Source organism: Lontra canadensis, unplaced genomic scaffold (genome assembly GCF_010015895.1).
Source record: "Lontra canadensis isolate GAN:19392208 unplaced genomic scaffold, GSC_riverotter_1.0 scaffold2, whole genome shotgun sequence".
NCBI classification, from domain to species: domain Eukaryota; kingdom Metazoa; phylum Chordata; class Mammalia; order Carnivora; family Mustelidae; genus Lontra; species Lontra canadensis.
This window is the reverse complement of record NW_022630996.1, coordinates 47,149,471-47,293,649: the sequence shown is the minus strand read 5'-3', so window position 1 is coordinate 47,293,649 and position 144,179 is coordinate 47,149,471. Positions and strand designations below refer to the sequence as shown.

At 37.2% G+C, this 144,179-nt stretch overlaps 1 protein-coding gene across 1 annotated transcript; it reads right to left on the bottom strand.

Annotated features, from left to right (window-relative positions):
• Window positions 1–73,654: 73,654 nt before the first annotated feature.
• MACC1 (MET transcriptional regulator MACC1) lies at window positions 73,655–129,660 on the bottom strand. The gene is made up of 5 exons (XM_032873596.1): window positions 129,508–129,660; window positions 94,477–94,599; window positions 90,979–93,020; window positions 87,166–87,354; window positions 73,655–73,934 (listed from the first exon to the last, which is right to left on the bottom strand). Exons 2-5 carry the CDS (start codon window positions 94,589–94,591, stop codon window positions 73,722–73,724), a joined length of 2,559 nt encoding a protein of 852 aa, XP_032729487.1. The 5' UTR covers window positions 94,592–94,599; window positions 129,508–129,660; the 3' UTR covers window positions 73,655–73,721.
• Window positions 129,661–144,179: the final 14,519 nt, after the last annotated feature.

Below are 144,179 nucleotides of genomic sequence, written 5' to 3'. Positions count from 1 at the left end.
CTTAGAAAGCTACCTCCATGTGGCCACTGGAAAGTATCTGGAAATTAACATTTTACTGAGTAAAGCATGACAAATTTGTACAGCTACCCTTCTATGCAGTAAAGTAGATTACCCATAGTTTAAGAATATAAATCCTCTACTATTATGATCCTGCCATCAAGGAACTCAATAAAATAATTTCATTTGGGAAAGCTTTTCTAATGGAGGGAAGGAAGGAAGGAAGGAAGGAAGGAAGAAAGGAAAAGAAAAAGCAAGCAAGCAACGCTATGCTACTGGGGCACCTGGGTGTCTCAGCTGGTTAGGCATTAGACTCTTGATTTTGGCTCAGGTCATGATCTCAGGGTGGTGGGATCAAGCCCGAGGCAGGTTTTGCTCCAAGGGTGGAACCTGCTTAAAAGTCTCTCTCTCGGGGCACCTGGGTGGCTCAGTGGGTTAAGCCTCTGCCTTCAGCTCAGGTCATTATCCCAGGGTCCTGGGATCGAGCCCCACATCGGGTTCTCTGCTCACTGGGGAGCCTGTCTCCTCCTCTCTCTCTCTCTGTCTCTCTGCCTACTTGTGATCTGTCAAATAAATAAATAATCTTAAAAAAAAAAGTTTCTCTCTCTCTAGCTCTAAAACAAACAAACAAAAAGGTTACTAATTAAGTCACCATGGTCTACACAATTTCCAGCATTCCTTCTATTCTACTACACTATTACACTTTTCTTCTCCCTTTTCTCTGACAGATGTTATTAACTGACCATAGTACTATTTTCTACTGCTCCAGATAAAGCCTTATGACCTTTCTCAACACAGAATGCCTGGCAGTTTTTGCCTGCCAGTCTGAGTTGTCATATGACTGACATTTATTTGCCATTATTTTTCTATGATGTGTATGTTCTCTGATCTCTGTGATCCACATAACTTAATATCCCAGATCGGGGACAAGACATGGATAAACCCTGAAATCTCACCTCCACAATTGTGAGAGACAACAAAGCATAGTTTTGAAGAGCATAGTCCCTGGAGCCGACTGGTTGAGTTTTTATCATAATTCCACTACTTAGTAGCTGTGTGACCTTGGGCAATTACCTAGCCTCCTTGTAAATCAGATTCCTCATTTATAAATTAGAGATAATAACACTACTTCATAGAGTACTTATATCTGCTGAGAAAATATATGATGAAGATTTAGAAAATATGTGAGAAGTACTTAAAATAATGACTGGTACCAAGTCATGCACCAATATGTCATTATGTCATCATTATTTTCATTATTGTTATCATTATCACTCCTACCCCCATAAGTCTGGCAAATTACCTTATTCTATGTTTGTGGGTTTGATGAGATTTGTGCAGCATACATGCGGACATTTAACTAATTACATGTATGCAATTTAGCACTTCACATGCTAGCATTTTGAAATAATTTTTATTGAAATAGAATGTTTAGCAAAATCTAAAATATACTACCTATTTTGCTATCTTGTGAACAAGGTACGCCAAACATTATTTCAATTTTTTTATATCAACTCAACAATTAGTGCGCTATAATTATAAAATGTTTTCATGAATATTTAGCTTGCCTTTTCACTAAATGACCCACAGGACATAGCAGCATTTCAGTTTCTCTGTGCTTTGGGTGTTGACTCAGTGAGTCTCTCAAGTTCAAGGGCTGGCAAGGTGTGTAGAACTATTATTTCAGTTCTATTATAGCTATTTTTCTTATCTCCTTACCACTTTCTTCTCATTGTCACTGATTCTCTCCCTGTTTTTAATCTTCCCTGCCTCTAAATTTCTCTCTACTTAATGTTCTCAACTCTTGCTCTACTCTCTTACTTTTCTTGACATTCAGCAGAATGAAGCTCAGCATTGTTCCTTCCCTTCAGGTGAGACTTGCAAATCAAATGATAGGAATTACTGTAGCTCACTTACTTTCCACTTTCCTCACAGATGGATGAATCTTTACTTGTGCATCTCTTGATTCAAGTTGTTGATTTTGTCCAAAATTCCATCTCCCAGCAAATTAGCCATGTTATTTATAATATGTATCTTGGGTTGTAACTGAAGAATAAAATTAGGTTAAGGTTTAAAAAAATACAGTGCTGTTCACCACAAAGAGAAACTTATGAAAGGAATTTGGATTCTTTGGATACTATTCAAAAGTGTTTAATATGGACGTGCCAAAGTAAGCCCCTCTTTTAATAGCAATATAAGTATTCTTAGGAGAAGCACAGGTCGTATCCCACTGTTGTAGTACAGTAGTTCTCAAAGTGTGTTCCTAGAGTCCCATAGAGATGTAAATTATCAGGCCCCACGCCAACTTTCAGATTGGGGGTGAGGCCCAGTAATCTCTGTTTTGACAAGCTTTTCAGATGGCCTTGATCCGCACCTAAGTTTAAGAATTATTATTCTGATGTATGAACAAATTTATCAGTTAGGGTCCCACTTGTACCTTGCCATCAGGTTTAAATATTTTCTTGTCTAAACTATGACTTATTACAGGCTATAACACTTACCATCTCTAAGAATGCAAGTTTTGTGGGTCCTTTTTTTTTCAGCCTTCTTCTCAAAGATCCAGATTCAGCTGATAATGTCACATAGTAGGGGCTGTCATCAAGATATTGGGTCTCACAATAATGAATTTTTCTAGCTCTTAATAAAACTAGAGCAAACAGTTGACAACTACCAACAAAGGGGATAAAAATGGAGTTCTGAATAGATAATGTGCTGATGAGCCTTCCAATTAGAATTACTTTTCTTTATATGTGGTTCAGAAAAGTCATTTGGGATGCTATAGCTACTTTTTATCCACCGTTTGCATGGTTGGAGAGATGAAACAGAGATGTCATTGCAGCAACAGCCTGTTACCTACACAGGGCTTCTTCACCAGCTGTGTCACCTTGTTGAACACCCAGCTTCTAATTCCCAGAGTTGCAGTATAAGGAGTAGGAACTGTCTGTATTACTTGGGTTTGTCAGTCTCTTGAAGATGGGTTCACCGTTCATGAGATCTCACAGTAAACAGAATGGCACATTATTAATTGATAATGAAGAGATGTCTCTGTTCAGTCACTACAATATTCAAGGCTGCCCTACATAGTGTACTCTCCGGCAGGAGAGCTCTTAGAAACCAAAATAGTAATCAAAAAGCCCCCTTCTCCTCTTCCTTAGGTGGACTGATACTTAAATGACTTCTGTTCTTTGCTCACTCAGCAGGGGTGTGTTGATTTTACTTATCTACCTCTCAGAGAGAAGTGTGCATCCAAAATCCTTAGGATATCTCATTTTAAAATAACAACGGGAAAGTGTATGCTAGCTTATAAAATCTCAGTGACCATGTTAGCAATGACAATGTGGGGTAAAAATGCCTTATTTCCTACTCTTCAAAGTAAGTCTGAGTCAGGAATAGTTCTGAATAAAATGAAGTCTTTTAATGAACTTACTTTGTCAAATGAATGCTGTTTTGTTTTTGTTTTTAACAAGTAAGTCTAGGAACTCACAGTGTATAAAATGTTATAGCAAAGCATAATGAATACAAGTTGTTAAGTATCATTTTACACAAATTACATAATAAGTGACGTAAAAAAACTCTACTCGCCTTGTGCACTGGAATTAGTATAAAAGTAGCTACGTTTGTTGGTTTGTCATTTAATAGAGATGCACACTTTATACTTTCTCTCCAGTGGACAAGTCAGTTACAGAAAGGTCTGAATTTTATTTATAAAAATATTTTATGGTTAAAAATTACCTTTATTAATGTTCTTTTTATTTTTATGTGTTTTAAATTTCTGTCTGAAGTCTTTTGTTTAGAGACTAAGAAACTTTGTTTAGAGACTAAGGAACTTCCTTTATTATATAAGGTGACTAGCAACAAATAGTCTCAGTTTTGGTTTATCGAGAATGTGTTTATTTTGCTTTTATTTTTGATTGAGAGTGCTCTGGGTAAAATATCACTGCTTGAAAGTTCTTTTCCCCCTTGAAGTAATGAAAAAAATATTTATTTATTTATCTATCTATTTATATTTTCTCACATGTACTGTCACACAGGTTTATTGAGGAACGCCCCCCCCAAAAGTAATTTCTAAGTAGTCATGTAAAAATAAGTTATATTCTGGTATTTATTTTTCTCAACATGTTTAGCTACTAGTCTTTATATATTATTCAAAAAATTATGTCATATGTAAGTATAGCTATTGGTATAGAGTCTTCATTTTTTAAAAAAATTATTTTAATTCCAGTATAGTTAACATGCACTATTATATGAGTTTCAGGTGTATAATATAATGATATATATATATATATATCTCACATCTTCTTTGTTCTTTTATCTTTTGATGGACACTAGAGCTGCTTCCATAATTTGGCTATTCTAAATAATGCTGCTATAAACATGGGGGTGCATGTATCTCTTTGAATTAGTGGGCTTTTTAAATTTTATTTTAGGGCCAAATACCCAATAGTGCAATTACTGAATCATAGGGAAGTTCCATCTTTAACTTTCTGAGAAACCTCCACACTGTTTTCCACAGCAGCTGCAGCAGTTTACAAGCCCACAAACAGTGCAAGAGAGTTCCTTTTTCTCCACAACTTCACCAACACTGGTTGTTTCCTGTGTTTTTGATTTTAGCTATTCTATCAGGTGTGAGGTTATATCTCATTGTAGTTTGGATTTGCATTTCCTTGATGATGAATGATGTTGACTGTTTTTCATGTGTCTGTTGGCCATCTGGATATCTTCTATGGAGAAATGTCTGTTCATATCTTCTGCCCATTTTTTAATTGGGTTAGTTGTTTTTTGGGTATTGAGTTGTATAAGTTCTTTATATACTTTGGATACTAACCCTTTATTGGATGATATTTGCAAATATCTTCTCTTATTCAGTAGGTTGCCTTTTAGTTTTCTTGATTGTTTCAGAAACGTTTGAATTTTAACACATCTAATTTCTTCTAGGGAGCCACAGTCTACTGACAACTTCATGTAGGAACTTAAATCAATATGGTCTTGCTTTCCTCAAAAACAGAATTATTTCTGAGACTTTTTAGTTATTAAGTTGAATATTTATTGAACACTTACTGACTACTAAATAAAATATTTTTTCAATAAAATAGCTTTCAATAAAAGCTATTCAGAGACACAAAGACAAGACCTCTGTCACTGAAGAAATTATAACAGCACAGGAGTTCCTAGGATATCTTACCATATTTCAGTTAGGTTTGTTTAGAGAGACCAATAGTGTTTAAATATTCAAAATTTGCAAGCTATTACAGGTAGAAGACCATTAATCTCTTGTATGCAGCTATGCATTTGGAATGCCAACAAAGTCCAAAAATCATGGACAAAACAGCAAAATTAGAAAGAAGAAAAAGTATCAGGTAGGGTTTAGAACATGTAAAAAAGGGTATCAATAAAAAGAAGGAAAATAATGAATTCTGAGGAATAAAATCTCAATAGTCCTGGAGAGAAGAGAAACACATGATGCTTTTAAGTTTTATCGTTTTAATGCCACACAAAGAAAAAAATGTGTCTCTTTTGTATTGGCTCATTTAGTAATATTTCTTTTAATTATGGAAAGCAGATATTTCTATTTCCTTTAAGTAACGTAATGTTTTTGTTAGGCATTCAAATATGTGACTTCTGTTGGATTTAGGAAAAAAAAACCCACTAAGTTAAACTTTGCCCAGATTATACCCCTGAATAAAAGTCCGAGTAGTAGTGAAGGAAGGAAAGCTATAATGGTTCAAGTGTTCTAAGGAGCCAAAACTATATGGATGATTATGTCTTTAGACATTGCAATATAAATACACGATCAGAGAAAGGATGTGCATAGAGACTTCCGAGCCAATTATTTTAATCTAATATCTTGACAATGGTGGGAAAAAAAAGGAACAAAAAAATTAAGTTGGTATAGTTGAGAAAATATTTTTTGTTTTACTAAACCTGCTTGAATGTACAACTTTCAAAGTATCACTGTGTTTGGCTAAAAGATGTCAGGTGGCAAATATTAACTCAATGAAACAAAGGCATCAGAAAATTAACATTAAATAAACCTGTCAAGGGATCCCCCTTGAAGAGATGGCTGTACTATTCTTTTATACGTTAGGTACCTCACATGCACTCTGGTAATGGTTTCCAGTAACAGAACATTTTCTTCTCCACAAAGGTAGCACAACACAAACCAAGAAGTAGAATTAAATTACACTGGCAACGACACATAAGGCAGTAACCACCCACTCTTCCACTCTTCCCTGTGCATTTGTATTAAATATTAATTGGGATTGCATCTATATTTTATTCAGTTTCACAAAAACCTACAGGAGCAAAATAACCACTTTGAGTTCAGAGAACGAATTATATTAAGATAGAGTTGTATTAAAATAGAAGTGTTCTTAGCAAGAGTCTCTAAGTTGTACTGTAGTAGCAATAACTTAGGTTTTGGAGTCAGATAGATCAGGTTATTGCAGTCTCTACTGATCAGCTGGGTAACTTTGGAAAATAATCTAACTTCAGAGCTTTGGCTGAAAAGTGAGGATTTTCCAATGTACCACTGATGTGTTGAAACAATCTGTGCATAGCACCTAGTAAAATGCATCATGCATGATATTGCAAAGTAAATGATAGCTGTTATTATTTTTTAAAGATTTTATTTATTAGTTTGACAGAGAGAGAGAGTACAAGTAGGGGGAGCAGCAGGCAGAGGGAGAGGGAGAAGCAGGCTCCCCACCAAGCAGGGAGCCCGATGCAGGGCTTGATCCCAGGACCGTGGGATCATGACCCAAGCCAAAGGCTGATGCTTAACAACTGAGCCACCCAGGTGCCCCAGTGATATTTATTATGATAATTATTATATTATAGATGTTATTATTATATGGAATATTATTTTACTATTGTATCTTAGGATACTGAGGCAAATATTAAGCCAATTAAAATATTTGTGTAGCCAAAATAGTCACCTATATTTAGCCCCATAAAACTCTTGCTTTGAACTATGGACCAAAAAAAAGGACATGTACAAGAAAAAAGATTTCATTTATCTACTTGGATTTTAGCATTAGAATACCTAAAAGACAATGCATGGATTTGATCCTTCTGAAGCAGTTCATGGAACTGAAAAGGGCTTTCAAAAGGTATTACCATTCATTAGAAGTTAAAAGTTAAGGGAAATGAAGCATGATGTAGTTAAGATGTTTAAATTATGGCTCTAGGTCCATCCATCTGTTTTTTAGCAATGACCTGAAATCACTAGTCAGATTTCATAAATGAGTTTTAGATTTCTTTAATTTTAGACTTTATGAAACTAAGGTATTAGTACCGGGGCTTAAGCCCTAACTCTGGTAAATCATACTAAGATATTGGGAAGTGTATTTAATCTCTATGAATCTTATTTGCTCACTACTACCAAAAGATAGTAATAATAACTACCTGCATTATTTGTTGTGAGAATTAAGTAAAATAATGTTTGCAAAGTGCCCAACTCATGGCGGGACTGAGAAATGTGAGTTGCTGTTTCTTTATATTCAATCAGGAGAAGAATATTTATGAGTTCAAGGGGCCAGAAAAGCCTGACTTTTGAAGTCTGAGGAATGGATATCTTATTTTTACTAAAATGGTTTCATATGACTGTATAGAAAAGATGCTAAAGAAAGAAATTCATTTAATTATTTAAATGCTATTTCTTAAGTAGGACTTTGGATGGGAATGTGATAGGACTACAAATTAGTTTATATAACTTTGGAAAGTTATTTACTATTTTATATTCATACAAAACTAAGGAAAGGCAACCTGCTTTTAAGAATTTCAGCAATCTTACGAAGGACAAGTAGGTGAAGGCTATAAGAAGACAATCGACCCTTTCTTCAATTATAAATAATGATTTCTGTTTTTAAGAACCACTCTAGGAGTAAGGAAAATCCTTTGTTCCTGATGCTGTGTTGGATGAGGCTATTTAACAGCACGACCGGGTATTTCTCTTCCCTTGTCTTCCCTTCTACTACGTCTGTAGTAGTAGATGTGATGACAAGAAGTGTTAATTTTGGTTTGCCCTTTATTCTCAAAAGAACATTAGCATATCCAGGACTGGACCCAACTAAGGCAATCTGACATTGATCCAAGGGCTCGAGGATTAACATATACTTTCCAATGTTTCAGGGTATGAAAAAGAGAAGCAACCCCTCCTGAATAGGTGTGATATGTGGACATCGCAAAGCTATTTCTGAATTTTGGCAACACAGTGGTCTAAGCTGGCAGGGAATGAATTCTTTTTTTTTTTTTTTTTAAGATTTTATTTATTTATTTGACAGAGTGATAGAGATCACAAGTAGGCTGAAAGGCAGGCAGGGGTCAGGGGAAGCAGGTTCCCCGCTGAGCAGAGAGCCAGATGTGGGGCTCGATCCCAGGACCCCGAGATCACGACCAGGGCCGAAGGCAGAGGCTTAACCCACTGAGCCACCAGGTGCCCTGGAATGAATTCTTCTTAATAAAAATATGAGAAATGCTGGATAATATATATTAATAAGAAGTTAAATGAATCTGAGGTAGATAAAAGAAAAAAATATGTATATATATACACCTGTGTACCAGGAGTATGTTGGAAACTTGAAAGAGAGAAGCGGGTAGAACATGGCATTGCGATTTCCCTTCAACGTAGTCAACTGAATAGGCACAGGTTACAGAGGCTACGGTTAGGATTATAATTCAGTTGAATGTGGGACGAGACCCATGTGATACTGGGTGCCAGAAATGTTACTGCCTCTCCCATGAAACACTCTATCTGCTTGCCCCCAAAACCAAAAGTTTCCTTCTACTCAAGCCTATACTTGAAGGGATAAAATCATACATGACAAATCAAGACCTCAAGCTTCTATCGTATGCACTGGTAGAACTGTCTATATAAATGGTGCATAAAACCCAAGTTGAGAGACTAGCATAAAAACCAGTTCTTGACTAGTGAGGCCCCATGCCCCTTTTGTCTTGGCAAAAAAAAAAAAAAAAAGTGTTCTATAGACACAATTCCATGGCCTACAGCACACGAAGTAAAGACCAAACAACAATAAAAATCCCCTAGTAAGGAGGAGTTCATAGTGAAAAGAAGAACAAGGGAAACAGGAAGAAAAAGGAGGAGAAGAAGGAGTCATCATAGTGAGAGTAGTGGGGGGGCACCTGGGTGTCTCAGTGGGTTAAAGCCTCTGCCTTTGGCTCAGGTCATGATCCCAGGGTCCTGGGATCCAGCCCCACATCAGGCTCTCTGCTCAGCAGGGAGCCTGCTTCCCCTCCTCTCTCTCTGCCTGCCTCTCTGCCTACTTGTGATCTCTGTCAAATAAATAAATGAAATCTTAAAAAAAAAAAAAAAGAGTAAGAGGGAAATATGGGAGAACTGAAAGAACTGGAGATCATAGATGAATCTGAAAGAAAACTGTAAGTTAGTATTTAAATGAATTACAGAGTAAAAGAGAAAATGCAAACCATAATGAATAAAGGACACAGTAAGAGGAAAAGAGGAACAAGTAGATTTATACAAACCAAATTGAACTTTAAAAAGGTAACTGATTAGATCCAGCTAAAGGAAAATTTATAAACTGAAAGATAATGTAGAAAGCAGGGCAAAGATTCAGGACGTTTAAAAGCCATTAAGAATAGAATCAGAAGGGGCGCCTGGGTGGCTCAGTGGGTTAAGCCGCTGCCTTCGGCTCAGGTCATGATCTCAGGGTCCAGGGATCAAGCCCCGCATCGGGCTCTCTGCTCAGCGGGGAGCCTGCTTCCTCCTCTCTTTCTGCCTGCATCTCTGCCTACTTCTGATCTCTCTCTGTGTCAAATATATAAATAAAATCTTAAAAAAAAAAAGAATAGAATCAGAAGGTCCAACATATTCGTTAGGAATTTTAGAAAGAGAATATAGGAAGAATGGCTCTCTTTAAACACAATATTTAAAGATATAACAACAAAGAACTTTGTGAATTGAAAAAAAAAACACAAAAAGTTTTCATATAGAATAGACAGGATAATCTGAGCAGGACAAATACAAACAGATCTACATCTATGCTCATCATTGTCAAACTTAGTATACCAAAGACAAAGTGAAAAAAATCTTACAAGCAGTCATTTAAAAAGAAAGATTTGACAGCAGATTTTTCATCATCAGTTGGCTCTTTCCCCAGTTTTCTCTAGCTCATTAAATGACAGCACCATTTCCCATGTTGTCCAGGCCCAAAACCTGAGCCATGCTTCAATCTTCTAATTCCCTCATATCCATATCCAATCATCAGAGTTAAGTCTGCTTATCTATAACTTCAAAATGTCTCTTGAATCTGAACTCTGACCATCTTCAATGCCTTCCCCCAATCTAAGACCTTATCATATTTCATCTAGAGCATTGAAGTCACCTTCCAACTGACCTCCAGTGGCTGGCCCCGACAATCAAATCATTCCATTTCCCTGCTCAAATCACCCAATGGCTTCCATCTCATTCAAAGTAATATTCAAATTATTTTCCACAGCCTGCAAACATGCTACTTGATCTTGTAACTTTATCTCTGACTTCTCCCAGTCTCCTTCATGATTAATCACTTCCAGCTGTATATTCCGAGCTTATTCTTACCTCACGGCCATAGTTCTGCTTGTTCTCTCTTCCTGGAATGATATTCACCTCTATTATCAAATAGCTTGCTCTCTCATTGATTTTAGATTTATCCTTAAAAATCTCTTTTAAAAACATTGAACCAACCACTTTCTATAACACTTCTTTATAACCGTTTTTAGCATTTAACACGATGTGACTATTATATGGTTATTAGCTTATTTGTTTGTCTATCACTAAACTAGAAAGAAGGTTCCATGAATACTTGTATGATACTATACTTCCTAGTGCCCAGAAAAGTGTCTGTCATATAGTAGCAATTCAAGAAAATATTTCTTGAATAAACTCTTATTACAGCAAAGAGAAAGATTACATATTGTTTTCAAATACAAGTGGAATATTTATATTTATTTTTTTAAAGATTTTATTTATTTGAGAGAGAGCAAGAGAATGACCAGAGGGAGCGGGAGAGAGAAAGGGAGGGGCAGAGGGAGTGGGAGCCACAGACTCTCCACTGAGCAGAGAGCCCAAGAAGAGGCTTGATCCCAGGACTCTGAGATCATGACCCAAGCCAAAGGCAGATGCTTAACTGACTGAGCCACCCAATTGCCCCACAAGTGGAATATTTATAAAAAAAATTTGCCTGATACTGGTGTACAAAAGAAGTCCAACCAATTCATAATAAACCTCCTACTCATCATGAAGAAGTTATGTAGAAGCCTACTTCAGTGTTTAAATTACCAAAACAAGAGAGTTTCCCTTATAAAACATATGTCTTCTCTCTGTCCAAACAGAATTTATTATAAATCTAATGGCCAAAAAATATCTGAAAGACTTAGTATGCCACTCATTTAGGAAAATTGTTCAATATCTCCTATTTGCCAGTCTCCTGGCTCAGAGCTGGAGAGAACTAAAGAAGAAGAGGAAGAAGGAGGAGGAGGAGAAGGAGGAGGGGGAGGAGAAGGAGAAGGAGGGTTGTAAGGAGAAGGATGAGGAGGAAGAAGAGGAAGAATGGGGAGGAGGGGAGGAGGAAGAGAAGAAGAAGAAGTGGGGGAGAAAAAGAGGAAGGAGAAGGAGAAGTAGGAGGAGGAGAAGAAGGAGAAAAAGGAGGAGGGGGAGGAGGAGAGAGAGGGTGAGGAAGAGGAGAGAGAGGGAGAGGAGGAGGAATAAGAGGGTGAGAAGGAGGGGCAGAGAGGAGGAGGAGGGGGAAGGAGAAGATGAGAGGGAGAAGAACTGTCTAAAGTGACTGAAACTGAGTAAGGACAATAGCATAAATATATGTCACATAAGAGACTGGGTGGCTCAGTTGGTTAAGCATCTGACTCTTGATTTCTGCTCTAGTCATAATCTCAGTGTTGTGAGATTAAGCCCCATATGGGGCTCTGCACTGGGCATGGAGTCTGCTTACAATTCTCTCTCTCCCTCTCCCTTTGTCCCTCCCCCAACTTGTGCTTGCTCTCTTTCTCTCTAAAGAAATAAAAATAAAAATAGAAAATAAATAAAAATTAGAAAAACATATATCACATTAGATTAACTTTAATTGACTTTAAATGTGAAGTCAGAAGACTAGATTGAGTAAAGGAGTGACCCTTGAGATGGGACTTAATAGATAAAATATAGTAGGTACAGATGGGAAGGGAGACAGAAGAATGTCTGGGAAGGGAGACAGAAGAATGTCCAAATGGACAAGGGCAAATATATGAAATCAGGGAACTGTACATTTTTAGAGAAATAGCAAATCATCCAACTTAGTAGAAATAGAGGCTGTAAGTGGTAACAATATACTGAAGGCAAATTCTGAGAGCTTTAGAAGCCACACTAATGAATACAGACCTTAAGGGACAAGCGATAAGGAACTGTAAAAGGATTTAAGGAGAAAATTATACAAATCTAAATTATACTTCAGAAAATTTTATTCAGCTGGAGATATTTCTGTGCTCAGAACAAGGCCTATAGGGCTCATGGAACACAGATGGGCAAGTTCTTCTTGAGGAGAACGCTGAACACTGGATTGTTTGAATGGGCTGCTAGGGCAGTACCTCAGCTTCCTTTAGGTTTGTGTGAGGGAGCTGACCACTGTACAGGTGGGCACAGGAATGTCACTTGTTGGTTATGGGCAGAGGAAGTGGTCTCCAAAACACTCTCTAACCCCAAGAGGAAAAAAGAGAAAAGAATGATGTCTAACACAGGTCTTTTGTCTAAAACACATTCCTAGATTCCAATAGAGATAATTCATAGTATACATTTCTGCCCATATCCCTGTGGCAAAGAGAAAGTACAGAGTCCCTTGGGATTTTACTAATTTCCAACCCATTAGAAAAGCTAGAGTGTGGGAACTCTTAGCTTAAGAGTAAATAGCTCCTGGCTTCCATCACTGAAAATAAAGAAATCTCTATTTTCACCTCTGAATGAGAGGTCACTAAGTGGGATGCATAATGTCCTGCAATGACTGAGCCATGCAGCACACACAGAGTAATATATTTATGTGCAATATGCACAACTCCTTCATTAGTTTTAAATATCAAGCTTATCCTAGCTGACAGCTAAGCTTTAAGGTTATCCAATTCAAGCCAAGTATGTGGTTTTGAATTTGCTTTGCTAATAGTATATTCTTCAGGGTTGCTCAGGCAGTAATATTCTGTTCTCAGTCACTACATGATTTGTCTTAGAATTCTGACTAGATTCTGTTTAGCCATAAAGATGGAATGCAAATCTATCAACAGATCTGTTGAGATAATAATTTCAGAACATTGTATTTTTTTATTTTAATTTTTTAAAAATATTATTTCCAGTTATAATGGCAGATGAAATAAATATATGTAATTTAGCTTCCTCCAGAGGTGGGAGGGAAAATCTCACATTTAAGCTTTTGCAAAGGGATTTTGTGAGAAGATAACAACTCACCAGGATGAAGTAACAGCACATGGGCCTGTGGTGACCATGGCCACTCTGTATGACACAAGCTGGGATGAAAGCCAGCAGGATATAAAATCTAGCTCTTCAACCCTGCCCTCACCAAGTAAGACCTGTGTCCTCCTGGAAGGAACATTTTTTCCTAATTTGCAAGGATAACTGGTTTAGCACACCCAAGAAAGCCAAAATTAAAGCTGGCAGTAGGGAAAACAAAGAAGCAAAACAATTTGTATTTCAAGAGGCACAGGAAAGCAATTCTAAGTGGGAGAGTGGGTAAAAACTGAAGGGATTGGAATGAACACTTTTGAGAAGTTGGGTCCCTTTCCCACACCATGCCTTGGGGGAACTGACCCCTATTCAGAGTAGAAATCTGGAGGTTTCGTCTCTGGCTAAGGGGGAAAAAGGGTCTCTGAATTGAGGACAGAGAATTTTGAAGGGTACATTTCTGAAATAGGGGGAGCAAATGAACACTGACATTCCCAACGCTGAAGACAAAACCACCCTTAGCCCTTCTCCTTCAGTTGGTTGCTAGAATTCTGGGCTTCAGAAAGCTGAGCAACCTCACTGTGCCAAGATGTTGACCTTAGGGGTTCCACAAAAATGACCCACTCAGGTTTACCCAGAGAGCAATCTAAATCTTACAGGGATCCTCGACAACTTTTTTTCTCCCACTTTTATCCATGAACAGAATGCCAAGTCTTTACTGATACTTGAGAAAAAAGATGTCTTTAAGTTAGAATATAATGATAGAATCAACCAAAAAAGAAGAAGAGATTAGGAAAAACAGGTTATTCAGGGACAAGGAAACAATGGTATCACGAATATACATGCAGAGATAGGAGAACATACTGCTTAAAGTGTTTCAGGTTGCTTCAGTAAAAGAGAAGAATTCCTGGAAATTAAAAAATATGACAGAAAAAATGAAAAAAAAAATCAATAGGAGGTAGATGGTTGGAAGATAAAATTGAGGAAATCTTCCCAGAAAGTACACCAAAAAGACGAAAAAATAATTTTTAAAAAATAAGAAAATTAAAAGACAGGAGACCTCTTCATACCCTCTGTCCTATCTTTGTATCTCATTAACTGCTAACATGACATAACATACATTCAAGAATCCTTGAAAAATGTATGCTGTTTTGAATAGCAATGGTCAAAATTTGGGAGACTATGAGCCCAATGAGTTAGGGCAATGCTATTCTTCTGCATACACCCTAAGTTATTACACACTCACCACTCCCACTTACAGGAACAAAAACATCCATGCTGTAAGCCATCGTGTAATCACATACATGAGATTCCTCCATTACCAGATTATCTCCTCTCAGAGAATGGGACCTATCTCTGATTCATTGCTCTATCTCCACATATAAGCTGTATCTGTCAGCATACCATGAACATGTACTAAAATTTTATTGAGTAACTACCATGTGAATTTCCATAAACTTGCATTTTGTAAAGGGGCATGATTTTCCCTGATAGATACAGAAATTACAGGTGACACCTTTAGCAGCTGCAGTTAATTAATTATTGTTTCCTTCGTTTAATATCTCTGGTGAGATCACGGCAATGTAGTCACAAAGATAAATACCTACCAGCTTTGCAGAATTTTATTCTCCTAGTTTTTATAATTGTCAAGTTGCCCTATGTTGAATGCATTCAGCACTGAAGAACAAGAAAATGCCACATTGCTTGGTCTCTAATGTGAGAGTGGCCATGGCACTGATGAGGACTGGAAATCCCTGTGATTACTTAGTTACTGTATATTAAAATAATCAAGGGAATCCTGAAGACTGCCACAAGTTCTTACGTTGACATTAGGAATAAAGTAATATTGAAATATGGTAGCCCAGAAGGGCCAGGAATTCATCTTTAATGGAGTTGACAGTTGTTCTGGAGCTAGTTTTTCCTTCCCTGCTTCTAGTCACTCAAACAGCAGCCACACAAGAAGCTTTTCAAATGCTTGATTGACTAGTACGGGTTCCCATATAACACTGCCTCAGAAGAAGGGAGACATTTTACAGTCGAGTGGCAAAACTGGGCACATGGCCAAAGCTTTTGCTCCAGTAATTTCTAAATAATCAATTGCAAGCAAGTGTGACTTGATGGGATCTCACCGCAGCTGCACCACGACTTGTTCACTTCCTGCTCCCAGGAGCTTCTCTGCCACCAGCACACGGTGTGCTTGTGAGAACTTGCCTAACCATTTTGATACACATACCCATCAGAAGAGGCAAAGAAATGTATATCCTACTGAGTAACACTTGAATGACAGTGGATGAGAGCTAGTGGATAAATAGTTCTCTATTCCTTTGGTGGACAATGTTGAGGTGCATGATACACAGGTCCTTAACAGGCCCACAGTGTGATGGATTTTCAGTTGGTTGCAGCTGTGGTCAGCTCTCTAACATACTCTTAGATCACTCTTTCTACCCATACCCTCCAGTTCCTTGGACTCTTTTAGCAAAACAAACTACATTTATTCAAGACTTTATTTCCAAGTATGCTTTTTGGGGGGAAGATAAGTTAAGACGTTAGGACTCCCTGACATATGTAACAATTGAAAATAAACCTAAACTTTTCCAGATAACTATCATTCTTTTTTATATATATTTTTATTTGTTTGAGAGAGAGAGAATGAGAGAGAGAGAGCATAAGAAATCAGAGGAAGAAGCAGACTCCTTGCTGAGCAGGGAGCCTGATGTGGACTCTATACAGGGTACTCCAGGATTATGACCTGAGCTGAAGTCAGTTGCTTAACCAACTTGAGCCACCCAGGCACACCACTATCATTCTTTAAAATAGAAAAAAGTGTCCTATTTAGAAATAATAAACTCAAGATTATGACAGTCTATTACCTGACTTGTTTTCTGTTAATCATACTACAGATAATTTTTAGAAGAAAAAGAAATTGTTATATTTTGCATGTAAATTCTTTTTTGAGAGAGAGAACATGAGCACAGGAGCTATTGGGGGAGGGACAGAGGGAGGAGTGAGAGAATATTAAATAGGCTCCACAACCAGCACAAAGCCCCATGTGGGGTTGGATCTCCCAACTCTGAGATCATGACCTGAGCCTAAATCAAGAGCAGGATGCTTAATCGACTGAGCTATCCAGATGCCTCTGCCTGCAAATTACTACTAGATAGTGGGATGTATAGTATTTCTTGGGGTGGATTTGACATATTAATAATACATATTTCTAATCTTTTAAAACCAATTTTTATTTCAATATCAATTTTATCCACTTTTGTAACAGTATTCTAAATGCTACATTCTAGCTAAATTCTGTTCTATTACTGAAAGAGATACCTAAAATTTAATAAGCAACTGAATCTAAACATAAATAATTAACAAAAACATTCCAATAATTAATAATGCTAAGAGTTGAAAAGTTTTTTCCACACAGGTGCTAGTCATCTAAAGGGATAGTGTCTCTGTTTCTCTAGGAGTCTAGATACCAAATTTTAAACTTTTGGTTTATATAATACACACAGGGTCTCTTTTTATGACTAGAGAATAAATGGAAATAATTTTTCTGTTCTTAAGTATTCTACAATGGAATAAGAGACCTATCACCATAAGTAGTAAACTCCCATAAGATAGTTTTATTTTTCCCCCACCTGGATTGTATATGGAATAAACATTAAAAGATAATTTCCTTACACATGGGATAAGGAAAAGAAAAATGTGTTTTCAATTGTGAATGATTAAATTGATAAAAGGTGAAAGAAGTACAATATAATCTTATTACATATGTTCAGTCTGATTTTTTTGCATGATATCCTTGCTACAAAAGCAAAACGAATATGATGTTTAATCTGAATCTGTGAGAGGCAAAATTCCGAGATGGTACCCAACACTGCCACCCCCTGGTGTGTACTCCTTGAATAACCCACTCTTCCCTTGAATGTGGGAGGCACAGTGAACATGCTGGAATTCATTCCCATGACTGAGAAATGGATCATGCTATATGATAAAAGCAAAAGGATTTTTCAGAGAAAGGTCCCAAATCAGTTGCTTTGAGGCAATCAAAAGGGAGACTATCCTGGGTGGGCCGAACCTAATTAAGGCTTTCAAAGAGACCCTGTCCTCTCTGAAGGAAGAAATTCAGAGTATGAGAAAAATTTTCATGCTGGCCATGAAGAAGCCAACTTCCATGTTGGGAGAAGATGGAACCACATAGGAAGTACCTAAGTGTAGTCTCTAAGTGCATAACGGCAGTTCCCAGGCTAGAGCCACACCAGCTAGGAAGTGTGGTCCTCAACATACACCTGCAAGGAAATGAAATCTGCCAATAACCTGAATTAGCTGAAATAGAACTCCAAACTCCAGATAAGAAAGCACCTTGACTGATACCTTAACTGCAATTTTGTGAGACTCCAACAGAGAACTCAGCTACGCTGTGTCCAGATTTCTGATGTTCAAAAACTCTGAAATAATAAATGGATATTGCTTTAAGCTACTGAATATCTAGTAATTTGCTACACAGCAATAGGAAACTAAAAATAGATAAAATAGAATAAAATATATCCTTTTATTTCCAGTTAAATTTCAGCAATGTTGGCTCTAAAGATAATAAATAAATAAACAAACAAATAAATAAATAAACACTACAATCTTAAGATTCTAAAAAAATTTAACTTCTATTTTCATACTCTCTTTCTGCATACTCATAAAACTTAATATTATAAAACAAATTTATATGACTTCTTTTTCCAAAAGTAAGAGGCAACTGAAAAACCTTACAAAGTAAGTTTGAAAATTAGTTTATATTCAAACATATGAAATGATATGGAATGATGAGCTTATTTTCCCTATTTCAGGGATAACTTCTCTTGAGCATGATTCTGATTTCAAAAATGTTACAATGGTGTTAGACTCTGGTGTTGGGAATTCTTTACCCATTATTATTTAGGAAAATATGTGAATGTTAGTAAATGAATGCAATTGATTAAAGAATTCTAAACACAGCCAAGGGTAGATAAGGAAGTAACATTTTTGAGCACTTGTCATATATTTGCCACCATGTCAGCTGCTTTACGTGTTATGTCCTCTATTGCTTCCAAAAATTCTGAAAAGTAGGCCTCTCATTTGAGAGATTCAAGATCTTGATACTCAAAGATTTGAGTAGTTTGTGCAATATCACATAGCTAGTGAGCTGACAGAGCTAAATTCTAGCCCTGAGCAATCTGAATTGAGAGGGTTATAATCACACTGAATTTAAATTTGAGTTCTTTGTTTTGTACCCTTCAACAAGGTTGAAGTCATCCCATACTATGAACTACCGCATCCTGATACACAGTATGTTAAAGGACAACTGGAGGGAAAAGGCAAATATTTTGAAAAATATAGAAGAAAAACTATGAAGGTAAAGAAATGTTTATTGACTTAGGAGTTCTCTTAAGGTGTAGTTTCCCTTTCCAGATAGTTTGGAAATTTATGACCCACTGTTCTGACCTGTTAATAGTAGCTGAGAAAATTCTCAAAATTTGTTAAACTTTAAAGATGATCTCAGAGTTTGAGAAATTTAGTCTAAAATAACCAGAGTACACATCCCACCTGTGAATCATCATTGCAAAAGAAGTAAACCACTTTTCATGTACCTGATAGCTTTGTCCCAAAGTGGGCACTGAGCTGAGATTCCCCCACCTCCTCCTCCCTACTCATGTGAGATCATTCCTGGCTCCTGTATTGCTTAACATACTCACTCAACGGTCTTTCCCCTGTCCTCTGCATAGATCTTATTTAAATCACCATGTCCAAAAGGACATTTCTGAGAGTAAACTAGGACGTCATTAGTAATATTACTGGTATCATTCAGGCAAACTAGGACATGATTCTTCTTTCTACTCATTTTATTATCTTACTCTTATTGACGATGTTCCTTGCACTAGTGAATAACCTGGCTTCATGCCTTTTTCTACTTTCCCATCCCATCTAGTCATAATTTCATCAACATTCTTTTAACTTATTTGCCTACACACCCTACCAAACCCAACCTTGAGATAATCTACAGTTTGTTTTGTATTATGTTGAAAATTTTCAACATAAAGTTATTGGTTACTAATAAAGACATTAGTGTAAACTGAGAACTTTTAATAAGCTGCATCCCATTCACTTTTCACCTTAGTCCTTTCCCCATCAAAATGAATTTAATAATTCCAATTTATTCCATACTGGAAATCCCACTGCTGTTATTTCAGATTTTCCCCCATTCTACTCATTCCCAGAAATCTACTCTTTTCACCTTTGTATTCAGCAGGTGATCTTTATACCTACTCGGTGAGAAGATGGATGAGAACTTCCAGAAGTGCAGCAGTATACTGATTTTTAGAAAGTTATTCATATGGTTACAAGATATGCTACTTATAGCAAAGGAAAAATTATGAAGATATCACAAAGGAAAATAGAAAACCTTTTTCTGATTCCATATTTCCTATTCCACTTTCCTGAAGTCATCAATGTTAATGTTTTTCAATTTTATATGATTCCCCCCACATGTTGCTTCTTATAAATAAAGTTATACACATTACTGTATACATTTGGGAATTTACTTTTAACTAAATAGAAACTGCAAACAGTACTCTGATACTAATTTTCACTTAAGACCTCTTTCTCTAAAAAAATATGATTATACACAAACTTATACACATGCAAGTAGTTTATAAAGACAATTATATAAAGTGCCTGGGCACTTTAGGGCAATACCCTGTTTTTTCTATTTTTTTTCTTGAGTGTCCCTCCATCTCTCATTTTTCTCATTCCTCTGCCTGCTTCATTTGCCCACCTTCATCTGATTCATAGTAACCCATGTAAACAACATAGGAAGCCTACATATAAACTTAATTAACTGTATATGAATATATGTGCATAAAAATGTAACATACACATGTATAAAGAGATACTACAGAGGAAGTTTCCTCTGGGATACCAAAATATAATAGACATAAAATTTCAAAATGAAGGACAGACCTCGGAGGACATTTCAAAATGATGAGAACTAGTAATATGACCTTAAAAATCCAGAAACTGGTTATAAAAAATGAAGTGTGTGGAAATTGGGAATGGGTTTGTAAACAGATTTCCTTTCTAAAAATAATGGTTTAAGGTGACAGAGGACCATATCCTAACGCCAAGTCTATCAAAAAGGCTAACACAATGCCACATGGGGAGTGTGATATGTCTTCTCTGAAGGTGGACAAGAAAGGGGACAGCTGACTCATGTTAAAGAAAATTTAAAGTAGCCTGGGGCAGCAAAGAGAGCTGCTTCTGAGAAGACATGTGGTCCTCTCCAATGGTAGACAGAGCACAGGATACATGTGAGACATAAAAAAGAGAAGGTAGACTTAGAGCTGTCTGGGGCTTTTATCACAGAGTACCCTTTGAAAAGGTTTTTGCCCAAAACATCGAGTAGATCGACATAAAACCTGGGGCTAAGAAGAATGCCTCTCCCTTGAAAATAAGTCATAGTCTAAGGAGCTCACAGAGGAATACCTGAAGAGGCCATAAAAGTGGTCTTGAGGGAAAGAGACTGATTTACCATGTACCAGACCCACAGAATACAAAGCTGTCCTATGAGAGCACCAGTTACGTAAAGCTTTCTTCTTTCTCCATTCCCCTTGGCACCATAACCCTGGACAGGTCAGTAAGAACAGCAAACTAGTGGGAAATGAAGTGAGCCAGCATGCAACAAGCAACCAGGTGTAGATGAAGGCTCTGTCCTACAGCTCATTCTGCTAAGGGAAGTTTTAATTATAAATTTGAAATTGTGTTTTCCCTAAAGTGGTCTCATGGACATATATGAGTTTTCCTGTAGGGACAGGAGAAGGACTTGCTAAAATTAATTAACTTTAAAGAGATTAAAATAAATTAGGTTCTGGTTACATCCCATGAATCATTCTTACTCATGTTACTTAAACACAAATATATCTAATTTATTTATTTAATGAATATCTGTTTAGCCCTATTTGGTATTGGGAACTGTTCTAGGGTTTTAGGATAAATATCTTAGTAAAACCAAACAGAAATTCTCAGCTTTGAGAAACACAAATTGTAATGGGATGAAACATACAGAAAACATAATAAAATTGAAAGTTACATAATCTTTTATGTGATGATACAGTGGTAAATGCTGTGAAAATATAGTGTAGAGTAAGAGTGATTAGGAATGTTATGGTGTAAGGGGCAGGAATCATTTTATACAGGGTACTCAGGGTAGAACTCATTTAAATGGAGGTATTTGAGCAAAGTCTCCAAACTGGTGATAGTGATGGAATTGTAGCTATCTGAGGGAAGAGTGGTCCTGGAAGAGGAAATGGCTAGGCAAAAGACTCAAAGAAACATGAGTAACAAATTTAAGGAATTGCAAAGAGCTGATGTCCTTGAGAAAACCAAGGAAGAAGAGAGTAAAAAGAGGGAAAGTGAGATGGGTTACTTGGCAAGAGCAATGGAAGGGATGGGTTGACACTAAATGAGAAGCCAAACTATGGAAAGAACCTAGATGTCCATCAACAGATGAATAGATAAAGATGTGGTACATATATAAAATGGAATACTATGCAGCCATCAAAAATTGAAATCTTGCCATTTGCAACAACTGGATGGAACTAGAGGGTATTATGCTAAGCGAAATAAGTCAATCAGAGAAAGACAATTATCATATGATCTCTCTGATATGAGGAATTGGAGAGGCAGGGCAGGGGGTCAGGGGGGTAGGGAGGGAAAAAATGAAACAAGATGGGATCGGGAGGGAGACAAACCATAAGAGACTCTTAATCTCAGGAAACAAACTGAGGATTGCTGGGGGTTGGGGAGGGCGGGGATAGGGTGGCTGGGTTATGGACATTACGGAGGGTATGTGCTATGATGAGTGCTGTGAAATGTGTAAGTCTGATGATTTCACAGACCTGTACTCCTGAAGCAAACAATACCTTACATGTTAATTAAAAAATGAGATGGAGAAAGCTGCACGTACAGAGAGGACTCTAACTAGTTTGCATGTATTTGATTTGTGGTGTCTATTACATATCCAAACAAAAATGTTAAGTGAGCATTGGGATATCAATTTCAGATTCAGCCAGGCTACAAATTTGGGAATTAGTCATGATTAGAGGGAATGAGACCACTAAGAGTATGCGTAAAAGTGGGGAAAAGGTAGAAGAACTGAAACGGGAGGCATTTCACGATAAAGCTGTTGGGGAAAAGATAAGAAACCCACAAATGAGACTGTTAAGGAGTGGCCAGTAAGCGAGGAGGAAACTGAGAAAGTGTGGTATCCCAGAAGGCAAGTGAAAAAGGGATATCAAGTGAAGAGAGTGATTATCTGTGTTAAATGTCACTCAGAGACTAAAATGGGGAATAAGAATTAAAAGCTAGATTTAGCAACATGGAGATTTGACCAAAAATCCTGGTGCAGCATTGGGGTGCAGAAGATCTGATGAAGTTAAAGAGCACTTAGAAGGAAGGGGATTTCAAGGAGTGTATAAATAGGGCTACAGCTCATCGGGGGTATGGAACGAGGGTATTATTTTTAAATATGGAAAAAATAAAAACGTGTTTGGATACTAATGTGAATGCTTTAGTAGACAGCGAATTAGTGAAATTGTAGTAGAGAGAGGAAATTTTCTGGAGACTAAACAAACCACTGGGAATGTATACAAATAGAGAAACCACCCTTAGATACATCATCTATAATAAGAAGAAGGAAGGCAAACTATGGGACTGAAGATGCCCTTTTACTTGTGTTTTGCTCTTTTGTTCGAATTGCTCTTCATTCCTTATGTTAGGTGTTATATATTATTTCTTCATGCCATTCATGCTTACCTTGCCATTCTTGATGCTTAGGGAGAGAAAAAAAGCTATCAACGTATACGAAACCAAGTTACCAACTGTTTCCTCCATCAAAATTCTCTATTCCCCAGCGATGTCCCACCAAGTGATAAGACCTTTAGAATACTGTTAACTGTCCCCATTCTTTGCTTTTCTTCCTCCATTTTTTTTTCTTTGACTCTTAGGGGAAATCTTTGTAATCTTTCTACTTCTGCTTTGTCATCATGAGTCTAAACCAACTTGTAAATTTTCCTGAAGTAACTTGACACTTTCCAAACTATTATTAGAATCTGCCTACACACATCGAGGTGAATGGAACTATAGGGTATTATGCTGAGTATCCATGGACCTCTCTATTCTTCAGGGACAGAAAACTCAGCCTGCTTTCTAACTACTCCTCCATATGCCTAAAAAAAGTCAAAGAAACCAAGTGCACTCAAGACAGCTTATTTAGGTCTTTTTCTCTCCACTCTCACACATACACCCTCACCAAAATAGGATCCGTTTGAACTAAGTAAAGGAATCACAGCTGTCAGATATTCATAATGGCTTTTCTAACTCTGATTTCTGCCCTTTTTCACAACTTGGTGCTCCCTCTGTCAGGGCTCTGAGAGCCCGAGGCTAACATTCCTCAGTCCCTACCTGCTTGGTCTACAGCAGCAACATGGCATGGCAAGGGTAGATTGGTTAGTTACAAGTAGAGTATCTTACCAAGAAGCTCTGCTCTCTATGTTCAAAACTTTTAAGTTGGTACTTGTTTTGCCTTATCCTCTAATACTCCGCATCAGAGTTCTCAGTTAAGGGGCTGGCAGAGGACATGTTTACCAATTTCTCGCAATGGCCACAGTAAGGAGGAGATCTTCTAAGCAATAATTTGCCGTAGTGTACAGAATACAAATTCACTTATATTCATCTCCTTCCAGATAATCAGATGCAACTGGTCTGTGGAATGGCCACGCAATGATGGTGTTTTGAAAAGCTCTCCATTTCAAGGTATTAGCAGTTCTGATATATAGCCAGAGTTGAGAAACACTGATGTAAATGAAAAACAGCCCATCTTGCTAGACTTTTTACAACTACTATACATACCAGTGTTTATCAAAGTGTGGTTTGAGAATCATGTAAATCAGAACACTTGGGATATTATTAAAAATGCAAATCCCTGGGCCTTACACAAAGCCAATGACTCAGAATTACTGGATAGAGACCTTAAAATTGTCATTTTTATTGAACTATTGAGATGATTCTTATGCATACCAAAATTTTTTTGAGAACCACAAGAGAAGATGTGGTTGAATATCCTGTGAGAACACAGGCCAAGAACACAGGATGTCCGGCTCCCGGCTCGTCCCCCTCCACCGCCTGCCTCTCTGCCTGCTTGTGATCTCTCTCTCTGTCAAATAAATAAATAATATCTTTTTAAAAAAAGAAAAAAGAAGAAAGAAAAAAGGGGCACCTGGGTGGCTCAGTGGGTCCTGGGATCGAGCCCTGCATTCAGCTCCCTTCTTCCCCCTCTCTCTGCTTGCCTCTCTGCCTGTTTGTGATCTCTCTCTCTGTCAAATAAATAAATAATATCTTAAAAAAAAAAAAAAGAACACAGGATGTATTTTTTAGTCAAAAGTGAAAAACTTCTCTGGTTCAAAGTTTTCTCAAAGTTCAGTAGTCCAGATCACCCTCTAAATCTGTACTGATATGGTTGAAGAAGTGAAATATTACCACTGAATGGTTAATCTGGAAGGTTTGCCCTTCATAAATAAGGAACTACAAAAGGAGAACATTAGCACCAAAAGAACTAAAATGTGAATAAAGGAAAGAACTTAGAAATGCAAATAGGAGAGGGGCTAGCTAGATACAGATATAGAAAGATATACAGAGCACGTTTGAGGCATGTTCAGAGTAGCTATATATGGATCATTAACTAAAAAGCTAGAAATAAAGACAATACTCTGGGTATAAAATACAGGGTAGAATTAGTTGGTTATGTGTATTTCTCTTTCTTTTTATTCTTTAATAAATACAGTTACCTACAATCTTAATGCAAGCCTATTGTGATAATTGAAACCACTATACTTTCATCTTAAGCTGAGGGAAAAAAATGTGAAAGCAAGAATTGGAGGTGTGGAACAGGAAAGGAGAAGTTGACTTTCTGTACTCTCTCCCCAATCCTGACCCCAGCCACCAAGTCCACAAATACTCAATGCTCTTTCCAAACATACCATAAACATTTATGCCATGGGAAATTGTTTATAATAAGCCATTTTCTCTTGGCAATTGGTGAAATCCTTCATTCTTTCAAATATTTGGATATCACTCTATAAAGTCATTCTCCAACTCTCTTCCATAAATCGGAATTGATGGCTCTTTTTTTACCTTATCTCTATTATAGCATACTCATGTTTTCACTACTCTTATTGGGATATATGAGTACTTTGAGTGCAGGAAGCAGCATTCTTCATCATTGATCTTAAATACCTAGCAAAGGCCTGGCACATAATATTCTCTGTTAAATAAATTATGGCATAAGTTTAATTCATTGAGTCAATTCAGTCTAAGGCAAGTCGATTGTTTCTGGAGTAGCGGTTGAAACTGTAACTCCCTCTCTCTTGTACTTCGCTAATTTGTATTTTGAGAAGGAACAGAGAGAATGGAAAAATCAAGGGATGAGAAGAAGATATGTGTGCTCCAGAGTGTCCTTATACATAGTCTTGCCTACCTACTGCTCATTCGTGTATTAGATGGCATATGTTATGTAATATACAGGTAACAAATTAACCTCAGAATTTCAGGAACTTGATAAAATCTTTTGGCATTTCTGGCTCATAGTGTATACCAACCTGGATAGGAGTAGGGTGTTCTTTACATATTAGTCAGGAACCCAGAAATGACAGAAGCTCTGCCATCTTTTCATAAAACCATCTTTTTCTTTTTTTTCATAAAACCATCTTAATACAATGTCTCAGCATCTGCTAGACAAGGAAAATATAACACAGGCAACTTAAATCTGATCTTACCTGCCTCTGCCCTGAAGTTACATATATTACTTCCCCTCAAAATCTATTGGCCAAAATTAATCACATGTCCCCAGCCTAATTACATGGGAAGCTGGATAGTTTTCCAGTGTGTGCAGAAAAGAAATAAAAAATTGGATATGATGAGTTCTAGTGATCTCTGCCACACAAAGGAAAGAATCTACTTTGCATCTAGTATGCATTTACTGTGTGCTAAATATTGGGCCAGAAATTGGGAACTGACAGATAATATAATCATTTCCCTGTTTTCATGGAGCTCATGAGATAATAAGGGAGAAATGTGGATATTCTACTTATATAATAATAAAAGCCCAAGTTGTAAGACTCAGATGAGATAAAAATCTGACCCAGCAACCACCTTTACAAATGATTAGCAAAGGTTATAAGAAAGGACTATCAACAGAGCATGCCATAGGTGTGTTGGGCAGACTTGAGCCTGTCAGATGTAGCCTCCTGTTTCCTACACTCTGATGTGTTATGGCTCTGGACTGAAAGCTACTCCTGTAAGCTTGAATTAGCAAAGAGAAGCCTCTTAATGTTGTAGTCTCACAGCTCTACTTCTCATTATCTCACAGTCCAGTTCTAGCTGTGTGATTAACTTGAACTCATCAGCACCACTGCAGTTCATATATCTATAAATTATAGATATATTTACAACAAACAGGCCAGAAAGATCATATACATTTTGTTAAAAGCATTACTAGATCAGTGATCAGGAGCTAGTAAATTTCATCAGTCATATTTGCAAAGAGATGTGTTTGGGGTTAAAAGAAAAACTGTCTCAGGCATTTCCAAGGTGGAAAGAATGAGTTGCAGACCCACTGTGAACATTTTTCTTTTCAGCACCTGATCAAACAATTAGCTAAATAAAAGTAAACCTACCACAGTAGTGAGTACTTCAAAGGGAAGGTTACATGCTGCTGTGAAGGAGAGTATTAACATGGCAGGAGAGTCAGAGAAGGTTTGTGTAAGTAAGTGGTATCTGAACTGAGAATTGAAGCAAGAGCAAGAGTTAACCATGTGACAGAGGGAAAATAGAAAATTCTCTAGGTAGAGGAAATAGCATGTGGGTTGGGAAGAAGTGGGTCTGTTTCAGTAACTGGAAGAACTCAATTGAGACTGGACTATGAGGAGCAAGACAGAAAATGGGGAAAAGTGATTCCAGGGAGATCTGAAAGGGCTAAACCATGAACAGGGCAAGATGAATTTAGAGATCTTTATCTTAAAAGCAAAGAGAAACATTTTTAATGGGAGTAGAGAGAGAATGACATGAACATTGAAGGAAAGGAGAGAGTGGAAATAACAAGATGGGTTAGAAGGTGTCTTAGCAGAGACGACATGGTATGAACTAACACCGGGTCATGTAAATAGAGGAAAGTGGTTGATTCAAGATACAAGGTAGGAAAAGGAGGAGGAAAAGGTAACCAAATTTGTGATGGGTTGGACATGATGAGTGAGGAATAGAAAAGCAGCAATGTTATCTCCATGGATAGCTTCATGACTTGCATAATTCCCTTCCCCTCAACAGGAAACTCTAGAAGCAGAACTGGTCTGGGGCACAGTAGGAGAGCACTGAGAACCAAAGGAGCAGAGTTTTGGCCTCAGTACTCAAACATAGTCTAGATATGGGTTGGCGCTGTCCAGAAGGATCGTATGAGGAACAGACTATGAACTTCATTTTAAAGAGTATATGAGAGGGAATTGAAGGGTAATTTTGATAATAGCATCCAACTGCCCAAATGTGAGTTGAGAGAAATTAAATAGCAAAAAGGTAACTGAAGCATCATTATTGCGTCCTTCATATTAGATCTCTTTAAGCAGTTACAGGTTATCGCAAAGAAGAAATGAGATTGGGATGTTGGAAGCAGAGACAGAGAAAAAAGGAGAGAGAGAGAGGGAGAGAAGAGAATTTTTTGCTGAAATTAATGTTAAGAGATGTGGGGTGTATATATATATAAAATAGAATATTATTCAGTCATCAAAAAAACGAAATCTTGCCATTGGCAATGACGTGGATGGAACTAGAGGGTATTATGCTAAATGAAATAACTCAATCAGAGAAAGACAATTATCATATGATTTCACTCGTGCAGAATTTAAGAAACAAAACAGGATAATAGAGAAAGGGAGGGAAAAATAAAACAAGACATAATCAGAGGAGGAAAGAAATCACAAGAGACACTTAACCGCAGGAAACAAACTGAGGGTTGCTGGAGGGGAGGGAGGTGGGGGGATGAAGTAACTGGGGGATGGGGATTAAGGAGGACATGTGATGTAATGGACACTGGGTATTGTATGCAATTGATGAATCACTGAACTCTACCTCTGAAACTAATACTATACTATAGGTAAATTAATTGAAATTAAATTAAAAAATAAAATAAAAGGGAAAAAAGAGATACTCAACATTAAAGGAGGCAGTCTGATGCACTTGTTTTATATAATTAAGTTGTTCCTTTAAAAATCAAACACAAGGAGGGGGCGCCTGTGTGGCTCAGTAGATTAAGCATTCAACTCTTGATTTCTGCGCTCAATTCATGATACTGACCACCCCCCCACCCCCCGCTTTGGGCTCCCTTATTAGAGAGTCTGCTTCTCTCCCTCTCCCTCTGCCCCTCCCCCTGCTCAGTCTCTGTCACTCTCTAAAGTAAGTAAATTCATTAAATCTTTTTTAAAAAATCAATCACAAGAAAAGGAATAGCTAAGAGCATAACAAAGAGTAGGAGCATTTTCCCAAGTACTTGTCAAAGCTTTGCCATACCTCAGTTCTGGTTCTTTACCTGGTATTTAATTGCTGTGTGATCTTGGCCAAGTTGTTTATTCAATTCGTGCCTCCACTTATTTATCTTTAAAACAGAATTAATAATAGCTGTCCTACCCACATTAAATAATTGTGTATGAAAATGTTAAAGTGGTTTTATATTTATATATGTTACTACATTATTACTATACAGTATGATTATTAAATTTCAGAAAAAAACAGCTAAGTCCCTGAAGAACCTGAGGGAATGATTAGTAGATAAGCCTCAAGGATAAACAGAGAAGGGTAAATACACAGTGGGAAATCTACATAAGGACAAGTAAGGTGAAGTTGAGAGTGTTTATGTTTTGGAAGGTTCTAGTGGGAATGCATGGGCAGAAACTCAACTTTCAAGCAAATAACAATCATCAAAGAATTATCTTGCCAAGAATAAAATCTTAAAGGAGGGTACTTCCCAGTTTTTCTTTCTCAATTGTAGCCATCTTTTCATTTTTTGTTTGTGTATGTGTGTGTTTTTAAAGGTGTAAGATCTGGGGCAGTATTCTATTTTTCGTAAACTGTGCAGAGCAGTATGTAGTGACCTTTCCCCCCTCCCAAGGATTTTAACCTACCAGATATTCCCATGGAGTCTGCAGTAATAAAGACATCAAGAGCTAACCCTGCAAGCCACTGAACATGTGAGAGAAAGGTAATTGTATCATATATATGCTGATGCAGGTTTTTAAGGAAGGCTGGGAAAGGGGACTTATGCATGTTCATTCCCTCATTTCTAAAATACGTTATTTTTCAGTTTTTAATATTTCTGAAATTGAGATGCAGCTCATGACTATGTGTATGTACGTATATTTAGTGCAGTATTTCTTACACACATATATCCTCTGCCAATAAACCATGTTGTTAAATTGTTGGTACATCTAGCACTGAAGACATATTCTAGCAAGGAAAAACAACATATTAATGTAGAGTGATCACAATTTTTAACAGTCTTACCAGGAAAAATAAAACAGCAAATGATTCTTTTGCAAAAAGTATATTATTTTGGAGATTATCCATTCTCATTCAAAAAGCTTTATTAAATGCCTACTGTGTTCCAGACCTATCCCAAGAAAAAAAAAAGTCCTTAGGCTCTTAGAGGAGGAGCTGAGGAAGCCATCTTATGTAGAAAGGTCATTACTTCCAGGTAGCCCTGGACTGCCTCTGCTGTGTATCAAGAAACTCGCCCAGGAAGGAACTCTATGTATCCCCTCTCATTTTTCTCCTCCAAGTCTTTAACTCTCCAGCCATAGTTCTTTTTTTTAAAGATTTTACTTATTTATTTGAGAATGAGAGTGAGTATGGGTAGGCCAAGAAGAAGCAGAGGGAGAGGGAGAAGCAGACGCCCTGCTGAACAGGAAGCCTGTTACGGGACTGGATCCCAAGACCTGGGGATCCCAACCTGAGCTGAAGGCAGAGGCTTTAACCAACTGAGCCACCCAGGCATCCTGACATGGATCATTTTATTTTAATTATTTTATTTGTTTGATTGATTGATTTTTTTAAGGAGACAGAAGTTTGTTGCATACACTGCAAGAGAAAAGTGGGCAGGAGAGCAAAGCAGAGTATCTGTCACAAGGCAGTGGGGGAGGCTGTTTTTAAAGAGGGAAGGAGAGGAGGTATGGGAACATATGGAATTTTCCCTTTTTTTAGTATATATGCCCTATTCTAAGTAACCTATTTGTTAGTTAGTGCCTATGGATACTTTGAGGTGGGTCACCTGATGGTCTTGTCTTTATTCAGCCAGGTGGTCACTGTGGGCCCTTTTGCCTTGAAAAAATTAAAAGCAGCCTCTATAATATACATGTTGCCTTAAATTATTCTTTTTCCTTAATCTGCAGATTAATTTATTTTATTTTATTTTATTTTATTTGTATTTCTTCAGAGAATGAGAGAGAAGAAAGCATGAAAGGGGGAAAGGTCAAAGGGAGACGCAGACTCCCTGCTGAGCAGGGAGCTTGATGCAGGACTCAGTCCTGGGACTCCAGGATCATGACCTGAACTGAAGGCAGTCGTTTAACCAACTGAGCCACCCAGGTACCCTATTTATTTTATTTAAATTCAATTAATTAATATAGTGTATTATTAGTTTCAGAAGTAGAGGTCAGAGATTCATCGGTTGTATATAACACCCAGTGCCCATTACATCATGTGCCCTCCTTAATGTCCATCACTCAGTTTAACCCATTCCCCGACCCCTTCCCCTCCAACAACCCTCAGTTTGTTTCCTATGGTTAAGAGTCTCTATGGTTTGTTTCCCTTTCTGATTTCATCTTGTTTTATTTTTCCTTCCCTTTCCCTATGATCCTGTTTTGTTTCTGGAAATTTCACATAGGAGTGAAATCATATGGTATTTGTCTTTCTCTGATTGACTTTCACTTAACATAATACCCTCTAGTTCCATCCACATAGTTGCAAATGGCAAGATTTCATTTTTTTGATAACTAAGTAATATTCCAGTGTGTGTGTGTGTGTGTGTGTGTGTGTGTGCGTGCGTGTGTGCGTGCATGTGTGTGTGTACCACGCCTTCTTTATCCATCGATCTGTTGATGGATATCTGGGCTCTTTCCATACATAGTTTGGCTATTATGGACATTGCAGCATGGTTCATCTTAAAACCAGCTACTAAAAATCATAGAATTTCTGATAACATACATGTTATTAGCTTTTGCCTGGGGTGGGATGGATGTTAGTGACTCTGACCTTCCATTCAGAAGTCATGACCTATTAGAGGGTATCCTTCCTTAGAGATAACAGTATATATGCTTTCCAGAGGATTGCCAACCAACTCCTGCAGTCATCAATTCACTCTAGTGAGGTGGAAGATAAAGTGTTCAAGAAAGACTCCCCAACGTTACCTCAAATATAAGGAATAAAGTTTGGTTTCTTCATCATGGCATTTAAAACTCTGAGAAGTTAATGTGAGACAATATTCTCAACTCTTCCTTCTACTTACCTACTATATAAACCTACCCACTCTAGTGAAACTGATTTAATATCTGGTTATTTCCTTTTTACTGCCTAATGCCTTTAATCATTATATGCATCTATTTAAAATAAATGAGGAATAAAGTAAATACAGTTCTGTGGACAAACTACACAATTAGTTTTTGCCCAATATCTATAAATGCATGTATTCATCACCCACCCCAAGGTACAAGCTATGTTTAATACCACATAAGATCACCTTATCTGCCTTTCCAGTTATCACCATCCTTAGAGATAAGTATTTTCTGAGGCTTATTACTATAGACTAGTTTTTCATTATATAGTTTGACTTATTGTCTAACAAGAATGAGACAACGTAAGGAAGTGTCTATGGAAAGGAAAGGAAAGCATCTATTAGTGCTTTCCAAATGGTTCCCTTGATCACTAGCCACCCCAATATATATCAGAAACCATGAGCTGAGCCTGGGTTACCATTCAGCTATTGCAGTGTCCCAAATTAATAAATATGGAGTCCACAGTTGCACTGTTGTCTTCATCTCTTCAATCATTTTCCCAGGAGTGTCTGTGAAATAGGCTGGTCAACATGTGAACCAGGAGAAAGAAAAAACTGCAGTAACTTAACTTAACTCAGTAACTTAAAGAAAAAGCACATTATAAGTTGATTCCTTTTATTTCACAAGAAGATAGAAAAATATAAAAATATGGTTAAGGCGATCATTTGTGGAACTTAAGAAACAAAACGAACGAACAAAGAAAAAAAAAAGACAAACCAAAAAACAGACCTTAACTATAGAGAACAAACTGATGGTTACCAGAGCGGAGATGGGAGGTGGGAATGGGTGAAATTGGTGACGGGAATTAAGGATACACTTATCATAAGGAGCACTGAGTAATGTATAGAAATGTTGAACCACCATATTATACACCTAAAACTGATCTAATACTGTACGTTAGCTATATGGGAATTTTTTAAAAACAGATGATTTGAATTTTGTTTTAAAAGTATATTACTGTATCCTTTTAAATGATGGTACAAATAAGCCTCTAGAATGCTGTTCTGATTTGTGTAACTCTGAGATGTTCTGGAATAGCATTCCAACATGCTCCCCCCACAAAATAGCCTATCATCAAACCACTGATCAAAAAACTGAAAGCCTAACTATTCAACAAGCTATTAATCTACCTAACCATATTAATCTACTAATGTTTCTCTGAATTTTATTTAAGGATATCACATGACAATTCATTAAACCTGGATGTATTGTATATGTTATTTTCTGACCTGTTGTCAATGAAAAAGAAAAAAAAAAAGAAAAGAATGAATTCAGTTTGAAAAAACAATATTCTTAACAAGTTCCTACCAAACTTGCTTCATGTCTCCTGACAGTCAACATATTTGTTGGGCAACAGCTATATGTAGGTAACCACGCTAAACAAGAAATAGGAAAAAACTCCATTCTTAGGTCAGTTACAATCCTTGGTAGGAAAGATAAAAATAGGAAAATGTCTACCACCTAGGGTCATGTGAAGAGGAAGATATATTTCTCTATCAAGATAGATGATATATCGAGAGAGTATAAATTTAGGGCAAATATGCTGGCAGCCTTCATGGAGTAAAATATGATGTAAAGAGGGGTACCTGGGTGGCTCAGTCATTAAGCGTCTGCTTTTGGCTCAGGTCATGATCCCAGGATCCTGGGATCAAGCCCCGCATAGGGTCCCACATCAGGCTCCCTGCGCAGCGGGGAGACTGCTTCTCCCTCTCCAACTCCCCCTGCTTGTATTCCCTCTCTCACTGTATCTCTCTCTCTCTTTGTCAAATAAATAAATAAATACTCTTTTAAAAAAATATGTTGTAAGGTCATTACATTGTTAGGACAAGAGGCAGATAAGAGTCATTCGGAAAAGGTACGAGAGACCTTCAGAAATCCATAAGAGCAAAATATCTAGATCGAAAATGTGTCCAAACTCATAAACCCCTTCTCCTTCTACCACTAACTTAATGAAGCTGAAGCTCAGAGAGGAAAACAAATAAACAAATCAAAAACAAAACAAAACAAAAACAGGGGATAGCCAAATAAATGTCCTATGTAGAAATACAAGGAGTCTGATCCCAAGGATCAAAGGACATGCAGAAAATAATTTACCAAATGTTACAAGTCCTCTTTCTTCCTTGACTGGGAACGAATATTAGAAATGTTACAAGTCCTCTTCTCCCGTTGTTTGACAGGAAAATCCTACAAGTCATCCAATCTCAGTTAATACCAAATCAATACCTATTAGAAGAAAAATCCAACTCAGCATTGCATTTTCATTGGCTTAGAAAATGAGGCTTAGAACAATCTGGCTGCAGTTGAGGTTCACCTTCTTTGCTTGTCTCTAGATAGAGCGACTGTTTGCCTTGTAGCAGCAAGCAAAATTATAATTAGGTTACTAAAGAGGTTAATCCACACCTATCCCTAATGTTTTAAATGTAGATTTTATTTTTTTTAATTTTTTAAAAAAGATTTTATTTATTCACTTGACAGATAAGTGAGAGAGGCAACATAAGCAAGGGGAGTGCTAGAGGGAGAAGCAGACTCCCTGCTGAGCAGGAAGCCTGCTATGGGGCTCCATTCCAGGGTCCTGGGATCATGACCTGAGCTAAAGCCAGATACTTAAAGACTGAGCCACCCAGGCGCCCCTTAAATGTACATTTTAAGTGTATTTTATAAGTATTTGTCAAATAAATCTGCATACATACCTAGTTTCTTATCATCTCATTTCATCTACCGCATGAATGAATACTTTGTATTGTTCAGACATTTTGGCTGTACAGATGGCTCTTAATTCATAATGGAAAAGGGGGAAAAAAAAGATTTGTCAGTTTTCTTTTCAACTTATCTTTTTATATATCTTTTGGATATATAACATTCCCAAATGGTTCAGACAAAAAAAAAAAAAAAGAAAAGAAAAAAAAGTTACTTTTTGTTCTTTTTCCCTGTCAGCTGCTCATTTTATTTTTAATATTTGAGCCAAAGTCGTCTCAGTCTTACTCAATGGAATGTAAGTTAACTCTCTTGCCTTCACTATTTGAGTCAATCCAAAATTGCTTCTTGAGGTAAAGTTTATGTTTGCCATAACCCCAGAGCTTAACTTTATTTGGTAGGGTGGTGATCTTTCTTCTATACGAAAACTGAAAGCTCATTATTTCACAAGGCACCTCATTTGAATTTTGAGCCACTCTTTTTTAGAAGTTTGCCTTTACGAAGCCCAAATCCAGGAAACAAACCATTAGTCTTAGTTTGATGCCTGAAGTTGAACAGAATCCTCCTAATGCCCTTTTCCATACAAATATTTAATCCTTTAGGGGATCTAAGTGATATGCTTGTTTTGTTAACAATGTCATTATTGTTGTTACTTAGTTTTGTTTTGATAATGAAAATGTCCAGGCAAAACAGTGTTTCCTTGAAAGACAGAAGTACTGTTTTTCTTTTGGTTTTCCATTGAACTATCTTTTTTGACTCAAATTTCCCATTTGAGAAAAGAGAACACCTACTTCCTCCCAATTCTAGTCTTCATAAATAAAGAGAAACAAGATTACATTTTTAGAAAGTCAATTCAGTTCATTAATTTTCTAGTGCTAGAACTAGCTCACATACTAGCATACTGGAAGTAACTGATAAGTCAGGAAGAAAAGGTGTGTGATTCTACAGGATTGCCGAGCCTTCTGTCAGAATGAAGGAAAAAATCACTTTTCCTTAGATATCTACTTTCAATTTCACTTCCTCTGTAAAGCTTTCCCCTCCCACAGCTTCCTTCAACCTTTGGTCATTCTCTGTTTCCCTTTAATGTTTTGCTTATGTGAGGGTCACAGCCCAAACTTATATTTTGGTGCAATGTGTACAAATCTGTCTCCTAGTTAGTTGGTGGGCTACTGAGAACAAGAAAAGCAACCATCATTATATCCCTAGTGCCAGAAACATTGTGAGGGATCCATAGATATTAACTGACTTGAATTAGAAGGTGAATTAAACTTCAATTCCCTAAGATAAGCTGCAGAGATTCTACTGATTGGTTCCAAGGTCACAGATGTTGATGGTTTAGAATGAAGCTGATTCAGCTTTCCTGGTCTCATCTAAACAGTCTGATTTGATACATACCATTCATGCATTTCATGAAACCATGTTCCTAAGAAAATCTATTAAGCTTTCGTAGTCATAATATGCCTAAAATTTGTATTTTAGTACACTACATATTGGATAAGGGAGCATTTTTTATCAAAATAGCTCTCAGATGCACCCATAGATGGCCCCGTATTTTCTCTATGAGTCATTGTTCAGCAAAATCCTAGATATACCTAACCATCATGAACTTTTTAGATCATAAGTTATATTTTTAATTGCCTAGGTATTTTCTCAGGATTTTTCCTTGCTAGGTAAAGAAACCACTATAAGCTTATTGAAATACAGCAACTAATACTATTATACTAGAATAGTTTAATAATAAATCAAAAGGAAATCTCCCATCCTGGGTTGAAAATGAGCAGCCTAATATAAAAATTCAGGCAAAGGACAAAATTAGATATTCTGTAGCAGATTACCGACACTAATATTGCAAAATCTGACTAAGACATTGCCACAAGATACTGGACCATTGATCAAACTTACATGGCTACATGGTGTTTAACTGGATTTAATGAGACTCAGCTAAATTCTGCAGTCCTCTAAAGAAACACATAAGCAAGAAAATATTGAGGCACAAACCTGTAAATCCTGGGTGGTTTAACTATGCCTCCTCATCCCTCTCGGGAGTTGATTAGCAGAAGCCTACTCTCCCTACCCTCCTAAACAGAAGTGATTATGCCTACTCTGAAATAATATCTGCTGAATAAAGTAAAGAAAGCAATCAACCTAGGAATAGATTTCAGTGGTGTTAAGCCAGTTCTGTCATACTCCCCCTTACCTTCCTTATGAATTTAGGGACTGAGCCCCACAATACCAGTTCTTCTGAGAGACACTCAATATATAAGAAATATGTACTAAATATGTACTAAATTATGAAGTGTATGAAGCAGGACACTTTGAAATTCCATGTCCAACTAAGCGGACTTCTACGTCTTCTGAGCTTTAGTTTTCTAATGAATAAAATGAAAGGATGCAATTTAATGATTTCATCTAGCTCCTTAAATAATAAGCAGATTGAAATCAACTTCAGATATTTAGTTCCTTCTACACTTTATTTATTAGAATTTGTCCAGAAGAGGAAGCAAAAGCACACAGCTACCTTTGAGGAAAGCTAAATAACCATCATCTTCATCACCACTACCATAATGATTATTGCTTTGTTATTGTTATTATTATTCATGTGTTCATGACAGCATAGCAGAGTATTTCTCGGAGTTCCATTCTCAGTTTCTTAGGGCAGGCAATTTGGTATACTTGGGGTTAGAGTCCTGGACCAGTACAAAAGAAAAAAAACACCTCTTCTGGCCAGATTCTTACGTAACTGTAAGTGAAGACCTATTTGTATATTTATCTTTACTATACTTCTTAAGCAAGCCACCTATTCTTCCTGACATCTCTTTCATCACTTAAAAGTTAAGAAAATGGTTACTATGTATGTAGTGTAATAATGATAGCAATGTTAAAAATATTAATAATTTGGTGACTGACATTTCATAATATTTTTACTCAACTCAATTTTCTACATATCTTTTGCATTCTTTCTCAATTAGAATGTGTTACATTCTAGGGATCCCTGGGTGGCTCAGTGAGTTACATGTCTGCATTTGGCTCAGGTCATGATCTCAGGGTCCTGGGATCAAGCCCCACATTGGGCTCCCTGCTCAGTGGGGAGTCGGCTTCTCCCTCTCCCCTACCTTGTGCTCTCTCACTCTATCTCTCAAATAAATAAATAAAATCTTCAAAAAAAAAAAAAAAAAAGGAGGGACATTCTAGATCTGTCTCCAGGCTTTGCTGCTATATACCAGATGACAAAAATATATACACTGGAACTCTGGAACTCTCTGAAGAAGTGATACAGAGTATTAGTGATTCTTCTCTCTGTGTCCCTTGTAGGAAGTAGTTAATCTATTGCTGTCACATTTGAGTCATAGTTCAAGTCTGGAGTGGTTTTTTTTTTTTTTTTTTAATTTTAGATATGAAAATGAGTCATTGTAAACAAGAGTTAAACACAACCCACTTCCACTACCCTGGCTGTTGAATCAAATGCTGCCAGCTAATGTAAATATATGTTATTAACATGATTTCCTTAGTCATTTAAAACAACATTTTCTCAGTGACATAGCAACCTTTCTAACACACAAATCTATGTCGTTGCCTTCCCTAAAACACTTCACTATCATTTCACATCTCATCGTTGAAGTTAAACTTCCTTAGCATGAAATATAAGAGCTACTGTTATTTTGCCCTTGCTTATTACTCCATTCCTTGTCATTTGTTGCCATATCCCACATTCCTTCTCTTTGCCTTCTAGCTGAGGCTGCAGTCTTGTTAACTGCTTGCAGTTTTCAAAACATACCATATCTCTAGCTCCCATTCTTGCCTCTGTTCATGTTCCTTGGACTGCCTAGAGACTCCACCTGTACCTCTTCATTTCCCTAACTCAATCAGAGGTCACTTATCTGGAAATGTCAACCCTCTAGAATATTGACTAGAACCTGAGATAAAATTAAACAGGTCCCCAAGTAAGCTAAAATCAATGTTACAAACACCTAAAAGAGACCTAACTTAGAGCCTGTTAACTCTAACTTCCTATGAGAACTATTATCTGGTTTCTGTGTTTACAACAGATTAGAAAGAGTGACTTTGAAAAAAGAAGTGGGCTACCAAGAGAAGCCCTGGTTATCAGCAAGAGTTGCAATATGAAAAACTGGACAATAGCAAAGGAAGAGACCAGAAAAAATTTAAAATTTTTATAGAGTTTTATGGAATGCAATACAGAGTAACTTATATCATTCAGAAATAAATTACTTTTAGTGTATACTTAGTATACATTGGTAGGAAATTTTGTAAGACATTTTAGAAAGACTATGATAAAATGTTTAAAAACCATAAGAGGGATGGTACATAAAGAATAGGACTTTTTTATCTGAATGGATTAAACTTATATGAAATATTGCATAATCTAGGTAAGTACAGTATTATTTTATTTGGAAATCTTGACATATAAGAATGATGTTGTTCTATACTAGTGGAAGTTTCCAAATTGCCAATAACCATATATTTCTTTCTTAACTACTGAATTTTGACAATAACTTTTCAAAGGAAAAAAAATTATATGTCACTCATTGGTTTTTACCCTCAGTGATACCAATTCACAATATCTGCATTTAAAAGAGATCTTGGCAGGGCTGCAGGGGTGGGCTGGCTCAGTTAGTACAGCATGTGACTCTTGATCTCAGGGTCATGAGTTTGAGCCTCATACTGGGCATAAAGATTACTCTATTTTTTTTAAATGATTTTATTTATTTATTTATTTGAGAGAGAAAATGGGGTGGGGTGGAGCAGAAGGAGAGGAGAGAGAGAATCCCAAGGGAACGTGTAAGACGCATGGAGCCCGAGGTGAAGTTCAATCCACAATCCTGAGATCATGACCTGAGCTGAAATCAGGAATCAGATGTTCCACCAACTGAGCCACCCAGAAGCCCCTAGAGTTACTTTTATGAAAGAAAGTTAAAAAATAAATAAAAAGAGATATCTTCAGAGGAGGTCTCCATATATAATAGCAGTTTCAGTTTGTCTAAGGTATATACTCTAAACTCTTAGCAGAGATGTTTCATGGTATAAACACCTATAAGGCTATAGAGGCAAGAAAAACAGTATATAGGGACTTCCCAGGTATCCTGGTAGGTATTGGAGTCCTTATGTTTGTAAGAATGAATGATAATTAACTTGATTGAAAGAAATGGTAGCTCAGAAGAACATTCTATGCCCCTGCACAGTTCCCACACAAAATTTGGAAGAAGAAACATTTGTTTTCATTAATGCATATTTCTGTTTAAAAAAATCCATAGGGGGTCTTATATTCTGTCACAAGAAAAGGAAAAAATGTTTTCAATGACAAAGGGTCACTTTCTCTCTTAGCATTAACTAGATATTTCCTTCTGGGATGAATGATATCACTACTCAATTATTTCCTTCTGAGCTATAACTAGAAAAACCCTTCCATTTCATTGCCTATTACCAAGTAAGGGTGAAAAGTGAGTCTCCACTAAATATTTCTGATTCACACTCTCCTTTTTCATTTCTCCATTGTGACCTGCCCACACATAACACATCTCTGTTATTTAAGGTTCTTCTTATATTTCTTTTTTTAGCATTCCCCCAATACCATTTTATCTTTTTATATACCAGATGAAATATATGCACTGAAAAAGAGTGAAAATATATATTCTCCGTAGCAACCTATTTCTCCTCCTAAAACACTAAAATTAAAAAAAAAAAAATAAGAATGAAAATAGCAGGGACTGAAGCTGGATGGCAGAGGAGTAGCAGACTGAAATGACATCAGGTCCCAGGAGTTCAGCTAGATAGTTATCAAACCATTCCAAACACCTACAAACTCAACAGGAAACAGAAAACAGCAGCAATTCTAGGAACAGAAAATCGATCACATTCTGAAAGGTAGGACATGTGGAGAAGTGAATCTGAAACCACAGGAAGATAGACCGTGAGGGGAAGGGCCAGTTCCCCGCAAGCAGTGTGGCAGTGGAGCACAAAATGAACTTTTAGAAGTCTGCTCCACTGAGGGACATTGCTCAGAGGCTCAGCAGGGTGGAGCCCTTGTGGAGACAGTGTGGTTGCAGGTCCCACAGGATCACAGAAAGATTGGGGGTATCTGAGCATAGCTGAGCTCCCAGGTATCAGAGCAGGAAAGCTGACTACAGAGACAGAGTCGAAGAGTGAGCTTTCAAATGGGGGGTTACCTTAAACCGTGATCCAAGGCACAGTCGGACCACTGCTCTTCAAGCAGGGACTCCACAAGTGACAGATCTGGAGAGACCCCCTCCTTCCTTCTTCAGGAGAAGTGGCACAGGAACAAGTGGCAGGAATCTGCTGGGTTTGGAGACTCCAAATGGGGCTGTGCACCAGAGACAGAAATGCTTGGTCACAGGTTGGATGAGCATGGAGTGAGGCCAGAGACCAGGGAGACAGGAGGGACTGACTGTTTTTCTCTGAGGGCACACTGAAGACTGGGGCCCCGAGCTCTCTCAGTATCTCTGGGCTAGATATTGGGAGCCCGCCGTTTTCATTCCCGTCCTCCAAAACTCTATGGAAAGTGCTCAGGGAACAGAAGCTCTTGAGAGCGAACCCAAGCAGATTACTTAGCCTGGTCCCTGGCAAGGGTGGTGCAGTTCTGCCTCAGGCAGACATTTGAGAATCACTGCAATAGGCCCCTCGCCCAGAAGATCAGCAAGAACATCCAGCCAAGGCCAAGCTCACCAATCAAGGAGAACAGCAGAACTCCAGAGCTAGGGGAAAGCAATGCATAGAATTCATGGCGTTTCCCCATGATCCTTTAGTCTTGCAAAGTTAAATTTTTTTAATTTTTTCTTATTCTATTTAACTTCTCCTCTTTCCTCTTTTAACATGTTTTAACTAGTTTATCTTAACAATACCTTTCTTAAAAAAAATCTTTTAAAATCTTCATTGTTATAGTCATATTTTATCTCTTCATTGTATTTAACCTTATTTTTTGTATACATATAGGGTTTTTTTTTTTTTTAATTTTGGGATACAATTTATTCTAATAGATCAAAATATACCCTAAATCAAGCACATGGCTTTGTTCAACTCTCCAGCCTGAGCACATTCTCACATTCTCTCTTCTTTTTTCTTTTTCCAACCAACTTATCTTATCAATTCCTTTTTTAGAGTTTTTTTAAATTTTCATCTTTACAGTCATATTCCACCCCTTCATCATGTTTAATCTAATTTTTGTGTATATATATGTGTATATATATATATATATGTGTATATATATATATACATATATATATATGTTTTTCTTCTTTAAAATTTTGGGAGGTAGTTTCTTCTAAGACACCAAAATACACCCAAAATCAAGTGGGTGGCTCTATTCTATTCACCAGTCTAGTATATATATACATACATACATATATATATATATATATATATATATATTATATATAAAAGAAAACAAAATTACATATATATGTAATTTTGTTTCCCTTTTCCCCTTTCTTCTCCCCCTGGTTTTGGGTCTGTTCTGATTTGGTTAGTGTACATTTTTCTGGGGTCTTTGCCATCCTTTTAGTATTTTATGCTCTCATTCATATATTCTTCTCTGGATAAACTGACAAAGTACAAAAACTCATCACAAGAAAAAGAACAAGAGGCAGTGCCAACAGCTAGGGAAATAATCAATATGGACACTGGTAATATGTCAGAACTAGAGTTCAGAATGACGATTCTCAAGGAGCTACCCAGCCTTGAAAAAGGCATGGAAGATATTAGAGAAACCCTGTCTGGAGAAATAAAAGAACTAAAATCTAACCAAGTTGCAATAAAAAAAGCTATTAATGAGGTGCAATAAAAAAATGAAGGCTCTTACTGCTAGGATAAATGAGGCAGAAGAGAAAATTAGTGATATAGAAGACCAAATGATGGAGAATGAAGAAGCTGTACAAAAGAGAAACAAACAACTACTGGACCATGAGGGGAGAACTTGAGAGACAAGTGATACCATAAGATGAAACAATATTAGAACAACTGGGATTCCAGAAGAAACAAAAGGGAGAGGGGCAGAAGCAAATTATAGTAGAGAGTTTCCCTAATATGGCAAAGGGAATAAGGATCAAAATCCAGGAGGTGCAGAGAATCCCACTCAAAATGAATAAAAATAGGTCCACACCCCATCATCTAATAGTAAAACTTACAAGTCTTAGTGACAAAGAGAAAATCCTGAAACGGGCCCTGTAAAAGAAGTCTGTAACATACAATGGTAGAAATATTAGATTGGCAGCAGACTTATTTACACAGACCTGGCAAGCAAGAAAGAAATGGCATGATATATTTAGAGCACTAAATGAGAAAAATATGCAACTAAGAATACTATATGCAGCTAGGCTATCATTGAAAATAAAAGGAGAGATAAAAAGCTTCCAGGACAAACAAAAACTAAAGGAATTTGCAAACACCAAATAAGGCCTACAGGAAATATTGAAAGGGGTCCTCTAAGCAAAGAGAGAGCCTAAAAGTAGTAGACTAGAAAGGAACAGAAACAATATACAGTAACAGTCACCTTATAGGCAATACAATGGCACTAAATTCATATCTTTCAATACTTACCCTGAATGTAAATGGGCTAAATACCCCAGTCAAAAGACAAAAGGTATCAGAATGGGTAAAAAAACAAGACCCATCAATATGCTGTCTACAAGAAACTCATTTTAGACCCAAAGACACCTCCAGATTTAAAGTAAGGGGGTGGAAAACAATTTACCATGATAATGGCCATCAAAAGAAAGCTAGGGTGGCATTCCTTATATCAGATAAATTAGATTTTAAGCCAAAGACTATACTAAGGGATGAGGAAGGCCACTACATCCTACTTAAAGGTTGTGTCTGACAAGAAGATCTAACAATTTTAAATATCTATGCCCCTAACATGAGAGCAACCAACTATATAAACCAATTCATAACAAAATCAAAGAAACACATTGATAATAACACAAAAATAGTAGGGGACTTTAACATCCCCCCTCACTGAAATGGACAGATCATCCAAGCAAAAGAACAACAAGAAAATAAAGGCCTTAAATGACACACTGGACCAGATGGACATCACAGATATATTCAGAACATTCCATCCCGAAGCAACAGAATACACATTCTTCTCTAGTGCACATGGAACATTCTCCAGAATAGATCACATCCTGGGTCACAAATCAGGTCTCAACCAGTACTAAAAGATTGGGATCATTCCCTACATATTTTCAGACCACAATGCTCTGAAGCTAGAATTCAATCACAAAAGGAAAGTTGGAAAGAACTCAAATACTCAAAAGAACTCAAAATGTAGGCTAAAGAGCATCCTACTAAAGAATGAATGGGTCAACCAGGAAATTAAAGAAAAATTGAAAAAATTCATGGAAACAAATGAAAATGAAAACACAACTGTTCAAAATCTGTGGGACACAGCAAAGGCAGCCCTGAGAGGAAAGTATACAGTGATACAAGCCTTTCTCAAGAAGCAAGAAAGGTCTCAAGTACACAAGCTAACCCTACATCTAAAGGAACTGGAGAAAGAACAGCAAAGAAAGCCTAAACCCAGCAGAAAAAGAGAAATAATAAAGATCAGAGCAGAAATCAATAAAATGGAAACCAAAAGAACAGTAGAACAAATCAACGAAACTAGGAGCTGGTTCTTTGAAAGAATTAATAAGATTGATAAACCCCTAGCCAGACTTATCAAAAAGAAAAGAGAAAGGACCCAAATAATAAAATCATGAATGAAAGAGGAGAGACCACAACCAACACCAAAGTTATACAAACAGTTTTAAAAACACATTATAAGCAACTATACACCAGTAAATTTGACAATCTGGAAGAAATGGATGCATTCCTAGAGACATATAAACTACCAAAACTGAACCAGGAGGAAATAGAAAACCTAAACAGACCATAAACCAGTAAGGAGGTTGAAGCAGTCATCAAAAATCTCCCAGGAAACAAGAGCCCAGGGCCAGACGGCTTCCCAGAGGAATTCTACCAAACATTTAAGGAAGAATTAATACCTATTCTCCTGAAACTGTTCCAAAAAATAGAAATGGAAGAAAAACATCCAAACTCATTTTATGAGGTCAGCACTACCTTGATCCCCAAACCAGACAAAGATCTAATCAAAAAGGAGAATTATAGGCCAATATCCTTGATGAACATGAATGCAAAAATTCTCCCCAAAATACTAGCCAATAGGATCCAACAGTACATTAAAAGGATTATTCACCACGACCAATCTGTGAGATTTATTCCTGGACTGCAAGGTTGGTTCAACATCCACAAATCAATCAGTGTGATACAATGCATTAATAAAAGAAAGAACAACAGCCATATGATACTCTCATTAGATGCTAAAAGAGCATTTGACAAAGTACAGCATCCTTTCTTGAAGGGAAGTAGGGAAGGAAAGAATGAAACAAGATGGGATCGGGAGGGAGACAAACCATAATAGACTAAATCACAAAACAAACTGAGGGTTGCTGGGGAAGGGGGAGTAGGTATAGGGTCGTTGGGTTATGGTCATTGGGGAAGGTATGTGATATGGTGAGTGCTGTGAAATGTGTAAGTCTGATGATTCACAGACCTGTACCCCTGGGGCAAATTATACATTATATGTTAATAAAAATAATTAATAGAAAAAAAAAGAACAAAAATAGCAAACACATGTAGTATGTGCCTGGGCAATTTATAATAAATTCAGAAAATAATATTCTTATAATAGGTCCTTAATCAACAGCCTAATATCATCTGTGCATTTTCCAATATCCCTAAGACCTTCACTGGAAGATAGTTGGGAGCTTCACTGCATATAAGAAACACTGAAGTAACTAGCTGAGGCAAGGCTGTTCCAAATGGACCCCGAATCTGGGTGGGAAGTCTTCCTTTTCAAAACCATCTTGTTCACAAAATCCAAATGGAATCTGGGAGCAATAGCATCCTTGGATAAATTGCAGCCTTTTATAAGAACACTCTCCAAATGTGGTTCTGCTGGAATCCAAAGACTCAATTTTTATTCCAGGGCCGATCACTTAGCTTACAAGCTATGTGACCCCAAGTTATTTACTTCTTTGAGTTTCAGCGTCATCACTGGTAAAACATATATGATAATAGTACCTATAACTCCCATGTAGGTACCATGCACATGTTAAAGTATTTATTAGCAATGCCTGTCATGTAGTCAATGCTTGATAAACTTTAGTTATTCTCTATCATTAAGGTGAGCAGTTACATAGAAAAGAGTCACCAGTAAAATTAAAGATCATTTGTAGAATCCATTTTCATTACCTTTAGGTGATAACATTAGAGAGAACACAAGTATATCCTTAGCCACATATGCTTTCATCATGGTCATTTCAGGAGGAGGTCTGGATATTATGTGTTTTTGTAAGCCAAAAGGATAACACAAGAAAACACTGGGTTCCAGAAAGCCATCACTAGTGGAAGGCTTTCAGAAGCTTGGGGCCATTCTCAGAAGAGCTGCTTTCTAGCCATTACTCTTCTGAGACCAAAGCCACACTAAGCACACAGAGAGGACCACAATGCAAAAACAGAAGTCATTTATCAGTTCTGTGTAGCTTCCATTCTGTCAGAAATAGTACTGCTTGCCTGTTCTTCCTTGTGAAAGGCAGCACAAAAGAGGAGATGGAAGAGTGTCAAAGATTTGGTTAGTTTTGTAGACTAGGAAGCCACCTGAGGTGAATAAAAGGATTACTATGGGACAAAAGGAACACAATGACTCAGTTGGGATTCTAAATCAGATTTATGAGATCACCTGACTCAGCTCAATGAAAAGCCTCTTCCTTCAAAATCCTTTTACACCCACTAACATGAGAAAAACAAGTAGCCATAAACCAAAGTGAAACAAAAACTTTGATGGACATGTTCAAAGGGATTAGCAAAGGAAAGTTGTGATCCTCACCAAAACAAAACCTTAATAAATGTGGACAACATAGTGTGGACAGGGGAAACCAACACTATACCATAAATGTCTTGGGCAGTGAAAAAGAGCAATGTGCCACTCTATTCTGCTCAGAATAGTTTTCTCTCTCTTGCCTAAAGTCTTCGGTTTTTACATGAATTATTTGAAATGTGAATTCCTTCTTTACATTTTCGAAAGAATAAAAGTAAAACATTAAATATCACAATTTTGAAATGTTGTGGTTTTTTACTTCAGGAAAGAACAAGGTAATGGGAACTAATATGTATATTTTTAATTCTATGTATCACACACATAGGTAACACTTTTTGGTTAGTTACTTTTCTAAGTATTTGCATGAATTATCTTGTCAATCTTCACAATAATCCAATAAGGTAGAGCTATTTTTTTTCCCATTTTACGAATAAGGAAAGAGTCTTAGAGAAGCTAAATAATTTGCTAAAAGAAGCTCAGTAGCTTGTGGGAGGGAAAGTCCACCCAGATCCACCTGCCCGCGAATCCTGCGTGACTGCAGTTCACCACACTCCTCGAGAGACTCAGGATAAACTGCCAGAGCCTGATTTCTACAAGGACTTAATAGCTAGCTTTCCAAGGGCGGCTGCCTTCCTACTAGGGGGTAAGGTATTGACCATTCTAGACCACAATGGTGGGCAGTAAGTCTCTGTTCAAGGCTTACTTCTTCCTTTTGTGAGGGTTAAATTCTCCTCCTGGTTCAAACTAACAAGCATAAGACCAAATACATTGCTATGTTGAGCAGGAGATCAGTAATGTGAATGCACAAGGATTCCTGGCAGAAAGGATTAAAAAGTACATAGTTTATTTGGAAAGAGTGTTTATTTGAGACTTGGAACAAATGAAATTCATTCTTTTAAGTGAAGGAACGTAGATTCTGGCACATAAACTTCTTTGTTTAAAAAATAAGTTATTAATCCATGCCCCAAATTGTAAATAATTCAGATTCTTCCAGAACCCAGAGCCCTCCCTGTTAATGATGAAACCAATCAGGACTTTGTTATTCCATTCTGTTATTAGCATTGACTATGGCTGGGAAGAGACTAAGATAACAAAAGACCCTGAGATTTAGCTAGGTTCCCATGTTAGTTATTGAATCATTTTTCACCTCACCTCCAACACTGTGTGTCTCATCCCCAATCTCACTGCCTAGCTTTTCACCACATAAAGACTTATATGAATTTGTAATGATCTCAGGTAATTTACTTGTTATATGTCAACTACACTGTTAAGTCTTCAAGGCCCAGGACCAAAGCATATATGTCTTCTCAATCCTGGGATATAATGCAATAGTGTGAAAGTACTCTACATGTGATAAACCAAAACAAAATACTTGGTATCCTAAGTTTTCACAAGCCTAGCATGGTTCCGCGCAAGCAGAATTATAGCATTTTATCACAGCAATAAAAACAGCTAAGCCCTTTTATATTTGTGAGGCACTTCAAATATGAAATGGTTATAAAAAATAGCAAATATAATCCAATTCTAAGACCTATGCTTGTATTATTCAGTTCTCACAAACACCCTGGAAGGAAGGGATGATAGTCTGCTCCAATCTCATTCTAGAACCCACTTCTTTAACACTCTGCTACTTTGCCACCTACTCAGAGTACCCAGAGCTAGGAAGAATTTCAAGTCTTCAATTTAAAGATGGAGAGGTAAAGACGCAGAGAGGGTAGCTAGCTTCCATATGGTTAACTACTAGTAAATGGCAAAATAGAGCCAGAACCTAGTCTCCTAGTCATTAACTCAGAGTTCATCACTACAACATGCCTTCCTCAATGGGAGGCAATCCATATATGTAATTTGTGTGCAATTTTAATGTTTTAGAGGAGAACTGAGTAATCTCAAAGCTTCTTGGTTTCTCACGTACTCAGTTATCTTTGCATATGAGTTATCTTTTATAAAACAGGAATACATAACTAATTGTTTTAAAGGTAGCATTCTTGCCACTTAACATTGGATGAAAGCCTATCTCTCAGCTAAGCAGAGAGGTCAGTGAAGAGAGTTGAATGATTTGAGATTCAGCTTGGTGAGGAATTTCAAGTAAGATTCTGCTTGATGAGGCATTCTGCTAAATTTTTTTTTTCTAGCAGAAAAATAGGGGTTTAGGCTTTTTTTGTTAATTTGTTTTAATTTTTTTTTCGATCTATTTTTACCTACCAGGTATTTGAAATATAAGAAAAAGCACAGAATGTGTTTTCTGTTTGTTCACGTTCATGCAAGTAACTACATCCAAAAATAACTAGATTAAATACATCTTGGTATTTTACTGTTATGTGGTTCAAAGCCCACTTAGAAAAAAAAAATGTAATAGAAACAGCCAATGCCCCACTACTCATCTGTTTCTTCCTCTCTCTAAATGTGACTGATCTGAAATTGCCATGTCTTTAACACATTTACTACATAGGTAAGAATATACTCATAGATAATAGAATAATTTTGCATATTCAGAAATGTATATGAAGGGCTACATATTATATAAATTCTTTTTAACTCTACTTTATTCACTTATCATGTTTTTGTTTTAGATTTAGTTAGAAGGTGTTGTCTTTAGGTACATAAATTATATCTTCGGGTGTGAAGGCATATGACAAGTGTGAGCATAAGATATGATTATGAAGGAAAACATATATTTAAATAGCAGATTCCCATAAGGCAAAGGCTATTGTGTATCTTAAATTATGTATGCATAATTCCAATGCAGGTGGTGTACCTCTTAAAGAAAATGAGAAACTAACATAATAAAATAGGAATGGAGACATAACAATGTCAAGTATTATGCATAGGGAACCAAGCTGTAAAACATAAAAGAATCTAGAACAAAGGAGACCCACCAAAGAAGGGTGGAGAATTCCAAATGGTCTGGGATCCTAGTCTTACTCAGCACTTACTTAGGCTTATTATCCTGTCATTGCCTCTCCACTACTCCTGTCCCCACATGCCTCCATCTCCTTTGCTTACAATGACTCTTTATCCTCTCTCTGTCCAGTTTTGTGTTATAGTCCTGGCAAGAAATACCAGTGGACCCTCCTTCTCTTCCTTTCCTTTGAAACTTTACCACCCAATAAAATCTTCTAAAAGCCCCCCACATGCCCTAGGAGCGCCCTTGCAAATGTCTTCCCTTTGACAAATTATTTTACACTTCTCACTTGCTGCATTATTCATGCATTTAGTTTGAGTAAACTCCTCAAGGCATTTTATTCCTTTTTGACACAAATTTCTCATTTCCCATACCTGCTGTTGTGTGACTAAAGCATAAGCAATTATAAGTAATTTTAATAACTCAGTGGTTTCTTGAGTGCTATTTCTCCAGGACTCTACTGTCATACCATATAAAATGTATGCACTGGTTTTATAATAGGTAAAAAGATTAATAAAAAACTCTGAAAGTCAGACCAATAAGAGTGCTGGTCTCTCACCCAAATACTAGATAAATGCCAAAAGTACCACCACAGGGTCCAAGCTACCTACAAAGGAAGGATGTGTTCATCACTGTTGTTTACAATAACTTATCTGATGTGACAACAGTAAGAGGTTAAAAAAGACTGAGATTTAAAGTCACAGACTGTTCTTCCCCCTAATTTGCCACTATCTTCGATATGTATCATTATAGCTTACAAAGGCAAAAAGCTAGACAGAGGCTTGCCTTTCAATGCAAATCAAGGAGGAATGCCAAATCAAGGAGGTAAACACAGAATGCACTGAGAAAAAGAAGCAGTATGAGGACAGTGCTCCCTAGAGGGGCCTGCTTACCCTGATAAGGTCCACCTGGCTGTCAACACTTTAATGAAATAAATGAATTCAACCTAGATATCTGTAAAAATATCTAGAAAGATTTATAATTCCAAACTGCATTAAGATCACAAATGATTAGGTAAGACTACAATAATCTGTAATTGGGACTGGCAATTCTGTTTTGCTGTTGTATCCCCAGCCTCGGGTCTCTGATAGATGATGTGGAGTATAGTGTGGCCCATAATAAAACTTCTCTTAATCCCATACATACACTGGCATCTAGAGAATGTTCTCTCACTCTACATGAAGTCTAGATAATGCCCAGGACTTAGACATGTCTTCTCTAGTCTGTTTATATTTGCCTCTTGCGTGCCATACATGGCAATGTTATGGGTTAAATTATGATCTCCCCAAAATTCATATGTTGAAGTCCCAAGGCCCCATACCTCAGAATGTAGCTATATTTGGAGATAAGATTTTAAAAGAGATAATTAAGTTAAAATGAGGTTGTTAGAGTAGGGCCCAAATTCAATATGACTATGTCCTGATAAGAAGAGGAAGGGACAACAGGGCTATCAGAGAGATGACTATGTGAAGAGGCAGCAAGAAGGAGGCCAGCTAAATCCAAGAAGAGAGACCTCAGGAGAAACCCTGACACCAACCCTGCTGACACCTCAATCTTGGACTTGCAATTTCCAGGACTGTAAGAAAATAAATTCCTGTTGCTTAAGACACACAGTCTGTGGTATTTTGTTATGGCAGCCCCAGCTAACAAATATGATGGCAAAGAACATAAGTCTTAGAAACTTTGAATGTACCAAATGGCCTACTCTACAATCAAAAGAAAGCATCACTTGGGGTCTTGAGTTCTTAAATGCCTTCATGGTCAGACCCAAATCTTTGTGTTTTATCCTACACCAAGAACTATCTCTTCTTTTGTCTGGCTTTGTGCATGGCTTGTTAATCATCCTTTATGTCATGGATTCTTTTTATTGATAGAAACATAGCAGCTTTAGATCCTGAGCATTGAGAAGAAACAAATTCTACATGGCCTGGTTTCAGGCACACTATCTAAAAGATAATCAGAAATCTTCCATGAAGAGTAACCTCTTGTCATCAGAAGTATGTATCATTGTACAGAATACATCTATCAACTTCTTCACTGTGATTTCCACTGATAAAACAACCTCCCTTTTATTAAACATTGATACACAATGCATTCTAAGCATTTTCTTGAATCGGTTTTGGGCAGGTTTAGAAAATTCATACTACCACACTCACAGTACTGTACAGTTAAATTTGGCATAAAAAATATAACCTTGTAACTGCTTATGTCTGGTTTCTGAAATTACTTTGCAGCTTGCAGTTCCTTCTTATCAAGGTACCAGTGATGACCAGTAACTGAGGTAAGTTTCTGTTTTCATTCTGCCTGAATTCCTTTCCATCTAGTTTCTGTTTTCCATGTTGTTCTTTTCCCTTTGGGGATTGATCCCTTCTCACTGTCTTGATCCTTACTTCTGAATCTCTACTTATGTAGTTCCCCAAAATGTACGCAAAAGCAACGTTTAACAATAAATGTCTACAAGCATTTTCATGTTTTAAAACCTTGGCTGCCTATATATTTATCGCCTTGGAACGGACACCCACATTTTTTCAACTCAGCAATACCACCCACCAACCCACGCACCTATGCCTTTTTCTCCATCATGTTCGGAGGACTGGAGGATCACTGTAAATCCCTCATGGGAAGAGCCATTTCCAAATGACGTCTGAGCTGAAATTTGATCTCATAGTGGCAGGCGTGATATGTACAATATTTAAAAACACGTCAGGCATAGGTACAGACTGATCAATACTGATAACTAATGTCATGCAGCAATAATAAGGGATCTTGAAAATGATCATAAGAAAGGCCCAAAGGAACATTAAAAGTCATCAAATATATTCTTGTAGGCTCTGGCTTTGTTAGGTGCCTAACACCATAACACTTGCTAGTCACTTGAGAACCACAGGATCAAGTTATAATTGTAGGCACCTGTTCCCCATCGGACTGGTACTCTTTTCAGTATCTCTGACACTGTTGGCAGCATTTCCCAGCAAGAAACCCAAGTCTTTTTCCTGCCTATTGAATAGGTGAGGGCTTGTCACCTAGGTCCTCATCTGTTCATTCACTCACTCCACAAAAACTCAGCTCCATATATGAACTAAGTACTAAATTTATTTTTAACATTTAATGAATAAATGAAATAATATGAATAGGTGTATGAGTGAACACATGACTTTAGCCACCTTGCTCACTAACTTTCTTTGTAGCACCAGTATAAAATCTCAAAATAAAAAGCCTTAACACAGAAAACGCGACGGGAAGGAAACCTCCTCTCATTCACAGACTAAGAGAACCAAGAAGTGACATTTGTATCCAAGAGGCCATTGATAGACTGTGTTTACAGACTCAGAAGCTGTCATTACATGAAAGGAAGAGGAGGAAACAAAAACAAAATGTAAACTAATAATGATAGCAATATGTAAGGCTATTTGACTTGTATCATAAATATGTACATAGTCTTCTATTTTCAAATTAATACTGACTAGAGATATATTGGTTTTCCACAACTTCCTATAACCCCAAAGAGGCTGATGTTCCATTTTACATATAAAGAAAGTGATTACTTTGTAGCTTGCATTATTTCTCAGGTCTTCAGTTGCAGATTAGTGGCTTAGCTCAGTGAATTCTGCTGTATTTGGGCCTGGATCTGGAGCTGCAATTCCTTAATCTAACACAAGAAGAGTTAAGTGATAAGCCTCAGAACGCCCATTTCCTTATCTGTAGAGAACAGTCAGAATTAACATGACTGCGTTAGAGGAGCAGTTGTTCTTGCATTCTGGAATTTCTCTTAGAACAGGAACAACTTCTTCTTCTTCTTTTTTTTTTAAGATTTTATTTATTTATTTGACAGACAGAGATCACAAGTAGACAGAGAGGTAGGCAGAAGAGAAGGGGAAAAGCAGGCTCCCTGCTGAGCAGAGAGACTAATGCAGGGCTCGATTCCAGGACCTTGAGATCATGACCTGAGCCAAAGGATAGAGGCTTAACCCACTGAGCCACCAGGCTCCCCTGAACATGAACTTCTTGAAGACAGAAATTAAGGTCATATTCACATTTTCTTGACACATGACAGGTGTTAAATAATATTCTAAACAAATGACTAGATAGTATACTCTGGACAGACTTCCCCAAGAATGGGTTTACTACTGGGCAAATATTTGAAGAAGAGCATGGCCAAACCAGAGTAAAAGTGCAAGTGCAGGGAAGAATCTGGAGCTTCTTTATTTAAAATGAAGTAGCCTAATGGGCACATAAGCCTAATGAGGAAATGTGTTAAAGTTGAGGACATATTCGTTGTCTCAAATGTCTGAGAGAAGTAAATAAATGGTGCTGATGGAATAGACTTTCCCCACTGACTCTAAGATCCATGAGAGCAGGAAATATGTTTCATTTATCATTTTATCCCCTGCACTCAATCAGTATTTATTAAATGATGAATGAATGAATGAATTCAGTTATGAGGTTCAAAAGGTAGCTTTGTGTTTAAGCATACACGAACTTTATTCATAAAAGGAGTATCGATCAAAAGTAGAATGACCTGCCTTTTGAGTTGTGAGTTTTTCAGTATTCAGGCTGTTGAAACAGAATCAGGATGATCATACAGTGGGTTTCTTTTAATGGTAAGATCTTCCGATCTATGCAATGCATTTCTAATTAGTTACCATATATCCACTGGATCAATTGATTCTGATAATTATACCCAAAATGAATGTGATAGTCACTCAAATTGCTCCACTAGTATTTTTATCCAACCATTTTAGAAATCATGATATTAATGCAGGAACATCATATGATTACGTAGATTCCTACATAATATATAACTTCAGATAATCCTTTCAACAGGTATGGTTTTATAGTCTACAATTTCATTTGGTAGAGTGTTTTAGAGAGATGTATCAAGCCCCTGTTCCAGGGATTCTTTCCAGTTACTTTATCCAATACCCAGAGAGTATTTATTATTAAAATATTTACTCTTTTTCCTAAACAGAAGAACAACTCTCAAACTCACATCTTCCAGTTAATTATAACTAGGCTTCTCTCAAAGTCTACTTCCTGTGCAAAGTACTTTGTCACAGAATTATTTCTACTTAAGCACTGGTTAGTCAGAATTGTAGCTTTTCTAAGACTTTTTTAAACAATGGAATGTTTTGGAAAAATGATCTCCTTTATTAATGTAAGAGCTCTGCCCGTAAACTTGAGTTAATTCTGTTGAGTCAGGACTTACTGATAGATTCCTGAATTTACCCAGAACTTTAAACGTTGTGTTCCAAGTGTCCTTTGCCCCTAAGGAATCAAGGAGTGCATTAATGTTGTTGTCACTGTAATATTTAATAAGGAACCTTGTGTAAGATTTTAGAAACTTTCCATTTGAAGGTGTTTTTTGCTCCTAAATAATACAGACACTATCAATATACAAATAGGGCTGGGAAGGCAGGAGAGCTTGTCAATTGCACTTACCCTGCATTCCCAGGATGTAGAAAAATGGAATTTAAGAAGTAGGTGGTCCAGACAGAAGAAAAGTCTTCAAGTCCATTATTTTTACTATGTATAACAGTTGAAATTAACTGTCAAATGAGCTTTGAATCTAGTTAAATGTAAATATACAAAATAACAACTTATGGTTAACACAAGCATGTCTACTGTTTACCACAAAACCACAGGGGAAGCAACAGGACTGAAATGCAGTACTAATGACAACAGATCTCTCTACTTTCTGTGTTTAGTATGTTCCATAAGTCATTTAAGATAATAAGGATTCATTCAAGGACCTTCCACATGTGAATTCAACCAATGATCAATTATTTTTTCTTCCATGTTTATAATTATTTGTTTACATGCTTAGCTCTGCCACTAGATAGAAGATGATGTAATAATGGAAAGACTATTTATGTTTCATGCATGCTGTGTGTAGTGCTTTAGACATGGCAGACAAACAACAAATACTGTTTTCTCAGAAGCAGTTACTTCATGTATTAAGAATAATAAAAAAAAAAAGAATAGGCCTACTTCCATTCATTTTGCCAATGAGAAAAAGAAGAGGGAAAGTGAGAAGGAAGAAGAAGAAAAAGAAAAAAAAAATTAGAGGAGACTGGCATTGACTAGAATCCCATAATTAAAGTAATCAATTGCCATTTAAACTTATTTGCATCATTGTTCATGCATATGATGCCAGACTTGGCACAAATCGGTGATTCTTTTCTTTTTTTTTAAAGATTTTATTTATTTATTTAACACACACACACACACAGAGATCACAAGTGGGCAGAGAGGCAGGCAGAGAGAGAAGGGAAGCAGTCTGCCTGCTGAGCAGAGAGCCCAATGTGGGGCTTGATCCCAGAACCCTGAGATCGTGACCTTAGCCAAAGCCAGAGGCTTAAAGCTCTGAGCCACCCAGGTGCCCCCAAATCGGTGATTCTTAAATGCTAATTGACAGGTTGGTTGATAACTGCATCCATGCTTCCATGTTAAGTTGCTGCTATGTTCTAGGTTGCCCTGAGGAAGATTTCCAAAGATTCTGCAAAAATCGCATTTAGACACTTAAAAGCTTTTCACATCTTCTCCATGTTTTATTTATTTTATTTTTTTTTAAGATTTTTTAATTTATTTGTCAGAGAGAGAGAGAGAGTGAGCACAGGCAGAGAGAATGGCAGGCAGAGGCAGAGGGAGAAGCAGGCTCCCTGATGAGCAAGGAGCCCGATGCGGGACTCAATCCCAGGACACCGGGATCATGACCTGAGCCAAAGGCAGCCGCTTAACCAACTGAGCCACCCAGGTGCCCCACTTCTCCATGTTTTAAATGTAATGTACAGATGAACACACCTAACACTGGTCTTCTTAAATCAGAATAACCACTTTAGCAAATACTCTTTCCATAAAGCTGCCAATAAAGTCACAAATGGTTTGACATATTCTTTTGACTGAATTAAGTTAATAATTCAGTGTTTTATAGTCAGTAAAACTGGCAACAGAGCAATAAACTTACAGATAAATATACTCACAAAGATTCTTCACATCAGCGTGGCATGAGGTTTATCAGGCCTGGTCCTCAGCCAAAATTTTTAATTAACAAGATTTGCTCTCAATATCTCTCCCTTTCACCTTTCAACCTTGTATTTACTTCAAATTTTGCCTTTTTCACAAAACAGCCTGTCTCCAAGTGAGGGACACTTTCTTGCTACTTCACATGACTCCCTTCACCTACAAAAATAGCCCAAGTCCCTTCATTAACATGGGTTTAACTACTCTAATTACTCGAGTTATGGTACAAAATGCCAGACAATGATTTGAAAATGTTATCCTTCCCAGCTGCCACTTTTATTTTTTACCAGTGACTTCCAGTGTTTTGCACCTGGGGTGACCAACTGTCTCAGTTTGTCTGGGCCTTTCCTGGTTTCAACAACGAAAATCCCAACTCTCAGGAAACCTCTCTGTCCTTGGCAAACTGAGAAGGTTGTTTACTCTAACTGCACTGGAAGGACTTTAAAAAAACAATAATTGGGGAACACTTTTTTTACCCTTCTCTCTCCAACTGCATTTCCCAGTTGGAGATTTTTCTACTTCCTCTCAAGTCCCTGTTCAGAATGATCTCTTTGGCCCCCTCAGGAGCCCAGCGTATCCTGTCTTTTTTCCCCACCCACCACACTCTTCAAGAAAAATTTCCCAGATTTGCTCAGTGTGCTTTCTGGGTGATCTAAGCCTTCTATTATTTCTGTTTGCGCAATAAGAGACATTTGCCTTACCAGGCATCTCCATGTTCACATAAAAAAATAAACAAATAAATAAAGGAGTCCAGATTTATATTACAGTCCCCACCCATGACACTTAGTCTATTCCTAGACTGTCTTCATATTCCCCACCTGACAAAAGAACATACTTTATCTGCAGCACTCAGAACCTTTAGTGACAACAAAGAAAACTCAAGGGAAATTCTCTATAAGTATGTATTATCCAGACCAATATTTTTCATTAGTTCCAATAAGCAGAGTTAGACACCATATCTTGCCTGTGGTAAAAGGACAATGCAGTGAAAGTGTTCCACCTTTCTAGTGTTTGTTTGTTTGTTTATTTGTTGTTTTGTTTTGTTTTGTTTTTGTTAAGAGTCTACCATCTCTTTACAATTCTGTTCATTCTGTGGCTCTGGAGTACCAAGCAGTTCTCAAACATCTATGATTTGTCTGTGATAGAGAAACAAGGAAGCATAATTTTTAAAATGCTCTTTACAGGATTGTTAAAATTCATTTGAGAAAGTTCTGGGGGAAGATGGCATAGTAGGAGGACCCTAGGCTCACCCTGTCTCACAGACACAACAAGATAACACTCACATCAGTGTAAATAACCTAGAAAATGATCCAAAGACAAGCAGAATAAATTTCACAACTAAATGTAGAGAAGAGGCCACGTGGAAGAGGGCAGGAAGGGCAAAGACATGTTGGGGAACTAAATTTCTGGGGCTGTCCATAGGAGGAAGGAATACTAGGGGCAACGAGAAGGGAGAGAAACAGACACCTACACCAGAGACCCCCTCTGGGGAGGACAAACCCCCATAACATTTGGCTTTGAAAACCAGAGAGGCTAAATTTTATGAGTTCTTATAACTAGTGGAACCTAAAACTTGGAATTTTAAAAAATCAGTAGGCTCAGCTTGGAGAGTGGGAGGGTGAGAGAAAACAGTCCCCACCCTTAAAAAGAAAGCACAACAAACAGTCTGTGGAGATACAGCTTAGAAGAGCAGTTTGAAAGGCACCTGGGATATATGGGAAGGAGAGTTATTTATTAATTTCAGAGCTTGCCCAGAGGGACAGAAATCTCTGGGGAACTCCCCCAGGAACAAAAGAATCAACAGGCACCATTTCCCCTCCCCACTATACTCCCACTAGCATAAACTCATGACCATATGCTGGACTTGTTACCTAACCTGCTAGCACTGCCACCACATGCCCCTTTCCCATGCTGTGTTTCCACTAATCTACCCCTCTGGACAGTCTGTCTCAGTCTCAGTGTTTCAAGACCCCTCACACAGAGGACCTAGGGCACACAAATCTCCCCTGGACAGAGGGGACAGATACAGTGGATCTGTCCTCTACAATATGCTCTTGACCAGAGCCAGATATCACAGGTCTGTCAGTGTGCAATCAGCCCCATACAGTGGACAGCACCACTCGAAAGAGATTCCTCCACAGAGGAATAAAGAAGTAAAGATAACCACATGCATAAGTCAGATGGAGGTCCCAGGAGTGAGCCAGAGGTAGACAACTGGTCTGACTGCAGCCCAACCCACCAACAAAAGCTTCTCAGGGTACAATACAGGGAAAGAACCTTGCAGTTTGGTACTACTGAATCTCTGGCAAATTCCCGGTGTGGCTCAATTCAAGCTCAAGGACTCCCCAGACTAGCCCACTAACACTACGGGGACCAAACACAGCCCACAACAGACAAAAAGAGCCATGGCAGATGACTGGACTGAAGGAAAAAGTGGCTCAGCCATAACAGCAGAATGCATACAACATACATAGGAGACACTCTTCAAACACCAGGTTCTGGTGAATGGGGACACCGCATGGTAGAGCATAAAGGACTTCTTTTTCATAAGGCCATTACTTTCAAGAGCAGGAGACATAGCTGTCTTTCCTAACACAAAGAAACAGACATAGAGAAATAGACAAATGAGGAAACAGAGGAATATGTCCCAAATGAATGAAGAGGACAAAATCACAGCAAAAGACCTGAGCAAAATGGAGATAAATAATAAGTTTGATAGAGAATTTAAGGCAATGATCATAAAGATACTCACTGGACTTGAGAAAAGAATGAGGACATCAATGAGACACTTAATAATGAGATAAGAAAGAACCAATCAGAGATGAAGAACACAATAAATGAAACTAAAAATACACAAGATGGAATATAAAGAAGACTAGACACAGTAGAAAAACAAAGCAGTGAGCTGGAGGACTGAGTAATGGAAAGTAATCAACCTGAACAGGTGAGAAGAAAAATTAGGCAAAATGAGAATACACCTGGGGAACTCAGCAACACCAAGTATAATAACATTCACCAATAAAGGGATCCCCGAAGGAGAAGAAAAATAAAAGGGGCAGAAAATTTATTTCAAGAAATAACAGCTGAGGGGTGCCTGGGTGGCTCAGTGGGTTAAAGCCTCTGCCTTCAGCTCAGATCATGATCTCAGGGTCCTGGGATTGAGCCTCGCATTGGGCTCTCTGCTCAGCAGAAAGCCTGCTTCCTCCTCTCTCTCTCTGTCTGCCTCTCTGTCTACTTGTGATTTCTGTCAAATAAATAAATAAAATCTTTATTAAAAAAAAAATAACAGCTGAAAACTTCTCAAATCTGGGGAAGGACAGAGAAATCCAGGTCCAGGAGTCACAGAGAGCCTCCAATAATACCAACCAAGGAAGTACACACAGTACTTCCAAGTACACCAAGACACACAGTACTTAAGATGATAAAAAATCAGTGATAAAGAGAATTTTTAAAGCAGTTACATAAAAAGGAGACCTCACAAGGCTCTCTGCTGATCTTTCAGAAGAAACTTAACAGGCCAGAAGACAGTGGCATGATATATTCAAAGTGCTGAAAGGATAATATCTGTAAGCAAGAATACTCTATCCAGCAAGGCTTTCATTCAGTAGAGAAAAAGAGGTAAAATCTTCCAAAGAAACAAGTTAAAGGAATTCATGACCACTAAACCAGCCCTACAAGAAATGTTAAAGGGAACTCTGTTAGTAGAAAGGAAAGACCATAAGCAATATTGAGGAAAATAGGAAGCCCAAAAGCAGTAAAAACAAGTATATGTGTAAAAATCAGGCAAGGGACTCATAAAATAAATGGATGAGAAGGATGACACCATATACCTAAAATGTGGGGAGGAGGGGAGTAAAGAATGGATTCAAACATAAGTGACCACTATCAATTTAATATAGATTGCTACATGCAGAAGATGTTATACACAAACTGAATGGTAACCACAAATCAAAAACCAGTAATAGATATGCAAAAAATAAAGAGAAAGAATCCAAGTAGATCACTAAAGAAAGCTAACTAGTCATGAGAGAAGAAAGGAATGGAGAAAAACTACAAAACAACCTATAACGAGTAACAAAATGGCAAAAAATACAGTTACTTTAAATGTAAATGGACCAAATGCCCCAATTAAAAGACTAAGGGTAACAGAATGGATAAAAAACAAACAAACACACAAACACAAGACCTATTTATATACTGACTAATAGAGGCTCATTTCAAAACTAAGAACACGTGCAAATTGAAAGTGAAGGGAAGGAGAAGCAATTTATCATGCAAAGGGATGTGAAAAGAAAGCTGTAGTAATACTTATATTGGACAAAATAGACTTTAAGCCAACATTTTAACAAGAGACAAAGAAGAACACCTATCATCATTAAGGGGTCAATCCAACAAGAAGATCTAACAATTATAAAAACATACACACTCAACATGGAGCATCCAAATACTTAAATCAGTTAACAACAAATATAAAGGAAATAATCAACAGTAGTGAAATAACAGCAGGGGAGTTTAACACCCCACTTACCTCAATGGACAGATCATCCAAACAGAAAAACAACAAGGAAATAATGGCTTTGAATGACACATTGGAGCAGATGGATTTAACAGATATATTCAGAATGTTCAATCTAAAAACACATATTCTTCTCAAGAGCACATGTAACATTCTCTAGAATAGATCATATATTAGTCCACAAAACAGTTTCAACAAACTCAAAAAGATCAAAGTCATTCCATGCATCTTTTCTAACCACAATGCTACAAAGCTACAGATCAACCACAAGAAAAAAATCTGGAAAGAGCACAAATACATGGAGATTAAATAACATGCTACTACACCATGAATGGGTAAAATAAATAATCAATGAGGAAATTAAAAAATACATGGAAACAAATGAAAATGAAAACACAATAATCCAAAATTTGGGGGATCAGCAAAAGCTGCTCTAAGAGGTAAGTTTATAGCAATACAGGCCCTTGAGAAGCAAGGAAAATCTCAAATGAACAATTTAATTGTACACGTAAAGGAGCTAGAAAAAGAACAGACAAAATCTAAAACCAGTATTAAAAGGGAAATAATAGGGGCGCCTGGGTGGCTCAGTGGGTTAAAGCCTCTGCCTTCGGCTCAGGTCATGATCTCAGGGTCCTGGGATCAAGCCCCACATCGGGCTCTCTGCTCAGTGGGGAGCCTGCTTCCTCCTCTCTCTCTGCCCGCCTCTCTGCCTACTTGTAATCTCTGTCTGTCAAATGGGTGAATAAAATCTTAAAAAAAAAAATTTAAAAGGGAAATAATAAAGATTACAGCACAAATAAGTAAAACAGAAATTTAAAAAACAATAGAACAGATCAGTGAAAGCAGGAGCTGGTTCTTTGAAAAGATCAACAAAACTGATAGCCACACTTACTAAGAAAAGAGAGAGAGAGAGAAAGAGAGAGGACTCAAACAAAATCAGAATTAATACCACAGAAATACAATGGATTATAAGAGAATATTATGAAAAATTATATGCCAACAAATTGGACAACCTAGAAGTTACTGGACAACCTACAAAAACCTAGATGTTACTAGAAACATAACCTCCCAAAATTTAATCAGGAAGAAATAGAAAATCAAACAAACTGGTTACTAGCAATGAAATTAATCATTAATCAAAAAACTCCCATCAAGCAAAAGTCCAGGATCACATGGCTTCAAGGCCAATTCTACCAAACATTTAAAGAAATAATGCCAATAAGTGAATGAATGAACGAATGAATGAAAACATTGATTGATTGATTGATTGATCAATACCTATTCTTCTCAAACTATTCCAAAAAATAGAAGGAAGAAAACATCCAAATTCATTCTATGAGACCAGCGTTACCCTGATACCAAAACAAAATAAAGATACTACAAGAGAGCCACAATATCTCTGATGAACACAGATGCAAAAATCCTTAGCATAATATTAGCACACTGAATCCAACAATACATTAAAAAAATTATTAACCATGATCAAATGGGATTTATTCCTGGGATGCAGGGTGGTTCAATATTTGCAAATCAATCAATGTGATATATCCCATCAATAAGGGAAAAAACTGATAGATGAATTCAGTAAAGTCGCAGGATATAAAATCAATGTACAGAAATCCATTGCCTTTCTATACACTAATAATGAGGCAACAGAAAGAGAAATTAAGAAAACAATCCCATTTACAATTTCACCAAAAATAATAAAATGCCTAGGAATAAATTTAACCAAAGAAGTGAAAGACCTGTACTCTGAAAACTATAAAACACTGATGAAGAAAATGAAGATGACATGAACAAATGGAAAGGTAGTCCATGCTCATAGATTGGAAGAATTAATATTGTCAAAATGTCCATATTATCCAAAGTAATTTAGAGATTAATGCAATCCCTATCAAAATACCAACAGCATTTTTCACAGAACTAGAACAAATCATCCTAAAACTTGTACGGAACAGTAAAAGACCCGAAATGGACAAAACAATCTTGAAAAAGAAAAACAAAACTGGACGTATCACAATTCCAGACTTCAAGTTATATTACAAAGCTGTAGTAATCATAACAGTATAAACATTAGATCAACAAAAGAGGTAAGAATATGTAATGGGGAAACAGAGTCTCTTCAATAAATGGTGTTATTTTCCAGGAAAACTGGACAGCTATATGCAAAAGAATGAAACTGGACCACTTTCTCACACCAAAAAAAAACCAAAACAAAAAAACTCAAAACGGATTAAAGACCTGAATATGAGATGTATGGTTTCACATAAAAATTCTGGATGAGAACACAGGCAGTAATTTCTCTGATACTGGCCATACCAACATCTTTCTAGATATATCTGCTAAAGGAAAAGGAATATAAGCAAAAATCAACTTTTGGGACTACATCAAAATAAAAACTTCTGCACAGTGAAGGAAACAATCAATAAAACTAAAAGGCAACCTACTGACTGCAAATGACATCTCTGATAAAGAAATAGTATCCAAAATATGTAAAGAACTTATACAACTGGATACCCAAAAAACAAATAATCTAATTAAAAAATGGGCGGAAGACACAAACAGGTATTTCTCCAAAGAAGACAACCAGATGGCCAACTGACATGAAAAAGCACTCAACATCCCTCATCATCAGGGAAATACAAATCCAAACTACAATGAAATATTACATCACACCTGTCAGAATGGCTAAAATCAAAAACACAAGAAACAACAAGTGCTGGTGAGGAAGTGGAGAAAAAGGAATTCTCTTGCACTGTTGCTGGGAATGCAAACTGGTGCAGTCAGTTTGGTAAACAGTATGGAGGTTCTGAAAAAATTTAAAATAGACCTACCATACAATCTAGTAATTGTACTCCTAGATATTTACTCAAAGAATAAAAAACCAGTAAATCAAAAGGATATATGTACCCCTAGGTTTATAGCAGCATTATTTACAATAAAGCCAAGTTATGGAACCACCCCAAGTGTCCAACAACAGATGGATGGATAAAGAAGATGTGATATATATATCCCAGGTGATATATACCCCAACATTATTCAGCCATAAAAAGAATGAAATCCTGGTATTTGCAACAACACAGATGGAACTGGAAAGTATAATGTTAAGCAAAATAAGTCAGTCAGAGAAAGAGAAATACCATATAATTTCACTCATATGTGGAATTTAAGAAACCAAACAAATGAACAAAGGAAAAAAAGAGACAGACCAAGAAAGAGACTCTTAACTCTAGAGAACAAATTGATGGTTACCAGAGGGGAGGTAGGTAGGGGGATGGGTGAAATAGGTGAAGGGGATTAAGATTATCCTATGTATACTTAATCATGTACATTTAATCATGATGTTTACTGAGTAATGTATAAAACAGTCAAATCACTATATCGGACACCTGAAACTAATATCACACTGTATGTTACCTATATTGGAATTAAAATAAAAAATAAATTTAAAAACTATTTAAAGAAAAAATGCATTTGAACAAAATAGTTGATTTTAGCAAATAAAAAATATTGACCAAATCATTTTTGTTATGAGCTGTGTCCCCTAATTCATATGTTGAAATCTTAACCCTCAGTACCTAGCTGTGTGGCTGTATTTGGTGATAAGGTCTTTCATAAGTAATGAAATTAAAATCAGGTCACCAAGGTGGGCCTTGATCTAATATGATTTGCATCCTTAAGAGATTGGGACACAGACAAATGTATCAGGGTAAAACCCTATGAAGACATAAGGAGAAGATGACCATCTCTAAGCCAGGACAGAAGCCTGGAACAGATCCTTCCATCACGGTCCTAGAAGAAACCAAAGCTGCCAAAACTTTGATCTGGCCTCCAGAATTGAGAGAAAATAAATTTCCGTTGTTTAAGCCACCCAGTCAGTGGTACTTTGTCATGGCAGTGCTAGGAAATTAATACAGTTTTCTAGTAGATAAACACAGAATATACCATGTGGTCAAAATAGAGCTCTCATTAAGGATAGACTTAGAACCTTTCTGGAGGCAGGAACCCAGGGCAGGTGGATTAATTACTTGCAGCGTATTTGCAGCTCTCACATGGAAACTTGGATTCATCCTTAAGCACGCAGTAATCTTCTCGGCAATGAAAATGGAAAGAAACAAAGGTTCTCTAGGAGTGTTAAAGGGAGGTTTTAGATTTTTTTTCTTCCAGACTATCAGTGAAACCTCTTAAAAATGGCTTTTGAAATGTAACGTCAAGTCCTCTCTCCTAGTCTTCTACAAACAACCTTGACTGCTAATCTCTTATTTTACCACAACCCACAGTATTCCACTCCACCCTGAAAAACAGAAAAATACGACATTCCCTCCTGAAGAGAATTTCTCCACACAGAGCAAACTGAATATAACTGAACACGTTTTAAACAGAAACTATATACCAATAAAATGTTTATGGGTTCCTAAAGATGGATAGGGTGAATTGTATGATCATGTGAATGATATTTTTAAAAGCTCATATGTCTGTAGAATAAACAAACAAACACACCACCTTTGTCAGCATATTTCTTTCATTTGGCCCTATTTTTCACCTATGTCTTAGAATCACCTAATTCACCTTGTTCATATTGCCATTCTACTTTCCCCTTGGGCAGCATTTAGAAGCTACTAATGATCCAAAAGAGGAGATAAAAGTCTCCATTGAAAAGTCAGATGGCTGAGAAAGAAATACCACTGACCTTGGGCTTGCTTTCATAACTGCCTTCAGAGAATATTCAAAAGACTTTGCCATGCTGTTTTTCACTGGCAGGAGATGCCACTCTATCCTAACTTTACGGTCCTATCAATTGGTCATTCTGGGAACTCCTCTATCCCTCTTTTCCAGTTAGCTTCTTTCTGGCAGCAGGTGAGGTGATTTTATTAGGTGATGGGTCCTACTTTAAGAGTGAGGAATTAGAAGCAATAGAAGGGGGGGCACCTGGGTGGCTCAGTGGGTTAAAGCCTCTGCCTTCGACTCAGGTCATGATCCCAGGGTCCTGGGATCAAGCCCCTACAACGGGCCCTCTGCTCAGTGCGGAGCCTACTTCCTCCTCTCTCTCTCTCTGCCCACCTCTCTGCCTACTTGTGATCTGTCTTTCAAATAAATAAATAAAAATCTTAAAAAAAAAAAGAATAAGTAATAGAAGATTTGCCCCTGGACCTCCTGGGTCCAGTGAACCTGTAGTCTCCATGGGGTTTTAGACGGCTCTATCATGTCACCAGCAATTTAGAAAGTGGTATGCAGAGGATGGATATTGTAGGTGAAATTCCATTTACCTAGCCTCTGACTTAGTGCAGAAGTTTATAGAAGCAGGCCCATTACCCAGCCTCGTAAGAAGGACTCGAAGGACTGTCTTCTGGAATTACACCCCAGGGAGAAAGTTTTCCTGTTATGTGAAATAGTGCAGAGGTTAATCTCTCCTCACTTTTTTGGTGGAAAATTGCTGGTGGCCTCCCCAATATTCATCTCCTTCCATTTCCCAAAACATTTCAGTTTCACTTGGTGATCAGTGACTCCCAAACCTCGCGCTCTGGTGGCGTTGTCAAAAGAGGAGCCTGCGACCAGTTCTGGCCAATCAGAGGACCATTGATTATAGCGCTCCATGATTGGCTGAGAGATGAGCACCGTCTAAATTGGTCCAATCAGAGGGACCATTCTTGGAAGGTTAGCGGGAAATACTCTTTTGTCCTTATTGCTCAGTGTTTTCTCAGAGAAGCAGGGCCACAGGCACCTGGGTGGCTCAGTGGGTTAAAGCCTCTGCCTTCAGCTGAGGTCATGATCTCAGGGTCTTGGGATCGAGCCCCACATCCAGCTCTCTGCTCAGCGGGGAGCCTGCTTCCCCATCTCTCTCTGCCTGCCTCTCTGCCTACTTGTGATCTCTGTCAAATAAATAAATAAAATTAAAAAAATAAAGAAAAGAAAAAAGAAAAGCAGAGCCATCATCAAGGATGGACCCTGAGGGTTTATTGTGGTTATCTGATCTTCCATATTTGTGAGAGCTGGTCACAGTCTTGGCTGGCTCCTTTCTTCTGTCTTGGTGCTGAGCCTGAAATCATAGGTCAGGCCGGAAGAAAAAGACGGACATGGACCGGGGAACAGCAGATAGAACTAGATCTGTTTGTCGGTCACTGGCACCTATGCTCCTTTCTCACTGACTCCAAATCTGCAGCCTCACTGCTGAGTGTACCACATAAGTGGTTCTCTCGCTGTCGACTGGCATGCACACCTGGCCAGGATTTGGCGATGGGAAAGAAAGTCAACTGAGGGAAACCAGAGCTGCAGGCCAGGCAGCTACCCGCCGACCTGCACCCCCCAACGAATGGAGTCAGGGTCTGCAGGGGAGCCTGAACCAAATCCTCTTACAAGAGTCACCCTGTGCTCTACTGTGACCTAGATAGTTCCCAGATTTCACTTCAGGCCAACCTTAACCAGAAATATTCAGTGAGAACCCTGGGAAACACAATTTGGTTTAGCCAAGCTGAAAAAGCTGAAACAGCCTGAATCTGGAACACGGGAAATGTTTGGCTGGAGGTTCTGCAGCCAACTTGAACCGTGAGAGGACAGCCCGGAGCGGCTAGGCTGCTTTCCTGGAGCCCACGAATGAAACCAATGTAATCAAAGGCAGAGAGGCGGGAGAAAGAAGCAATATGATCCCATCCTTCAAGCCCCGAATCCAGTAATGCTTGAAACTACCCTATTGTTTTCAGATGTGGGGGACAATAAATTCTTTGTGCTTAAGCCAGTTTGAAACGGGTTTTCTGACACCAGCTCCTGATAGCCTGCAAAGCGACAGTCTTAACATAGGGCTGCTATGTTTGCTTTAGCTGAACTTTCTTAATTGTTTTGAAGAGCAGTCTGAAGCTGTGTGAAATCTATCTTGGAGAAAACCAAGCATCAGTTAATTTGTAACTTATTATTGATCAGATAAGGAGAAAGAACTGAGATACTTTCCATTTAAACACACACACACACACACACACACACACACACCACAAAGAGAGGAAGACCGTTTCCATTGTCCCTCAATAATCTCCTTTTCTTAAACTATAACCGAACTCTTCTAAATCTCCCCTTCACTTTCCTTCTTTTCCTCTGTGATGTAAGGTGCCTGGGTAAGCACTGAGTACCTGTTTCCTGGGAGTAAAAAAGTGTATTTTCCTCCCACAAAATGAATTTTTCTAAGGCGTTTCTTGGCTAATTTATTATGCCATTTAACCTAATATGTGTAGGATCAACCTTACACCAAATTTGTCAATCCCGAGGTCTGTTTAAAAGACTGAGCTTGGCAGAACCAGTTTAAATAAAACTAGTAACTTCATCATGACTAAGCTTTGATTTTTAAGTATTAAAATACTTAAATGGATATGCTAAATGTCCCAGTACACTCCATGGTTCGAATGTAGACTTAAATATTAGGAACATTTAAAAATCTGCTTCCAGGCACAAAAGGACAGTCTCAAATATCTCTAAAAACAGAAAAAAAAAAAAAAAAAAGTCCTAGATCCTCCTAGTTACTCAAAGAAGAACAATTTAAAAAGGAAATGATGGCAGAGGATGAGCTATAATACATAATGTTTAAGTGAATTGGCCAGTTCATCACCCTTCTCAGAGTCTCCTTCCCTTTAAATGTGAAACTACTCATTGGAAAGAGAACATCTGGCTACCTTATTTAACAAGTGCCTATAATCATACTCTAATTTTACAATGAAAGTGAGACATATAGATGGTTCATGGTTCCCAGGACCCTGGGATCATGACCTGAGCTGAAGGCAGAGGCTTTAACCCACTGAGCCACCCAGGCACCCTGCAAAATCATCTTAACACTGTTTTATAGTGACACCGAAATTAATAATTTCAATTATTAATTACTAATCTCAAATTATTAACCTATTTTACCTCAAATGTTATGTTTTAAACAAGATGCAGAGTACTCAATTATTTCAATTAGCTTTCCAACCAAAATTATCATTTTGAAATAATAAGGTTTGCATTAATTCACTGTGAAAAGTTCACTGAATATAAATAAATGGAGCTACCATATAACGTAATTTTTGAGGTTTTTTTTTAAATTTAGAAATGATTTCTCTGATGGAACGACACAAGTTTTTCTGGCTTAACAAAGATTCTTTCATTTCTAGGAAAGGAAGGAAACCGTAGTTCAGTGGTTCTCAAAGTGGGGTCCCTGGATCAGCAGCATCTGCATCACATGGGAACTTAGCAGAAATGCAGCTTATTGGGTACCACCACAGACCTGCTAAATCAGGAATTTGGGGGTGGGGCCCAACAATCTGTGTTCCAGCCAGCCCTCCAGGGGATTTTGCTGCTGCTGAAATTGGAGACTTCCTGCAGGAGAGATTGCCTGGTCTAAGGCCTTGCAGGGAGATTGGAGCGTGTCTGGCAGTGTGCTTTGGGTCACTGCTCTTAAAGCTGCTGCTGCCCTCCTAAGCAACCCTCCTACACCATTGTCTAGTCGATTTGAAGAGTTGGGTAGTTTGCAACTGTTCAAAACAGTACACATTGCAAAGCATTTTCACTAGGTTCTGTAAGTAATCGTGTGAAGTGCGGTAAAGTGCTTAGAATGTTCGTGTGTATGTGCTATGTGTGCTTTGCCTCACACAGAGGGGATATTATTTTGATGTAGATGATTAGTATTATTAGTCTTAGTTCATATTCTCTTCCTGCATAGCCAAACAAATAAAAAAGACCATGAAATATCCTACTCATTAAATACTCACTGACATTTAAACCCATGGGGAACTTTTGAGGTTACCTAGTTCAAGCCCTTTGTTTTATGGGTGGGAAAACCAAAGCCCAGGGAGGCTGGGCGACAGGTCAAAGGTCTCTTAGGACGTAACAAACAAAGATTTAAGCCACAGCTCTCCACTCTAGACTCCTGTTTTGCAGAGGAAGCCATTCTTGTTGTATTCACTACTACAAGAGCAGAGCTTGCTCTGGGATTCTCTGCTTTGGCGTTACAAATTATTATCCAGTACTGATTCCCCATCCTCACTCCCTCATATATGAACTGACACTATAATTCAGAATTGCAGAGCTGTTATATTTAAAACCTTCTGGATTACATAAGCCTAGATATACATAAAGAGAAAGTCAATGTAAAAAATATATGCAGAAGCCACAAATCTGCACATTTAGTGAAATCTTGATGCTGAATAGGAGATAAACACCAGATGCTACCTATGTGCAAATTCAGTTTCCTGTGTGCATATAATTACTTTTTATTTTGTGTTGTAGACAAATAAATATGCATGCAAGAAACCAACATTCAACAATCATCTTATTCTGAAGAATGCCTTTGCATTACCTGTACCTAGCATAATGCTAATATATGATCTTTGGAACTTCACTAACTAAGGTATACAGCAGTACATGGGAAACAACTTCATACGGAAGAGGGGAAAATTATGTGGGAATGAGAAGAAAAAAATATCTATTTTAATTAGAAAAACCTCTAGTCACATAATTTTTCAATATTCTTTTTCTTTATATTGTCTCAAACATTCCTTAGACATTAAAAAAATTACAGAAAATATAATTGACAGCAGCATCGTATGAAAATTCAAGTTCTGAACCTTCTAATTATAGCATAGTATGATTTGAATGTACTCTATGGTATTTCCTTTTTCCTTCTATTGTATGTTCATGTCACATATTCAAACCTGTTTATTGGCAGTGACATTTCTTAGACCAATGCCATCCATTCATGTAGCAAATGCTGCTCCTTCCAGAAGTCGAGTCATCCTCAAGGTCAAAACTTCATATGGTATTTCCTACATTACAGGACATGAAAGCGTGCTGTAACCATTACTGGTATGAACTGTTAATCATCTGCTCTCACCTGCACCTCCTTAATTGGCCTTCATAGTAAGGCTTTAACAGAGGAAGTGGAGAATTTGTGGCTTCCATAGAAAAACTGTGACACTACAAGCTGAGCACTGAACTAAAATCTCGTCCTAATGCATCATTAGAGAAAAAGCCTGAGGTACTGAAAGAACTATATGATATTTCCAATTCCAAAATGCTTAAAGAAGTTTTAGATTAATAGCTTTTGATGTTTTTAATGATGTCAAGGATGGGATTTAAGTGCCTTATTAATTCCCTTGATTTGCTGCCAAATATTAAAGGCAATTCGTGATTACTGAGTTAATCTTTCCTGATTATGAAATCCATTATACAAAGAAAAATATAAAATTCAGAAAAGTAGAAATGATTTATAAAAATATTAGAATATATTTATAAGAACAGAATGTTTGGACATGGGTTTAAAATTTCTCTGGAAGGATTTGTTGCAAGACTGTAAGATATCTTTGTATACATTAATATCTAAGCCATTGCTTCATCCTAGAGTTGGACCTCATGTTTTTCATTTTTTAAACTCTTTAAACTTCCCAGCCACAGTCACAATCCATGATGCGCTGTAAACCTGAAGTGATTTGTTTAATCTTACTACCCTATCAGCTAACAGGGTCTCTGTTTTCTCAGATCTTGGAGCCTGGAAAAACCCAGTTATTCATTCTGCACTATCGCTTCCCGAAATTCTCTGGTTTGCTGACATGTTAATAAGATTCCAAGAATGTTCTAAAGAAAGCAAAATCACCACTAAAAATGATTGTGTCCTGAACTTACACACTGTTGTTTTCCCCCCCCCCCTCTCTGCATTTATTTTCAACTAAAATAAATTCTGTCCTTGAATGTGTGCATAACTCCCTGGGCAGGCTATGTTCTCTTATTATCAGATATAAATATTGAAAACCTTAAAGATTGTTCTTAAACCTAATTCAAATTACCTTTGCCAGCATAACAAATACCCCAGGGTAGGTGTATTAAAAGCTCTAAAAAGATTCTGCTTTTACTTTTTAGCCAAATGGACATGTTTTATTCAGGATCCCCAAACAAAATCCTTATTCAGCTCATCATATTACCATTGAGGGTGTGTCTTTCCTTCCTTCATTCTTTCTCCCTTTTAGGCCTGTCCTACTGGCTCCCTGCATCTCCTAAGCCCCAACTTCTGCCTGAGGACCTACCTCTTCCACCCTCCCAGACCAGAAGCAGTGCCTGATCCTCCTTAGGGCTCATCATTTCTTTCCAAGGGCAAACATGCCTGATTCTTCGGATTCCCGTGATGACCCTCCATATATCTCTCAGCCTGTCCCTTGTAGTTTTTATTACAGATCCAATTTTACCTTTAACCGTATGTTTTAAATTTTTGTCTCTCTCCATCACTTGGCAGTACTGAAGTCAGGAATCATGTTGTTTCTTCTATTGTAAATCCCAAGCATCTATGTGCCTGCCTCAAAGTAGGTACACACATTCCATCTCTTGATTAAGTGACAATAAATGAATGACTGTCCAAAACACATCAATGCTGGCAGATGGCCAAAGGATTTAACATATGAGCAAGCACAAAACATCTTTTTGTGAACTCTACCAGCAGTTAGCATTTGTACTGGCCTAAATTCCTGGGTAGTCTCTGTTTTCCAAAAGCTTTATGAAATGCTCTGGTAAACACACACACACACACACACACACACACACACGCGTGATTACATGAGCATTCACACACAGAGATATCAGTGTTTTTGGTGGTTAAGACTGCTACACTCAACAGTGATAAATCAGTTTCCTAAAAACTAATTCTTCCCGATAAAAGTCCCTGAGATTTAAAGAACTACTCCACACTATGATCTTGAAAAAAAGTCCAAGTTTGGCAGGATTAGCTCTGTCCCAAAATGCTGGAAAAAGATGGTGAAAACTATAGTCTGTGAATACAGACAATAGATTTCTGAGGATAAATCATATTTCCTTCTGGCAGTCTTTCAAAAGATGGTAGAAAAATACAGCAAGCTTCCCTTAAAATGAAGTAGCTACTCTGTCCCTATAAGTTTTAATATGCACTTTTAATTTTTACTATTTTGCTATGTACTATGTTTTTTAGAAAGATAAATAAAACCAGGTTTGCAGACAGAAAACTTACTTCACATTGCCAAATAGCCCTGAGTGTCCTCTCTAAGTCCTTAGTCTCTTCAGATAAAAAATGGGAAGAATGTTAGCACACTCCACTGAGAAATAAAAGAGATCAAATATAGAAAGCTTATAGCCCTGTGCCTGTCCACAGAATATGTGTTTGCTTCTCCTCTCTCTTGACCTCCCTACTGGTAAAACTCCAGTGTTTACCCTGGGAGCCTCTAGTTTATCTGGGTATCTGTGTAATTATGTTAACAGTCATTTGTTTTCACTTAAATAAATGAAAAATAACTTTGAAAGTGACAGAGGGCTTTATTTTCCTTTGCAACAACAGAACAGCTTAATGTTTGCATTTGAAACATGTATAAAAATACATATTTGATTATAAAACCTATCTTTGAATTTTGTGTTAGGCTGTGCTTTCACCAGGGAAAACATACTTTTTCAAACTTGAAAAAAATAAGTAACACTTTTCTGAGATTCTTTTCACACACGCGCATGCGCGCGCGTGCACACACACACACACACACACACACTCATTTTCCCCCTACCATTCTCCCTTCCTCCCCGGAACATACCCTTCATTTTTATACTTCATCAGAAGTTGAGAATGCAGTTGCTCTCAAAAACTCTAAGGAATGTATTAGTATTAAAGCTCCAGTTAAGTCTCGCCACTGTTTGGTCACAGGGTTTTTCATTCTGTCCAAAGCTGATTGAAGATCTTGTAACACGTCTCTGTAGCTGTTTCCATAGTGAGCACCCCAAGTATAGAGAAAATCATAGGCAGGCTTCCACATCATCTACAAAGAAAAAAAAAATTAGACTGGAGTAGGGTGGAAGTAAAGCAGAGAAGAAGATAGATGCTTTTTAAAAAAGAAGTTTTAAAAGCCTCTTAAGACATAAAAAAAAAAAAAAAGGAATACCAATTATGTGTGGATTTACTTAATGTCATGAAAAATGTTTTAGTAAGTATGACTTCCCTCGTATATCCCTTGTTTCTAAACCTGGAGGTTTTTAAAATAATGACTATAAGTAGGGCCCCTTTTTTTTCTTGATCCATTACCTTGATCTGAATATAAAATTCCTTGCACAATTTTCTGATAACATTGAGATGTTACTGAGATAAATTTCTCACTCTCTGAGAGCCTCTTAAGGTAAAAGTAATGACTCTTTTATTGTAATAGTATCTGCGGTGAGCTTTATGACACCACATATCAGAGAAGGAACTATATGGTGTATTTAATTCTTTAAGTAAGTCATTTTATTTGAGCAAGTCTATAAACAAGGAAAAATGTACCTTCATGATCAAGTCAAAAGGAAAGCAAAAATACAGTTCTCTAATTAAAAAGAAAATAATTTAATGAATCAATTTATGACCAAAAGAAAGATCAATATTGAATACTTATTTATGCTTTCCCTGAGCACCTACCCGTGCCAATGACATCATTGTTTCCATAGAAATAAATGCACGTCAAAGAGGAACTTCATGTTCAAGCATGTATGTAATGGTAACCAAGGCAACCAGGCTCAGGGAGAATAAAGACAAAGGCTGAACAAACAAGACAAATTGTAGAACACACACACACACAGAAACACAACCAGCTTAAAATAAATTTTCTCTAAGAAAATGAAAAAATGAACCATGCACTTATAATTGGAATATTTGTAATATAAGTTTTATTTGGGTTCACTAAACTCATTCATTTGTGATTTTATCACTTGCAAAATGCAGGAACACAGACTATGAGCTTAATATTATGCAGAGCTGCCCTCTTAAAATAGAGCCTCTATTAACAGTAATATCACATGAAGTAGGGCCTTGGGATATAATTTTTTACCCTGCTTTGATAGCCTCATATACTCTACAATTGAAATTAAAAGAATGAAAGACCTAAATAAGAAGTTTTGTTGTATTTCAATTCAATCTACATAAGAGGCTAGGCATTGAACCCAAAAGACAGTTTGATGTTATTTGTCCAAATTGGCATTCCTGAGAAACCACAAATAGTCATAGCTTCACCTCTCTCAATGAAGATACTTGGATTGATACCGAATGGAAAATTGATTACCAAAGTTATACCATGTCCGGTGGTCACAGCGCATCATTCCAAATGGTCTCAGATTTTTTTATGTAAGATTTACCCTCTCCAATCAGGCTTATAAAGAACTGTATCTTCTATCACTGATAGACTGTGAATGAGGTGTTCTTTCATCTATTTTTCTGAACACTCACTTTGAAACCAAACCTTCCAATTACTGGTTACCACGAATAGCTCAGCAATGGAAAATGAGTTGAGGCATATAACAGAGCCGTTTTTTTTTTTTTTTTTTAAGATTTTATTTATTTGACAGACAGAGATTGCAAGCAAGCAGAGAGGCAGGTAGAGAGAGGAGGAAGCAGGCTCCCTGCTGAGCAGAAAGCCTGATGCGGGGCTCGATCCCAGGACCCTGAGATCATGACCTGAGCCTAAGGCAGAGGCTTTAACCCACTGAGCCACCCAGGCGCCCCCAGAGCCTTTTTTTTTTGGCAGATTCAATCTTGTCTGTCACTGCTCAGAGGCAAAGATGCACTAAACAAGCAGATTAATTTGTAGTCAATATATACTAACCCTCAGCAAAAGCTTTGAAACCTGTATTCTATGTTGCATTCATTTAAAATTCCTTGATGCTCAACTAGTTGGCACATTATTTTTCAAGTTGTCAGATGTTGTTTAAAATAATGATGTTTATAGCCAAAGTCTTCTAAGATTTTATGCTAAATCCTTTAGTAAGTGAATGATTAAAAAAAAAAAAAGATGCATTTGAAGATATTTTATAATAAATAGCAACTGGGAACATTTTGGTAGCAAGATGATGGCATATATCACAAAAACAAACAAACAAAAAAAAAAAAACAGATGTCTCTTAAAGAATCACAGTGGGTAATTTTCACGTTGTGCACTCTTCTGTGTGCAGAGTCAGAGTAACTTCATAGAGGCAGCCAAAATGGCTACACTGCCTTCCCCGGCAGAAGAACTCTGCAAACTCTGCATCACACAGCTTGCTGCCGATGGCAGGTTGCTATGAATAGAAAAGCCCTGAGGCATATTCAATCATGCATCAGTCCCTGGGTGTTGTCTGAAGCAGGAAAGGTACCCAGGTGATGCAGGAATTGGAAACTACAGATTCAGAAGAAGTCCAATGATACAGTTATCTACTCACTTATGTGGAGAGCCATATAATGTTCTCACATTTGGCAATTTTAACGATAGAACATTTCAGTCAGCTCTTTCAATTCAGAGAAATTTGGAGTGCTTTCTGAGCCTGGACCCTAAGTAAGACATCTGAAAGTGTAAAAGGACTTCCCAGGACTACTCTGAATTAGTCAGAAAAGCAAGGAGGCATATTGCTTCAACTCACTGGGGAGTCTCTGGAGTCTAATCCATAAGCTACATAGAAATGGGTACAACAGCTCTGGGCTGAAAACACTAGGGCAATGGTAAATTTCATGATTTATACTACAACGAGTATATATTGCATTCCATTTTTGTTTCTCTTTGCAGCAAACTAAACCTGAATATCCCTTTAGTGTAAATTTGATCTGATACATAAAACATCATTCATGACTCTCAATAGAGATAACAGAGAAAGACTATTGTAGCACAAACACAATGAATATATTCAAAGTGCGCTGTTGTTCATTAATTAATTATATCACTTATTAAATCAAGAAATTTTGAGCAGTTACCTCTACAAAGAATTTTGTTACAGAAAGGAATAAAATGATGAGTGTGGCATGGCTGGATTTTAGAAGCTCTTAGCATAGAAGGGAGAGAAATATTTGTGCAAACACTGGCCCAATGTATGATTAGACAGGATGTGGTCACTACTAACAGTTAAGAAAAACTCAAAAAATTACTTTCATATTTTCATTTAGTGTAATAAAAAATAGTTCCATTGATTGAGAAGCTTTATGGTATAATAGAAATAAAGACAGGTTTTGGTGTCAGAGTTCTGGGTTGACCTCTGAGTTACATTCCCTGTTGGATGGGTCAATTTGAGTAAATTAATCCAAGTATCTGAGCTTTGTATTTTGCACTCTATAAAATATAGATAATAATTTCCAGGTTTATGTCCAAAGCACCTCCTGAAATGTCTGGTGTATAGTTTGCATTTAACACTTTTTAATAGGATATGAATGGGTAATTTGGGGATAAGAGAAAGATTAGGAATCTAGCTTTAGCCTTACTGCATATGAGGTAAAGGAGGGAGTATCTCTAGCTTCAGTAAGACATTAGACTAGAGATACGACCTCCAGGGAGCAGCCAAGAGTTAAAGTGATGATGAAAGCATGAATGGAGGAAAATGCCAGGGAAGAAAATGAAGGGATGGAAAATTTAACCCTCAATTAAGTCTACAGTTAGGGATCACGAATAAGAAATAGAAGAAATAAAAAGATGAAGAGAACCTGGTATCAGAGTAACAGAAAATGAAGTAGGGTACTTTATGGTGCAAAAGTCAAGGACTGATAGCATCCCAGAAAAGACATTCAGCTCACAGAAGCTTCTTAGAGCCTGTTGTTCACATAACCTCCCAACTGCAAGTTCAGTGACATCACATGGAGAGGTCATAATCATCAGTGTTAGTTTTTACACCATGCCTTACAAAGCATGACAAAAATCCAGCTTCCACCAATGCAATAAATAATAAGCTGTCCTTTGTGGCATAGCTATGTGATATTTGACTCAAGTCCTTAAATATTTACACTTTTATTTCTTCGGCACTTCGTTCTATGCCATTCTAAGTTCCTTATTCAGCAAGTAAACACGTGCTATCGAAGGCAAAGACAAAAGGGAAAACTTGCATACGTTAATTTAACTACAGACTTCATGAAACTGTGTCCAAAAATACACATTAAAAGCCACAAAGTATTTTTAGCTTTGTAATCATTAAAGAGAAAATGAAGTTACTTTTTTCTGGAAATGTTTGAATGAATAAAATAGGTAGAATAAACAGTTTTCTTTCCAGGATGACCTAAGTCCTCCAAAAGCTGGAAGTGACTCTGGACTGCTTAGATCTCTTCCAGGTTTATGTTATCTTATATCTCTTCAGCTGTTTGAAATAGCTCTTCTGCTGAAATAATTCTCCCGCTTGTGTTCAGTGTCATGAATTAAGGGATGATATGCAAATCTCGGCACTAATGGTTAAACAAATCAAAAGGTGAGCATGCTCCTGAGAGTTTGTTTTTGCTGAATTTTTCTTAACCACAAAACAAATTCTCACAGCTTTCTCATCACTGTTATAGTTACTGGACACACAGGCCTCACTCTGACTCCCTCACTCCTAGATTTTTTTGAAGGTTAACTTCCTGATGTTATGGGTACATCTTTGACTAGGAAACACGAGGCTGAGAAAAGCTTGGAGCTGTTAATTTCTCGGAGGTGTGTTTTGATCTCCCTCTGTAAGCAGCAGCAGCATCAGTAAGCATTTAACCTAGTGAAGGTTAGTAGTTTCCAAAGTCCTGGCATTTGTGTAAAAGAATTATATCTTTGGTTTATCTTCCAGGTATTAAAGGACAAAGAAAAGGGTAAAAGAACAATAAAAGAAGTAGTGAGATGTTAAAAGAAATGAAACAGGAATAGAGATTTAAAGAATAGTTTTCCAAATTTAGAGAGCTTGGTCCCAGAAGCCAATAAGACTCATTAGATAATGCTCTAGATAATGAAATGCAACATGAATAAAAGCAATTCAGATCTGAGCACAGCATTCTATGTCTTTTTTTAGCTTGTAAAACATGAATAGCATAAAGAATGCAATTGGTTAACTACATTTGGATAATTACATTTTGCCACATTAAAAGATTCATAACCCACCTACTTTCCTCGTAAGACTCTAGGAGCAATGTTTCATTTTAAGTATAATTAGCTGAAGAAGTATTAAGGCAAATTTGCCTTATTAACGATTATTGCATGAATAACAATATTCAGTACATCATCTATAATATTCAAGTGGGCATTCTATCACCTGTACTTGGTAACTACCTAAATATTGTTGAAAATGAGGCTATGATTATCTTCAGAAAGAAAGGAGGCTAACATATCACGGGGTCCCTATTTTCTTCAGAAGGGAGATGGTACTTGGTTAAAACTTGATGTAAGATTCTCTTAGAAAAGTCTCTTGCATACATCCAGCTCCATTTTGTCTAGGAATAACCACCTGAATCATCAGGGATTAAACATAAGCCACAGGAAGACAGAGGACACACTCCTTGCCAGTGTATCTACTCAGAACAGTCTAACATCTCAGGAGAACCTACTGGACAAGCCATTCTCACTATGTCACTAACTCACTAACCAGGAAGATAAGTCAGGTCACCTAGCTATAAATCCAGGGTCATTTCATTAAAGTATAGCCACGGATTTATTTCAATGTTAAGCAGATTTACATCTTAATGTATTCAATGTTAAATGCTGATTTACATGTTAGCTGGACTCTGGTTATCCAAAATTCCTTGTTGTTTGTGATCCCTCAAAATAAACCTTGATTAAAAAAATCTAAAAAAAAAAATCTAAAATCTAAATCAAATATTGATGTCTCTAAATTCATTTTAAGATATCTTTATAATATTAACTAATATTTATTAATATGATTATTATTTCTACTTGATTTTCAGTGTGTAATAAGACATATAAGGTAGAATTAAACCAAAGATCATACAAATATGGTAATAAATTCCACTATGATGTGATTTTTTTCTTTCTTTCATTTTCAAAAAATGGAGTATCTTTTGAAATTAAAGATGGCAGCAACAAGCATTATAGTATTGTACAAAATAGACTATGATAATCAAAATATTATGTCACTGTGCCAAATACCTACCACAAACAATGCAGAATTAAGCAATTATTCTACACATTTTACCACTGGTAGATGAATTTCCACATAACACTTTCCCATTTTTTAAGAAATTATAAATGTATCTCTTTCTGTAAAAACCTATCAAACCACACACTTAGGTACCAAGGCTAGAAGGGGACAATGCCACATCCCTGTAAGCAGAATCCAGGACTTGCTGTGTGAGCCAGAAAATCGTAAGAGTTCAAGGACATGCCTTTCATCTTTTGCAAGAGAGATTTTCCAAGGAAAATTAAATGTTGTTAAACTGGTTAAAAAAAAAAAAAAAAAAAAACTGACCAGCCAAGATTTTTTTTTTGTCATTTGTCCCCATGCATTATCATTCTGCCAGTTTCTCAGAAGAGAAACCTTGAAATCATTGCTGACTTTTACCTTACCTATATTCTCTTTTTTTTTTTTAAGATTTTATTTATTTATTTGACGGAGAGGGATCACAAGTAGGCGAGAGGCAGGCAGAGAGAGAGAGAGGAGGAAGCAGGCTCCCTGCCAAACAGAGAGCCCAGTGCAGACTCGATCCCAGGACCCTGAGATCATGACCTGAGGCGAAGGCAGAGGCTTAACCCTCTGAGCCACCCAGGCACCCTTCCCTTACCTATATTCTTTCTACAGTTACTCTCAGCCATATTACTAAAAACTCACTGTACTTTATTTCCTTTTCTAAAATCACTCAGCATCACACAGTTGTCAAATTCACCTCTTAGTCAAAATAATAGATAATATATATTTAGTTATTGCAAAGGGCAAATCGTTGTTCCAAATATTTCATATATATTGTTTCATATACTCCTCCAAATACCTGATGAGCAAGATAGTATTTTTTACCTCATTTTACAATAAAAAAAAATACTTCTAGAAGAGTCCAGTAACTTGCTGAAGTTCTTAGGGCTAATAGATGATACAGTTGGACAAGGAATCCAGACCAGGAATCTTAACCACTTGTTCTGGCAGTCATTAAAGATTCTATCAACTTCAAATATATGTCGCTCTGACCAATATTTCCACCCATATCTTCCAATAATTACTAAAATGTACCTCCCTCCAGTCTGCATATTCTCCTCAGTAGTCTCTAGAAGTCATTGGTATCCAGAAACACTGAAATCCCCTTGCAATCCTTTCCCATTATTCAAATGTTACCCATCCTTCAGGACTAGGATGTGTCTGCTGACAGCTTTTTCCCACTTTGATCTTCTTTTATTTAGTTAATTCTGAAAGGAGTTATCATCTATTATGCAGAGTGTGTAAAACATATCTGGGTCTGGATCCCAGTTCTATACTTAATAACCATGTAATTCTGGATAATTTACATAAATGCATTCACTCTCAGCATATTGTGAAAAGTCAATAGTTAGAATGGCTTCTTTACAAAGTCTATTAAAATAAATGGGATACAGTAAAGAAAATGCTCATAATGATTAGCTGACACACAGTAAACATGCAATAAATTGCAACAACTATTACTATTTTCATTTTCATTTATTTCAGCATCAAATCATATGCCTCTTGGGGCACCTGGGTGGCTCAGTGGGTTAAGCCTCTGCTTTCGGCTCAGGTCACGATCCCAGGATCCTGGGATCGAGCCCTGCATCGGGCTTTCTGCTCAGTGGGGAGCCTGCTTCCCCCTCTCTCTCTCTCACTGCCTGCCTCTCTGCCTACTTGTGATCTCTGTCTGTCAAATTAATAAATTAAAAAAAACTTAAAAAAAAAACATATGCCTCTTTAAAATAAAACACCTCAAATATTGAGGTGCCTGGGTGACTCAGTCATTTAAGCAACTGACCCTTGATTTTGGCTAAGGTCATGATCTCAGAGTCGTAGGATTGAGCCCCACATCTGGCTCTGTGCTGGGCATGGAACCTGCTTAATATTCTCTCTCCCTCTTCCTCTGCCCTTCACTCCCTCTCTCCCTCTCTTAAAAAAAATAAATAATAAATAAAAGTTTATCTCAATTCCCAGGCCAAATAAAATTTGGCTTAGAGAGGAAAAGAAGTCACATATTTCATTCTGTTTGTGATTTTTGTAGCTCCTAATGCTCCAGTTTTAAGAACTGATAGTCCTAGTAAATGTGTTAAGTGTACAGATGAATTAAATACTGAGAGTAAGGATTCAAAGGAAATATACTAAGTAAGTGGGAAGAATTCCATATAGAATTTTTATTCATCTATAAAAATAAATAAAATTAGCTGTTTGAGGAATAACTACTTTGTCATTTTAAATCTAGACCTACAATGAAGTGCTTGGAGCACGATAGCTGCCAGTCAAAAATGAGGAGGGACAAAGTTATAGCTAGAAGATAAAACAGAAAATCAGATCCTCACTGATTGAGTGTTGACTACAAAAAGACTTAAAAATACACAGTGCCAGTCATAACTCTATAGGTGAGTAGTTTCTGGTATGAGAATAAATTGCAATTAGCAATGCTGACTTCCTCAGGCTTCCATAGTTAGGGTGGCCCATTCTGGCAGGTCAGATAAGAAATCAGCCTTGACAGGCTTATTTGTGTCAGTGGCTGAGGTGGAGCCCAGTGGGGTAGAAGGTAATTTGATAAGAAGAAGTGATGTTTTAGTGTCCTTGGTAAATAACTGCTCTTATCGAATGAGATGGAAAGAGCATATACTTTATTGTTAGGCAGGTGCCCATGGAAGACAGTTGCTAGGAAATGTGTCATATATACTATTAATCCCCAGAAGAATAGGTAAAGAGTATGCAATTTAGGCCAGAGAATATCTTAGCTCTGACATCCCCAGCATTTCCTCTTGTAAAATCCAATTTTCTTTAAATAGGCTATTTTTCTAGTATTTTGTTGATTTTGTTTTTTGAGTTAAAGCTCTAAATATCTTCAGAAAAACTCCAATGAATTTTCATTAACTTTCACAGGAGAACCTTGGCAATGATTAAACACCTCTGTATAGCATAAATGTATTTTCTTTTCAAAAGAAATACTCTGACAAACATATTTCCCTCAGAATCAGATTCCAAGTTTTGTTGCTTTGCTTTTACGTAGAAAATGAAATTTCACTAGAAAAGTTGAGTAACATTTTTTACAACTAAGGGAGATAGTTAGTTTAAAAGTGACATTCTCAGAAGTCTCCAGAGAGAAGGTTCTCTTTTTTCACTATTTTTAAAAAAGATTTTATTTATTTATTTGATAGGGAGAGAGAGAGAGAAAGCAGAAGCAAGCAGGGTAGCAGACGGGGAGAGGGAGAAGCAGGCCCCCCGCTGAGCACAGAGCCTAGGTGGGACTCATATTGTAGCTCCCAGGGATCATGACCTGAGCTGAAGGCAGACACCCAAGCAACTAAACCACCCAGGCGCCCCCAGAGAGAAGCTTTTCTTTTTCACCTCATAAAAGAATGAGAAATGGGCAAAAGTACTCAAGGAAAATCTGACATACTACTAATAATCTCTATTCTTTAATTGGATTGAAGTTTAATGAAAATGTAAAGGCAAATTTTGGTAGTATCATATGACGGCTTGAAAAAAGAAAAAGAAAAAGTGAAATGAGTCCTTTAACCCCCACAGTCCTGACTACATCTGGCCCTGCCACTCAGCCACCATGGTGGATTTGGTGTGGGTGGGCAGAGTATAATAGTTAAAGTACAAGGGCCCCAAAGCCAAAGTCTATGCTCCAAACCTGGTTCTAAGAGTTCCTAGCTCTATATGTTTAAACAAGTTACTTAGCCTCTCTGCATCTTAGATAGTATTAGTATCTGCCCCAGAAGTTTTTGTTGAAAGGATTAAATAAGGATTAATTTTTGTGATGCTCTTGGAGCAGTGTCTGGCCCACAGTAAGTGCCAGATAACTGTCTTTGAGATAGAATAAAAATAGAACAAAAGGAAAAGGAGGAAATTGAAGAAGAAGTAAAGTGAGTGAAAGAGCCCGATTGTAGACATTGGCACACATAGAGAGGAATTGCTGGGAAGTGTGCCCTCTGAGGAAGTGAGATAAAGGAAACGGAAGCCACATGGGAACCACCAGGCCTCATTATCTCCCTGCCCCGATGCTGGTTCCCTCCCTCTGCACACTCTACCCAGAACTAATATCAGCATGTTTTGAAATCATTTCTTGACTTGGGGGCACCTGGGTGGCTCAGTGGGTTAAAGCCTCTGCCTTCGACTCAGGTCATGGTCCCAGTGTCCTGGGATCGAGCCCCACATCGGGCTCTCTGCTCTGCAGGGAGCCTGCTTCCTCTCTCTCTCTCTCTGCCTGCCTCTCTGCCTACTTGTGATCTCTGTCTGTCAAATAAATAAATAAATAAAATCTTTGAAATCATTTCTTGACTTGTAAACTGATCATATTTAAAAATAAGCTCCTTCCTGAGAGAAAAATAATTGTACAGCTGTTAAAAATTAGCATTTACCTTTGGTTTAAGTGGCCTAACAGGTAAAGACTCCCATAAGTTGGGATATACCATGAATAATTTTCTAAACATTTAATAACACAGATCAGAGTAATGATTGTTAGCCTTGCCACAGTTAGTTGAATGATAACCTCTAGAAAGCCATCTAGGAACTCCCCTTCCTGCTTCTGAGCATTTTATCAAACTCAGACATAGACTTAGTCATTTGTGATTTGGACTGTGCAAAAGTGAATAATGGAAAAGTAGGCTGTTTGTTGGCTTCCGTCAAGATTTGGGGGAAGACAAAATATAAACAATCACAGTTAGAGAGAAGTTAGATGTTTAAGAAACCTGAGAGAGTAAGTAACTCTCTGGTAAATAATTCTCAAGAAAACCTTTTTTTAAAAACAAAGGCTTACTAAGAAAAAAAAGTCTGGCTTTCAACTAGGCAACTTTTTAAAAATGAATCATTTTTAAAGTAGTTTTAGGTTCACAGCAAAATTGAGAGGAAAGTATAGAGATTTTCCATGTATATCCCACTCATACACATGCATAGCCTACCCCATTATCAGCAGCCTCCACCTGAGGGGTACATTTGTTACAGTTGATGAATCTACAGTGATACATTATCATTGCCTAAAGTCCACAGTTCACCCTGGGTTCACTTCTGGTGGTGTATATGCTGTGGGTTTAGACAAATGTATAATGACATATATCCATCATTATGATATTATATTGAGTATTTTCACTTAGTATAATTTCTGTGCTCTGCCTATTCATTTCTCCCTCCTGACACCTGGCAACCACTGATCTCTTTGCTGTCTCCATAGCTTTGTCTTTTCCAGAATGTCATATATTTGGTATCATACAGTGTAAACGTTTTTTTTCAGATTGGCTTCTTTCACTTAGTAATATGCATTTAAAGTTCTTCCATGTCTTTTCATGGTTTGGTAGTTCATTTCTTTTTAGTACTGAATAATATTCCATTGTTTAGATGCACCAGTATATTACACTTGATCTTAGCCAAAAGGCCGAGAAGCGATAGGTGCACCAGTCTATTTACCCATATACCTACAGACTTGTGTGGACAAAAGTTTTCAACTCTTTTGGATAACTACCAAGGGCTGTGACAGAGTGATCGTTTGGTAAGGGGGTATGTTTTGTTTGTAAGACCAAAGGGTCTTCCAAAGTGGCCATTACCATTTTGCATTCCACCAGCAATGATAGAGGGTTCCTATTGTTCCACATTCTCGAAAGCATTCAGTGTCATTAGTGTTCTGGATTTTGGCCATTCTGTTAGGTGGTGGTATCTCAATTAGACAGTTTTTTTTTTTTTTTTTAGATTTTATTTATTTATTTGACAGAGAGAGATCACAAGCAGGCAGAGAGGCAGGCAGAGAGAGAGGAGGAAGCAAGCTCCCTGCTGAGCAGAGAGCCCGATGCGGGGCTCGATCCCAGGACACTGAGATCATGACCTGAGCCGAAGGCAGCGGCTTAACCCACTGAGCCACCCAGGCGCCCCAATTAGACAGCTTTTTAATCAATTTCACTTAAATATCAGAATAGTATATCCCTCATAATGTCTTTTTTTTCCCTCCTTATTAAAGGTTTGTTGTCTTTTAGCTCATACACTAAAAACTCATTTGGAGGTTGTAATGTCCTTTTCAGTGTACAAAGATAAATGTAGTCTGTAAAGGGGATGTAATCTATAAGGGGGAAATAGGTCTTGGATGCTCTCGGCTAAAGAGTCTGTTTATGGGAGTCCTTGCTGGAGAGCCAGGCTCCAGGAACCCTGAAGCTTCTACTGCAGCTGCTGGGATTCAACTGACTTGATTTGACTCTTCAAGTTTCATGGAAAGGTTGTCTTGTTCTCCTTATCCAGCTGGCATAGTTGTTTTGTTTCAAAATAAGAAAATTTTCTCAAGAAATTAAAACCCAGCTCTATGCCCAAATAGGAAATGGGGAACATGGCTTCTGCCTCCTACCAAGTCATCATCTAATCCAAGACCACCTTTCCTTAACTGAAATATCCTGGAAATGCTTTCACACATGTGAGAAAGATAAAGAACACTTTATATGTGATCATCACTGGAATACTCCCATTTAAGTCAATAAAAATGGACTCACTTTCTTTATGATAAATAGAGAAAATATTTACCTAATTAGGCCCACCAATATACATTTGTTTTAATATTAATAAAAATAGTTGCATGGTGAATATTTACTTTGCAGGAAGTGTTGTTCTTCTGTATTTGATGTCTATAGCTCTTGCTGTATACAAAATTGTAAAAGAGGTAAGGAAGCTCTTAGATGTTTCTAGCTCTCATTACCAGTAACCCCACACCATCCACTTCCTTAATGCTTGTCACTAAGCATTATTTATTACAAATGACTAGTTCTGTGACTAAGGCTGATAAATGCTTATTGTTCTGAACAATGCCTTTGTTCTGATTTGGCCCCATTTCCTCCCTTCAAAGTTTATCTGTTTCTGCCTAGAGTTCTTATAGCCCTGCTTACTGACTGACTAGCTATCCAATTTGGTACAATTATTTGAGCAAAGACCATGTTAATATGCAATCCAATAGAAGAAACATCAATGTATTTTAAAGGTTCTTGATGCCTTTGAAGAGTGATGTGTGTATATTTCAGATAATGTTAATGGTTATGGGGGCAGTGACTTCAGTTAGTGGATCCTCTAGACACTCCCTCATTTAATCCATGTATGTGGTGTAGACTTGATTACATTTGATTTACTTGATCTGTAATTTTTATTATTTGATTAGACAAAGAGAAATCTTACCTCAGCAGCAACATCTCCAGCTTTTCCTCGGTGAGGAATTTCATATGCTTCCATCTGTTGCTTTGTGAGTTGTACTAACTTTTCAGCTAGTTCCCTCCAGCCTTTTCCAAGCTTGACAGCTGAAGTCAGAATAGCAGCCTCTTGGATGAGATGTGCTACTAACCCTTGGCAATCCATCTTCAGCAGAGCCTGCAGCAACAATTACATAGCATAGTTAAAATCAACTAATTTGGGCTTTCTCCTATAAGTAAAAATTTTCATTATATTTTCTAGAAACTGGCATCATCTTTCTCACCACATGTATATTTGAGGTTTCTAAAATTCAAAAAGCTGATTTACTTTTAAGCAAATCCAATCAGCAAAGTACAGAGGATATGACTAGACCAAAATTAGGGGAGACTTAAGCCCAAATCAGTGACTAATTATAGGGCCTTGGGTAAACCACTCAACTAATATGTTTCTTAATATCTTAATTGGAAAAGGAAGAAGTTGAACTAGACACTTACAAAGATACCCTGAGGTTCTAGCAGTCTATAATTTATCAACCCAGGGATGATTATTCACTCTGCAAAAAAAGTAATTCCTTTCCTTACCAGAGAATTGGCTACAGGATTTCTCTAAAGAATAAGCACACTGTTGCTGGTAAATATTACTCTACTTTCCATCAAAATGTGATTTACAACTCCCCAGAATAATGCCTCTTGCACAAAAATGAGTTACTCCTACAACTTTGAACAAAGTTGTAGATATTTATGACTTCAGAAAATTAACCATCTCCCTTCAGCACCAGTTTAACTGTGTTAAATAGAACCACAACGTGTTAAAGATAAAACACTTAGTCCTCAACGATGCAAATGGAAACCCACCAGAGAATCTTCCCTTCCCTTCCCATCCCTTCATCTGAGCTTTGTCAATCACCATGCATATTTCAAACAAATCTATGAGTTTCCCTTTGCCATGAATATATTTTTAAAACATGGAATTAGACCTATCTATAGCTCTTCCCTGTTCAAAGCAAAGAAACATGTGTGGTAGCGCTTTATCATTTACCAGCACTAAAAAGCTTTATCCATCACTATGAAACAATATGTAAAAATGAGTGACCAAGTAAGGCAACTAGTAAAGTCCATAGAATATTCATGGCTCTGGAAGCATTAGAAAGACCACCATGGTTTTTATACATTGACCGTATTGGTCCATAAATTTATGGTGAGGAGTTATGATCTCAGGAAAAAAGCAGCACTGAGCCAGGAGGCCCTGGAAGGTGCTTTAAGTAAATCATGGAATGGTTTTAGCAATGCTTATTCTAGTTTCTTGATTTAAGGAAAAGAAATCTGCACTTGGAGTTACACAATCTGAATTTAAAATCCAATACCACAAAGTATAGGGCTTTAGATAAATCACAAAATATCACTGTTTAATGATTTTTAAAATGGATACAGTGGTAATACCACCTTCTCTAGATGCCTACAATCTTTAGGAAAATTGAATCAGATATCCAAGTGTTTTTAGGAAATGTCAAGTATCAAGTATATGAGGACAACCAGTCTCAATGTCTATATATGTCTGAGGGTTTTTTGAATCCACAGTCTTTATTAGTTCCCTTCCAGCTCTCCAAATTAATACATAACTCAAGAAAAACACAAACTTATTATGCAGATAAAGTTTCAAGAGATGGCCTCTATACCCCACGCTCCATCATCTTCTGGTCAGATAACCAGGCCCAAGACCCTTCCATAGAAATCCTGAAGCCTTCACTGAGGTGTGGTATGAGTTTTTAGGAACTACTTCCTTGAGTGAGTTCTCCATCAGCACTGTTCAGTTAGTTACCAAACTACTCACTTAATTAGTATACACCAATATAGAGCAGATATGATTAGGCTAAAATTTCCAAGCCATTTGACCAAAATAACCCTTTTTTTTTGTCACTAAGAGGACAAAGAAAGCAAGTTTCAAATCAAGCCTTCATGAGTCCATGCTGAACATGAGCTAATGCAGAGATAATGAGAGGTACTGAGCTGCTGTAAAAGGCACATGCAGCTTCAAGCAGGTAGATCAGCCAATGACTCTGAATTCCTCGGTGGAGAACCCAGCACACCGTCATAAAACACTGGATAGTGGGGCTTGGAAAATTTAACCCCGTCAGTATCACTGTAGAATCATAAAAATAATAAAGAAAAGAAAATGTTTTATATATACAATTTCTTGTTAAATTATTGTTAGTGTCTCAAAGTAAATTCTTCTTCAGAAATCTCTCTCCTCCACATGCACCTGGATGAGAGCTGTCCTCCTCTCTGTGAACCTGCCTGGGTAATCCTACCCATCTCTCACAGGGCACTGGCCTTGCACAGTTACCACAGTATTAACTACACACCAATACAGGTAAGTCACACAAGCTTCTACACTTCACCACACACACACATTCATAACTGTTTTAGGAAAGTGGAGTAGTTTAAGGGTGACTTTGGAACCAAAAAGGTCTCAAACCTTGTCTCTGATGCTAACCAACTGTGGGATCTTGGGCAAGTTTCCCAACCTTCCAAGAGTCTGTTGGTAAGATGAAGCTCCTACACTTACTCCAAAGAGTTGTTGGCTAAGTGAGAGATGTGTATGGAGAGTTCAACACAGAGTCAAACACATACAGAACCCTACAGCATTGTTAGCTATTATTATTATTATTTATACATTCATATTATAACAACTTTTAGGGATATACTTTTGGTTTTTCTCTTTACTTTTATAAAATACTGTATTTCCACTTTAAAGGCAAACCAGTTCTTTAACTTCTTTATAGCTCTCCACTGAGCCTTACACTGAGGTAAATGCTATGGTGGGGAAAAAAAAAAGATCCTGAAAGTTCTATTAAAACGTGAAGATTAAGAAAAAAGTTAGCAATATCACTTTTTGAGTTGTGATGCATCACACACATGAGAAGAATATTAAGCTGATAAAGTGAAGACATTGATAATATGGGTTTTTAAATTTTGACAATATGTTTTAAAAACAAAACATTGCAAATTATAAAAAAAACACTAAATAGTGGACCTATAAGAATGCACAAGTTAATTAATCTTGTTTCGGTTGGCTTTTTTTTTTTAAAGACTTACTTATTTATTTTTAGGGAGAGATCTAGAGAGCAGGGGGGAGGAGCAGAGTGAGAGGGAAAGAGAGAATCTCAAGCAGATTCCACACAGAGCACAGAATCCAACAGGGGGCTCAATCCTAGGACCCTAAGATCATGACCTGATCTGAAATCAAGAATCAGAAACTTAACCAACTGAGCCACTCAGTCACCCTAGAAAAGTACAAGCAGGGGCCACGAGCAGAGGGAGAGAGACAAGCAGACTCCAGGTTCAATCTCACAGGGGCTCATTCTCAAAACCCCGAGATCACGACCTGAGCCAAAACCAAGAGTCTGATGCTTAACCAAGGTGAGTCACCCAGGGGCCCTGACTATTTGCCTTTATATATTTTCATGTTATTGGAGATGCTCTGATATTTTAAGAGCTATTAAACTACTTGAGAGAGGAAGAGAAGAGATCTCTTAACTGCTATATTCTAGCACAAACAGAACTTTAATCTTTGAAAGATGATCCTCAGGAGCCTAGTTTCTGGGAAAAATCACACTTGAATTTTAAAACTAAGAAATCAATTATATGATCTTGTAAGAAAATATCTATATTTACTATAAAGTAACTTTAGTTTATTTGAAACTGCTGCGAATTTTTTAACTTCTCTCATATGTTTCTATAAATATTCCCAAGTTAATAAAATTCTCTACAGTAAACAATACTGTGAACAAGCAATACTCACCACAATAAGTTCATAAAGAAACTTCCTGGTATTTTTATCTGCATGGCAATCTTCCTTTAACTTCTTTACAATATAGGAAACTTTTTCTGATTCTTTGTCAGCTTGTGTTTGGTCAAAGTCTTCTAGTGCCAGATGTGAGTAACCCAAGACTTCAGCTAAAACTTTCCAATCATAAACTTTTTCTGACACCGAAGTCAATACAACTGAGTAGATGTAAGTCAGTTTTTTAAAGGGTAGGGTAATTTGTTCGAGAAGATTTCTGGTTGTGAAAACATTATTGGACATAGATATTACTTGTTCTTTTTCAATCACCTTGACATTTTTGCAATGTACAAGCCCAACCTTACCTCTCAGGACTCCCACATACCATTCTTTCACTTTGGACTGCCCAATGGCTTTTACCTTACCCTCTCCAATAAGAGCTACTGTGTCCCCTTTGAAATACTCAAGTAAGTAGTCAATCTTTTTTTGTCTTAGCACTGTCTTCACAGTTATCCCATAGTTGGTAAAGTTCATTTTTTTATCTTGAAATGTGGGGTATTTCACACACACTGCTGGCAATAACGGAGCAGACTTGATTTTCTTCTCTTCCTGCAAAACGCCTAACCGATTTGAGAGCCTTTTAAGATTGGGAGCTGGATCAGGTGTAGTGACAAAGAACTGTGTAACTGCTCTACCATTGGGAGGCTCCACCTGAACACGGAAAACAAATATGTGCATTTCTCTGGAGTCAGCTAAGGAAAATAAAAACTGCTGATGAACTACTTCACCTGAGAGCAACTGCTTTTGTTTAATTTCTTTCCTTTCTCTTTCTGCCTTTACTTCAAAATCAGGATCACATGAAAAAACAGAAATACTTAAATCTTGTGGCTTGTCAAGTAAGAACGAATGCTTCCCCCAGAGCTGAAACACAACTGGAGATGTGTTTTTTCCACCCTTCTTAATATCAGAGATTGTAAGCTTTCCTGGCATGTAACAATGTCCACAAACTGTGAAAATAACAGTGAAACTGGGATGAATATATCTGGGCCCATAAATTCCAATGGAGGTGGTTTTGTGGATACAATCCCAAATGGTGGCAGTTGGTGACTGAATAGCTTTAATTTGTGCAGCAACCACGAGGTATGTCACCTGGCTCAAGTCTATTAGCTTGACTTGGATGATGTCTTTATAAATATAGCAGTTGTTTAACACTTTGAAAGGGCCTTCTTTACCAGGGCTGTGTAAACACACCATTTCTGTCATGACTTGGCTGAAAGGATCCTTTCTCACTTCAGCCCCTATTTTCATCTCCAGCAAAACGGCTTCCATTGTATTTAGGTTGCCTAACGTGATTTCCAACAGTGGGCTTACAGTGCATGAAAGATCATGGTTAAGTATTTGTGGAGGTTCAAGAAATGCCCTTAGAGACACCTCTTGGAATTCTCCCACGGCTACATGGCCTTGGGGCACATGAACAGTGATACCTGATTCGGGTAATTGTACTGACCCTCCTTGGTGGCTTACTTTGCAAACTATCACTGTCTCTGCTACTTGTGTTTGGGCCCATCCCAGACTCTGATTAACTATATTCAAATCCAGGCATGAACGGGCCAGCTGGCGTTGACTTAACCAAGCCATTTTATAAGCCTCTCTATCATTCTGAAGCCATTCTAAGTCTTGTTCTAGTATCTGGTCAGAGTTATGTATATTCTGATGGGCATGTGCTGTGTCATCTAAAATGTCCAAGAGTTCTGAAACACTTTTAGATCTTGCAGATGTCCGTGAGGAAGACTGCCTGAGTAACTGATGCACATCTAGTTCATCACCAGAGGAATCAAAAGAATTTCCAGTTTCTGTTTCTCTAAAAAAAAGAAAAGGATCTTCCTTCAAGATGGAAATATTCTCTCTCTTCTGGTTATTTCTTAGCTGAGTTATGTCATCCAAAAACGGGTTAGAAGCAGACAGGTCATTCCAGAATGGATTTGTAACCTCGGAAGCCTTATTGCCCTGACATGTGAAAGGATCCGGCCAATGGAGAAGAAATCCTGGGTCTGTAGATTCTTGTTATTTAGACAAAAACAAAGCAAAACAAAAGTGAGGTGGCATCCTGAGATACAACCAACTAATTATTATAGCTTAAAAATTCAATGTTTTTTATTTTGTTTTTTGATCTCCAATCTAATAGCTCCTACAAAATTAATGTTAAATTTGCTCAAATTTTCATGTTATGAGGAAAGAGAAAATGTTCTGCCAGTATATTTTGACTATGTTTAATGTTACTTTTTCTTAAGACGCTGTGATTTACAAATAAATGTTCAAAAATTTAGATAATAATCATTTGAACACATTTCCTTGAAAATTACCCAGACTACATATGCGTATGCCTTATCGTTTTATGTTTCATTTTCACAGAAGAAAACCTCTGAACAAACAAAATAATTCAGTCAACTATCCAAATTTTTCTAAACATTGAATAGTCAGTCTCATTATATCTAGAATATTCATTTAATGTTTTTCTTTTATAATAGTCCCCATGTAAAAAAATCAAATGCATCTGTTAATAGCCAAAGTAATTAAAAAACAATATGCCAAATTAGACAGTAATGTATTTCTTAGATTATTTCCTGTAGGATTTTAATAACATTGAAATTTTTTCATGAAAAACATTTCATGAAAATGAACATTGAAAAATAGATCACCTTTAGATTTACTATTTGAAGGAATTCATTGAGCTTTTCCAAGTTTAAAATGACAAAGAATAGGCTTACTGCTATGAAGTGAAAACATGTTATTACTTCGAAAAGTGAATATTTTTAAGAATTGGCAACACATGAAAATATTTACATATGAACCATAAGGAATTTCTATATATCTCACAAGTATTAGTCATTTTTAAATGTTTAGCAATTCATACTTGGTCATTTCTCAATAAATATTGGTGATTCTGTGGCCTTGGTGAAACTGGTACAGTTTTCATGAAAACAAAAGCCCAACTGGCCAGCCAAAATTGAAAAGTGAATCCAAGTAAACTGTCAGACTTTTTTGTTTAATACACAGAGAGCTATAGCTTAATTGAAATGGGTTTTAAGCATCACACATTAAAAATCAGAATGTGCATTTGAAAAATAAAAGTTGTATTTCTCTTATTTTCATGTTTCTTTCAATCTGGTTTCATCTAACTCTCTTCAAACTTACCTTTCCTCTGAGGATTAGTTTAATTCTTTCACTTTTCATGAAAATTTCTTAGCCCAGTTCAACCTCTAGAGATCTCATTTACCCCCAAATTTATTATATTTATTGCATATATCATTCACGTAATAATGAATTTTTGCCTTCTCAGAAGATTTATATAATCTGCTGACTGTGCTATTTCATTTTGCTCATTTTTTAATGATAGTGTAAGTATTTGCATGATAATTTTATAATTCTTTTAATCTTCTGTAGCTCTTTTCAGAGGTAAGCTTCCACTAATTATCGATGCTGAATTAAAAAATTACAAGTTATAGATTCTCGTACCTGTCACATGGAAATTTCTTGAGGATTTTTGAGCTTCCATATCAAACAAATTTCCTTCAGACTTACTTCGTGAGATTCCTCCTAACCAAAACTGGGATCTTTTATTGGTTATCATTTTTCCACCTACAAAATAAATAAATAAATAAATAAATAATGTTTATAAGCATATATATACAGGTTGGCAGAGAAACTAAACTTAAAGTATTCACACATACTTTAATAGAAACCTGCAGTGTGCCTGGGTCGGCTCAGTTGGTTAAATGTCTCCCTTAGGCTCAGATCATGATCCCAGGAGTCCGGGGATCAAGTCCTGCACCTTGGGCTCTCTGCTCAGCAGGGAATCTGCTTCTCTCTCTCCCTCTACCCCTCCCCATGCTCATTCTCTCTCTCACCTGTTCTGTCTCCCAAATAAATAAATGAAATCTTTAAAAAGAATAGAAAACTGCATTTAATAATACTCTACATAGATCCTCTACTTCTGGTGGGATGCTGGACTAAATATCCTAAAATATGTATCAGCACTTCACTGAAAAATGCTTAGACTCTGGATTAATACCAACAAGCAAAACTAGAATGTATTACTGATCCTATTAAAAAAAAATAATTGGTGAAAATTCCAAGGATAACAAAAAAGAATAGTAAGCTGCAACTTCAATAAATAGGAAATTCCTCGTTGGTGGTTGGAAGACAAACATTCACAAAACTAGAAATTCTTCCTTAAGTTCTTCTATACATTCAAGGCAGTTCTAAGAGAAATCAAGACATTTTATGTATATGTATGTGTTTGTAACTTCTTAAGCTACTTTAAAATTTATATAGAAAAGCAAAGGGCTAATATTCAAGACAATATCATAAAAGAGCAAGAAGGAAGTGAAGTGTGCCACCAGCATCTAGTTTAAATATGTGCTAAGTAGGACAATGTGAAATGAGAACAGAAACAAACTAAGGACACACAATACCCCTACAAACAGACCCACCCTCACATGAAAACTTGATGAATGACAGAATTCGTCACATAGAGCAGTGAAATGATGATTCAATAAATGGAGGATATACAATTTAAAAAGTTACATTAATTATACACAAATCAATTTTAAGAGATTTAAAGACTGAAAAGCAAAACTTAAAAATAGAATCTAAAGAATTATCTTTACACTTTCTGGGAAGTAGAGAATTTCTTAAGCAAAGCCCAAGCACAAAATGCAAACCATATTTTAAAAGAATGAGAAATCCTACAGATAAGTCAAATGACATCATTTACAAAAATTAACAACATAAGCCAAAAAGTGGGAGAAGATAAGGATTGGGTTCTAAAAGGAGAAGAAGAAAAGGATTGGATTCTAAAAGGAGAAGAAGAAAAAGATTAGATTCTAAAAGACTCCTATGAATCAGGGGCACCTGGGTGGCTCTGTCAGTTGAGCATCTGACTCTTGATCTCAGCTCAGGTCTTGATTTGGAGCCCTGAGTTCAGGCCCTGCATTGGACTCCATTCAGGATGTAGAGCCTACTTAATAATAATAATGATATAAAGAAATATAAAATACTCATAATCAATAACCAAAATAAAAACAAAATTATAGAAAATTTTGGAAAAGATCTGAACAAGTATTTCTTTTTTTTTTTTAAGGATTTTTTATTTATTTATTTGAGAGAGCATGAGAGAGGAGAAGGTCAGAGGGAGAAGCAGACTCCTCAAGGAGCTGGGAGCCCGATGCAGGACTCGATCCTGGAGTCCGGGATCATGACCTGAGCCGAAGGCAGTCGCTCAGCCAACTGAGCCACCCAGGCGCCCTGAACAAGTATTTCTTTAAAAAATAAACACAAATGACCCAAACATATATTAAAATATGCTCAATTTATTGGAAATCAGGGAAATGCTAAATAAGACTGCATGAGGTACAATTACACCCATCAAATGTGCCAAAATTTTAAAATCTGCAACACCAGCTTTGGCAAAGATGTGGAGAAAGGAAGAAGTCCTATATTCTCCTAGTGGAAGTGTCACTAGGTATAATCACTTAAAAATCAATCTGGCATCCTCTAGGAAAGGTGCTTATATCACAGTACCCAGCAATTCCAATCTCAGCTATTTGTGCCACTAAAGCCTTGTATATGTATGTTGGAAGAGATACACATGAATGTTCATTATGTTACACTAACAAAAAACTGGATTACCCAAATTATCCTTTGCCATATGAATGGATAAATAAATATGGTGTTTTAATTCACTGAAGTACCATGCAACTATGAAAACGGATGAACTACAACTAAAAGCATCTGGATATACTAACTGTGAGCATCCCATTGCTGAGATTCAGTCTTCTCTACATGTATGTTTTCTCTTTGTCCCATGACAACCCTGAAAAATAGATATTTTCTGTAAGATTTTACAGAGTACAAAAACAAATCTCAGCAACGGGGCATAACAAACCTACCAGGTCAAACAGCTGGTGAGTGACTGACCCAGACATAATTCCTCATGAATATTATGGCTACTCCATACAGCCCATGACTCAGGATGCCATACACCCCCTCTCAGACTCAAGGTTCCCAACACTACACTCTGAAACTATGCCACCTTCTAGTTCAAACTGCCAGGCATGAGAAACTTTGACTTTTTGTTCTCCTTTAGGTGTTAACCACACCTCTTTCCCCTTTGACTCTAATTCTCATACTCTTCTTTCAAGTCTTTTATATATTTTTTAAAGATTTTATTTTTTATTTGACAGAGAGAGATCACAAGTAGGCAGAGAGGTAGGCAGAGGGGGAGGGAGAAGCAGGCTCCCTGCTGAGCAGAGAGCCCGCTGTGGGGCTCAATCCCAGGACTCTGAGATCATGACCTGAGCCGAAGGCAGAAGCTTAACCTACTGAGCCATCCAGTCACCCCTGAAGTTTTGACATTTTATTTCAAAGACATTTATTCCATTTTTTAAAGAAATCAAAAGACTTTTCTGGTATCAAGAAGTAAAGAACAAAATTAAATGAGGAGAGAAGAGGAAAGGAGAAAAAAAAAGAAACGGAAAGAAGGGAAAAACGTTTTTCAAATATAATGGATAAACAAAGGCAAAACTTATCTCACAATGTGGCATACTTAAAAAATTCAAATGGTGTATAGCAATTTTTTCCCCTGATAGGTGAAACTACATGGGAAGGTTGGGTGAAAAGCCAAATTGCGCAATATGCAATTTATACTGAAACCTCAGGTTTCCTGGAAGATCTTCAAAATTCTGTGGTTGGTTTTACCAAATATAATGTCCAAAACTAAAGTCCTTGGCACACCACAGGTAGCCAAAGCTTTAGGTTAGAAAATTAAGTACACATCCTTGAGCAAAATTAAACAAATCAAATTAAAATGAGTAGAAAAAAAAGGTTTAAATGAAAAAATATTTTTCAAAATGATAAAAGTATATTTTTTAACGGAAAATCAATTAAGACAGAAAGCTCCCTAAACTCCTTAATCTCTTGGGGGAGGAAAGAGAAGAAAGGAACAATTTATATCTAGGATTCCTTTGAGGCTAACAACCCCTGATGTAAAAAAAATAGTTACAACCCAGTGAAATGCAGTTAGAAGTCCTCAGCAACGTAAGAATCAGGATGACTTATGCAGCTGGGGTCCTGGAGGATCATAACATTTCAGGAACAAACAGGTGGTTATTAGCTATAATTCTTTGTGGAGTAGCCCTCTTCTCCAGTCACCCAAGCACATCTTCATTGTCCTTTATGCCAGTGGTTCTAAAACTCAGTGGTACCATAATCACCTGCAGGATTTGTTCTAAGGTACTTTGCTGGACCCACCCTGTATCTCTGATTCAGAAGGTCTGGGGTTGCACCCAAGATTCTGCATTTCTAACAAAGTGGCCAAGTGATGTGATATTGTGGTTTTGAGTTGGGGGGAGAGGGGCACATTTTGAGAACCACATTCTGAAAACCACCATACTAACTTCTTTCTCCGGTGCGCGTGCGTGTGCGCATGCACACTCACACACACACACGCACACACACACACAATCTCACAGGACTTCATCCTAAATATGACTTTTTGTCTTTGAGTACAGGGAGGAGTATACGGGAAAAGCCTTTGACTGAAAGGACTACGATGGTGACCTATGGAGGGCAGTTTTTGTTTACACAGGTGCAAATAGCACTCTCCAGATTTATCATTTCCCTGTGTTTTCTTACAATTAAGTGTCATACTCACTGGCAATTGCTCTCCCAAAGGGAATTTTTAAAATTTCGTCTAAAGAGGCATGAGTCATTCTTGGCTAGAAGAAATAAGTGGAAAAAGAGCAGTCTACTACTCACTTAATTGGGGACACATTCTTGTCAAATATGTCTCTTACAATACACATATTCTGATTCTACATGACCCATTATTTTTTTCTTAAAAAAAAACAATAAACAAAGTTTTGCTCTTCATTTATTTTACTGTTTAAACTAGACCTTAAGCAATTAGGAATATTTACCAGCTGTACAACTTAGCAAAAGATCCCAGAAAATTTGGGGGTAGAGCAGGAGAGGAGTGTTTGCAAAAGCTTAGCCAGGGATGCAATAACTTCTAAAATAATTATTTCTTTAAAATGTGTTCCTTTGATCCAGATCCAGATACAAGAATACACGTTAGGTTACAAAAAACCAGGATAGGTCATCTGGTCTGGGAAAACCCACCATACTTAGGTTGGGTTAGATAGGTAAGTGCCTGAGTAGAGCCCTGCCTGGAGCCCTGCAGTGAGTCCCTGAGCTCAGGGTCTGGCTCTGCACTCAGCTCAGAGTCTGTCCTTCTCCCACCCCCTCTGTTCCTCTCTGTGTGCTCTCTCTCTCTCAAATAAATTTTTAAAATCTTTAAATAAATAAAGTCTGAGAGGCTCATAAAAGAATACCGTAGTCAGCTGATGACACGCACCTGCTATGATTTTACTTGATGTTGCCATGGTGTGTGTAGTGTTACTGGATGTTATGCTACTGGATCCAGAGAACCTCTGGATGGACGAGTGGAATTTTCTGATTGGTAGTGTACATACCCCTTAAACCAATAATTAAATAGTTTATCATCTCTGGTCATTATGCTCAAAGATTAAAAAAAAAAACTGTTAGGGTGATTTTTCCCCAAGGAAAGTGGCTTTACAAGATTCTTCAGGGTGGGCAGCAGGGTCCCTTCTACTTTAAGGCATTAGTAATGCACGATAATTTCTATGATGCCTCCAGTCTTGGTAACTCAAAATATTCCATCTTGTTAATATTACCACATCAAGATGTTTATCACTTCCTTTATATCTTATTACCCTTCCACCACTGGCAGAATTGAAGTCCAGGAAAATTATGATAATTGTTCAGGCTAACATCATATTAATGAGCACAAATCAGGAACAAAGAAACAGTTGATTAGAAATTGTTTTATGTTCAGCTTAATGAGGTAGTCAAGGGACCTTCACAGAAACCTCAGTCTGGAAGGGAAAAAGTAAAGGACTCTAAACAGATACGCAAAAGGAGTATTTCAGTCTCGTAAACTAATAACAAAAATTTGCTGTCATAGTGATATTCATTTTAAGGACAGAGTTTGTGTGTGTGTGTGTGTGTGTGTGTGTGTGTGCATGCGCATGCCTGTGTGCACACACAAACACCCCTTTCCTTGATTTAAAAAGAATTTGAAAATGTTTACAAATACTCAACCAACACAATGTGTTTAAACAACAAGCAAGTGTATATTATTCTTCAGTAAGAAAGTTAAAAAAAAATAACAAGTAAGTCATTAGGGTGATACTTACAGAAAGAGTTGGTAGGAAACCCAAAATAAATAATTTTATTAACATCATGCTTTAAGTTCCATATATTGCTAGCAAAAAAACACAAATCTGGCTCTCCCTTTCTCAAAGAGATCACAGCAAGGAAAACATTGTTAGTTACATGCCTCACAGTGTGATGGTAAAATATAAATAAATCACTTAGCAGAAGCACCAGCATCATCAGGACTGCTGGGAACAACACCCTTACCCTGCCATTTACCCTAAGTTCAACACCAGGTCCCTTTCATGGAACTGTTTCTTAATGTGTACTGATGGCATCTTGCCCAAGGGCAATCACGTCAGACTGGATGGAAAGCAGCGGGTCCAGCTAAGCAGCCATCTGCCTCCTGATCCAGATCCAGATACAAGAATACACGTTAGGTTACAAAAAACCAGGATAGGTCATCTGGTCTGGGAAAACCCACCATACTTAGTTTCTTTCAGCTGACTTTGTTTCTACTTCTTAGAGTATATGGAGTTAGATGTTCTAGCTCTTGATGAGGATTAGAGAACAGCACTTCCTCTTGAAGATCCAATCAGCTAAGTTAAAGATGAGAATCACACTCTGGTGAGACAAGTAGCTCAAATGCAAGTCTAAACAGACGATTCTACCTTTGTAAATGGTGGCTGTGACATGGCCTAAAATGTTCCTCTGAGCGCAGTTGCGTTATTACTCCCCCACAAAAGCATATGAGTACTAATCCCCTAAATCATGGATCAAGGCTTTAGTACTTTCATTGTGGAAAACATTTAAAAAATTTGTTACCAAATGCCATTGTTGCCATATAATATTCACAGTGATGTGTCTCTCAAGTTTAACTTCAAGTGATGCATGCTCCTAGAAAACCTTCAAAGATAAATTAGCTGTAAAATCTGTCCCTAGTAACTGAACAAGTTTGATTGTTTTATGAGTTCTTGGATACAATTTGACTATGTAACAGTGACTTTAACCTTTTTTTTTTCTTGCACCCTTCAGTGCAAGAGAAGCTTCCTGCTTATATTTTTCAAAAGATACAGAGATCAACTACTGATTCAAAAGGGGTGGAGCCAGAGTCGGATTTACAGTGTGGCTAATGAAGCTGAACCTGTAGGGCCCTCATTTGCACAACCCTCTCCAATGCCCTGAGCTTAATTCTTTGTTTTCCTGTAAGCTTCATATCATGCAAAACTCCACCACTTTATAGAATATTTGACACCATGAGATCGGTTTTTCACCTATCAGCAGTATTTGTTTGTTTCTTATATGTAAATGCATATTTGGAAAAGTCCAGAGAATACAGGCTTTGGAATTAGAATTCCCTTGTTGCAGACCCTGGGTATAAATTTGAGAGAGTTACTAAACATTTCTGTGATTTTATTTATCATCTGTAAAGAAGAAGAAGGAATAGGAGAAGGAAGAGGTGGAGGAGGATGAGGAGGAGGACGAGGAGGAGGAGGACGAGGAGGAGGAGGACGAGGAGGAGGAGGAGGAAGAGGAGGAAGAAGAAGGAGGAGGAGAAGGAGAAGAAGAGGAAGAGGAAGGAGGAGGAGGAGGAGGAAAAGGAGGAGGAGGGGGAGGAGGAGAGGGGAAGGGAAAGAGGAAAAGGAAGAAGAAGGAGGAGGAGGAAGAGAGGGGGAAGGGGAGGAGGAGAGGGGGAAGAGGAGAAGGGAAGGAGGAAGAATAGCAAGTATTACTATGTATTACTTTTATTATTATATACTGAGCCCACAATCTGCACAGTACTGCTTTAATAGTCAAATGGAATACTGTATAAAAAGTGGCACAACCAGCTAACTCCTTTTCTTTTCTTTTCCTCTGATTTCTCCCTCCTGTTATTCCTGAAAAAATAGAAACAATTTCTTCAGCTGGACCCATTTGAGAAGCTTGAATTGCTCTCCCTCAGATGGCTTGAGACTCTGACCTCACTCCCTAAGCGAAAAAAATGACTATTGACCGGTCGTATCTTGGGACTCAATCTCCTTTTCATCACTTCCTATAGAACATTTTAACAGCTATTTGCATTACTCCTACCAAAAAGAGTGCTGGGCTTTTGACAACAGAGGCACTAAGGTACAGTAGAAAGAATACAGGCTTTGACCTTAGACAGATGGGTTTGAAACAAAGCTTAAAAATGAATATAGTAGGGGGTGTCTGGGTGGCTCAGTAGGTTAAAGCCTCTGCCTTTGGCTCAGGTCATGGCCCCGAGGTCCTGGGATCGAGCCCCACATCGTGTTCTCTGCTCAGCAGGGAGCTTGCTTCCCCCTCTCTCTCTGCCTGCCTGTCTATTTGTGATCTCTGTCTGGCAAATAAATAAATAAAATATTTTTAAAAAATGAATACAGTGGTCTGAGTACCACTTTTTCTCATTGATAGGGTGTAAATATATCTACTTTAAGTAGTTGTAGCAATGGTATATGAATTACATTTCAATAAAACTTTTTTTAAAAGCTTTTGTGCAGATTAAATACCATAAATCTCCAGTTAATACAAATCACTGTTGAAAATGATAGTTTTTGATTGTTTTATTTTCTCATATCTGTGTCAGTTCTGTTGGTTTTAACAAGAGTAAGAGTGGTTACTAACAAAGATACTTAAGGAATACTGGAAAAGAGAAAGAAGGAAAGGCACTGTGGAAGTTTCATTGCCATTTTAACTTAACTGAATATTCAACCTGATAATGCTCTTTTCACCTCTTTAAAGAGCATAACTGAAAAAATACTGAATTTTTTCCCAACCAGAGTTTGTCAATCCCTTTTCAATAAAAATTAACGTTTTTCAGCCAAGACCTACCCCCTGTTAGTGGGTAGAACCAATTATAAGATTCCCAATACTCTTTGCCAAGAGAAAAACACCCTCTGACAAATATTTTGTATACACCCACAGTCTTTCTTGGTTTGAACTTAGAACACTGGCATGAATCATCATACATATCATCCAACAAGTCCACCTTCTTGACAGAAAGAAAATATCAATGTTCCGTGGCTGTTAAATGAGAACAGAGTGTTCATGATAATTGCTGTGAGGAGCACATGGATGAAGTTTGGTAGAACCGGTAAGATTTTTTAAAAAGAACACTCATTATGCCACATCAGCCTATGTGTAAAGCAAGAGTGTCCCCTAAGTTCTCCACAATTTATCATGTCTAATTTTTAATGTTTCAGGGACTCACCATGTTTTTATTTGTCAATTTTGTAAACTGAGAATAGGGTGTAAAGTGTGAAATGTTTATCAAAGTACAAACTTGAAAAATACATGTGTACCTATGTGAGTATATAGGTATATATATATATGGATATATATGGATATATATATATGGATATATATATATCCATATAGATGGATGAATGGGTAGATAGATAGGTGGATAGTTTTAGCGATATATATGAAAACTATATACAATTTATATATATACATATGTAATACATATATATAATTCAGTCAAATGAAATATTTTTGTTACTAATAATGCTTCAATATTCTCTGAATGCTGGGAAACTAGAGGATTATTTCCTTTTTGGGAGACAGTTAAATCTTCAAAATTTCACTTATTTGCAGATAGTATCAAGTAGTGATAGAGTGTACAAGAACTCTGAAGAAAGAAGTTAAAAGAAACCCAAATTTTCTTATATAAGAATGGGAACCAACAGAAATGATCAATTTTAATATTTTAAACTCTGTTTTATTATTCCATTTTCAGGTATTATACTAATGGAAACAGCAAATTAAACACAAAGGAAATCATCGAGAATGGAGTGAATGGAATTATCCATCACTGTCCTTTTTATTTCATTAAATCAGCCTGAAAAATTGAACCTATTCTCTTAGCAGCCCAAATGGACTGCAAACTTTTCCAAGAACAAGTCCTTTCTCTTCCTCCCCAATGCCTCCTTCTTTAAAAGCAAGGGTAATACTCAGGCTTAAGAGTTGTGTTTCTCTCTGCTAAGACCCTTACTGCTTTGTAGGAGAAGTGGGCTCCTCAGATACAGATGGGGAAAATGGCAGGAGGCTCAGAGTTGTGCCCACAGCACCACTTGGTGCCAGGTCAGGGTCCTTCTAGATGGCTGTTCTGGAGCTTTGTCCTGGTCGGCATCCTGCCCATTTGCCCTAACCAGGTTAGTGTAAAATGGTGGTTCTCAATGGTTCCTCTGCATCAAAGTCAACTTCAGAGCTTTAAAAAAAACTGTAGATGCCCAATATCTACCCCAAGATCCTGGGATGGGGCCAAGGTATCACTATTTTTAGAAAAAGCTCTCAAGAGATTCTGATGTACAATGAAGATTGAGAGCCACTAAATCATAAATTGTGAGGTGATAAAAATGTATTTGTTTCATTTTTTTTGTTAGGCAAACATATTACTGGACATAATAAAATATATGGCAGCCTAAGATGCCCACTAAGGCAACCCTTCCAGGGGCAAAAGGGCCTAAGATGCCCACAAGGCAACCCTTCCAGGGGCAAAAACACATATTAAGACATTGTACTAGACATGGAGTATCAGAATGATAAAGGAAAACTGTAGGACTCTCTCTTCCCTGTGAGTGGCCTGGCCTTTTGCCTAGGAACTGTATCTAAGACTAGTTCTACTCTAGATTAGGGACAAAGCCTCTCTCCTTCACTCTCTCTCCTTGCTTTGCTGGGGTTCAGGTTTCCCTGTCTTTTCTTAGAACTGTAAGATCTAGATGGAGGTACTTCTGGATACTAAGAAAACATAAAAGCTGACTTTTAGCACAAGTCTTGGTTCTACCTGTAGCTCAGGAAGACAAAGTTGGATTGTGTTCCAGGTGGCATTTTCCAGTGCTCACTGGCTCGCTCTCTCTCTCTCTCTCTCTCTCTCTCACCCACACATATATCCCCAAAAATATCTCTCTGGTTAACATTTTCCCAGTAAAATCTCTTAGTTATTAATACATAATACATTTACAGAAATATGAATCTCTCATTACAATATTTTGGCCAACTCTCTTTCTAGGGAAAAAATATTTATTTCCCCTAAACTCAAAGGAACATTTTTAGCCAGACAATTTCAAGAAAGCATAAAGTTTCATTTCAGATGAAACCAATAGAACACTGGAACCATAGTAGCCATTTCAAAATCAAGATGGTATAAAGGACATGTGAATTTTGCAGCTACTGGCACTAAGCAATATTGAGTTTTTAATTTTTTTTGTTTTTATATGACTACCTTAACTGTGTGGTATTTAACATACACATGTATTTTACTATTTTTTGTTACATTTTTAGGAAAAGGGTTGAGGGTTTAGAGTGATATATAATGCTTTATCACTTTCTTCATTTAAAAAGTTAGAAATATAGAACCAGAATGTCTGAAATCCTTTTGTGTCTATTAGGTGACATTTTAAACTATGTTGTTCAAGTATACTCTATGCTTATAATTATTTTACAATTGTGTGATTTATACATTTCTGCTGGAGATGTGATTAAATTTCCAACCATAATTTTGAAGGTGTTAAATTTTCTTGTAATTCAGTTTTTGCTTGATAAGTTTCAAGGTTTTGTTGTTAAACTCATATAAGTATGCAAAGGCTATGTTTTCTTAATGGATTTTCTCTTTATTTTCCTCTAGTGTTTCTACTTATCCCTGTAAATGCTTTCTGACCTAAATTCATTTAATGTGATATTAATATTGCCATACCAGCTCTTTTCATTATTGTGTTTTATAATTTTAAGACACTTTTTTACACGGTTTAATATCTCTAGAAATTAACATGCATATGCAATTGATACTAGATTTTAATTGGCTTTGTTTTTTTCACTATGGTATTACATAAAATAAGAGTGTGTATTAAAATGGATGGTATCATAAATTCAAAGAACTACAGTAATTACCTGGAATATCTTTTACAACCTCCTTATTTCAACCCCTCTAGCTGATTATTAGGTATGCCACTATAAACAGCAAATAGCTGGATTTTTTAAAATGTGTGTTTCTTATTAACCTCTGTCTTTAAGTAGTTGAATGCTATCCTTCTCTAGTCACTTAAAAACTCTCAACTTTTACTCATTTCTACTATCTTATACTGTGTTTTACTTATTTGCTTCTATTTTTCTCTTCCTTCTCTTGGAATTACAATATTCCCTTCTTTTTCCTATTCCACATTTCTAAACACATATCAATTTTCTCTTCAACCTCCCAGTAAGACTATAAAGGATAAATAGTATGGTCCTCTCTAAAAAGTAGAAAAACTGAATCTGAATCACCAAGACATTGATATTTGTACAGAGGCCTACAATTTGTTGTTATAATAAATGAACTAATAAGAGACAAATGTTTTTAAAATTCTATCAATATCCTAGCCACTTATCTCTTGTAAACTTTTTAAAGACTATGTTAAAACATTTATATCTCCAGCATATATCTTTTGGTATTTGAACAATAGCCAAAATAAGCGTTTCAATTAAATCCACACAGAGAGACATAAACTAAAATGAAAATGACATGTAATCATGGAAATGAGGCAAGAAATAAGGAAGAGTCTTAAAACTGATTCGGATGTCCAAGCTAAAAATGACATGGCACTTATACGGAAGGGAAGAGAAACATTCCTTTCAACAGATTTTAACCATGAATAAAAATGAGAGAGAAAATTAATACTGCTGAATTACCAAAGGAAGAGGATGAAAACAGAGGGCAAAGTGAGAAAAATTAACTTCTTCTAAAAAATATTTTATTTATTTATTTGACAGAGAGAAACACAGCGAGAGAGGGAACATAAGCAGGGGGAGAGGGAGAGGGAGAAGCAGGCTTTCTGCTGAGCAGGGAGCCCGATGTGGGGCTCTATCCCAGGACCGTGGGATCACGACCCAAGCCAAAGGGAGACACTTAACCAACTGAGCCACCCAGGTGCCCCCGAAAAACTCACATTTAATGTTTTTAAATCATTACGAATAAAATATGGTAATAGAAAATAAAGACACTAAAAATGAGGCAAATCTGACAGAAATAGGAAAAAGGCTATCTAATGGAGATTAACTTAAATTTGCATTAACTTCGGACGACTAGCACTCACTGGGTATCCTCTGTGCAGGCAGTGTTCAAAGTCCTTTGCATCTGTTGTGTCTTCTAACACTTACAGCAGGGCTAGGGGCATATTATTGTCTCCTTTTGGCAGGTGGGGAAACTCAGATACATAGAGATGAATTCACTTATCCAACATCACACTGTAGAAAGTAAAGGGGACAGGAGCCAAAGCCTGAGAATCTGCTTCAGGGTCCACACTCCCAATGACTATATGCAGAGTCATTCTGTGGGCAATGTCCCTGAAGACCGGAATGCAGAAGGCCTGGAGTAGGGAACTTCTGAGTCAACAACTACAAGAATTACCCCCCTGTGGCCAGTGCTCCTACTGCATCCACACTGGGGTCCCAGTGCAGGAAAGCCTTGCCTATGGGCTCTTGGGGTTGTTTTCCTTCCTTACCTCCTCACTGTTACCTCTCCTTGTCATGTAAAAGCATCTTTGATCCTTATAAGCTCAAAGGAACTTGCTAACCGGAAAGTTAATTTTCACTTTTGCAATATAAGGAAGATGAAGCATTTACCAAGGGCATTCTAAATGATTCTGGAAACACTCATCAGAAAAAAAAGTACTAGCCCAAAAATATAAAATATTTATTCACATTTATAAAAGTTTAAATAAATTATTATTTTAATCAGCAATGTGTGGATTTATGGCTGTGGTCGGAATGGAACACCATAAAAATGTAGGATCACATAGAAAAGTGGGTAAATAGAGACTCTCAATGCATAGTAACTTCTGTTATTATGTCTACAGGAAAAGTATATTCTCCTCCTGTAGAATTTCAAGAGCTGAGAGCAGATGCTTCTCCAAGTATGTTCCACTGTGAACATTAGAAACAATAAAACACTATTTTATTATGAAAAAAAAAAAGAAAGAAAAGTGGGTAAAATAATAAAATAAATATAGGAGCCAGAAATACTGAAAATATAAGATCAGTCTGTTATACTTAAATCCAGTGGGAGAGTTATTAAAATACGATGTGGAAACTTTCAGAAGATTCACATAAAACAAAAATATCTAAGGATTGATTTGAGGAATCTGGATTATTTTGCTTGAAGAAAGGAAATGAATTTATAAATATTCCTAAGGGAATCTAAATAATAATATATTAATTATACATAATGATATTCATCACTACACAATTTCAATGCCAAAGTAAATTAATATAAATATTATATTAATATTATATATAAATATATAATATATAATATTAATATAAATATCTTATAGACAAAATTGAATAAATTATGAAACATCACTTCAATGGAATATTATGCAGTTGTTAAAGAAAATCTTGATAAGTCTGTAAGAGCATAAAATATGTTTATGAGATTATAGTAAGATGGAAAAGCTTAAAATGTGGTCCAAAATCAAATGCATAGAACTATCATAATCATGTTTTATAAAATCAGAGGAAGGGAAACGAGACTGGAACAACACATCCAAAAGTACTACCAGGACACGTGTGTAAGTGGTAAGAATCTCAATACTGATTTTTGTTTTCCTTTTGTCTATTTTTCTAATGTTTAATGAGATATAATCTCTTACTGTGAAAATATTTTTACCTGAAGTGGGTCACGGTAATTAAATTAAAATTTTTTAAAAGATTTTATTTATTTATTTGACAGACAGAGATCACAAGTAGGCAGAGAGGCAGGCAGAGATAGAGGAAGGGAAGCAGGCTCCTTGCTGAGAGAGCCCGATGCGGGGCTCGATCCCAGGACCCCAGAGATCATGACCTGAGCCGAAGGCAGAGGCTTTAACCCACTGAGCTACCCAGGCACCCCTATACCAGACTATTTTGCTGAATACCAAAGATAACTACAATTATGCCAAATTAAATTTTAAATTAAAATTTTTAAAACAGTTTTCTTCTTACCTTCCTTTATTCAAAACATTTCAGTTATTCAAAACATTTCAATCCTACCATTTTAATTATTTAGCACTTGTATAATATTTGAAGCCACAGATTAATTAATAAACTAACAAAGCACTAATATATTATTATGGATCCTGACAATAAATAAAAAAAATTTTGCTCAATTCAAATTTTGCAGAACTAACAAAGAAGATGAGAGTCAAGGCATTAATAAACATTACTCTGTCGATTCTTTTGTTCAAAAAGGAATCAGCAGTGCCTTTTTCCATTCCATTTGAATGTAATGTTTTCCATTTGAAAACTTACTCTGGAAAAAAAGAAGAAAGAACAAAAGAAAGAAAGAACGGAAGGAAGGAAGGAAGGAAGGAAGGAAGGAAGAAAGGAAGGAAGGAAGAGAGGAAGAAAACTTACTCTGGGTGAAACCAGCTGCCATGTAAGGAATCCAGCTGCCCTGAGGCCACCTTGCTGGAGATATACATGTGGGTACTCTTGTCGACAGCTGAGCTCCAGCTGAGCCCCAACTCCTAGTCAGCCCCTACAAGGTGCCAAGCATGAATGTGAAGCCACCTTGAACCCTCCAGACCAGCTCATCTGCAAGCCAAGAACTACAATTCATGCCATGATGAGCAGAAAACCACTCAGCTAATCCCTATACCTAAATCTTTCAGCTATCAAATTGTGAAATATAATAAAATGCTTATTTTGAGCCACTAAGTTTTGGGATAATTTGTTATGTAGCAAGAGATAATGGGTTGTGGTCTTTAAAATAAGGAAAGAAATGCACACTAAAGCAAATTATCCATATTAAAGGTACCCAAGTTATGCTAGCTAATGTAATTAAATCACAAAATGCAGTATTCAGGAATGAGGTCTTCTTATAGCTTAATGATGGATTTAAAAATTAATACAATATTTCAAGGAAAATATTTGACAATATGGAGTTGATACAAGTTGAGCTTATGTTCCCTTACTGTGATGAGTCCTTTCAAGGCACTGGAGGGCCTCTAAAAATTTATGTTTATAATTTGTATTCTTTTTCTCAAAGGGTCCCCTTCTCATGTTGTATAAATTTCAGGCCCCACAAAACAGAGTCTGTCCCTGGGGAGTGCACATTAATAATCCTAAAACATTTTTAGCCCTTCTCAGTAATTTATATTTTCCCCAAGAAAATAATTCAAGAAAAAGAGGGACAGCTAAGCTTATAAGATTCTTTATTAGAGCATTATATATATTAGAAAAATAAACTGAAAATAACCCAAATGCTCTATAACAGATGAATAATTGAATAAATTACAAACTATCAACTTAGGGCATAATGTCATCTTTTTAAAAAGTACTCACAAAATCTCTAATAACATGAGAAATTGTTTATAGTATGGCTAAGTGAAAAAGCTAATTTGGAAAGTTTATATAAACTATGATCTCAAGTATAAAAATGTATATATTACAGATTAAAACTGAAAAGAAATTTAGAGAAGTGAGAATGGTTACGTTGATATGATGGTCATGAGATGCAACTCTGCCTTTAATTCTTTTTATTCACATTTGTTTTTCTAAGTCACATCCCATTATGGTCACTGTAAGTGATGCAAGCTCTCTCAGAAATCAGCGTCTGAGGTTTTATAAGAGGGATCCTGTAAAAGCTGTGGCTAAACTCAGGGAATTGCTGTAATGCCCAAAACTCAGGAAAGCAGACCGACCAGGCTGTGGAAGGCCACTTCTCTTATGTTTGCAAAATGTGATGTGGGAAAATAAATTTGTCATTAGGAAGGTAAACTCAGACTCTTGGGGAAGTTTGTCTTCTTTCTCTTCCTCTTTCGCCTCATGAATGGCAAAGTAAAACTGTTCGGAGCCAAAAATCGAAAAGCCAACACTGTCGCCATCTCCATATCTGCCATCTTTACACAAAGAGAAATGAACCCACACACGCACGCACATACACGCACATACACGAAGCTTCATTTAGACATACTGAAACAAAATATTAGCTATTGTAATAATTTTTTTGGATATTGTGACACGGTGGATAGAAATCTCAGGGTCTGAAGGCTAGCTCTGGGTTTGTTGCCAGCCAGGTATGTGACTCAGTGACATCTTGCTGGCTGAGAGCCTCATGTGCCCATCTGTAAAATGGAGGGATCGTCAAGACATGATCGCCAAGATCCAGTCTGTTGTCACCACCATCCAACTATGTTCCTAAATGAAATGGGGTACATTTAAAAAGCAGGGAATTTGTGAAGCTATACTGGTCAGTGGGTTTTATCTCTTTGTTATACTGTACTTCAAAATACTAAAATTTCAAATGACAAAATTTTGGCCACTAGAAAAGAACTGAAAGGAAAGCCAGATTCTGACACAGTTCACTGGTGACAGAGGCAGGGGACCCAGCTTTCCTTCTCCTCCAAAACAATGTAACCAAGCGATGACCGCTGTCCCCCACCCCGTCCTTTCCTTTTGAATTTCATTAGAGTAACCCAGGGAGAGACATTTTAAACTGACCCCATGGCAGAGGTAAAAAGGGCCTCTCAAGTAGGTCTCTCTCTTTTCACTGTGCCTCACTTGGGTGCTGGCCGAAAGCCAACTCAGCCCTCAGGGCTCTTATCACAGAGGTTCAGTAGGCAACTAGGAAGGCAAGAACGTGCCAGGCACTTCACTTCCACCCAAAATATCATTTTGCTGCATTCAAGAGCAAGAAGGAAAGCCTCCCTTTCAGGTATGTCCCCACAATGTGAATTTAAACTCGCCTACCACATCTTTCCATGAAAAGCCACTCTAGTACTAAAAAGGGACATGCAAACCATTTACAAAACACAGTTCTTCTACTCTTAACTCTAAATCAGTTTGAATCATGAGACAGCATTAAAGTAAAGTGTATTACTCCAGCCTCCTATCAAAATGGCTTTTACAGAGTGATGGTTCAGCACTACTTTCTTGGTTTTAACTCATGGCACAGATGAGATGTGACACACATGAAATTTCTACATATTTTTGTAAAACTGTAATCAGGGAATTTGCCCATTGTGTTATATAAAGCCCTGTATGGATAATTATTCTCAGAGTTTAGGGAAAGGAAAAGTTTCTTCCTCCTAATCTTAAAGTTTTCTTTTATTAAAAGACTAGTGTCACCTCATGTTTTGGGTTTTACTTTGGCTACTAAGGAAGCTTAGGCTAGGTTTTTGTGCATTTGCAGTAATATCCCTGTATTTCCACTTTTGGTTTGTTTGTTTAATATAAGTTATCTCCTCCCCCAACCCGAACCAACTATATCCTGTCATTATTATTATGTGAGGCTTAGGTTCTCTTGTTAATGGTTTTCAATTTTATTGTGTGTATATTTTTATGATTGGATACTTCAGTTCATATCGGGGAAAGGTAATATATAAATATATAACAGCATGTGTTGTTGTATGTATACACACATCTGTTGTATGCAATATATATTATCATTGGTTGTCACAGAAAACATATATTTCGAACTGGAAAGACCTTAGCAATAATTTAATTGAATGGTTTCTAACATCATTCTCTCATGTATTCAGGAAATATGTCCAGAACTTAAAGAAATACAGTTGTAAAATAAATAAACAACAACAAAAAATTTCATCTGGTTGAAAGTTAGGGGGATAAAAAGCTCACTACCTTCACCTTGCTACCACCCTGTCCACTGCAATGAGGGGCTCTGGAGTCACTCCACAGAACTCATATTTTCCATGATACATATTTAAATACTACTGATCAACTTCAGTTGTCTTCTTCTATAAATACAGAAACTAAGACACTGAAGTTATGAGTTATCTAAAAACACTTACCTAGTTGGTGATTAGGTCAATATCAGATCTCAGGTGCCTGATTTCCAGATGTTTATTTTTTTCAGAACAGAAAGCTAACTCCCAATATTGTTTTAACATTAAAATTGTGGTGCTTGAAAAGAGTCCCGTAATTTGGGATTTGGTTAAAAAGTAAAGAAAGTCTGAGATCATCTTAAACTCAATGAGGCAGCGAACACTATTTTCTTTCTTCCTGCTCCCAGGCCTATCCAGCAGGAGCTGCTCTCTCTTCTTCTCAGATTTGCTTTCAACTGGTTCTGACATTTGCCTAGTCCCTATGCAAACCCATTAGAGCTAAAGTTTTTGGCCCTCTGAGTAAAGAATCATGTGGTCCTGCCTTTTTTGTACATTAAATAAGCATAGCTACTAGAAAGATTCTGTGGAATCTTAGCGACAACTTGTTTTCCTTTCTTGGGCATTTTTAAAGTTGGCCTGACTTTGATTTTTTAAGATTATACATATCACATTCTTTTTTCCATTTAGAAAAGCCTGCACATGTTCCTGTGTAGGTGCCATCAATAAACTGGAGAATAAATTAACTTGAAAGCATGGTTTATTTTACAAATGTCTCCAGATGAAAACCAAGAGAATAGAACGTAACTGCATTATGCACAATGGCTTCAGACAAAGGTCTGGATAGACCGTGGAAAGTTTAAAAAGCCATATTTGAGCTGCAGAATTCAAAATCATGATTCTTTACACTCAATTTCAGATGAAGCAGAAAACTTTCAAATTTTGATCATCTGATAGTAGACTTAACATCATGACTTTTAGAAGAAATGTTTTTACCGTTTTTCATTTTTAGTCCTTAAAATATACAAGCTAGCTTATTTTTTCACTAGAATATATACACAATTTCATTTATGGAAAGATTTATTTAATAAAAACCATTTGGGGGCACATGGGTGGCTCATCGGTTAAGTGTCTGCCTTCTTCTCAGGTCATGATCTCGGGGTCCACCATGCTGGGCTCCCTGCTCAGGGGGTGGGTCTGCTTCTCCCTCTCCTCTGCCCATCCTCCCTTGCTTGTGATTTCTCTCTCTCTCAAATAAATAAATGAAATCTTAAAGCGCACACACACACACACACACACACACAACCATTTCAACATAAACCATTCCAAGGACGATAAGAAGAAAACATCACTCTCTAGTGGTGAAACCTTGAAACAGCGAAGTCCTGAGGGCAGACCATCTTTCTGTGGGTCTGACAGGCACTGCCTCATCCAGGTAGAGGGTCTGAAGTTTTGGTTATTAGCAAAGAAACCTCAAAAAGATTACAACATCTGGAGTTCCTGAGGCATCAGATACCTGGGGCCTGGAAGAGTATGGTGGGAAGAGAAGCAAACCACTGACAAAAAGATATTGATCAAAGCAATGTCTGATCTCCTTTTATGAGGACTGGGAAAAACCTGGCAGTAATTAAACTAGTGCCTAAGTAAAGTCCCAGGGACTTTTCTGAATCAGAATTTGCCATTGAATCCAAATGCAGCATGGGAGATCAAGAGGGATAAAGAGCCAAGAGAGTCATGGTATTTCAGGATGTAAACAATGAACAAAGCAAGACTGCCAAAGACTTGAGTTTAATGGATGTTGGTCTCCTAGTGGGCATGAGAGGATGAAAGGGGATCAATTGGCCAAAGTAAACACTGAAGGCTTGCCCTGACGAGTAAACATTTTGTCCAAGCTCCACCCTTTGATTATTCAATCATGTCTTGATAAGCTCCGGAAGTCTGCCCCTGGTCTTAGCCTCCATCCTAGAGTTCTCCATTCAAATTTCAGCCTCATTTTTACTCTTCAGTTTTTCTCTAATGAAGCAAGATTTTTATGAGCCCTACCAATTTGTAAGTCTGATCACATATATATTATCCAATTAATCAGCAGAATCAATCCCATATACTTCAAGCAGCCCTGATACAGAACAAATCTTTCAAATGAGAGGCAGAATAGACTACAAAGTAATAACTGGCATGACAACAAATAGTTCATGAAAAAGAGAGATCTACAGATGACTCTTAGGAAATCCTTTGCCCATAAAAGTATGATGATGAGACTATGCAGGACGAGTGTTTTCTAAATGATTAAACATTACAAACTACCTTTAAAAATGCAAAGCCCTCCATAAATACTAGATCCTATATGAGTTATTATTCTGTTGGCAATAAAAAAAAAGAAGGATGATAATAATAGTAATTTGAATTTATGGAAGGCCTGTCATCTCACTTGTCCTTTTGAATGCCAGCTTATTAATCCTCAAAGCTATCTTAGGAGAAAAGTAGCCAATGTTACTAGCTCTTTTTGCAGATAAGAAATTGAGACACAGACAGATTATGTGGCTTATAAAGGCTTGGACAAGGAAGCTGAGGGTAGAAGGAAAATTCCTTAGCTACAAAGGTGGGAATGTGGTCCATAGATAAAGAGTTGGCAGGTTTGACCTCCTCCTGTCCAGACATACCAGAAAGTAGGCACCATCCCAAACAAAGCTATCTGAGGCGAAAGGAGATTACACAGAGAAGGGACCTGAGAGTGTGTGGTGGAGTGCCGGAGGCACAGTTCAACGCAGGAGAAACTGGTGCACTACACAGGTGGAGGGTTTGGCTTGCCTTGCTCAGCACAGGGACATGTCGGCATCGTCTTGGCCTGAAGCCAATCTCCTGCTCTAACACCACCTTCCCCTTCCACATCTTCCATCAACTCTAGGGAGATCATCACATAACCATCAGGAAGCAATCACTTCAAAGCCATGCCTGAAATAAGGATTAGAATAAGGGAATAAGTCCCATTGCTCAAATTAAATAGGAAGCAAACAGCGACGACAGAGTGCTTATTAACATGAGAATTAAACACCAAAATGAATGAAGAGGAAATCACAGAGGTGAGTCAAGAATACATAAAGTGCCATCAAAAATAATACTGCAGAATCTTTCAATCCTACCTCCTTCTTTTAGTTAAAAAAGGAAAAAAGACTATTTTTATTTAAAAATCAATAATTATTTTTATTTGAAAATAATGTTTTTTTTTTAATTAAGCTATAATGTATTATTTGTTTCAGGGGTACAGGTCTGTGAATCACCAGTCTTACAATTCACAGCACTCACCATACGACACACCCTCCCCGATGTTCATCCCTAAGCCATCCCACCCCTCTCACCCTCCCCATAAATTTTAAAATAAATAAAACTAAATGTTCTATAAAATGAATCAATAAGAAAGTTGTGAATTGTACATATCTTCATAAAGGAAAAAGGCCTTATGAGCAGGATTTTAAAGCAGTTGTGATTTAGCCACATCCTGTATAACTATTAGCAACATAGAGACTAAAGGAAAATATGTGGCTATCCCATTTGTCATACACACACACACACACACACACATGCATATACATGTATATACCTGTTTGAAAGATTACCAGAAATGGACAGCTACAGAGAAGCATAAAAATACCTCTCCACTAACAAACAGTACTAAGTTATATTTCAAAATAATAACAAAAACTGAAGAAAAACACCATGACATTCAAGAAGAAAAGAAGTTACTGAGAGACCTCTGTTATCAACATTCTCAACCAATTTACTGATCATAACAACCAATCCTGGAAAAGAAAATAAATTGTCAAATCATAACAGGCAAGAGTACACAGGTTAATCACAGGGACTTTGAACTTTAGGAAACTGCCAAACCCAACTCAAGACAAGAGAGGATCAAGCAATGTAATTAGACAAGAAAGTCAAAGCACCGCATGCTGCCATTAGTATCTAATTTCCTCTTCATTTTAGCCAGGAGAAATATTCCCCTTAATGCCCAGTTAGGCTTCTAAAGACATCTCTTGACATAATGGCCTAGAAACATGGGTGTTTCCTATATTGGAAGTTAATAAAAAACAGGCAATATTTTCATGCCTATCCCTTGTTTTCAGATAAAGTGGATATCCCATGAGAACAACCAAGTATCTTATACTGGCCAGCATCCATTCTGATAGGTCAGTGTCTAAGCCATAACCACTGTTGAATATTTTTAATACCACTCTGCACCCAGGAAAGTGTTAACCTAAGCCTACCCAACCTAACTGTGCATTTCTCCTTTTTAAACCTTCAAAGATGACTGGGTCTTATTTAGTAGAATGGATTTCTACTTTTATGTTTCTTTATTTAAAAATAGATCTTCTAAAGAGATAGAAGTGATACTGTATCATCAGAATTGATGAATTAAATGTAGAGATGACCTTGATGGGTGCTGGTCCAACCCAGCAGAAAGCACACAGCATGTAGGTATAACAAAATAGAGGGATGAAAGTAACAGCTGGGATCATAAGGACAGGAGACACCCCTCAGCCTATCTGCCCCAGTATATCATGTAGTGTTTATGAAATGGGTTCTGAAGATTGCGCTATCTGGGTTTCAATGGCAGCTACACTGGAGTGTGTACAATGAAGGGTGAAGAGTGCTTCAGGTAAAAGGAATTTGATACCAGGGATAAAGAAGCAAGTGTGAGTGTGGCTTGTTCAGGAAGCAAGTAGTTGAGGAAGTCTGGGCCATAGCAATGTAGCAGGGATTAAGGTGAGAGGACAGAGGAAGTGGCAAGAGGAAAGGATGCAGAGGCCCAGCAGAGCTGGGCCTGAATGACCTTACAAGACATGCTGAGGAACTTGAACTTTAGCCTAAAGGAAAGAAGACACAGAGGAGTTTAAATCAAGGGAATGACAGGATCTGATTTATGATTTACATTGTAGAAGTATGGAAAGCACAAGGTGGAGCAGAACCAGACACAAGGAAAAATGGCAGCATCCTCAACAAGGAGAGGGGTCGTGGGAGTGGACAGAAGAAGACAGAGCCCAATTCATTCTCTATTGTTCACTCCTGAGTTCCCAGGGACTAGAGTTCTGCACTCAAGACCTTCTTAGTTTCCATTTTTGAGCTTCAGCCTCCAGCGATGCACAACATGGAAGTAACTCCCTTAGTCCATGTACCAGCTGGAATTTTCTGGCCTCTTAGAAAGGAAGGGTGTGTGTGTTCATACTCACTGCTAATGATCATTTCCTACCATTGCTCCTATACTCCCCACCCCCAGTAAAACAGTCATTTGCGATAAACCATTACATGTTTAGTGTGAAGCAGTTTTATTATAAATTTCATTGATCTTCATTCATAAAAAAATACAGAGAGCAAGTCTCAAAACAATTTAGACATATCCAAGTCAGTGAGGAGCTTTTTAGAGACCCCTACTGAAGTGAAGGAATAACGTAGGTAAGAGCAGACATTTAGGACTTGTTATTGTTACTAATACCTTTCCCACTCATTAAAATTATCTTTTAGTTGCACCTACCTCTGTAAATAAATGTTATGGAATGTAAAATGGCAGTTATCAGAAAGGAGAAACAAGACTGTGTTGTTTCCCACCAATAGTAAAGAGATAGAGAAGGGCAAAGTCTCCTTCCCTTAGGGATTTCTAGATTTTAGAATATTCCCCATTGTATTGTGAAAGTGGAGTAAAGCTGATTTTATATTTTCTGCTTGTTTTGAGGGTCAAAAAATGTGGTTTAGAGAAAAGAACATAGGACCTGGAATCAAAGAAATTGATCAAGTTCTTAAACGTCTCTGATCTTCATTTTTTATCTATTAAGTAGGAATAGTAATTATGACTTTGACGCTTTGTTTTTTAAGAATTAAATGTTTAAATGTCTATTATAAGGACCAAATATCCTGTGGTTTTAGGAATGTTCCAAATCTGCCCTTCTGTAACTACTAAACACTTGAAATATGTCAGCATAACTGAGGAACTGAATTATTAATTTTAATTAATTTAAAATTTAAAAGACACATGTAGCTATGATTCCCATCTTGGAAGGTGCACCGTGGAATGTGGTTTTAGTTTCAATTATTTCCACTGCATATTAATTAACTCTACTCCACTCTGGAAATCCATAAATTAGTATACTGGACTTATTTAAAACTGGTTCCTTATATGTAGGCAAAGATAGGTATGTGATCATTTTAAAAACACTTGTGAGATGAATTCAGAATGCAACTGCATTTCTGTCTACCACTTTCCTTTTAAAAATGTATTCACAGGGTTGGGGGGGGGGAGTTTTTTCCAATACCACTAATAAAAATTCCCCAGTTGGCCTCATGTGTCTTCTGGTCACTCTTAGACCAAAAGAAAATTCTGCGGTTACTTTAAGTTGTAAAACACAGCTTTGTTTCATAAATTAGAATGTCTCATCCAGTATTTCCATCAGTACACTGGACTCCCAGCTTAAGACAGATCCCCCTGCCCTGCAGTTTTATAGCCTTTGGGGGAGGGAGTGCTGTGTGCCCCTTTTCCTGCCACACCTCCTCCATCACCTGACTTGCAAGATCTTGGTACTGAAGCCTCCAAAACTGAGGAATGGGGAAGGAAAGGGAGAGAGAAAACAGAACTTTTTTACTCTACTGGTATGATGGAAAGCTGCTTTTGTCTCTGCTGATGTTTATTGCTGATACTCCGTGTGTGTGTGTGTGTGTGTGTGTGTGCGCGCGCGTGTGTAGGCAACATGCGCAAGTGAGCTCTGGGGGATCCTGAGAAGCTTATGACTGCACCCCTCGTGAAATGAGCAATGCATCTAACTCTTTTGTCAGCTACTCCTTCAGCTTTTTTTTTTTTTTTTTTTTTTAAGCAGAAAGACACGTCAAGCTTTCCAGGAGTTTGCAATAAAGCCACTTCCTCAAAGCTTGAGATAAAAAGTACCATTCCTAACTTCAGCCCCTCTGCATTGGGTTAGCTCTCCAAATCATTCTCACAAAATCCTTTGTTCTTTCTCCCTATAGTTTTTTTTTTATAACCTAGAAGTGAGGGAGGAGCTCGCAAACTGTAAAAGTATCCCCAATTGGGATTTTAGTCAGATACCTCTTTTTGTGTCTCCAGTCAATTATCTTGGAATCTTAGCCAAAATTTCCAGTTTAATATTCTATTACTTTGCAAAAATGACCAGTGTAGCTGTGTTAATAGTTAGAGACTTCAAAGCACATAACAACTGCCAATAGGAGACTAATTCGTAAGTTTTGACATATCTATAACATTGTGGTTAAAAAAAAAAAAAGTGTGGTATTTTCGTATGTGATGATATGAATCAATCATCAAAAAAAAAGTAAGGACTCCAAATACTCCATATGTTTAGAATATTGATTACTGAAAGAATTCAGAGGAAACTGCAAACTGCTGTGCTTCTGAGGACAGGATTTGCAGACAAGGAATCTGAAACCTGGGGTTTTAACTTACTTTTCATTCTCTAAGCTTGTATATTATTTGGATTTTTTCTTGTGAGTAAGAATTACTTTATATTTTTAAAATATCTTTGCAAATGTATTTGGACAGATATTAAAGCCTCTCTTGATTGTTCAGTTTTTAAAAATACTATTTTCAAGTCTCTCTACCTGGCACAGTCTCTAACACCTTTTTATCAACCCTAGCTTCCCAACACAGATTTGTCTAAGTGCTAGTCTGAGTGAAATGCGCTACCTAAATAGCTGGCCAGCTCATTTATAGCATCAACCTTTGGAAACTTGACTGAAACACCAAAGACAGGATAAATGAGTCTATATTATTGAGTAAATAGGTGAGCTGTAACAAACATGCTTTCTTTTCCCAGGAGAATACAGAAAAATAGACTGGATTACAGGTGTTACATTAAACTACATTCATTAAGTTTGTAAGCTACATGTAAATACAGAGGGATTTACTTAACATCTGGATTATTTGAATCTTCATATTCAAAGACAATTTTTTTTACTGAAGTTTCAGTGTATTGAAATAATCCAAAAAAGAGAATCACCCAGTGAGAAGTCTCTGTTGGAGACATGCTACTTTTCAATCAAACAAAGTTACAGCCTGCTTCTGTAGCTTAGTCTGAGGGTCTAGAATTAAATTTAGCTATAGATATGAAGGAGAAACTTTTAGTAAGTAAAAAGAAAGTTTGGTATATGAACTGATATGTGAATTAGTACAACTTATTTCTTTCGAATGACAAAAAGTAAGAAGAGAAACCCATATAAAATTTTGCCTTTGGTAAATTTTCATGAGGTCAAACTGGTTAGTTTCTAGTAATGTCATTTTGGTCATAATATATTTCTTGTAACTTCATTCAGGAAGACAAATCGAAAGCCATGTTATAGAATTAAACAAAAGTAAGTATTTAACTCCACGCAAAAGGAAAGAAGAAATTAAGACAGAAAAAAAGAACAACAACAACAACAACCTAGAAGACAGTGTAAGTCACAGTATTACAAAAGATAATAAATATTCCAAAAACGTTTTTCCAAGACAAAGCAAAAGTTGCAAGCAGTCTGGATCCCAAAGGTCCTCCGTGGTCTTCTTCCTGATTGTACTGCCTGCCGCTGATTTGGTCATGACCACGGCTTCCTAAAACTCCCTCTCCTCTACTTTCTTGCATTAATATCCTGGTGGTTTTCCTGCTATTGCTTTGATCATTCCTTCCATGTTTTCTTCAGTGACTCCACCTATGTTACCTGTTTATTTAAATATTGCCCCTGGTTTTCTTGTTTTTTTCACTCTCGGAGATCTCTTTGAGCTATTCCAGCCTTCCCCATGATTCTATGTCCCATTTTTATGGGAAAAACTCACTGATCTTTGTCTCTAACCTAGATCTCTGCCCTGAGCTGCAGAACCTTAACAGCCCCTTCACACTGTCTCAGTGTGAATGCTGCCATACCCTTATACATCTCCGTATGTCCCTCAAATCAACATATCCATAGTAGAACTCAGCTCTCTTTCCTTATTTTCACCAACAAAATTCCTGTTGTGTGTTGTTGTTGTTGTTGTTGTTGTTTCCCCAGAACTCTGTTGATGGTTTTGCAATCTTCTCAGTTATATCAGATAAAATCTTGGAGCCTCTTGAACTCCATCCTCTCTCACATATATCATATCCATCTACTTGGTAAACCTTCTTGCCACATCTCTTTCTATCTAATGCCATGGCAACTGCCCTGAGTTAGTCTTTATTACATCCTTTATGGAGCCTTAATCCCTTCTCCATTGCACTAGCCTTCCATTTCCTTTTCTCTTCTTTTCCTATGCTATTCTGCCCACTGCATGAAACACAGGTCTAGTAATAGCATTCTTGGTGTCTGTCCTGGCCACTCTGTTGAAACTGCTCTGGGCAATGCTACCGCAGAAATGTAAAGGCCACCTTTTGTTCTTGTTTGGCTTTGCTTTGACATGTGACACTGTTAACTTCTCCCTTGTTGAAAGTTTTCCTTTGTCTTCACTCACTCTACTCATCATTGGGTTTCCTCCTATTTTTCTGGCCTGTCCTTCTCAGTCTCCATTATGGCTGTTTCTTCCTCTAATTAAGCCTTCATGTTTTATGTCAGAGGACACCACTAAGAGCCCCCTACTCTTCTCATTCTGCAGTCTTCAATACCTCTGGGAGATCCTACCCACAACCATGACTGTAGCTATGTCTAGGGATTGCTGACTCCTACAACTTTCTCTCATTTATTTGTACCTCTGACTCCCAGATCTGTCCTATTGCTTAAATAATTTATTTGTGAATAAATAAATAGTCATAGGCAGGTCAAAATCCACTAGCCTTATGGGAACTCACCTATCTTTCCTTCCAACCCCATTTATTCTGCCTTCCCTATCTAAGGGAACAAGGACACCACTGTTCACCCAGTTAATATCTCTAAAAATTTCTGCCATATTCCAACACTAATGTGGCTTTACTTGTGTAGTCTCTATTTTTTTCTCACCTAGATTTCTGCAATAAATCTTAACTGGCCTGCTGCTTCCAATCTTTCTTGTTCTCCCTACATGATATATATATTTTTTCCTATATCATATTTTTAAAATGATCTTTCTAAAATTCAAGTTTCATCAATTCAATTTCTTGTTAAGTATTCTGTGAGGGTTTTCCTTCTTTTGCATGATATGATCAGGTGTTTTAGTGGGTATCATGACCTATAATCCAAATTCTAGAAATTTATCTTTAAAAGTATTCAGGTATGTCCTGAGATTTTTGTACAACAATATTCAATGTGGCACTACTCAAATATGTGGAGAAAGATATTTTTAATTCTAAAGGACTAGATAAATTATCGCATACAAATGAACAATTTAAAATTATGTTATTTAAGGATATACAATGACATGGAAATGTACACTTATTACTGGGTGAACTAAAATGATCACATAATATTTTCAACTACTCAATCTTAATATCTGTTACAGTCATAAAAAGGGAGGATATACATAAAACACAAATCTTAAAGATGTACATCCTTGTTAAGAATGACCATGGCTCTCAAATTTTCTACAGTGAATATTCAACACTTCTGAAACCAGAAAAAGCAAACAAATGCTATTCTATAAAAGACTGGATCCATAGATGAAGGAATAAAGGTGTGGTATACACACACACAGAGGAACATTACTTGGCCACAAAAATGTGAATTTGCTATGCATGACAACATGATGGACCTAAGAGGGCATTATGCTAAGTGAAATAAGTCAGAAAGAAATATACCATGTAATTTCACTTATATGTGGAATCTAAAAAACAAAATAAATAAACCAACAAACAAAAACAGGATTAGACCTATAAATACAGAGAATATCCAAAGGTTACCAGAAGGGAGAGGAGTGGAGGATTGGCAAAATGGATGAAGGGGAGTGGGAGATACAAGCTTCCAGTTATGGAATGAGTAAGTCATAGGAATGAAAGGTACATGCTAGTCTGTGGTAATATAATAGGGTTGCATGGTGACAGACAGTGGCCACACTTGTGAGCATACCATAAATGACTACATCGTATAACCAAAACTAATGTAACATTGTATGTCCACTGTACTCAAATTGGAAAAAAAAAAAAAGACTAAACTCGGTTATTAAATTTCTTCAAGCAATTTTCTTTATCCCAAAACTACCTTGGACTATCTCCCACTGTGGCCTTCCCAGTCCTCACTACACTTTTCCAGGCTGAGTTAGGCATCTCTAGCCTGTATAAAACCCTGTTTTAGTTCTCACACTGTATTATCAATTTTATATACTTATTTGTCACTTCCTTTGTAATATGAGCTCTGCCATCTCTACATCTCCAGCACAAGCAAAGCACAGGCAGAATAAATGTTTACTGAATAAATTAACAAATAATGCAACTCACCCCACAGTGACTCATACTGATTCCTCACTGCCTTCAGAAAAAAGTACACATGTCTAGGACGAACATTTGAAAATCATTTGTAATTAGACACAACCTGTCTTTCCAGTCTTATTCTCTTTGGTTTTTTTGCCCCCAGTTCCCCAAATACTAAATCTCCAAGCACATCTGTCTATAGGAAGGGATGCTTTTCCTGTTCAGTTCTATATCCCAGAACTTAGCTCAGTGCCTCACAAAGTACAGATGTTCAGAAATTATTTGTTGAATTAATTAGATAAATTAACTTCACCAAATATATCTCCTATTTTCTACTTCCTCATACTTTATAAAAAGCCACTCCCTTCCTTTTCTTGCCTCTTTACTTCTTTTCTCTCATCTCCAAGGCTCAGTAAAGTTTGATAACCTATAAGGGTCATTTTCCAATTTTCCTAGGCAAAATTAAATTAAATTAAATATTCTCTTGATGTAATTTAAATATTAACTAGATTTTAACTTTTTGCAAGTTAAGGATTATGATACCTTAATGTCTCTCTCTCCAGTCTGTTCCCACCTATCCTTTCTCACCTGTCCTAACTGGAATAGACTGAGTATATATTAAATCCACCAACCCTACTTACCAACTGTGGTTGCAGTATTTCTGTGAGTTGGTTTCTTCATCTCTAAAATTGGTATAATACATTATCTGCCCCCCAAATTAGTTAAATAAGACAATATAATTAAAGTGCTTAGGACAGTCATGGTAAGCATTCAATGACATTAACAGTTGTTAATATTATCATCATTATTATTATTAGTCTCTCACATAGGCTGAAAAATAAGAAAGTTGATTTGAAATCAAATTTTGCACCATATTTTAGAGATTGGAATGTTCCAAAAATATCTTGGATGCTCAGATGCCACAAGTGTCTGGTTTTCAGTTACATCTGGGAAGACTATTTATTTAGAACATTTGAGATAAATAAGTGTGTTGAGAATGGAGAGAAACAGTTACTCTCATTCATTTTGGCCTCAAATAAAATGTGGTATAAACATTTTGGAAAACAATTTATTATCAGTATCTCATAAAACTGAAGATGCATATGTCTATGGCTCAGCAAATCTATTCCCTGAAACAGTCACTACAGTAATTCTTACATTCCTACCCAAGTGCATATGTAAAAAATACTTATTATAGTGTTACTTATGATAGCAAAATACCACACAGCTATGAAAATGAATAAGTTGTGCTAAAAAATCAACATGGATTCATCTCCAAAGTGCAATGCTGAGAAAAAAGAGCAAGTTGCAGATGAATAATGTATATGCTAGCGTTTATATAAAATTTTTTTAGACATTCAAAACAATGTTATATACTGTTTGTGGATATATTCACACAGTGGCAGGAAGAATAAAAACACAAATAAAAACAGATAGAAGAATAAATGCATACAATGGAGAGATAATGTACAAAGACAGGACAGTAGCAACCTCTGAGGTGGGAAAGTGGAGAACAGGATCAGGGAAAGTGCTGTATTTTTTTTTTAAATTTCTAATATCTTATTATTTAAGCTGGGAATCTTTGTGATATCTGCCTATCCTTAAATATCTATCTACCATGTATTTTACATATTAGGGAAACATCTAAATGAAGTGCCCTTCTCAGTAAAAGGAGAAGACACAGAAAACTCCACTTTAAAATACATAGAAATCAAACCTGGTAACTATTCTCCTGGCTAAAGATGAAGCTATTTTCATGAAAGACCCAATAAAGGAGTCTCATCTCTGAGCAAGATGATGACTACAATAATTAAGAGATAATTCTCCAGAGAAAATAAAATCTTAGGAGGAAATAGTCAACCTCCTCTCCATCCCTTTCCCTAGATAGCTGAAGTTTCTCCACTTGTACTTGAATGGGACAGGAAAAAGAGCAGGGCTAAGTTTCATTTTAAGGAGGGATGTGCTTGCTGTCTCCACTTCCCTGGCCAACTTTGATGGCTTTCTAAAATTCCAGTCCCATCTGATTAACAACACAGCTTCCCTTTCCACTGAAAGGTTGATTTGTCTTATTTTCAAATTACCTGTAGCAGAAGGGATTATTTCCTCAGCAAATGCTAGCTCTTTCTCTTTTGTCTCAGTGTCACTGTAATTCTCTTAGGCCACCAAACTTAACAAGAGCAACTTGGGGGGTGTCTTTTTATAATTATTATTTAGTTTTCTTTTTTACTGAATGGCTTCCTCATCCCTCTCTTCTTTTCCATTTTCATCCCCAGCACCCATTGTTCATCCATGCTCAGATTATTAAGACCTATGCCCAAAGCACTCTGCCTGAATTCATGTTCCCGCTGCTCCAAACCACTTATAAGCCATTCCTTAGATGATCTTCCTAAAGCACAACTTTCACCATGTCCCTGGGTCAGGATACCACCTAGAAGCTGAAGTCCAGATCTTTTTAAAGCTTCCACAATCAACCTTATTCCAGCACCATTGTCCAAAGATATTCATAGAATACCAAATGTCCTTCCTTCCAAGCTATACATAAACATAACTGATTCCATTTCACTTCCTAATTTTTGTATTTGACAGTGCCTCTATTTCAATATTTCCCAAACTTCATGCATTCTGGCACCTTTTCATGATTTTTCATTACCAAGTATGATCTGAACTATTTTTTACTTAATATTCTCTGTAAATCCACTCTGATTTTAGCTCAGATAAGTATTATAAAAATAAGGATAAATTAAAAAAAGGATAAAGACAAATTTATTTAAAATAAAGATAAGTATAAATAAAATTTATGTATTTAAAAATAACACATTTCTAGCAGTATCATAAATGGAAAAAAACAATGTCTATTGGAATAAAAGGCAATACATACAAAAATAAATGTTATTCTAAAAGTTAAGTTACAATTAAATACCTCTTGCCTGCTAAAATCATTGACCCTGTTACTTACTCTATAATTCTTACAAAGGAGAATTAAAAACAAGTGTTGGAAGCGAGTGTTAGTTGAAGTTGTATCAACAACAGTAATAAAACTCTGTCCTTGAAAAATGGAAAGAAATTTGAAAAACATACTAACTTTCCTCACAGCATTACTCAATGTTTTTGATTGTCCATTCTATCTGTTTCCTAAAATCATTTCATCCATGTGAAGTTTGGGGAATACTGCTTTAGATGAGATAGGCTCTTCATTTTTTTCTGCCTTCCAGGTCTGGCTAAAGCTCCACACTTCCCATGGTGTCCTCTTAATATTCAGTAGGTCATGGCCTCCCCTTTCTCAGCTATTCTGGGTACATGTCTTTTCACTCCATTCTGCTTTTGATGGGCTCAGATAAAAGTTTGGAAGTTTATATCTTCTAATCTCCAATGATGACAGTTCAAGCAAAGATTTATGGCATTCCTTTTATCCCCTGATATTAAGCATCACATATTCTAAGGAGTGGGAATTAATGAAGGGTGATGCCACGAATAGTAGGCATGATTAGTGGATTAGTACTTCGTCCCTTTAATTATTTATGAATACATTTCTCTTAGAGTAGATCAGGATCCCCTCAAGGACTAAGTCTCAGTCACTTTAACTCCAGGGTCCTGCCCAGTGGGAGAACATTGCAGGATTGCTAGAAGTAGTTGTTAAATAAATAAACGACACTTCCTAGACAAAGTAGGGCAGAGACAGCATTCAATAGCAAAAACAGTGGTCTCTTTTGGCAAGTATTTATCAAGTACTTCTGCAGCTTTCCCTCTGCTGTATTTTCATTCTGATGTTACCTGGATTTCCTGACGTAGCTTCCGAGAGGATTTAAATTCACGCGGTGTATTACATGTAAAACCTTGCACACTCGTCACAAACACATGTTGCTATGACCTTCGGTTATCACTAAATACCCTAGGGGATAGTCTTAATAGACAGCTAGGAATGCATATGGTCTTTCAAGAACAGATTTTCCAGACGTTCAACAATGACAAAGTTCCAAGATTCAAACCAAGAGAATTCCAAGTTGCCTTTTGTCCTCCAAATTAGCTAATACATTTTAAGATAACGTGGCATTTAACAGATCCTGTCTTGACAGTCTGTTATTTCTAAGACACAGACACATAAAAATAATCTGTTTATAAATAAGCTACAATGAAGGTGAGAAAACCTGAATAAATAATGCAATTGAGATATAACTAATAATTATGACTTCTTAATTCCTAGATTCTATACAGTACCCATAAAATCATATTGAATATCACTATTATGAATTAGAGATAATCACATAACTAAGTTAAGGAGAGTATTAAAAGATGACCATTAAGGTGGAGACAACTTCAAGAATATACCAGAAATTCATCATCATCACTATTAATTATTGGAATGTAAAAAACAGATACTAACATAGGTGATCCAATATCAATCCTCTGAAAATGGACTTAGACATTTTTCAAGAGTGAGGGACACATTAATAAATTGGAGGTACCAGAATTTTGACCACATGCTCTTTGATCTATTTTTTTAAATTGTGGTGAAAAACAACATAAAACTTACCAACTTGACCATTTGTAAGCATATGGTTTAGTGTTAAGTATATTTACATTGTGTGCAACCAATCATCAGAACATTTTCAAATTGCAAAACCGAAACTCTACACCCATTAAACATTTCCTATTTTCCCCTTCCCCAACCCCTGGCAGCCACTAGTCTGCTTCCTGTTTCTATAAATTTGACTGCTCTTAATACCTCATATAAGTGGAATCACCTTATCACATTAAAAAGTTTATTTAATCTGTTTTTGAAGATTAGTTGAAAATTAGGAAAAAGTCAAACTTATCCTACTTCAGTTATTATCTAATCAACTACTTAGTACGATGCAAATTTCATCCTATTAACCCAATGAGGTAGATTTCATACCGATTCCACAAATGAGGAAACTGAGGCTTGACCAGGTGAAACATCTTACCAAAGGCCACACATCTGATAAGTAGTGGAGCCACCAAATTCAACTTTATCTGACTTCAGGGCCCACAGTCTTCAACTCACTTGGTTGTCTTTTGAAACAGTTAAAAGTTTTCAGAGGATTTCAACCATCTATGTATATGAAGCAAGCCAGAAACAGGTGTGTGTGTGTGTGTGCGTTTCTAATTTGACTTTGAATGTTGCCTATCTTCTTCCTCTTTTTATGAATTATTTTATTCTAGATCATTTCTCGAGTTATCATTCTAGCCTCTCAAAGTTTATTCTTAAACCATGTCCTACAAAATCACTGAATATCAGTTACCTTCTCTTTTTTCTTTCCAGGCAGGACTTACGCTGGAAGAAGCATTTAGTTTGTTCAATTCTTCTGGAATTTACATGGTTTCCTAGTGTGTACTACATAACAGTAGTGAAAAGATATTAATTTTTTAAGAACAACACTTACAGTTGTGGAAATGAACCCCAGCTTCTTCAGTTCAGGAACATCATTTTTGTGAATGGAAGTCACTCTACCAAAACCCAGGACTCTCTTCAAATGTGTCTCCCTCTGTGTGTAGTGGCTGAACTGCTGCTTATCGAGCCACCTGGGAATAGAAGTCCTCCCACTGTGACTCCAAGGTTGCCCAACCAGAAACCCTAAAAGGCAAAAGAACTACAATACCCACAATTCAGACTCCTCACCTGAAACCAGGAGAAGAGGGTGGATGGTTACAGTTTCACTCTAGGGGAAAAGGGTATATAAGTAAAAAGCAGAACAGTAAAGCAAAGCATTAAAACAGTCAGGTCAGGTGGGAATATGTAAGAATAATTTGTAAATATAGACCTATTTCTATAAAAGGAAACAAAAGTGGCTTGATGTTTGCCAAGGTGTAGACAAGAACTAAAAACTCCTCGTGCAAACAAATCCTCCTGCAGAGGTGGAACCTGCCCCACCAGATTCTCTTTGAGTGAGTCAGAGCTGAGGAAGCCTCACTGCCTGGTGGAGCAGATGAATGAGAGCGTCCCTGGTGTTCTCCTACATCAGCACTGTGATCTTCACTCAGAGGTGTGACAGACACAGTGGAGATCTTTGACCTTTCATCTGACAGAAATGCCCTGGATTTTTTTTTTTTTTTAATGTGCTTTCAAAAATGTGAGCAAAATGGAATCCCTTTTTGATATTTCCTTCCATTTTCTGATTTTGTGTTTTCCTTCTGTATATTCTAGCATTATTTCTGATGGCTCGAAATTCAAGGACAAGAAAATTGAAGGGGAAAAAAAAGAAAAATGGATTTTTAAAACTTGGGTAAAATGAAAGGTGCAATGATTGTTTCACTTCTTTGCAACTCTGGGAAAAGAGAATGTTAAAAAAGAAAGAAAGAAAGAAAGAAAGAAAGAAAGAAAGAAAGAAAGAAAGAAAGAAAGAAAGAAAGAAAGAAAGAGAGAAAGAAAGCCAGCCAAGGAATGTGTTTCCTCCATTTGCTCATACAGCATCTTTTTCTACCCTTTCATTTCCTCTTAGACACAACCCAGAAAATGGATATAGACAAGCCCTGGCTTGCCCTGGGCCCCAAAACATAATGGGAAGATCCACCTAAAATATGCAGATGGTAGGGCACCTGGGTGGTTCAGTCTGTTAAGAGTCCAACCTTTGTTGTTGTTGTTAAATCATCACCTCACTGTCATGAGATGGAACACCATGACTGGTGTGGAGCCCGTGTGAGATTTTCTCTCTCCCTTTCTCTCTCTGCCCCTGCCCCTCTCCCTCTCTTAAAAAAAAATAAATAAATAAGGAGATGGTGTAAAAGTGACAAAGGAGAAATTTCTTTCCCTTTTCTGCACTTCCTCTCTACTCTTTCTAAATGCTGCCTCCCTAAGGAACCATGAAGCTTCATGTGCCCATGCTGCTTAACCCATCCAGAGTTCTGTTGAAGTACCCCCTTGGGTGGTCCCACAATCCAAAGGGTGCTATTTTATCTGCCTTTGTCACAGGTCCTTCAATCTTCTGACTAGAAGCTAAGTTGTCTTTTGCTATTTATATTCCTTCTAGAACAAATGGCTCTCCATTTCCCCAGACCCTACAGACCTTTGTTCTCCATGCTGTTTCTTCTCCCTAAAATATTCTTTGCCTACATTTAAATGTTCAAATCTTTCTTTCTTTCAAAGCTCATTGAAAAAACACTCTTCTTTAAGTAGCTCCCTCCAGTCATTTATTTTCTCCCTCCTTATGAATTGCATAATATTTTTCTAGTCTTCTCCTAACAGTTTTTATACCTCGTTTCCTTGATTGTGTGTGTGTGTGTGTGTGTCTGTGTGTGTGAAGGCAACACCTTCCAGTAAGAAAGCAACACCTTGTTTTATTCCTACTTCACTAACTCAGATAAATAACCAATGAATGAAATAGTGAGATATCAACTCTAAGCTGGATGTTAATACCAAAGCCATTTCTTCAAGATTTGTTTATTTGAGAGAGAGAGAGAGAAAGAGCGTGCACATTCACAAACGGGGTGCGGGAGACAAAGGGAAAGACTCTCAAGCAGACTCTCTGCTGAGTGTGGAGACCATTGTGGGCTCAGTCTCACGACCCTGAGACCAGAACCTGAGCCAAAATCAAGAGTCAGATGTTTAAGTGACTGAGCCACCCAGATGCCCCAATACCAGTATCATTTCTATCTGTCCCAGAAAACAAACATTTACTTTTAAAGAACTCTCAAATTCATGTAAAGAGTACTGTTATCAGAGTCCCCCTGTGGTCTAGTCTGGTGTGGCTTCCATAATCTTTATTTACAGAAAGGTAAGGTATTAAATCCATCAATTTAACTCCTGACAGTGCCTGAAATGAAGGCTCTCATGGACCAGCACTAATTGTTTCATGGCTATGCTTCATGTGGTACACCCGGCTTTCTTAACAGCTTCCAAATACTGGCCCTCAGCCCCATGACTGCATGTTGGACAGTCAGCCCTGCCTTCTTCTATGATTTTGATCACTCAAGCATCTCTGGCTCATTTCCCCTATAATCTAATCTCCCGGCTCTCAACATAGATCTCTGAACTTTGGACTACTTAAAAAAATTCCTAATCATTAATCTCTTTCACCCAAGGGAGGTAAGTCTCTTGCCACTTGTTAGTTCCTTAAACTTCTGCTACTATGGGATTTTCTTGGTCCCCACACATTACCCTGTCTTTTAGCTGTCAGCCACTGTGGAGGAAGTGAACCTTCTAGATCTTGCTGACATACAATGATATTTCTATGAACCATCAGACACAAAGGCAGGCTGCTGAAGGTGACTGTTAGCTGGAATGGGAAGTCTTCCTAATTCTTCTCTATCATGTCATAAAGGCTGTCAGCCCCTTAGCCTGCCTATGGGACCATAATCTAAATGATCTAAAGTTGGGCACAAAGTTGATGGTCAGCATATACCGCTGTGTCATTTCCTTAAAAATCTCTTTTCTGATCTCTTTGCCCCTACTTTTCCCCTTACATGTTTCTAATTTATGGAGATGTCTCACTGGGTTGACTTTTTTTCACACTAATCCAAGGTGTTTTCATTTACCCGTGAAACCATGATCACTTGCAGCCATAATATTTATTGTACCTAAAAAATAAGTAGAATATGGACAAACGTTATTTCCTGACAGATGGAAATGGGGTATGGAAAGCCAACCCTATTGATCCCAGGGAAGCAAGCCAAAGGTGGAGTGGAACTCTGAGGGATGCTTCAGTAGAAACAAATTGGTAGTTGTTGAAGAGTCAAATATACGGGAAGCAGAGGCTCCATGTTCAGTCACACAGTTTACACTACTGTATGCTTTCTTTGCCCAGTTGGGATTGCTAACCAGGTACTAACTATACCTACATCCCTAAGTGTTGGGATGTGAAGATGCCAAGAGGGCCAGTGGACATGCAGAAGCCAGGGGTTAGGCAAAGAGGCTACACTGTGCCTTTGTGACTATAGAAAAATGGGAAATCATCCATTGATGTTTGCCATGCTTGTACAATGTTCCCAAAAGGTCCATTGGCCAAGCACCAGAATCAAACCAGACAACTCCACAGCAGGTGGCCAGACAAGACCCAGATAGCATCACATGGACTTCAGGCCCCCTTCTTTTTTCCATACCATAATGTTATGTCTCTCCTCCTACCATACCCTCAAGTACAATCATGAAGAGAAACCAGAGAATAAGGACGAGAAGAAACTGAAAATAAAATAGGAGCCACCCAAAGAATTATTTAAGCTAAAGACTGTGATGTACTAAACTGTAAATTTTTTAATTTTTTAATTTTTAAAAAAATTTTAATCTTTTATTAACATATAATATATTATTTGTTTCAGGGTACAGGTCTGTGATTCAACAGTCTTACACAATTCCCATCACTCACCATAGTACATACCCTCCCCAGTGTCCATCACCCAGCCACCTCATTTAAAACCTACTTCACTACATCCACACTCTAATAGTGACAATTGACATGGAAGCTGAAACGGCAATGACTCATCGACCCAGCCAGCCTGGTTGATAAGAGCAGAGCACTCCGAATACCTAATCAGACACAGCCATCTGGGAGCTGGAATTAGGAACGGGCGACACAAAGAAGTAGGGATAGGGGAGAATCCACTCTCTTGAACAGAGGCAGTAGTGTAAACAATGTCCCACACTGAATGTGGCTGTAATGGTCATGGAAAGTAGGGTCTAGGACTCTTGATGTTGATCATGCAAACTATGGTTTCTTGGGCTAACAAAAACAATGAATTTATCCAATGGCATTGTTTTGGCTGCTGCTCTGGCTTTCCAGCAACCCCCTAGAAATTATGGGAGGGAGTTTGGTGTGTTGCTTTTCAATTTATATCAAACTCATTTGCTATTGCTTGGAAGTAAAAACTCCAACTGATACATACACCTAACACAATTCTTACTTCAATGACACAGAGAGTACCTCTACCTACCCTATTATTGTTAGACTCCATCAGATCAAGGACTGGATCATATTTCATCTCTAAATACCAAAAACTCCACAGCGGCTGTTGACCTAAATTAAACTGACCAGTAAAATAAGGAAGCCTTGCTTACAGTTCCTTCTAACTTTAAAATTCTTTAACTACATGGAAGCTGTCAGTTGCTTATTAATGCAGAGGTAAGTTTTTTCTCCAGCTGTTTAGAATTTAGGCTTTATTCCCTCTCTACATCTAGTAAGAGAGCATAGCTAGTGATTTCCTGCCTCCAGAGGGGAAAATCAAACACACAAAAAAAGGGTGTTACTTAATAATCAAAAGGGGATTTTCTTGGTATCCTTCAATGACCTATGTTAAATGTCACTCATGTTTGGTCTCTGTAGGACAAATATACCAGAAAAAGTAATAGGAAACAGCCATATTCCCCACATGCTCAGATATTTCCCAGTATGAGGTTATCTTGGAGAGAAAGGCCACATTTGAAGCTTAGAAGAAAGTTCCCCCAGGAGTTTTTTCTCTGTTGTCTTTCACTATTATTGACTCTCAGACCCCTGGGCTGCCTGTGATATCCGTTTTCTGGGTCACTTTGTCTCTGAGTCATGATCATACTGTAACTTTCCAAAAACAGTTAATAACTGTGCCATTTACCAGTTAATTTCAGTGAATACCTCAAATCATAGTAAAATGTTACGGCCAAAGTTAATTTAGGTCAGACTGATCTTATTTCCCAAGATTAAGAAAGGGAGCCAAATTGTTCTTACAATTTCATATTTTCCTTCATTACATCTTTCTGACTCTTTATTCAACCATAAGATGACTCATCCATAAATTGACCCCCACCAAGCTGTAAAAGTTGAGAAGTTAAGAAGTTCATCGCTGTTTTCTTTCGCTCACTGCTTTCAGGATAACACACAAGAAAACATGTGCCAACTGTTCGCATGATCATAAGATGTTTCCGTGCTGCCCTTTTGCTACTACTCAACAACAGAGGACCCTCTGTGCAGCTTTTGCTGGAACGCCTATGGATTACTTGCCTCCTAACTATAACCTAAAGAGTTATGCATTTGTTGATTCATCTACATTTTTATTGGTGCAATTGCCACTTTAATACCAACATCACTCTTTGTTAAAATCTTCAACTGTTTTTTATATCAACATCCTTGGAACTTACATATTTTCCAGAAAATTTCCAAGGTACATACATGTATACTTGTCACTAAATCCAAAGGATGTGTAGAACTTCGATTAAAATAGCGATTATGTGCATTCATTTAATAGTTATGTGTGTGTGCAAACCTCACAATCTAGAAGCCAAGACAAAATAATCCTAATTCATCCGCTAATATGGTTTGTATAATATGTTTCACTATGTATGTTTCTTGAACATTTTTAAGTTTTGCACAAAGAAGACACAAAACATCTTAAATGTTAATATCCATCCATATACTGCTATGTGCTGCAGAGACCGTCATTGGGATTTTTCAAGAATAGTTTAATTTTTCTGTCAGTTTGAAGCTCTGCAATAATGTAGCAGTATAGTTCATATCCGGGGAATACTGCCTCTTCTTCTGCATGTTCCTAATAAGTATTAAACAACAGTGGGTTAAGAGATTGGATGCTATAGAGACACAGGATTATCTACAAGGTACAAAAATCCAGTGTTGGGGCACCTGGGTGGCTCAGTGGCTTAAAGCCTCTGCCTTCAGCTCAGGCATGATCCCAGGGTCCTGGGATTGAGCCCTGCATTGAGCTCTCTGCTCAGTGGGGAGCCTGCTTCCTCCTCTCTCACTGCCTGCTACTCTGCCTACTTGTGATCTCTCACTGCCAAATAAATAAGTGAAATCTTAAAAAAAAAAAAATCCAGTGTTCTGGTTGACATAACAAAGGAGAAATGTTTTAGGTCACTTACTCATTATTCTGTAAGGATTCCCATCTGGGATGTCAGAGCCTATATGAGGTTGGCTGCTTATATTTCCACACAATCCGTTGGTGCTAACAATATCATTCTGAGTATATTTGTTTTTGATTGCCACCATAACAAATCATCACAAATTTAGTGGTTTAAACCACACAAATTTATTATCTTATAGTTGTGAAAGTCAGGAGGCTGACATGACTCTCACTAGAATAAAACCAAGATATGAGCAAGAGTACATTCTTTCCTAGAAACTCTGAAGGAGAACCCATTTCCTTGACTTTTTCAACTTTCAGACACCATCCACACTTCTTAGCCTAGATCCTCTTCCTCCATCTTCAAAGCCCGCAACAGCAGGTTGAATCTTCTCAAGTGACATCTTTCTAATCCTGTCGTCACCTCTCTCTCTTTCTCTCTGTCTCTCCTTCTCTGTGCCTCTATCTGTCCATCTCTCTGCCCTTTTCTGTCACCATCTGACTCTGTCTCTGCTTCTCTGTCTTTCTCACTCTTTCTCAGAAGCTGGGAAAGCATCTTTGCAAAGGACTCATTGATTATACTGAGATCACCTGGGAAGACCAGGATATTGGATATCTGCCCATCCCCCTACCCCCGCCACCATCTCAAAGTACAGACCTTAATCATATCTGCTCAGTCATTCCTGCATGTCAGGTAACATATTCACAGTTCTCAGGGATTAAGAAGTAGACACCTGGAGGGGCCATTACTCAGGCTATAATACCAGGTTACCACCTCAGGAAATTCTCTATATAGTATTCTAAGTTTAGAACTGGGTCCTATACAGACTTCCATTGAAGTTGAGAGAAAATATGTTTATTTGTACATAGAACCAATTTTAAGAGAAGATATATAACTGAAGAGGCATAAAGAAAGGCCCTGGGTCCCCCAATCATCACCTGCTTCTGGGATGGCATCTGTTATTTAATTCTGAGAGATTCATGATTCAGTTCTAAAAGTGATTTGCTATCAAGAGCAATTAAATTATATTAATTAAATAAGACCATATTTAAAAGGGAGGAAGAGAGGGGGAAAAAGGAAAATCCAATGAGCAGGGCACTTGGGTGGCTCAGTCAGCTAAGGGTCTGCCTTTGGCTCAGGTCATGATCACAGGGTTCTGGGATCGACCCCTATGTCGCGGGCTCTCTGTTCAGCAGGGAGCATGCTTCTCCCTCTCCCTGTTGCTCCTCCTGCTTGTACTCTCTCTCTCTCTCTGTCAAATAAATAAATAAAATATTAAGAAAAAAGAAAAGAAAGAAAGAAAATCCAATGAGGGAAACCACCATTTCTTCATTCTAATTTGTGTAACATATTCTGAAGTAGTAATAATCAGTTGTCTTAAAAAAAATAAATAAATAATCAGTTGTCTTAGATTGATTCAGTTTTTGTCTTTCCAGACCTCCTGGGGCTACAAAAGATGGTTCAACATTATTTCACAAAGTCTGTATGCAGGCATAGCAAATAGAGTTAGGACCCAAACTGCTGTGCCACAGTTTTTGCCATTCCATTAGAAAGCCAATAATCCTGACACTGTAACAACAGTAATAAACATGTGAGTGCTTACTATATGCTAAAAAAAAGGGGGGGGTGCCTGAGTGGCTCAGTTGGTTAAGCATCTGCCTTCACCTCAGGTCACGATCCCAGTATCCTAGGAGGGAGCCCCATGTCAGGTCCTTGCTCAGTGGGGAGTCTGCTTCTCTCTCTCCCTGCTCTTGCACTCTTGCTCTCTTTCTCTTCATCTCAAATAAATAAATAAAACCTTCAAAAAACAAAGACAATATTAAAATGAAAATATACCTTAGAGGGATTCCCAGTGCAAGGATTCATCAATAAACATTTTAGCAGGGGTTGGTTTATGAAATGGGTAGAGTATGGGAAGCGTAAAGGCAGCATTAAATGGAAAAGTAGGAGTTTGCCTGTACCAGAGATACCATACAAACTTCATTTCCCATCTACATGTAAAAGGAGTGTCTTTCCCTTCTCATGAAAGAATCTAGCCACAGAGTTCTTCATGTCTTTTAACACATGATTCTACTGCCCTGACTGAGTATAGATGACTGATCATAGATGATTGGTTTGAAAATTGATGTCCAAAACAAAGTTGTCCATATGCAAGCTAGATCTCAGTTTTTCAAACTGTATGTTTGAGTTGTTTGTGGGCTATGAATCAATTCTCCAACATGTTAGAATGAAATAGAGTATATGGAAGTGAAACAGAACAGAATTGACAGAATAAATGGCATGGGGTGAATAGAAGAAAATAAACTAGTAAAGAATAGATCTGAGCGCATTAAACTAATAAAAGGGGTCAGTATTGTTTCATAATATGTCCATTTCTGTGTGTGCATGTGTGTGTGTGTATGTTTGACTATTGGGTCAAATATATAATGTTTTTCTTCCTGCAGGCAAATTTGAAAACTACAGAGCTTAACAGAAGTCTTATGAAGTACTCTGGCATGAAAGCTATGCCCAATTTATATATATATATATATATGAGAGCAACAAACTAACCAAGTAAATCATCTCTCTCATGGAATGCAAATGAAAAACTTCAAAATCGAGTTGTAGGCTTTGGAGTGTTGCAAAACCAAGATAAACACCTTGACAGGATGGAAAATAGAAACCACAAAATAGTCAAAAGCTTGAGTAATATCCAGAGACTGTGGGAGTAGAGAGCAGTAGGGTGGAGGGCTGGTGATTGACAGTGACAGGAGAAACAGAAAGAAACAAAGTAAAAGAAAAGTTAGAGGAATGGCAGAATCACAGAGACTGGAAGCATGAGAAACCCATTTATAATGGCAAGGTGAGGTGAGCTGTTTGTCATTCCTACATTCAACAAATACTTACTGAGTGTCTACTGTGTGCCAGAGACTGTTCTAAGAGCTGGGGATATTGCAGTGAAGAAAACAGGCACAAATCTATACCTTCATAGAATCTATATTCGGGGCACCTGGGGGGCTCAGTGGGTTAAGCCTCTGTCTTTGGTTCAGGTCATGATCTCAGTGTCCTGGGATCGAGCCCTGCATCGTGCTCTCTGCTCAGCAGGGAGCCTGCTTCCCCATCTCTCTTTGTCTGCTTCTCTGCCTACTTGTGATATATCTCTCTCTGTGTGTCAAATAAATAAATAAAATCTTTCAAAAAAAAAAAAAAAGAAAAGAATCTATTCTAGTGGATGTACACTAAGAGTTATACCCTGAAGTATGTTTGGATTCTTCCTGATCATACAAATGTTACCACGACTTCCTGTGCCCCTTCACTCTTCCTTATCCTTTCAACACAGTCTCATTGTTGTATTTCTTGCAATGTGAAAGAGTCTAATTAATGAAAAAGCCAAATTAAAAGTTGATTACTTAGAGTTTTGCCTAGGTCTAGTTCTAAACATATAGAAGTCTCATAACAAAGAGGATGAAGTAAGAATTTTTCTCTTTTGCAAATAACACTGCGATCAAAACAGAAGAATGAAGTAAGCTAAATAAAATAAAGGTTTCATTGTCTCATATTCACTCATTTTGGGTTTTTTATGTACTTATTTATTTATTTATTTATTTATTTTATAAGTAGTTACATTTTTTTCCTCCAGTAAATGATTCTTTTCATAAGGAACCAAGAATCACTTGTTAAACTTTGCCTAATTCTGTTAGTAGTTCTCAAGCCATATCCCTCCTGCCTTTTAAAGAAACATTCAGTGTCAATTATCTCTTATTTTCCTTTGTAATTTCTTTCATATTCTACCTCTTTCTCTCATCAGGATTCTTTCCTTACTCACACATCTGTTAAGTCTCCCCCATTTCACAAAAACAGCAAACATTTACACCATTTTGAGCAGCTGTGATAATCTTTGCTCCTCATCATTGACAAGCTTTAGGCAGAATCTCCCTCTATGTTCTTGCTATCAGTTTTCTAACTTCTTCTCAGTCCTTCCTTTTTAGTCTGAATCCTGCTCCCATCAAAGCTCTCTTTATGGCCATTTTTTTTCTAAATCAATGGACTTTTTTTCAATCTTTATCTTTCTTGATCTTTCAGATTTTAACACTTAAATTAGTCACAATGGTCTAGATCATTCCACACTGAAAAACAACCCCAAAACCTCGGGTTCACTGTAACAGATGTCTCCTTCTTGCTCAGGTAAGCTTCATGTTTATTGTTCAGGTAAACTTCATGAAACCAGAGCCTGTGTCTGTGTTTCTTCACCATTATTTTCCCAGCTAGCATGGTGTCTGGGATACAGTAGATGTTTGCTAACCATAGTATGAATGTATGACTGAATGATAAATTTTATTCTCCTTTTGTAAACTAGATTTTAGTGGAAACAAGACTTACATCTTCGTTAAGATTGCTCCCAAAATGGAGAGGAAATGAGGTTCTTCTCACCAGGGAAATCTTTAAAGAAAAATTTTTTTGATTAGAGAAGGTTTTTGCAAAAAATGTACTTGTATATGAGATAATTAGTGATAACCTCACTAATGAAAGAGGCACAGTTGCTCATCCTTTCCAAATTATATGTCATGGACATTCCCCTAAGATGATACTTAGGGTAGAGTCTAGACACATATCCAGATGGCCACTGCTGAAAAAGAATAATTAAACGGAACACAGTTACGGTGATTTCCGCCTTTCCATTTGAAAAGAAATTTATGAATTTCCAAAGGCAGAGTTTAAAGTCATGGATGCCATATTAAATAAATACAGGCCTGCATATTTCACTGTATTTCTGGGCAATGGAATTAACCAGCCCCACACACAAGTGATTAAAGCAATGTGTCACCCTAAATCCCAAGGCAATAATTTTTGGTGTCATCCTAGGGACTGACACTTCCAGTAAGAAGGAAATAATTTATCCCAATTTAGACATATATTAACTCTTTAAAATTACTAAACCTCCTGTAGTGGAATTTTAAGTGCTGTTTAACAAATAATGTTTCTTTCCACTTAAAGGGTAAAATTTGCATTTGAAATTACATAATCAATTCTTTAATAATGGATTAAGCAGCAGAAATTTTACATTTTTTTAAGATTCAAATCTATGTTTAAGGCCCTGTGTCATCTATAAGACATTTTAAAATGAACATGAGTAAAATAATTTCAATATATGTAAGAAAGACAAAATATCAAATTTGTTTGAGACTAAAATAAGGGGATATTATTCATATTAATTACTGTGTATAATTAAATTATTCTGAATTTACCTTAGCACTTCACAGCATGAACATCTTAGAGACCTAATCAATGAATTTTAGTGTTGTTATAAAATGTTATTTGCATATATTATCTGTACCTATAAAATATTTATATTTATACATGAATTTATAGTTATTAAATTTATAAAATAAATTGCTCCAATTCCATTCATCTTTGCAGAAGAATAATAGTTTGCTAATTATCTAAGAAAGGTCCTATTGAACATGATTTAAATGATGTCCAAGTCACTCATAGGTATGATAAAAGATGCTGGTGTAGAATCTAAAAAGAGATCCTTAACATTGACAGATTACTTAGAGTTTTTCAGGACTAAGACTACCTTTCTGTTTCTGTTTTTGTTTTTTAATTTTTATTTTAATTTCAGTTAGTTAACATATAGTGTTTTATTAATTTCGGATATACATTATAGTGATTCAATTATTCCATACAACACCAAAGACTACCTTTATTTTGCAAATTCATACAACATTATTTATTCATATAACTCACAACAATGTATCAGGCACTGCAACAGACTGAGACTTAAAGCATCTAAGTGAATCTTCGTAATAGATGAGTCAAGCTGGACACTGGCTTTCTGTGCTCTTCATTCAGTATTGATCTGCTTTAACATGATGACAATTAATATAACTTTTCTGGAATCATGAAGTTCCAATACTCTGGAAACCATAATACTGCATATTTTTTTTAAGATTTTATTTTTTATTTTTTTGGCAGAGAGAGAGATTACTAGTAGGCAGAGAGGCAGGCAGAGAGAGAGAGGGGGAAGCAGACTCCCCGCTGAACAGAGAGCCCGATGCAAGTCTTGGTCCCAGGAACCTGAGACCATGACCTGAGCCGAAGGCAGAGGCTCAACCCACTGAGGCACCCAGGTGCCCCAATACTACATATTTTTAAATAAACGTTTTGTATAAGTGGCTAAAAGGAACCATTTAGTAAAAGGGGAAAAAAATGATTTTCAAAAAAAGTATTTGGAGATCAAAAACACTTTAGGGAAATGCTTTAGGATTCCAAAGAAGAAACTAAACAGAGAAAAGTCCCTTTCATATTCACTGGTGGGTAGATGAAAGCAAAAGTTCTGAAAAATGAAAGAGTTCTGGGACTTATTTGGATACATTTGCTTGTATTTCCAAAAGGTAAACCACATAATATAAAAGAATATTTCTGGCCAATTTAACAGTCTTAGGAGGACAGTTTGTGGTGTCACCACACAATTTCCTTTTATATTCATGCTGCTGATATTGATTTGCCTATTGTTCTCTCTTTGGGCCAAGTTTTCCAACATCACTGAGATTGTGAGAGTATCAGAGAAATATCAGATTTGAAAGTTGTTTCCAAAAAATCTTTCTATATATATTCTCTTTGGGGAGGTGAACATGAAGGAATTGACAGATACTGACTGCATACACTGAGTCATGCTAGTTTTTAATAATTAAGAACTGTAGAGAATATGGCTACTGTCTCACGCAAAAGTTAGAAACATCCGCTAATTCTATCATGGGATTTTTTTCAGAAAATGAAAATGCAGGCCTTTCCTGACTGACAAATGACGCATCAGGTGATAGAGTGATCCTTCACTATAATCATCCTCCATCTTTCCTTTCCCAACTGACCAGGACTTTTAACATCAACTGAGAAAGAAAACTTACCTTATGTAAATCCAGAGAAACTATTAAATCATTAGTATCTAGTGGCTTTCATTAACATAGCAGTTTCATGCCCCTAAACATTAAGACTTTTGTAGGATGATCCAAGAAACTAACCACTATTTGAACATTGTTGATTTGAGAAGCTACATTCCCATTCCAAAAAACTGACTCAGGTACATTTGATAGGGATTTTTAAAGTATACATAGTTAAACCCTAGAATGATATGAATAATAACAATAAAGTTTGAGAGTGGTTTGGTTTGAGGAACTAGAGAGAATTTCCAACCACTCTTCAAATGTTTGTGGAATTGTGCAATTTTTGCTACTGTAGATAAAACAATGACAATCCAAAAACCTGGATTCACGTCCTTGCTCTTCCACTTACTAACCTATTTGACCTTGATCCAAAACACTTACCGGAGCCCCACTTTTCTCAGTAGGAAATGGTTGTGATTTCCCTCCCCGTATCTCAGGGTTGTGAGGCACCATAGAGCAGTTATGGGACATTGACTTCTGAGTAATAAAAATGTAGGTTTGGATTTTATCTCCACCACTTATGATGTCAATGAATTTCTCTGAGTCTCAGTTTCTTGCCTTTTAGAATTTAGGGGATGATTCAAAATAAATATACCTAATGAATTCTGGGCCAAGAATAACTGAGATTATAAGAGATGTGGAAGGTGCCTGAAACATTAGAGTATTATCTAATACTAAGTACCATATTGTTAAACATATTAATATGGACACCTATTATGTAATTTAAATCATAACTCAAAATCAAAATGTATACTGAACTTGATGCTTAATATCTTTCTGACTAGAATTATTGAATGCAGGCCATGGGAAGTGGAAGGTTTTAATCTCCCTCGATTATGACTTTATTCCCAGTCCTACAACATTGTCTGCCACAGAGCAGGCACTCAGTAACACACTAACTCTAACACAGCCCCCATGTGCCAGGCATTTCACCTTCATAACAACCCTGTGATCCAAGTACTATTGTTAGCCACAATTTACAGATAAGGAAACAGCGACATTGATCACTCTCACAGACAGTAAAGACCAGAGATGGGATTTGACAACTGTCTGGCCCCAGAGTCCATCCCATTAAATGTTACAGGTACTTCAGTAGAGATAAATATTTCTCAATAAGTGAGTGAACCCCCATCTTCTTATACAATGGTTTGTTAGCAACTAAGCCAAAATAACAGTAAGGATATAATGTTAGTTAAATCCATTTTGTGAGGAAGGATGGTCATTCCCTTCTATCTGCATACAAAGTGACCAAGAAAACCTCCTTGAAGCAAAAAAAGGGAAAATAGGTCTATTTTCTGAGCATGTCTGAGGCCATCTTACATAGGGCAGTGAGGGACAAAGCGGTTGTTTGCCCAGTAACTCTTGGTGGGCT

Excerpts from the sequence above, each read along its gene's own strand:
- MACC1 (XM_032873596.1), bottom strand. The coding sequence starts at position 94,591 with ATGATAACCAATAAAAGATCCCAGTTTTGGTTAGGAGGAATCTCACGA. Across the intron at positions 93,021-94,476 it reads AAGAAATTTCCATGTGACAG|AATCTACAGACCCAGGATTT; the intron begins GTACGAGAATCT and ends CTAAATAACAAG. Across the intron at positions 73,935-87,165 it reads CTGGAGATGTTGCTGCTGAG|ATGATGTGGAAGCCTGCCTA; the intron begins GTAAGATTTCTC and ends TTTTCTTTGTAG.